The 138486-nt window shown below is 48.7% G+C and overlaps 9 protein-coding genes, 1 long non-coding RNA gene and 2 pseudogenes across 24 annotated transcripts in view; 6 read left to right on the top strand and 6 right to left on the bottom strand.

The window, feature by feature from the left end:
- Nucleotides 1–4852, top strand: part of LOC310827680 (uncharacterized protein) — a 919426-nt gene extending 914574 nt beyond the window's left edge. For 2 of the 3 annotated variants that reach the window (XM_083703976.1, XM_083703975.1), the window contains 2 exons: nt 259–3847; nt 4495–4852. In XM_083703976.1, coding sequence (XP_083560102.1) covers nt 259–3847; nt 4495–4621 — 3716 coding nt within the window. In that variant the 3' untranslated portion in view covers nt 4622–4852. Of the gene's footprint in view, nt 1–258; nt 3884–4494 lie in introns of those variants that run through there. The other variant, XM_083703977.1, reaches the window with a different exon arrangement.
- A 20386-nt stretch (nt 4853–25238) lies between these two features.
- LOC310827894 lies at nt 25239–29111 on the top strand. The gene is made up of 2 exons (XR_014556533.1): nt 25239–25294; nt 28563–29111. It is a non-coding gene; the product is annotated as an uncharacterized lncRNA (long non-coding RNA).
- Nucleotides 29112–35882: 6771 nt separating this feature from the next.
- LOC310827677 (uncharacterized protein) lies at nt 35883–48056 on the top strand. Its single transcript, XM_083703957.1, has 4 exons — nt 35883–36009; nt 40915–41047; nt 42571–46321; nt 46420–48056. The coding sequence occupies exons 2-3, from the start codon at nt 40951–40953 to the stop codon at nt 46311–46313; spliced, it is 3840 nt and encodes a 1279-aa protein (XP_083560083.1). The 5' UTR covers nt 35883–36009; nt 40915–40950; the 3' UTR covers nt 46314–46321; nt 46420–48056.
- Nucleotides 48057–49944: 1888 nt separating this feature from the next.
- On the top strand, nt 49945–56899 carry LOC310827843 (enkurin-like). Its single transcript, XM_083704348.1, has 6 exons — nt 49945–50193; nt 52987–53095; nt 53477–53625; nt 54743–54969; nt 55712–55858; nt 56428–56899. Exons 2-6 carry the CDS (start codon nt 53019–53021, stop codon nt 56599–56601), a joined length of 774 nt encoding a protein of 257 aa, XP_083560474.1. The 5' UTR covers nt 49945–50193; nt 52987–53018; the 3' UTR covers nt 56602–56899.
- Nucleotides 56900–61079: 4180 nt separating this feature from the next.
- Nucleotides 61080–77763, bottom strand: C8G (complement C8 gamma chain). Its single transcript, XM_083704372.1, has 7 exons — nt 77493–77763; nt 75604–75752; nt 74533–74603; nt 72821–72922; nt 71563–71664; nt 70317–70355; nt 61080–61303 (listed from the first exon to the last, which is right to left on the bottom strand). Exons 1-7 carry the CDS (start codon nt 77634–77636, stop codon nt 61284–61286), a joined length of 627 nt encoding a protein of 208 aa, XP_083560498.1. The 5' UTR covers nt 77637–77763; the 3' UTR covers nt 61080–61283.
- On the bottom strand, nt 64843–66712 carry LOC310827796 (succinate--CoA ligase [ADP-forming] subunit beta, mitochondrial pseudogene; annotated as a pseudogene). Its single transcript has one exon. The product of its transcript is annotated as a succinate--CoA ligase [ADP-forming] subunit beta, mitochondrial pseudogene (transcript).
- On the top strand, nt 68156–70016 carry LOC310827792 (succinate--CoA ligase [ADP-forming] subunit beta, mitochondrial pseudogene; annotated as a pseudogene). The gene has a single exon. The product of its transcript is annotated as a succinate--CoA ligase [ADP-forming] subunit beta, mitochondrial pseudogene (transcript).
- Nucleotides 77764–79921: 2158 nt separating the features above from the next.
- Nucleotides 79922–94547, top strand: FBXW5 (F-box and WD repeat domain containing 5). 4 transcript variants are annotated; one of them, XM_083704149.1, is made up of 9 exons: nt 79922–80029; nt 81610–81820; nt 82716–82873; nt 84018–84192; nt 85165–85313; nt 86021–86522; nt 87613–87760; nt 89447–89659; nt 91101–94547. In XM_083704149.1, exons 2-9 carry the CDS (start codon nt 81637–81639, stop codon nt 91345–91347), a joined length of 1776 nt encoding a protein of 591 aa, XP_083560275.1. In that variant the 5' UTR covers nt 79922–80029; nt 81610–81636; the 3' UTR covers nt 91348–94547. The 4 variants fall into 4 exon arrangements, with proteins under 4 accessions (XP_083560275.1, XP_083560277.1, XP_083560276.1 ...); XM_083704151.1 differs by having other exon boundaries at nt 79965–80008; XM_083704150.1 differs by having other exon boundaries at nt 79978–80022.
- A 4321-nt stretch (nt 94548–98868) lies between these two features.
- LOC310827710 (verrucotoxin subunit beta-like) lies at nt 98869–111416 on the bottom strand. Of its 3 annotated transcripts, XM_083704076.1 has the most exons (4): nt 110814–111416; nt 110407–110769; nt 104515–104651; nt 99303–102418 (listed from the first exon to the last, which is right to left on the bottom strand). In XM_083704076.1, the coding sequence occupies exons 3-4, from the start codon at nt 104609–104611 to the stop codon at nt 100413–100415; spliced, it is 2103 nt and encodes a 700-aa protein (XP_083560202.1). In that variant the 5' UTR covers nt 104612–104651; nt 110407–110769; nt 110814–111416; the 3' UTR covers nt 99303–100412. The 3 variants fall into 3 exon arrangements, with proteins under 3 accessions (XP_083560203.1, XP_083560202.1, XP_083560201.1); XM_083704077.1 differs by lacking the exons at nt 110407–110769; nt 110814–111416 and adding an exon at nt 98869–99271 and having other exon boundaries at nt 101054–102418; nt 104515–106896; XM_083704075.1 differs by lacking the exons at nt 110407–110769; nt 110814–111416 and having other exon boundaries at nt 104515–106499.
- Nucleotides 111417–112455: 1039 nt separating this feature from the next.
- On the bottom strand, nt 112456–121887 carry LOC310827767 (uncharacterized protein). Its single transcript, XM_083704182.1, has 6 exons — nt 120817–121887; nt 119482–119587; nt 117997–118125; nt 117552–117656; nt 117105–117218; nt 112456–114437 (listed from the first exon to the last, which is right to left on the bottom strand). The coding sequence occupies exons 2-6, from the start codon at nt 119513–119515 to the stop codon at nt 113140–113142; spliced, it is 1680 nt and encodes a 559-aa protein (XP_083560308.1). The 5' UTR covers nt 119516–119587; nt 120817–121887; the 3' UTR covers nt 112456–113139.
- Nucleotides 121888–126763: 4876 nt separating this feature from the next.
- Nucleotides 126764–133721, bottom strand: LOC310827777 (zinc finger protein 34-like). 5 transcript variants are annotated; one of them, XM_083704212.1, is made up of 5 exons: nt 133600–133676; nt 132583–132709; nt 132069–132280; nt 130202–130309; nt 126764–127855 (listed from the first exon to the last, which is right to left on the bottom strand). In XM_083704212.1, exons 3-5 carry the CDS (start codon nt 132169–132171, stop codon nt 126852–126854), a joined length of 1215 nt encoding a protein of 404 aa, XP_083560338.1. In that variant the 5' UTR covers nt 132172–132280; nt 132583–132709; nt 133600–133676; the 3' UTR covers nt 126764–126851. The 5 variants fall into 5 exon arrangements, with proteins under 5 accessions (XP_083560338.1, XP_083560337.1, XP_083560340.1 ...); XM_083704211.1 differs by lacking the exon at nt 133600–133676 and adding an exon at nt 133256–133510; XM_083704214.1 differs by lacking the exon at nt 132069–132280 and having other exon boundaries at nt 133600–133721.
- A 2773-nt stretch (nt 133722–136494) lies between these two features.
- The window catches only part of LOC310827747 (uncharacterized protein), a 9524-nt gene continuing 7532 nt past the window's right edge, over nt 136495–138486 (bottom strand). For both annotated transcript variants that reach the window (XM_083704143.1, XM_083704144.1), the window contains one exon: nt 136495–138486. This exon is cut by the window's right edge and continues 1210 nt beyond it. The gene's annotated coding sequence lies outside the window, so the exon portion shown is untranslated.

Here is a 138486-nt window from a genome sequence, read left to right as displayed (position 1 = left end):
TCATGAAATGTTCACATTTGTTCCGCTATCATATCTGGTCAAAGATTTTCCCTGTCTTTTGCAAAGTTTTACAAAACTGCACAAACCTATTTTGTTGGGAATGACAGTGGGACAAAATTCATGAGTGCAGATATTGTGGACAGTGATAGCTCTATTTTATCTCCTTGTTTCTCTGTACACCCTTAGGCATTAGGCTAATTGTGTTCTACATTTGTATGAGCATACTCAAGCCTTGCATATTTCTCTGCTTTATCCTAGGAATCACCCTCTGGGACCATGACTCGCTTCAGAAGGACTTGTGTATCAAACCTCAACCCAAGGCTGAATATGAAATCATTGCATCTGACTCCATCGATGATAAGGCCTCTGCCCTCAATGTCTCAGCATCACTCAAGGCCAGTTTTTTTGGGGGATTGGTTGAAGTGGGTGGATCAGGCAAATTCCTTCAAGCCACCAAGAAGTCCACAAAACAGGCCAGAGTCACTCTGCAGTACAAAGCTACCACCAAGTATTCACAGCTGACCATGAGCCATTTGGGAACCCAAAATGTCATTTATCCAGCTGTTTTTGAGCATGGCACAGCCACCCATGTTGTCACTGCCATCTTGTATGGAGCCCAGGCTTTCTTTGTGTTTGACCGAAATGTCTCTTCTTCTGAGTCTGTGCAAGATATACAAGGAAGCCTCCACGCTGCGATCAACTTGATTGCAGTCTCTATCAAAGGGGAAGCATCTGTCCAGATAGAGGAGAAGGAAAAAGCCCAAACAGAGAATTTCAGCTGCAAGTTCTATGGGGATTTTTCTTTGGAAAGTAATCCGGTGACTTTTCAAGATGCCATGAAAGTCTACAGTGATCTGCCCCAAAAGCTCGGGGAGGATGGAGAGAAGGCTGTGCCTGTCAGAGTTTGGCTGTACCCACTGACCAAGCTAGATTCCAGAGCAGCTAAGATGGTGCGTGAAATCAGCTTAACTCTGATCTTTGATGCTCAAACTGTCTTGGAGAATCTGAATGAAATTAACATGCGATGTAATGATCTGGCTATGAATCCTGTTGCTGAAAACTTCCCAGAATTCAAGATGAAAATCAAGAGATTCAAGGATCTGTGCAAGCAGCACAGGCAGACTTTCCAGAAACACCTGGCAGGAATCCTGCCTTTGATCCGGGGAGGGGGGAAAGAGGAAAGTGCTCTGGTGGACATTTTAATGTCCATTAACCAGTCTCCCTTCAACAGCCAAAGACTCAGTGAGTTTTTGGATGCCAAGGAACGAGAGATTAATTTGGTGAATTCTTACCTTAGAATCCTAAGTGGAATGGAAGTAATCTCTTCCCAGAACAAACTGGAAGAAATCGTGCTAAACCCTGCGAATGAGTTTGTTGTCTCATTTACCTTCACTTCTTTACATGATGAGGAACCATTTTTAGCCACCTTACAAGACTGGCTTCAGAAAGATTTTTTTCAGGAAACAGCAAATTCCACCAGTGGCCAGTTGACACCCAAGAACAGTCAAGCCTGGTTTGAGCACCAAGAGAGAAATCGGAATGCTCGTAAAGCTGCCAGATCCATTACAGATTTTGCCCTGGTCAATAAATCAAATGAGAATACCCGGTTCCTTGTGGCTTCTGTCCCAGATCAAAACAACCCAGGTGCTTCCATTTACCTCTATGAAGATGGGGAGATGGTCAGCAGCAACTTTGAGTTGCCCTCAAAACCTCTCCCTCCACTGATTGGCCGAATTGGACATGAGAGTGTGCAGCTGACATTTCAACCAGCTGAGTATGGGAGGGCTTCAATCTCCAGCTATCAAGTAGAGTACAAGATTGCAGGAGAAGAAAATTGGAAGATTGTGAATACTGAGGACAGTCAGGAGACATTCCAAGTGAGAGGGTTGAGTGCAAACACAGAATACCAATTCCGATACACCGCTAGGAGCAAACCAGGACTTAGTGAGACTAGTGATTTGAGTAGATCTGTACAGACACGTCCTACCAGCCCTCCTGGGGAACTGAGAGTGATAATCGCAGAGTCTTCCAAAATCAGTCTTGTCTGGGAGAGCCCAAAGGTCTTTGGCCAGGGAGCTGTAATAAAGGAATACAAAGTGGACTACCGTGAAGAGGCTGGAGAGGCAAAAAGCAAGGACAAAGATGAATGGGCTGAAAAAAGAACAGGGAAGGAAACAGAGTTCTGTGAGATGGATGGTCTGAAGCCCCAGACACCCTACAGATTCAGAGTCTCAGCCATGTGTGCCGGTGGGGCTGAGAGTGAGCCCAGCAAAGAGATTGAGGTTTCCACATTGGAAGGAAACAAGAAGAGAGTAGCTTGTAAATACCTCCAAGGCAGCACCCGCGTGGAGGATGGGCCACCAGCAGTGTATGCTCTGCCCCTGGAGCCCATACAGGATGTCTCTGGATCCTGTCTAACATACCAGCTAGGGAAAGAGAACATTCATGCCCCCAACAAAGTAATTATGGTGATGGGGACAACAGGGTCAGGGAAAACCACTCTCATCAATGGGATGATCAATTATGTCTTGGGTGTGCAATGGGGAGATAAATTCCGATTCAAACTTATTCATGAAAATACCAACAGAAGCCAAGCTGAAAGCCAAACATCAGAAGTGACTGCCTACGTTGTCCACCACTGCAAGGGTGTCCAAGTCCCCTATTCCCTCACCATTATTGACACTCCAGGATTTGGAGACACAAGAGGAATAGAGCATGACAAGTTGATAACAAAGCAGATCCGGGAGTTTTTCTCCTCCCCAGGGGGCACTGATCATATAGACGCCATCTGTATTGTCGTCCAGGCCTCTTCTGCTCGTTTAACTCATGCCCAGAAATACATTTTTGACTCTGTGCTCTCCATCTTTGGCAAAGATATAAAGGACAACATCCAAGTCCTGATCACATTTGCAGATGGACAGACCCCTCCTGTTCTCGAGGCCATTAAGGAAGCCAATGTACCATGCGCCAAGGATGCCAAGGGCACCCCTGTGCACTTCAAATTCAACAATTCAGCACTGTTTGCCAACAATCCAGTGGAGCCCGGAGGCAACTTCAATTTTGATAAAATGTTTTGGAAAATAGGCACCATGAGCATGAAGACCTTCTTTGATTCATCCCACACGCTAGAAAGCAAGAGCTTAACATTGACAAAGGAAGTGCTCAGGGAGCGAAAAGAGCTTGAAGCTGCTATTGAAGGGTTGCAGCCCCAAATCAAAGCTGGACTGGTCAAGCTGGAAGAACTGAGGAAGACACAGGAAGTCCTGGACAAGCATAAGGTTGACATGTCGGCAAACAGAAACTTTACATATGAGGTAGAGGTAACTGTACCAAAGAAGGAGGATATATCTGGCATGGGAAAATACATAACTAACTGCATGAATTGTCACTTCACCTGTCACTATCCTTGTAGAATTCCTAGAGATGAAGATAAGCATGGTTGTGCAGCTATCAATAAGAGGACAGGAAGATGCAGAGTCTGTCCGCACCAGTGTGAGTGGAGTGTGCACTACAATCAGAAATACAAATTTGAATATACCACAAAAAAAGAGAGAAGGACCTATGAAGAACTGAAGCAAAAGTATGAACGTGCCTCTGGTGAGCTGATGACCACAGAGAAATTGCTTGAAAACCTTAATGAGGACTATGAAGAAGTGAAACACATCTTAGAAGAGCTCATCAAGAGCTCATCTCAAAGCCTCCAGCGCCTTCAGGCGATTGCACTGAAGCCCAACCCACTCTCTACCCCAGAGTACATTGATCTGCTCATCATGTCCGAAGAACAGGAGCTGAAGCCTGGATATCAGCAGCGAATCCGGTCCCTGAAGGAAGTGAGGAAAGTAGCTGAGTGAATACAGAAAATTGCCAACAAGGAGCCTCTGCTTTGACCTACCTGATTGATCTCTCTCCCATTCTTCCTTATCCATAGAATCTTAGAATTGCAGAGTTGGAAGAGACCCTCAGGGTCATCTAGTCCAATGCCTGCAATGCAGGAACTCAACTAAAGCATCCATGACAGATGGCCAGCCAACTTCTGCTTAAAAACCTTCAATGAAGGAGAGTCCACAACCTTCAGAGACAGCCTCTTCCACAGTCAAACTACTCTTACCATCGGAAAGTTCTTCCTAATATTTAGTCAGAGCTCCTTTCTGGTAACTTGAATCCATGGGTCTGGTTCCTACCCTCTGGAGCCCTTCAGATATGAAGATGTTTCTCCTGTCTCCTCTTAGTCTCCTCTTCTCCAGGCTAAACATACCCGGCTCCCTCAACCGTTCCTCATAAGGCCTGGTTTCCAGAGTATATTTTCAACTGGCGACTGATCGGAATCTCTGTGTGTGTGATTACTTGTAATATTTTTTCTTTCATTTTCTCATTGTTAGCCATCTAGATGTATTTTTGAAGATCCAGTAGGATATAATTTCTTTTTGAAAACATTTAACCCTGGATATATCTGCATTTTGGGGGAGAATATTCTATTGTTGTTTGTACCAGCAGTGCTAAGGGGTTCCCTACCAAGGAATTCCTGGAGCTGAATCAGAAATCCGGTCTGAAGGATCCATGCCTAGAAGCCATATTCAGCAGCAGGCGACTAGGGCATGACCAGATCACCTCTGCTGACTGACAACAAGGTCAGACCAGATCCCGCCTCTTTCCCTGCACTGAGAGATTGCTGAGAGACTTGACTGCTGGAGATGTCTTGTGCACTTTGCATTTTGAACAATGTATGCTGTAACCACAATTGCCCACTGATTTCTCCCATGTTTGGGGAGTCATGTTTTACTGCTCCTTGCCTGCTTCCTGCAGCTGTGCCGTGAAACAGCCTCTAAATAAAAGTTACTCTGTTCTTTAAGAATGGTCTCATCAGTGTCTCCTGAGCAGGGCCTGCGCAAGACATTTTGCTACCTGAGGCGAATTAAAAGATGGCACCCTTTCCTCATACAGAAGTTGGACCAGCAGTTGGCCCTTAACCCAGCCTGACTGCTGAGAGAGTGTCTCCACCACACCTGAGGCAGCATGAGATTTTAGTAGGGCCAGGAGGACATGCTGAGTAGCAGAGCTGTGCAACCCATTCAGTTGAAGCCCAAATCCTTTCCCCTGTATTTTATAATTAAGGTTTTATTCAGACTTTTCATATTACATTTCATTGAAAAGCAAATTGATCTAAAGAAGAAGAGAAGGTGCAAAGTCCTCTTTGACAGGTAGATCTGAACTCTTATCCCACACAGAAGGGGGTGGAGCCTCCCAACTCTCATCTGGGAGCTTCTCTTTCTTCTCCCAGCTTCCCACCTTGGAAGATCCTTACTTCCCTGCCTCTCACACAGGGTCCTTCACCAACAATCCATCAGCCCAAATCCTGAGCCAGTTGAGAGGGATCTGGGCTTGGGTCAAATTGGGTCGAGACAGCCCCAGATCAGGTCGGGCCCCTCACTGCAATCCAGAACTGTCAGGTGGCCAAACTGGGCAACTCCCAGCAAATATTAAAAACATAATAAAACATTAAACATTAAAAAAACAACCTTCCCTATACAGGATTGCCGTCAGATGGCTCGGGGGTCGAGTAACTCCATGCCTTCCAACATTTCTCCAGTGAAAATAGGGATGTCCTAAGGAAAAGTGGGACATTCTGGGATCAAATCAGAAACTGGGATGGCTTCTCTTAAATCAAGGATGTCCCTGGAAAATAAGGACACTTGGAGGGTCTGATTTCCAAGCAAGCAAGTCATAAATTTCATAAATTACATTTCCTGTTCCCATATCGGTCTGCAGTACAAGAAAGGAACGTGCCCATTAATTTAATGCATTTCAGTTACAGAAACAGCACATCATTTTACTTAACAATATCTATTTTAACAAAAGTGGCTGCAGGTTAGCAAAGCCAAAAAAGGAGGAAGCTGTGGTCTATTTGAGCAATCAATCTGGTATGTTTTGAAATTACAGTATGTTACGGAAATCTGGGTGCGAATTTACCCTGCCACCCAGCCAATCGGACAGAGTCCGTGGATTCTTGCGGAAGAAAGAAGCTCAGCCGGAGACAGGAGCAAACTGCCGAAGATCCAAGTTTATTGGCCAACAGGTTCAAGACGAGATTGAACCCCGAGAGTGGGGCGACATAAACTTTTAAAAGTTCCCTCCAAGTCCCAGAATACAGTGCGCGAAACGTCATGAATTCATTATGGGAGGGTTGGGTTTCACGGATTGCATCATGAATATATTACACACGTCATGAGTGTCTCAGAGAAAAGGTGGGGTTACATTCATTTGCATTTGAGACAAGGGAGGGGAAATATGTAGAGCGAGAAATACACATAGACAATCGTTTATCAAGTACCGGTGGTGGCAGGACAAAGGGTCATAGATATGCATCGTCTGCCACCTGGTATTGCCCGGGGAAAGGGTTATGCGAAGCGATCTGACAGGATTAAGAGGTTCCTGTGTACGTGCCTGGCCGCTCCGGGGATTATGGAAGTAGGGATCACATCATGGAGTCCAGAAGGGGCTGAGTTGAATGACACCAAGAGCAAAGAAATCGGAGTTGTGGTTGATTTTATGTGAATTTCCAAAGGTTTCCTATGTGATTCGGTCTATTTGGTATTGGTAATCAAAAGCGGAAACAAAATGGATACATTGTAACAGGAATGGATACATTTTGACAGTTTTACGAGTTCTCCAGTTTCGGATCCATTGTTCTCACAGTGGGGGGCCGTCAGCAGCTTGTCAGTAGGTTCAATGAGGCGTGCAAAGCTGTCTGAGCTAGCTCCTGCAGGACGAATGCATGCCTGTGATTGGCCAAGACGCAGCCATAGGAATAAGCGGAGATACAGGAGCGCCCGGTCTACTCGTTCTGAGTATGGAGCGCAAATAGCCATAGGAAAGGATAAGAGAATACATTCATATATTCGAGCTTATTTCGCTCGTGGTAGAAAGGGGTTCTGGGGAAGGTGTGGTGCTTGTGCGACGGTGAGGGGAACTGAGGGTGGGTGAACGGGGATACCCTAGAGGTCATCGCCTCGGTTGTTCAAGGGAGAGGGGCAAAGAAGGTACCCCCCCTTTCCGATCCGTATCAGTCCCCCATTCGGAGATAGATTTGCATCAAAGTTCTGAAGGAACTTGCAAATCCTTTCTCCGCACCACAGGAGCGCTAAATTTCTGTGATCTCATATTCCCCTTCTCCCAGATGCCTCATCTGTACATAGTCAGGGAAGGTGGGGGTATGTTGGGAACGAGAATAGGCTCGAAGAGAGAAGGAGTTAGGCGAGGCAGGGTGGCGGAGGCGGAGGAGGGAACAACAGGGATTAATACAGTGCACAGTACAACATAAGATAGACACACAAAGACCAGCGGTCAAGACGATGAGCAGCATGACTTTCAATAATTGTCGGAGCCAGCCCAACTTGGGCAACCATCCCCACAGGTCCACATCGGATAGTCCCTCATGTCGGATATCGTGTAGCCTCCCTGCTAACTCGTGAATATTGTTCAAATGCCCAGTTATGTTTAAGGTCTGGTCAGTCACGTATGTGCAGCACTCGGTGCCTATTAAGGCACAGGTGCCTCCTTGACTAGATAAGAGGAAGTCCGTAGCAATCCTCGTCTGTAAGGCCATCTGTCTTACCTCGGTTAGTTCCGACATGAGAGAGTCCGTGATCTGGGTCGCCTCCTGCATAAACTTAAGGAGGATGTCGGTGAGTCGAAGGATATCCACATGGTTTGAACCGGCACCGTAGGCCGGGAAAAGTGCTCGGCCTACGGTCTCTCCATTTGCAGCAACGTCTGACAGATCTGACAACTCCTTTTGCTCCCTTTTATTCCGTTGTCTTCCGGGGGGTAGATGTGGGACGATCCTAATTCCGGGGACAATGTAGCCGACGAAGCAGGATCCGGACATGTGTGGGCTCACCCATGTATATGCACGGTGTCCGCACACCCAGAATAGGCCGCTGAGGTAGGATTCCATTCTGCCGGAGGCAAAGGTTTGCAACAGCATGGAGTCTGAGGGTTGGGGCCTCCAGTTAAAGGGGTGTCCGACGGCAGCGGCCCAGGCGACGGTAAGGTTAGGGAAAGTCCGGGACTCTCTTGCACTGGTGACGGTGACCAGGCCAGTGGGCAGGATTTCGAGAGTGTTTGAACATGTACTGGATCCAATGAAGGTTCCTTCTCCGGAGAAGCTGCGGCAAAGGGGCCCCTTCGTAGGGCCGGTGAGATAGAGATATTGATGTGTCAAGTTGAGCGCCGTTAGGTTCCAGGAAGTAACGTTTCCGGAACGGAATTGTTCAAGGGTCACTGGCACTGGGACTAGTGGGAGACTCTGCTGGAGGTGGCTAGGCGCGTGGGCACAGATCCAGCAGTCTGGGTAGGGTGCTTCCTTTGCCACCTGACTGAGAAGTTTAATGTAGGAGTTTTGCTCCCAGGATGAGAGGAGGTCTTCTCCCGGGAATGCAGAGTCAGTGCCGAATTGTCGAGGTGCCGTGCCGACTGGGTGGAGTGGGTCAGTAGTGTTTAATAGTCGCCTATCCCTGGCGATACCGCCGCATCTCAGGGGTCCGACGTGGTCCCATGAGGGGGGGCGTGAAGGGTGTATAGGATGATGCCAACCTTCGAGATATTCAGCCCCTTTCCACTCGTGAGTGACCCCTAGGTTCCATAAGCAGCAGAATCGTCGCAAGCAGAGTCCCTGGAGTTGAGACTTCCTGGTTTCTGGGGTGGAGAGGAGACACTGGAACCCGAAAATCAAGTTTCCAGAGGGGTGATTTGAGTCCGTATAAACGTGGGAGGCCCCTCCTATCTCGATTTCGGTCCAGTTCGGGTTGTGGGAGATCTCTCCGTTGGCGTAGAGAAGATAAGTCCCGTTTTGGCAGGTCAGCCGGTAAGAGGAGTGGTCAAGAGTGAGGGCCGCGGACCCGATACGGCGCAGGTCCTTGTTTCGGACGAAAAGTTCCCAGTATTCGTCGTTGGCGAGTCGGGGTACTAAAGAATGGCGCAGTAAGACTCGAGACTCTGGAAGGCAGAAATCAAAGTCCCCCATTCGATCAGGGTTAGACCTTCCCGTCTCGACCTCATGATAGTCCAAGAAGTGATAGTCTGTTTGCAACCCTGTGCAGTGGTCTGATGATGTGAGAGTGACCCAGGATATGGCGGCGAGAAGAAGAACGGCGTAGGCCAGATTCATGGTGTAGATGCGTGTGGGGCAAACGAATGAGGGCTGCAAGGCGAGGCTGTCAAACGAAGCAAGCTGTCAACGGAGCTGTCAAATGGAGCTGTCAAATGAAGCTGTCAGATGAACTGTCAAAAGCGAAGCTGTCAAACGAAGCAAGCTGTCAACGGAGCTGTCAAATGGAGCTGTCAAATGAAGCTGTCAGATGAACTGTCAAAAGCGAAGCTGTCAAACGAAGGAAGCTGTCAACGGAGCTGTCAAATGGAGCTGTCAAATGAAGCTGTCAGATGAACTGTCAAAAGCGAAGCTGTCAAACGAAGGAAGCTGTCAACGGAGCTGTCAAATGGAGCTGTCAAATGAAGCTGTCAGATGAACTGTCAAAAGCGAAGCTGTCAAACGAAGGAAGCTGTCAACGGAGCTGTCAAATGGAGCTGTCAGATGAACTGTCAAAAGCGAGGGAAGTTGTCAAACGCGGCTGTCACCGCGTTTGAAACGTAGCTTAATGGTGTTGGTATCTGGGATGATTTCGGACGTCCAGTTGGGTGTCGTGGTGTCCGGTCCGGTCTGTTGAGCCCGACTTTGGCCCCGATCTGCTGGTCCGGTCTGTTGAGCCCGACCTTGGCCCCGATCTGCTGGTCCGGTCTGTTGAGCCCGACCTTGGCCCCGATCTGCTGGTCCGGTCTGTTGAGCCCGACCTTGGCCCCGATCTGCTGGTCCGGTCTGTTGAGCGTCGTCGTCAATATATGAGGTCGGTGGAGTAGGTGGAGTCGAAAATGTGAAGTCCTCACCGTTGCTTTCTTCCGTCTCCTGTGGAGGGGGTGAGGACTTGCATCTAGTATGATGTAACCAAGAATACTTCTCACCTACTTTCACGGCGGTTGGCGAGGTCAAGAGTACTTGGTAGGGGCCTTCCCACGCGGGTTGGAGTGGTTCTTTCTGGTAGACCTTGACGAGAATCCAGTCACCAGGGTGGAAGGAGTGAGCATGGACGTCGATGGGCAGGTTTTGTCCCTCGATGGCCGCGTAGTGGTGGAGACGTTGTAATTGTGTCTGGAGCTGAATAACATAATTAGTAAGTTCTGTTTCTCCTAGCTCCAGTTCTGAGAGTGGGAATAAAGTGTTGTAGACGGGAGGAGGCCTCCCGAATAAAAGTTCGAATGGAGAGAGTTTCAAACGTTCGGTTGGGGCGCTGCGGATGTTATGAAGGACCAGTGGGAGTGCATTCACCCATTTTAGGCCAGTGAGCTTGCAAAGTTTGCCCAACTGTATTTTTATTTCCTGGTTCATGCGCTCTACTTGGCCAGAGGATTGTGGGTGGTACGGGGTGTGGAGATCCCATCTAATTTGGAGTGTCTTGGCAACTAATTGCACCACTTCTGCAGTAAAGTGGGTTCCCCTGTCGCTGTCAAGGCGTCGGGGTATGCCATAGCGGGGAATAATATCCTGTAGGAGGGCCCTGGCAACTACGGATGCGGTAGCTCTTCGGCAAGGGAATCCCTCCACCCACGAGGAGAATTGGTCCACTATAATCAAAGCATGCTTAAAGCCTTGGCATTGGGGCAGATCAATAAAGTCAAGTTGCAAATTCTCAAAAGGGACAAAGGCCCATGGTCTGGCTCCCGGTGGCCTCCTGGGTTCACGCTTCGGATTGAAGCGATGGCAGGTAATGCAATTCTTTGATGCTGCTGCTGCGGCAGCAGCTATCCCGGGTGCATACCAAGATCTAATTACATGTTCCATTAATCTCCCCTTTCCCCAATGTGTCCGCTGATGAAGAATCCTCACTACTTTTGGAGTCCAGGCCTTTGGAAGGACGGTTCTTCCATCGGGGAGGACCCAGATGCCTTGTTGTTCGGTGGCGCCTATCGATTCCCACATAGCCTTTTCATCCTCTGGGGCAGATTTGTAAATTTCTGTAAGGTCTAGGTCTGCTGGTAGCAGGAGGGCTTGAAACTCGGATTCATTGTTAGGAATGCGTAGGGCAGCCATTTGTGCGGCTTTGTCGGCTCGTCTGTTTCCTTTAGAAACTGAGTCCCTACCCTTGGTATGGGCTTTGCAGTGGACGACGGCTATAGCGGCAGGTAAATGGATCGCCGTGAGAAGTCGCTCAACTAGGGCGGCGTGCGAGATTTGAGACCCGGCGGCGGTTAGAAAGCCTCTCTGGAGCCAAATTTGACCGGTTGTGTGTACCAGGCCGAAACAGTATTTACTGTCGGTATAAATGGTTACCCGCTTCCCTTCACCTATCTCGCAGGCACGCAGTAGCGCGATTAACTCAGCGGCTTGGGCACTGTACTGGGAGTTGATTGGGTTTGATTCTAGTACTTCGAAGTCGGTGACCACTGCATACCCAGTCTTTCTAACCCCGTCGATTACTTTAGAGCTGCCGTCAGTATATAGTATTAGGTCGGGATTCTCTAGGGGAAGATGATCTAAGTCTTCACGAGGCTTTTCAGCTTGCCGGACTATGGTGGTGCAGTCATGATGTGGGGTGCCATCATCGGGAAGGGGTAGCAGGGTAGCGGGGTTTAGCGAGTTGACACGTTTAATGGTAACATTGGTTGGGGTTAGGAGGAGGGCTTCGTACCGGTTGAGGCGTGAGTTTGAGAAATGGTGGCATCCTTTTAGAGTTAGGAGGGTTGAGACCGAATGGGGAACGTGAAGGGTGATTTCATGGCCCAGAACTGTTTCTTGAGCCTTCTCGAGGAGGACTGCAGCGGCTGCAATGGCTCTCAGGCAACTGACAGCCCCTTTAGCAGTGTTGTCAAGTTGCAGACTGTAATATGCTACTGGCCTCTCTTGGTCGCGGAAGGGTTGGGTTAGGACACCGGAGGCTACTCCCATTTGCTCGTGAATAAATAGGTTGAACGGGATTCGGTAGTCGGGTAATCCTAGGGCAGGAGCGGATCTGAGTTCCCGTTTTAGTCGTTCAAAAGAGTTGTAAGCTTCCTCTTCCCAGACCAAAGTGTCTGGGTGGTCCTGACGCGTCATAACAGTTAAGGGCTTCGTTATTTCGCTGTAACCAGCGATCCATGCTCGGCAGAAGCCGGCCATGCCAAGGAAGCCGCGCAGCTGTCGTTTCGTTTTTGGGAGAGGGATTTTAGTGACTGCTTCAATCCTGTCAGTGGCTAGACTTCGGGTCCCTACACCCAGGATGTGTCCCAGATACTTGACCTCTTGTTTACAATATTGGAGTTTCTTTGGGGACACCTTATGTCCCTTCTTTGCCAGTTCTGATAGGAGGTGTTTAGTATCTGTCTTACACGCCTCTTCAGTGGTAGAACACAATAAAATATCATCTACGTAAAGGAGTAAGGTGGAGCTAGCCGGTAAATGGATGTCCTCTAAGTCTTGATGTAATATGGCCGAAAAAATTGCGGGCGACTCTACATAGCCTTGGGGAAGTCTGGTCCAAGTTAGTTGACCGGGCCCCCAGGTAAATGCAAAGAGGAATTGGCTGGTCGGGTCCAGGGGTATACTGAAGAAGGCAGAGCACAGGTCCGCAGCGGAGTACCAAGTAGTTCCCGCTGGAATTGCGTTTAGGAGGGAGTTCGGGTTTCCCACTACTGGGTGTCGTGGTATTACGAATTGGTTCACTAATCTCAAGTCCTGCACAAAACGGTACCGTATAGGTTCCCCTTCTTTAGCGGGTTTCTTGACCGGGAGAACTGGAGTATTACAGGGTGAAGCGCACGAGACTAGGATCCCCTTTTCGAGGAAGTCCTCAATCATGGGTGTTAGGCCTTCTATGGCTTCTTTGGGCAGAGGGTATTGCTTGGTACATGGGAAGGGTAGGTCACTTCGGTACGTGATCTTGACTGGAGTGGCGGAGAGTAAGAGCCCGACTGAGGTTGATTCAGTGCCCCATAGGGAGGGGGGCAAGTCGGTTTCGAGGTCAAGAGGGAGTTCGGGAAACTGTCGGTCCGCTTTAGATTCCTGAACGATACCTTGGAACATGGGAATAGAGTCCCCTGGCATATGTAGGTAAATGCCATCGGAGGAGCATTTAATGGTGGCGTTAAGTTTGCAGAGGAGGTCTCTGCCGAGGAGATTGACAGGGCTGCTTGTTAAAAGGAAAGTGTGTTCCGCTAGTAATGGTCCGAGGGTGACCTTAGCCGGTCGCGAGAGCGGGCAAGTGCGGGGTATCCCGTCCAGTCCCATTACTTTCTTGGTCACTGTCCCTGGTTCCAGGTGGCTGTTGGTTAGGGTGGAATAAGTAGCCCCTGTGTCCAACAGACATTGGTAGGGGTGGCCGTCAATCTCAATAGTGCAGACCGGGTCCTCAGGTGACAGTGCAAGGACGGGGCAGATGGTTTGGGTCTGAGTGGGATCCCCTTCTAATTGTCAATAGGTGTCCTGATCATCGGGAGGTGGTTGGTTTGGAGGATGCAAGGGAGGCGCAGTGGCATTCGCCCAAGGGTGAGCAGACTGGTCTATGGCTGTCATCTGGGTCCGGGGTCCTGACTGGGGTCGGGTTTGAGGCGTCGGGTTCGAGGGCGTTGGTGGAGCATAAGTCGCCGGTTGGTGGTTGGTGTACCCTGGGGTTACGTTGGGTTGCGGGGGGAAAGGAGGGTGGCTGGCTCGAGCAGGGAAGGACTTGGATTCGTGCCCCCCGTAGGTTGACGTATTTAGGTAAGGGCAGAATCTTTTTATGTGACCTTCTTCCTGGCAGTAGTAACACCCTCCAGTCCCCGGTCCCCATTGCCTATAGGGGTTAGGAGGTCCTCCTCCCCGGACCCCCTTTCCTCGGTTGAGGCCTCTACCTCGGTTAGGGCCATAGGTAGTCTCCATACTCAAGGCCAAGATCTGTTCGACCTCGGATTTACTCTCCTTTTTCTTTCTTTCATCTCGAGAGTTGTAGATGGATTTCGCAATGGACAAGATTTCATTTATACTTTTTCCATCGTATCCAATTTGAAGGTTCAGGGCTTTCCTAATATCTGGGCAGGCCTGATCCTTGAAGAAACCTTTAATGATTACTTCGTGTTGTGGATTCTCGGGGTCTATTCCCCCCCAGGTCTTGATGGCAGAGACCAATCTCGTATAATAATCAGAAGGGTGTTCGTTCGGTCCCTGCATTACCGTTTGGACTTTGGTCCAATTAACGGTGCGTTGACCTGCAGCCTTCACGCCGTCCAGAATGGCTTTCTTAAATAATTTTAAGCACCAGATCCCGTTTGTCGTGTTATAATCCCATGTAGGTTCTACTCGGAGACATTGTGCGGTGAGCGCCTGCAATCCTTGGGGCCGTCCCCTCTGGTAATCGGGCGATTCTATAGCTTCCCCGGCTTTAGCCAGGATGTCCGCCTTCTCTGCCTCGTTAAAGAGGGCATTCAGAAGGACATGGACATCTGCCCAGGTAGGATTGTGGGTGGAAAAGATTGCGCTGATCTGGCGGTGACATTTGTCCGGATCGTCCCTCAGGGAGGGCATCTGGTTGGACCAAGTTACGAGGTCCGAAGTATAAAAGGGATGATGCGTATACACCATTCTTGGGGTTCCGTCAGGTGAGAGAGGCGGGATCGGCAAAGCCCTTAGAGGCATTTGGATCGCGGTAGAGCTCACAGTAGAGCTCACTTGGTCAGAAGGCCCTGGGGTTCCTAGGTTATAGTTCAGGGACTCTGCCGTAGACCCACAAGGTTCGGAGGGGAGATCTCTATCTCTGTTTGGGGCAGGATCTTCAATGGTGTTGTGAAGCATTGAGGAAGGGGTTTTAGCTTTGGTCTGCCCGGGGTCTTTGGGTTTAGCCTGTCCAGAGTCCTTAGTTTTAGTAAACCCGAGGTCTTTTTGGTCCTTCTTGGCTTGTAGCCTTGTGACTCTTCTACTGTCTTGAGTCCCTTCCCCCCCTTCTCCATCGCTACTTGAACCGCTGTCAGACGGCGGTGGTCCTTGGTAGTAAAAGTGAACCAGGGCCTGCTGTATATCTTCGTCTTCATAAGGGGGGGGCATCTGCTGTCGCCCGGGATTCATTATAGGTAGCTGATAAGAAGTTGTTCCCTTCGGGGCTTGGAGCACTCTCCTTACGGCCTCGAAGGCAGCCAGGTATTCTAACTGGCGGGGTTTTTCTTCCATTAAGTATTTCTTTAAATAGTTCAAGCGCTCTTCATTGAACGAACCCCCTGTCGGCCAGCGCAATTCAGGTTTAGCCGAGGTGGTACTGGCGGGCCAGATCTCAGAGCAGAGGTCCTCTAACTTTTCTTTAGATAATAACTCGTGGCCAGGAATCGACTTCCAATGTGTGATAACAAATTGGAGAGGAGAGTCGGGATCCTTCTGGGATCGGGATGGCTTTCTGGAAGCCTTCCTCCCAGAGTGAGCCCGCTCGTTTTTGGAAGCCTGGGTACCCATAGTATATTTCACGCGTGTCTAGACAAGAAAGAGGAGAGAGGGATAGGGGTCGGTAAAGTTTGGTGAGCCAATAAAGGGCTTGCAGTATAAGAGTGGCCCCTAGTCGCTTGGCAACTTCCTTAGAGAGTTTAAAGAGCTCTAGCTATCCGGTATTATTTCCTTTTCCTATTTCCTTAACCAGTAATCTGGGGTCCCTTTCCACTCTGCCGGTCCCGCCCAATTCCTCATGGGCTATTCCCCCCCTGGCAACCTCCTACCTATCGATCACTCTCAGGAAAAGGGGCCCTACTGAACGCCCGCGCCATGCGGTGTCAGATCGGGTCGTCCCTGGATAGGATTTCGGATCGAAAATCCCCCTTGCTTTCGGAAGCGGGCTTACGGTACACGGGGTACGTAGTCCGACCGGTGCGGCTGGGATTAGGATAGAAAGCAAGACCACTTCCTGCCCCCTAGAAAGGACGCTCGGGAAGATCGGAAAAAGAGCTCCAACCCCTTGCTTTCAACTGGGATGCCCGTTGCGGAGAGTCGGCTATCTTTCAAGTCGGGTCTCTCCGTCTTACCCTTCGGGCTCCCAATTGGTGCGGCTGGCTGGAGAGTTTAGAGAAAGGGATAGAGCTCAGAACCCCCTTTTCGGGTCGAGCGGCGGTCCACGGTCTCTCTCGCTTACTGGACCAAGAGAAAGGTGAGAAGAAGCGATAGAGAGGAGGGCAGAGAATTCGGTTGCCAGGAGAATTCCACCCCCTTTCCCACCAGTGCACTGGATTTCTTTCCTATACTCACGAGTCTTCTGTGTTGATCCGATCCCGGGATCGATGAATAAGCCGGCTGGATCCCTTTTGCTCCCCGGCTGAACTCCTGGGGCTTTCGATTACCGCCCGGAAGATGGCCGGAGGTCCCAGTAGGGTCTTCCCAGGCAAAGTGGCCCGGAGCCGGCTGAAGATCTCGGGGCCCCCGGTCAGCAGCTCGGGAGAACCGCTCAAAGCCCCACGTTGGGCGCCAAGCTGTTACGGAAATCTGGGTGCGAATTTACCCTGCCACCCAGCCAATCGGACAGAGTCCGTGGATTCTTGCGGAAGAAAGAAGCTCAGCCGGAGACAGGAGCAAACTGCCGAAGATCCAAGTTTATTGGCCAACAGGTTCAAGACGAGATTGAACCCCGAGAGTGGGGCGACATAAACTTTTAAAAGTTCCCTCCAAGTCCCAGAATACAGTGCGCGAAACGTCATGAATTCATTATGGGAGGGTTGGGTTTCACGGATTGCATCATGAATATATTACACACGTCATGAGTGTCTCAGAGAAAAGGTGGGGTTACATTCATTTGCATTTGAGACAAGGGAGGGGAAATATGTAGAGCGAGAAATACACATAGACAATCGTTTATCAAGTACCGGTGGTGGCAGGACAAAGGGTCATAGATATGCATCGTCTGCCACCTGGTATTGCCCGGGGAAAGGGTTATGCGAAGCGATCTGACAGGATTAAGAGGTTCCTGTGTACGTGCCTGGCCGCTCCGGGGATTATGGAAGTAGGGATCACATCATGGAGTCCAGAAGGGGCTGAGTTGAATGACACCAAGAGCAAAGAAATCGGAGTTGTGGTTGATTTTATGTGAATTTCCAAAGGTTTCCTATGTGATTCGGTCTATTTGGTATTGGTAATCAAAAGCGGAAACAAAATGGATACATTGTAACAGGAATGGATACATTTTGACAGTTTTACGAGTTCTCCAGTTTCGGATCCATTGTTCTCACAGTGGGGGGCCGTCAGCAGCTTGTCAGTAGGTTCAATGAGGCGTGCAAAGCTGTCTGAGCTAGCTCCTGCAGGACGAATGCATGCCTGTGATTGGCCAAGACGCAGCCATAGGAATAAGCGGAGATACAGGAGCGCCCGGTCTACTCGTTCTGAGTATGGAGCGCAAATAGCCATAGGAAAGGATAAGAGAATACATTCATATATTCGAGCTTATTTCGCTCGTGGTAGAAAGGGGTTCTGGGGAAGGTGTGGTGCTTGTGCGACGGTGAGGGGAACTGAGGGTGGGTGAACGGGGATACCCTAGAGGTCATCGCCTCGGTTGTTCAAGGGAGAGGGGCAAAGAAGGTACCCCCCCTTTCCGATCCGTATCAAGTATATTATTGAATAAGACAGAAAGCAGAAGGGATTGTACACACACAGAGAGAGCAAGCTTGTTCTCTGAATGCCGATCCTTATCTAGCTAACAGCAGAAATATTAGCAGATTTGGGTGGGTAGCAGGAACCCCCAGGATTGAAGAAGTACAACACACACACATCCCACCACCTTTCAGGAAAAAATATTTCCTGGGGGAGACTAACCAGCCCAAAGCCCAGCGGCCCAGGAAGGCTGAGTCGCTGCTGGGGAAGAAATGGAAAAGTGGGTGGGAAGAGGAATGGAATGGAGCGTCCTGGGAAAGGATGCAGAGTGGGAAGATCCCAGGTGGGCGTCTAAGAGAGTTCAGCTGAACGGGGACACATGGGGTCTGTAACTCATCTCCTCTACCGAGTCTTAAACCTTTTGCGTTCAGGTGTCCTTTGACCAGCTATGATTGGTCCAACAGCCATTCCTGGACCAGGGAAGCCTTGCCACGGTGCTTCATGCACTGAGTACTTCAGGACTGAGTTACTGCCATGCGCTCTGTGTGGAGCTTCCCCCGTGTTTGATCCAGAAGCTGTAGCGAGTGCGGGATGCTGCAGCACAATTGCTGGCCACAATGAGACCTTGTCTGCGTAGGAAGTCTGGGCTCAGAGGTCTGGTTACCCGTTTGAGTTCAAGCCATTAATCTGAGCACGTGGGGAGGGGTCTCTTTCTCCTCCTCTGGGCAGCCTGTCCATCTTCAAGAGTTAATATAGGATGGATATGATAGGAAGTGATGTTTCCACCATAAGCGGAAGAAAGAGAGCTGCTGCCCTCCCTCGCAGGGGTGGCTGTGGACCAGCTCAAGAATACTGCCCGCCTCAGGGGCAGGGGAGGATGAGTTTGGAGCCCCTCCCTCCTGGGAGAAGCAGGAGGCCCCATTAGCTAAAGCGGTGCTTCAGGTTAAGAACAGTTTCAGGTTAAGAAGGGACCTCCAGAACGAATTAAGTTCTTAACCCGAGGTACCACTGTATGCTGCAAGGCAGCGGAGGCTTACGGTCAGAGTTTTCCTTCTTCCAGATGGGCTACCTTCACAGGTTGACGAGCCCCACCTGCCTGTCACTTCCCTCTACAGCACAGGCAGAAGAGACAGTCGGTCCCAGAAGGTGCCCCTAATTGGCACAGAAGAGAGACCAGCCATGCACACCCTTGGGGGAAGGGAGTTTGGAGGGAGGTGCTTTTGCTCTGGAGGATCTCCCCCCCCCCTCCATCTTTAATCTGTCCTCTTTAGGAATCCAGCTCAGTTCCTTCTAACCCTTGGTAAGCCGGCCTTGCCAGACTATCCCTTCTCTCCCTTTCCGGAGCAGGGGCTCAGGAGGAAGCACTTGCATTGCACACACCCAGATTAGTTTTATTTGGGGGGGGGACCTCTTGTCCCCCCCAGCCAGAAACAGGAGGAACTGCTAGCTGTGAAAAGGGCTCTGCAAGGAGCATCCTAGAATTGGAAGGGGGACCCCCTAGCCCTGTCCCCCCCCCCCAAATCAGCTAAAACATCCCTGGCAGGTGGCCACCCAGCCTCCTCCCCATCCCTCCCTCCCCCCTGCTGCCGCTTTCCTCCTCGGGTGTCACTGTGGTTGTCTGCGTGTGACACGGGATCCCCTCTACTGCCTACTGGCCACTCCTGGAAGCAGGCCTTTCCTCTCCGGCTTAGGCTTGGCCCACCTCCCTGCCAGGGCCACGATTCTGGGGCGCCCTCCCCGGGGAAGCTCCCCGAGGGAGGCGGGAGGGAATGCCCGGAAGGAGCCCGCCCGCCCGCCCGGGAGGAGGAGGAGGAGGAGGAGGAGCCCTGGAGAATTCCTCCTCCGGGAGAGGAGGCTAGCAGGAGGCTGGATCCTTTCCTTCCAGGTTCCTGCAGCTGCGAGCAGCAGCCTCCTCGGCGGGCAACCTGCCCCGGGCGCGCAAAGGGAGGTCTGGGCACCCGCGCCCTCGGCCAGGCGAGTCCCCTCCCGGCTGCATCACCTCCAGGGACCCGAAACATCTGCATCCCCCCCCCCTGCCCGGGACAGGGATTTGGCTCCAGACCCCCCCCCCCCATCACCGCGAGAGAGACAGAGACAGGCCGGCTCCGGGCGGAATGCGCAAAGCTGGAACCGGCGCTCTCCAAAAGCCGAGGCCCTTGACTGCAGGCCAAAGACACCTGGCGGGCACCTGGGGCTTGCGGGAAAGGGCTTCCTGAGCCTCTGAGCACACGCAGAGCGCGCCGGGGAGCAGGAGGGAGGCCAGGCGCGCGGCCAGGGGAGGCCCAGTGCGCATCCTCCTTCTCCTCCTGGCCCAAAGGATAGGAGGGAAACCACCGGCTCCGCTCTCTCTTTCGGGCTGGCGGGGCCACGCGCCCGCTTCTCCCCCCCCCCCCGGCGCGCGCCCCCGCCACTCACCCGCCCGAAGAGCCCCGGCAGCAGCAGCCCCAGGCGCGCTCCCGCCAGCCCGGCCCCTCCAGCTCCGAGGAAGCAGCTGGGCTCGCCGAGCGGGAGGAGCGCATGCGCGGCGGGGCCCGGCGCGCTCCCGACTCCGCCGCGTGCACGGCAGGGGGCGGCCCAGGCAGGGAGAGGCAGGGAAAGAGACATCCCTCCCACCCTGAGATATCGTTATTATTTTTGTGTGTTACTATGTGACACGTTTCTGTGTTTTTCACATTGAAAACGGCCCTGTGATCCTGGGCGGAGGGCGGTGTAGAAAGGTCAGGAACAACGCGTCCGGAATATCCCGGACACGTCCCGCATAATGCCGCTGCAAGCAGTTTCGCTCTTCGAAAGATGGCAACCCTAATAAAGTGAAAGTCGCATGACATCTTTGCCCATCCCTTGCTTTTTCAAATATTCTGCCCACCAAGGAACAGCAGCATCCGTGAGGGGTTTGCTTTGGGGTGGGGGGAGCAGAAGCAGGGTCATTTTGGCGGTGCTTGTTGCACTTCGGAGAGGTAGAGTTGGGACAGGGGTTTGGCAGGAACAGTGGGATTTGGGGTTGGCAGCAGCACCCGGGCTCTGATCTAGCAACCCTCTCCCTGCAGCCAGGTCTCCAGGAGAGCCTTGTTGCCACTCCAGCCCCACCCACCCACCCTCATGCACCGCTTGGCGAAGGCTTGTGATCGGCTGAAAGTTGGAGCTATGGGCTCCAAGAATGGTTTCCTTCCATATGGTCTCACAAGCACCCCCATCATCATTTTTTATTTGTTTGCCGCCTTTCCACAGTTAACCAACAGTGCTCAAGGCGGCTTACAGGATAACAAGATTTACATAATTACAAAAGTCATAAACAATAAATAAACCACACAACCAAATAAACCAAAAAAACACACAACCAAATGGGAAACAATTTCCACAGAAATAAAAATCTAAAACTAAGAATACAGCACTAATGTCCTCCTGGGTGGTCTTTAGGGAAACCTGGGCCACTCCTCCTCCTAAGGAAGCACGAAGCAGTTCCCTCCTAGGCCCAGCCATTCATCCCAGTGATACTCCAGTGATGCTCCTCCAGAGGGATAATCCATGCAAAAGGACAGGCTGAAAGGAGAAACTCCCACAAAGCAGAGCTTCCTCTTTCAGTGTTTCACTCAATGTGAGAAAGCAAAATATCAGCTAAATCTCTTTCTGGCCTACAATACACCCTGCTGCTTGTGTTCTGCATCCGATTGGCAAATGGAATGTCACAGAGGGCCCTCTGAACATCTGTGACCATCATCACCTCTTTCAAATTCAGTTTCAGAATAACTTGGTTGCAGGAGATATGTGCCCTTTCTGAGAACTCATACAATAATGAAAATTAAAACCTTTGCAAAATCCATTCCAACGAGGAAGGTTGAGAGGTTCCAGGAACTGGTCCACCAGGTCCATATGTCATGGCAAGTAGCTTCTTTCTCCTGAGCTGATCCAGCCTTCATCCTACAATCCAGAGTGACACTGAAGCACCTTTAGCAAGCTGGACTCAATGGGCTAGTGGCCTGATCCACAAGGCTTTCCCCATGCCTGTAGAGTAAATGGCAATGTGTGCTCAACCTAGTAGATTATCTAAGGGCCCATACATACTACGACTTAAAGTGAATAGTCAAGCTTCCTGTATCTCCATTAATTCTCCATTGTCCGTATAATGTTCTCTTCCAAATCACTGCCTTCCAACATTTCCCCCTCCCTCCCTTCACATTTTCTCATACAGTCATACCTCATGTTACATGTTTTCGGGTTGCGGACTGTGAGAAACCCAGAAGTACCGGAATGGGTTACTTCCAGGTTTCACGGCTCGCGCATGCGCAGAAGTGCTAAATCATGTTTCGCACATGCGCAGAAGCGCCAAATTGCACCGGTGTCCGCACAGACACGGCGCTTCAGCTTGCGAACATTGTGGAGGTGCCTCTGTCACGGATTACGTCCGCAACCCTGTTCCACTGTATTCTCTCTTTTTTGGAATATCCCTGTTGTGAGATAATCTGGGTGTTGCCCATCAGAAAGCAGACAGAGTAGGCACAATGGTAGTCCTCCCCACTATGGTGAGACATATTATTTTTAAAAATCTAGATTTTATTCATTTATTTCTAAATTCTTATTAATACATTGTGAACCACCCTGAGATCTATAGGCAGTGCTTTTTTCTATTAAAAAAAAGGTTAGGGGTACTCTCATTTTCCTATTCATATTGAAATACTGCCTCTCAATGAGGCCAAACTTAGATTCACAAAATGTTTAGGGGTATGCGTACCCCTGCGTCCCCCCAGAAAAAGCACCGTCTAAAGGTAAAGGGCAGGATCTCACCACAAATCTCCACTCCCCCCCCCCCTTAGTAGTGTGCATATATCTAGCCTGGGACCTTTCCTACAAACCAAAAATTGACAAAACAGCCTTTGTAAATATATAAGAACACAAGAAGAGTCTGACGGATCAGGCCAATGGCTCATATGCTCCAGAGCCTTTTTGGGGTGAACTGCTGACTAGTGGGAACATTCTCCACCATCTCTCAACTTCCTTCTCTCCTTGAGAGTGATCTTTGTCAACTAGCAAACTTGCATCCCTGAACAGATAAAAGGAGAAGTGACCTCTGGGCCTGAAACAGAATTGTGCTTAACAGGGGACAAAGGCAAGTTGCACAGCTCCCTCAAGACAACTCAGGCAAGGGAGATTCATCTGATTTCCGTGTTTCTGGTAAGATTCATTTCAACTATTAGAATAAGGTTACCAGATTTTTTTCAATGAATCCGGGGACACTTTTCAACGTCAATGGATTTTGTATAGGGACTGATTTGTAAATCCGGGGACTGTTCCCGGGAAACAGGGACGTCTGGTAACCTTATATTAGAAGTTATCGTGCAACCTCTTCTTTTGCATGGCTGCTGGCATACTAGAGGGGATTTGGTGGTGGGGCTCCTGCGCCAATGTCCTTGCTTAATGCTCTCTGTCTCTTTTGAAAGGTCACAATACTTGGAGCAAGCAAACGAATGAAGGCTGCAGCGCAAGGCTATCCCAGGTTTTGGGAGGGGCTGCAAGGACCCTCCCAGGATTTAGGGTTGGCCCAGAAAGAGGGAATGGCTGTGGTTGGGTAGCTAAGGAAGAACTTTGTGACAGAAAGTGCTGTTTGGCAGTGCAAAATGCTACCTTGGAAAGTGGTGGAGATTTTTGATGACCATCGGTCAGGGATACTTTAGCTGTGATTCCTGAATTGCAGAAGATTGGACTAGATAAACCCTGGGGTCCTTTCCAAGTCTACAGTTATATGACTCTATGGCCTCAGAAGGTGGTGGCCTGTCCTTCAATGGAGGTCTTTAAACACCTCTCAGGGATTACCATATTTAGCTGTAAATCTTGCATTGCAGGCGGCTGTGCTAGAGTCCCCTTTCTTCGTATCCCATTGTTTCCCTGGAGGAGCAAGGAGGGAGGGAGCTGCCTGTGCTTATGAGGGCAAAGACGCAACCCTCAGAATTGCATTAGAAGATTGTGCTACCTCAGAGGGTTACAGGAACACCATCTGCAGCAACGCCCTCCTTCAGTCGACCTCATTATTTGCCTCCTTCCACACACAAGAGAGAGTGGGGTCTTGCTGGGAATCCATCAAGGTAGGATTTCTCTCTCAAGCACCTGCTTCCTCCAAAGATAGGGAGCAGATGGGAGAGAGGAACTATGGATGCTCCTGCTTGCTTCAGAACCTTCTCCATCCAAACCTTCGTTTATTATTATTTTTTATTTCCTCCCTTCCTATGTACATAAAAAGGTATGGCTGTCATCACACAGCCCCCACAGGAGGATTTGTAGTACAGTGGTGCCCCGCAAGACAAATGCCTCGCAAGACGAAAAACTCGCTAGACGAAAGAGTTTTCCGTTTTTGAGGTGCTTCGCAAGACGAAAACGTCTTGCGAATTCTTGCGAGTTTTTCCCCTTTCCCCCCTTTTTCTAAGCCGCTAATAGCTGCTAAGCTGCTAATAGCGCTAATCCGCTAATGGCTGTGCTTCGCAAGACGAAAAAACCGCAAGACGAAGAGACTCGCGGAATGAATTAATTTCATCTTGCGAGGCACCACTGTAATATATCACAATCCTGGATTTGCATGAAAACAGGGTGGGGGAGGAAAGCAAAAGAGAAGGCAGGGTTTAACAAGGTGGCTTTAAACCACAACAGAGGACTGAATAAGCCCTGGTGGAGGAAAACCAAGGAGCTATGAGGGGATGAGGAGGTTGAAGGAGCTGCAAGGATATGGGGAACTTGAAAGAACTGGGGGGTGGGGTTGAAGGGGCTGACAGGGTGAGGGTATGCAGTGGCGAAGCTACCTGCTCTGACACCGGGAGCGGATGTGTGGGCGTGGCTGGCACACATCCCAGGGGGCGTGGCGCAACACTGCAAAGGGGCGTGGCACACGTGAGGGGGTGCGCAGCAAGAGGCAAGCATCCCGGGGGGCAGCTGCAATGTCACACACACACCTCGAATGGCACCCAGGGTGGCCCGCCTACCCTGCCCCCACCTTCGTCCACCAATGAGGGTATGAAGGTGTGGGTTTGGCAGAGCTGGCACGCTATGCAAGCAGGGCAGCAGCACCTAGTATTGCATTTTATTGTATTACAATTTTCATCCAATGGAATTCAAATTGCAGGACAATAAATTGCAATGCAACGAATAGAATGAGTGAAAAATGCCATTAAAAACCAATCTAAATACGTGGTGCAGAGATGCTGCAGACCCCCCTGAATGAAGCTTGTGGGCAACTGGTGGTCCACAGACCAGAGTTGGGGAACCCCTCTTCTAGTGCAACATAGGACTGCAATGGAGACAGGAAGAGGAGGCAGATGATGCTCAGATTCTCCTCCTGTGCTCTGGGTGTGTCTGCTACTTCCCCCAGAACTTCTAGCTGACCTTCCTGGAAGCAGTGCCATTGCTGGTGTGTTTAAGTATATTGTTTGTTTATTTGTTTTATCTTTTTGTGTGTGGCAGGCATTCTTCTTTCGATGGCATCACTAGTTCCTCCCTTTGTCCTCTCACACTCCACATCCATTAAAATCTGTCCTGCCTCCTTCACATCTCTTGTTTCTTGCAGGGAGGCAAAGGGAGAAGGGAGAGTGATTTGGACCGAAGCCATGGCCATTTCAGATGGAGCGGTTGAAATACCAGCTTTGGGCTGCCCATTTCAGCTTGGGATGCTGTATGACTGCCGCAAAGATGCCCTCATCCCAGGTAAAGCCAATGGGGAGATCACTTTGGTTGCCATGTCTGGGATGGAACATGGCACTCAAAATGAAACACACTTACGCAAAGACTCCAAGGGAGATGACTTCAGCTTCTTCCAGAATAGGGAAGAATTATTGGTTATATCATGCAGGGCTGGGTTAGTGAGCCCTTTGTCAACAAGGTATCATTACTGATGGACTCTGTTAGAAGCAAGAAAGCTTCTCCCAGAAAATGGAACTTATATCCAAAATAGAAGAAAAAGGGATAGAAACTTTGACAAAGGAATGCAAGCAAAAATTAAGAGATGCTTAAAAAGAATTGGTGGAGTACCGTATTTTTCGCTCTATAAGACGCACCAGACCACAAGACGTGCCGAGTTTTTGGAGGAGGAAAACAAGAAAAAAAATATTCTGAATCCCTCTTGCTGTTCTGGCTTCTGTGATGGCTTCACAGCCTGCATTCGCTCCATAAGATGCACACACATTTCCCCTTACTTTTTAGGAGGGAAAAAGTCTTATACAGCAAAAAATACAGTGCATTATGAAAAACATTAAAACCAGCAACAGGAAGTTCTTTAAATACCTTTGTAGCAGGAGACCATCTATGGAGGAGGTTGGACACTTTGATAACAAGGGAGTCAAAGGACTGCTAATGGAGTATAAGGAGACTGAGGAGAAGCTGAATGAATTACCGTATTTTTTGCACCATAACACTCACTTTTTTCCGCCTAGAAAGTAAGGGGAAATGTCTGTGCGTGTTATGGAGGGAATGCCTACGGGTGGCATGCCTAAGGATTTTCCTCCTCTAAAAACTACGTGCTTGTTATGGTCGGGTGCGTGTTATAGAGCGAAAAATACGGTATTTGCATCTGTCTTCATGACAGATACGTACTCAGGAAGAGAGTTTGAGAGGAAATGAGACAGGTTGTGGTGACAAATAGCACTTAATTGTGATATTCTTTGAGAATATCAGAAAGCATATAGATTCCTGTGGCACATAATTCACAAATGGTGCTCACCAAGAGGACATTCTTGGGGGCTTTAGCAAATCAGCATGAGACAGGAATCCAATATCTATATTAAAACCAGGTCTCTCCATAGTTTTCAGTATCACTAAACAGAAAACCGTGTAGCGACCTGGTCTTAATAGAGATACAGTAGTACCTTGGTTTACAACCATAATTTTTCCCAGAGGTCCGGTTGTAAATAAAAACAGGTTGTAACCCAAGGCACACTTTTGCCAATGGGGCCTTCCCCCCAAAATTGGTTGTAATTAAAAAAAAAATTGGTTGTAATCCAAAAAAGAGACACGCACTTCCAGGTTTGACGTGGTTGTAATCCAAAACGGTTGTAATCCAAAGCGGTTGCAAACCAAGGTACCACTGTATTGGATTCCTGTCTCATTATATATGCTAATCATCTGCATACTATCCCTTGCTTTTTCCTGTAGGTCTAATTGCAGTCATTAACAGGTTTACCATACCCATCGAGTCAATCACCCATCTCCTACTACCCTCCTGAGAAAATCCCCACCCCACCCTCCCACTATATATAATGGTCTGGTGACTTCTGTTTCAGTGTATCTGAAGAAGTATGCATGCACATGAAACCTTATACCAAGAACAAACTTAGTTGGTCTCTAAGGTGCTACCGGACAACTTTTTTATACGTTAAAATATTAATTTAAAAACCAATATGCTGATGACACTCAGCTCTATCTGCTGATGGATGGCCACACCGACTCGGCCCCAAACACACTGACCAGATGCTTGGAAGCTGTGGCTGGGTGGTTTCGTGGGAGCCGATTGAAACTAAATCCTTCAAAGACAGAGGTCCTATGGCTGGGTCGGGATGGCATGGGGATAAGGGACCGACTCCCTTCTCTTGCTGGGGCCCAATTAGTGCCATTGCCTTCCATTAAGAGTTTGGGTGTAATCTTTGACGCCTCCCTTTCCATGGAGGCGCAGGTTACAGTAACAGCCAAGGCGACATTTTTCCACCTTTGCTGCATCAAGCAGTTGGTCCCTTACCTTTCCCGCCCCGACCTGGCCACAGTGATCCATGCGACCGTCATCTCCAGGCTTGACTACTGTAATTCGCTCTACGCGGGGCTGCCCTTGAAGCTGTCCCAGAAACTCCAGCGGGTGCAGAATGCTGCAGCGAGGCTCCTCACAGGGTCTCTGCCATGGGAGCATATTCACCCAGTGCTTTTCCAGCTGCACTGGCTCCCGGTGGAGTACAGGGTCAGATTTAAGGTGCTGCTTTTGACCTTTAAAGCCCTTCACGGCCTGGGACCCTCGTACCTACGGGACTGCCTCTCCCGGTATGCCCCACGGAGGACCTTAAGGTCCATAAATAGTAACACCCTAGAGGTCCCGGGCCCTGAGGAAGTTAGATTAGCCCAACCAGAGCCAGCGCCTTTTCAACTCTGGCTCTGGTATGGTGGAATGCTCTGCCTCATGAGACCAGGGCCCTGCAGGATCTGATTTCTTTCCGCAGGGCCTGTAAGACAGAGTTGTTCCGCCTGGCCTTTGGCTTGGAGCCAATTTGATTCCCTCCCTCTCTTTCTTTTTTCTTTTTCTTCTCCTCCTGCAATGAGGCTACATTTTAATATTTTAATGTTAATATTGTTGCAGACCGACTCTTGGCTATCAGCAGTGAGTTCAGGTCCTCTTGAGTGTTATTCACATCATGCTGTGGGTATGCACATGAGGGATTGTGAAACCCTATTTAACAAATACTGTAGCAGGTTCTCCATTTTTCTGTTGCTGTAAATAAAATGCTTCTCAAACAGTGTTTAGGGCTGTTCAAGCCCCACCCCACCCCAAATCCAGTTCAACACCCAATTTTGCAGTTCAGACCAGGCCACAATTTGGACTGAATTGATTGAGAACCAAATTGTTTTGACCCTCTGAATCAAGATTCAGAAATTTGAATCTTTGGTAGTCCCATTTACTTGCATTGAGAAACCAAATACTGTAACTACTTTCTGTTTCTCTCTCTTTGCTCTTTTCACACGTGAGCCCCTCAAGAGGGGATTGTTGCTGCCAAAGCTTAGATGGTTGGCGCTCCAGGGGTGTTTGTGTCAGCAAACAAACTTTTAAAAATACATGTATGGGATTTGATTTATTGGGAGAGGATGGGGAAAAGATGGCAAAATACTGTGTTAAGTATTTTGAAGAGTAAATTGAAGGCAAGTAAAGATAGGGCGGAGATTGACTGTGAAATGAGGGAAAACATCAATATATAAACTCTCTCTCTTTTTATCTCTCTAGGGACTGGGCACAGTACTGAATGATAAAACAAGCTGAACAAGCCACCAAACCCTTTTTATTTTTCTTTAACATGTAACAATGAACTCGCAAGAGTGAAGGCAGTGGGACTGAACTGGGACTTTTAAGACTTCACCACCCCTCTTCCAAACCATTGTATGGAGACTATTGGGTGAGATTCTAGCCCCAGATTGGAAGCTAGAGCTGTTAATGAGCAAAGGCATTAACATGGCAAAAGGAGTTGATGGCCCATCTGAGAGCCTGGGTCTGAGCAGACAGAGGTTGTCATGGTGATGGGGTGTGGGTTCGAAGTGACAGGAAGGGAGAGTTTTTACCAAGGCGTGCTGGGAAGAAGAAGGGGGAGAAAAAAGACTGGGATCCATCTTGGGCAGGCTGGCTGCTGGTTAGCTGAGAGAGATGCCTTGGACTCCAGGGCTGCACTGCTCTGAGGGACAAGCCCCTCTTGAAATGACCGTGATGTAAGATCTGGACTCCCTCCATGCAAACTGAAGGTGTAAATAGGTGAACAAAGCATATTTTTTAAAGCTACAACAGTCTCTGCCGTGTCTCAATTCTCCAAAGGAATACAGACCCAGGGTGAGTGCTAGGAAGCCCTGGAATCTTGCAGAGAGTGGGGGTGGCACCCAACTTTTGTAACAATACAAAGTGCTTTGTATGTCAGCTTCACCATTTCCCTCATTTGGCGCAGGTATTTCATTTTCAGTATAAACAGGACTTTATTTTCATAGCTCATTGTATGCCACAATGTCCTTTTTGTGTATTAACGTGATGTAAACGTGAATGTTGTCCTCTGGACACACACATACAGAAGGTCCGTTCTTAACCTGAAACTGTTCTTAACCTGAAGCACCACTTTAGCTAATGGGGCCTCCTGCTGCCACTGCGCCGCTGGAGCACAATTTCTGTTCTCATTCTGAAGCAAAGTTCTTAACTTGAAGCACTATTTCTGGGTTAGCGGAGTCTGTAACCTGAAGCATATGTAACCTGAAGCCTATGTAACCTGAGGTACCACTGTAATTGATATAGGAAACCTGGGATTGTAGTTAATGTCCCCAAATGCAACATTGTCCAATTCACTCCAAACAAGTGTCAAACAGTTTGCAGTGAAAATCCTGTGGTTTGCAATGCCCCACAAACAGAGTGATACACACTCTTAAACTGGGAGTCTAAAGCTCACCAAAAAACAAACATTGTCTAATTCACTCTAAACAGACGCCAAACTTTGGCAAACATTTTGCAATGTCTTGCGGCAATACCCCTGCATTTTGTAGCACCCCACCAACAGAGCAATAGTCCCTCAAACGGTGGGGCGGGTCAAAAGGTCACAAAAAACCCAATGTTCTCTGATTCACTCCAAACCGGTGCCAAACTTTGGCAAACGTTTTGCAGCGAAACCACCATGGTTTGCAACACCCCATAAAAAGAGCAATGCCCACTCTGCCGCACACCGAGTGCTCTTTGTGGGGCACCGCAAAACACCGGGGGGGGGGTGTGTTCGCCACGAAACACTGCTACAGACCTTTCGTTGGTGTTTAGCTCCACTTCAGAGTGAATTGGATGATGTCGGGTTTTCAGCAACCTCGTGACACACACACACCCGACTTGTGGTGCTGATTGCTTAGTGCTGATTGCTTAGACTTAGTGCTTAGTGCTGATTGCTTAGTGATTGCTTCGTGCTGATTGCTTAGTGCTTAGTGCTGATTGCTTAGACTTAGTCTGATTGCTCCACTTTTGGGGCGTTGCAAAGCATGGGGATTTTGCTGTGAAAAGCTATTGCAGACCTTTTGTCAACATCTTGCACTGCTTTGGAGTGAATCGAATGACGTCGGGTTTTGGGTGGCCCCGTGCCCCATGGACTGCCATATGTTTTTTGTGACCCCGCCATCTTACATTGACTCCACTTATCTGAGCAGCGTGGAGTTTCAGGGGTGCCCTGCTGCCTACACACAGAGCTTAGGTTTCATTGCTGGAATGCGATGGCAGTTTGCAATATTTGAGTTCCTATTTATATACTGGAAGCATTCGGACACACTGCCCCTGGAGTCCCACCCCAGGCAGCCTCTTCAGAAGCTACTGAAAGGTCCAGGAGAACTAAGACCATCATATTCCTCCTCCAAGCCTCAGCCAACCAGCAGAGTGACCATATCTGACCATGTCAAGTCTGGGTCAGAAACCAGTTTAAAATGAATCTATATAGCCCAGTGCGCTCTATTTATGTTGAGAACTAAACAGCCAGAACTCACTCAAAAATCTTACCCCCAAACTGTACAGTGGCATGGCAGGGGTGACTGGGAGGGGAGCATCAACTGTGCCATTCTGGAGGTGGGCACCATGCTCAAGTTAGGGCAGGGTTAAGTGTAACATGAGACCACGTACCCAGCAGGCCCCACTGGCTGGGTGATAATTTCTGGCATCCTGGTAGTCATTCCAAGAACAATTGCAAACCCAAGCTCAGAGGATTGGGGTCTCCCTCAAGACAAAGGGTGTGCTGAACTTGGCTGGGAAAACAGGAACATGTAAATACTTTTGTTTCACCAAAAGATTGGCAGGTGAAGGTCAGGTGAGGGACAGGGCAAGCCTGGTGCTCAGGTTTCTGCCAGAAGACCCCTTCCAATTCAGGACATAGTCATGACAAATGTATGATGTTTTATGGGAAACTCTGGGAAATTTATATAAAAAAGTGGAGCCATCCTTTGTTTGGGGCTTCCCTCTGCTTCTTCCATGTGGTAGTTTGAAGTCTTGTTGCAACCATAAAGATCAGGCCTCCTATTTTGCTTCAGTCTCCTGGCTTGTGACCCCAACCTGAACCTATGGGAGCCACGGTCAGGCGATTATGGGGTGCTCCAAGGACTCCCTTATACAGGCCCCAAAGTTCACTCAGCCATTTTTTTACCACAAGAAGCCACTGGGAGGCCAGACTGAGGGACCTGGTTTTAAATCAACCCCTAACAGAATCCCCTGCAAGGCCTTCTCTTATCACTTCACGAGGCGTCAGGCCTCAAAGAAAATACATCGCTCCCTGGGGACTCTTGGCCTCCCCTCCAACATTTCTCCCATGGAAACAGAATTTGCTTCAGGAAAGGAAAGGCTGAAACCGCACCTGCTAGGCCCTCGGTTATTATTTCTGAATCGAGGGAATGAATTTGGATACTTTTTAGCTTTCTCTCTCCTCTTATATTGAGGGGCCCATTAATGGCCCCCCCGTGTCCCCTGAGGGAAGGCAGAGTTGGTCACGAATGGGAGAGAAGAGCCCCACACAATGCTCTGACACAGCCAGACCTCCAACAGATTTTTAAATATATATTATATATCTAATAATGCCAGATCATCCTGGAGCCAGAGGAAAGCCAAGGCCGGATCTGAGGATCCACCACAGCTCACAAACCTATTTAAGGGGGAGAAATGGGGCTTGGTTGCCCCATATTCTCCTGTGCCGACTCCGGAGCCTGTACAATGTACAGGCTCCATTTTGTGAGGCCAGCATGGTGGGGGAAACAGCCTCCCTCCGCTTGCCAGGAAGGGCCACTTTGGGGAGTGGGCTTGGGGGTTCCCGACTCCTCTGTGGAAGCCCCTCTGGAAAAGCCTTCCCCGACAGGGCAGCCATTTTGGTGCAGCATCAATCCAGCCCCACAGTTCTGATGCGTGAAATGGCGACCGGAGCCAAGAGGGCGCTGAGGGGGGCAGGAATACGTGCCCCAAATAGGCCGAGGTTTCCTCCTCCTGTCCCTTGGTGACAGTGATATTAAGTCCCTTCGCCCAGAGCTTTTCAGCTTCATAAAAAGGGTGCTAGTCAGGGATCTGAGAGATTGCACCGAACGCTCAGAAGGGATATTATGAAAAGCGAATGGCAGCGTATCTCCTTCCTCATCGCTTTTCCAGGCCCGAAATCCCAGGATTTAGGGAGTGGTGCTCTTGAGTTTTGTGCAAACGCTGCAGGATGGGCAGAAATCACAGAACAAATATTGTTAACCTAGAAGCTTCTCTCCCCCTCAGAAGCAAAAGGAGTGAATTGCCCTAAGCAGTTTGAGGACTGGTTCTGAGGAGAATTTTAGACCCTTTCCCCTCAGAAACAGCTAGGATTTTCCCGCTCTTTATCCTGAGACCTCCAGAACAGCGGGTTCAAAATGTTTCCCTCCAGAGCAGCATCGGAAGAGCCTTTGGCCAGTCAAATAAATAAGTTTTGTGAGGGGAGTTCATCATGAGGAGTATAAAAAGGTTCCTTATTTTCTTTTTCTTTTTTAATATTTATTTATACAACAAGAAAAAAACAGACAAAAAACACAAATACCAAATTACACACAAATTACAAAAATAACCATAGACACATAATTTTCTTGGCAAACAATAAAACATCTATTGGTCTTAACACTAAAGACCCAACTTCCCATCTATTCCATATTTCAAATTCATATTACTTATTGCCAATACACATTTTTTTCATAATTAAACTTATTCTCAATAAATCTAATTTCTTCTATCTACCTAGCAACTATTACTGAAGTTCCTCGAATGCTGCAACAGAATTTAAACTACTATATTTATTTTTCAGATATTCTTTGAAAACCTCCCATTTAGAAACAAATTCCTGTTTTGATTTATTCTTAATTTTTTCTGATAAACCATCTAATTCAGCATATTCTGTCAGCTTTTGGATCCAATCTTGTATAGAGGGGATTTCATTACTCTTCCATTTTACTGCGATCAAAACTCTTGCTGCCGCCGTCGCATATAAAAAGATACCCTTCCTCTTTTGTGGTATATCCAAATCTGTTATTCCCAGGAGGTAGGACTCTGGTTTTTTATTGAAAGAGATCTTTAGCATTTTTTGAAGTTCTGCATGTATACTCTCCCAGAATACCTGTATTTTCCTACACGTCCACCACATATGGTAGAATGTTCCTGAGTCTCCGCATCTCCAACAATTACTTGACACATTTTTATACATTTTTGAAAGTTTCCATGGTGTTAGATACCATCGATGTTGCATTTTTTGAAAGTTCTCTCTAATCGTGTAACAGTTTGTGAATTTTCAATTGATCTTCCATAAGGGCCATGGTTATTGAATGGCCAAAATCCTGGGACCACCTCACCATTGCCGCTGTTACCTCCTCCTCCTTGACTGTCCAGTCAAGGAGGAGTCGGTAAGTTTTGGAAAGATTTTTTCTTTTAGAATTTACAAGATCAGATTCGAATCGGGAAGTATTTTATATGTTGGCCAGCTTTCCTGAGTATTTTTCCGTTTTACTGCTATGGCTTCTACTGGAGAAGTCCACCATGGGACTTTAGGCTCCATCAGGTCTTTATATTTTTCCCATACAGCAAAGAGTGACTTTCTTATTATATGGTTGGTAAAATTTTTATGAATTTTCGCCAGTGGCGTAGCATGGGTTGTCAGCACCCGGGGCAAGGCAAGTAATTTGCACCCCCTAACCTGTGGATTTGCGCCCCCTAACCCATGGATTTGCGCCCCCTAACCCTAACCCCCAGATGTTGCGCCCGGTGCGGTCGGCCCCCCCTGCACCCCCCACGCTACGCCACTGATTTTCGCTTTTCCATATATTAGGTAGGCATGCCATCCCCAACGGTTGTCAAAACCTTCCAGGTCCAGGAGGTCCGGATCCTGCAACGTGCACCAATCTTTTAGCCAGGTGAAACAGGCTGCCTCGTAGTAAAGTTTTAGGTCGGGTAGGGAAAAGCCTCCTCTCTCTTTTATGTCTATTAAGATCAGGTGTTTAATCCTAGGTTTCTTCCCTTCCCACAGAAATTTGGAAATTTCTCTTTGCCATATCTTGAGACAACCTGCTTCACCCAGTATCGGAATCATTTGAAATAAAAAGATTAATTTTGGAAGCACATTCATCTTTATAATGGAAATCCTACCAGAAATGTTAATTTTAGTTTACTCCAGGTTACCAAGTTTTTTCTAATCTCTAGCCAAGTTTTGGTGTAATTATCCTGAAATAAGTTTATGTTCTTGGGGGTGATCCAAATACCCAAGTATTTCGCTTTTGAAGAGATTTTCAGGCCCAATATTTTTTCTAAGTCGTCCTTTTCTTCTGTGGTTACATTTTTAACAACCATTTTTGTTTTTGTTATATTCAGCTTAAAGCCTGCCACTTCTCCAAATTCTTTAATCAGTTCCAGCACTCTTTTTAGACTTTCTTTAGGGTTTTCAGTCATAACAAGTAGATCGTCCGCGAAAGCTTTAATTTTATATGTTTTATTTCCCAGAGTGATGCCTTTAACAAACTGATCCCTTCTTATCTGATTGTTAAAGACTTCCATCACCAAGATAAATATCAGTGGAGACAGTGGGCAGCCCTGTCTGGTTCCCTTGTTTATTTTGCACTCCTCAGTAATTCTTCCGTTAATGATCAATTTTGCATATTGTTCCGAATAGATGGCCTTTATTCCTTTACAAATATTTTCTCCCGGTCCGATTTCTTCCATTAATTTTTTTCATAAACTTCCAGGACATGTTATCAAAAGCTTTTTCAGCGTCTACCAACATAATAGCTGCTGGTTGCCAAACTACAACTCCCACCGTCCCCAGCTAGCCTGGACAAAGGGCCTGGTGGTGGGAGTTGTAGTTCAGCAGCCTCAGGAGGGGACGGCCCCATCACATTTATATCGGGAGGCAAATTCCTGTCAGCTCTTCCACCCTCTGAATAGACAGAATTTCCTCCTTCATCTGTGAGGGGTTTGAAGAGTTCCCCCAGAGCATGGCCCTGCTGCTGCCACAGTGCATAAAAATGAAAGATAATATTTATTATTGTTATTGTTTGTATAGCGCCGTTCACCCAAACTTCTCAGGGCCCTCAACTGCTTTTGCTCCAGAAGGCTTCATCTCTCCTAATCTCATATAAATTGAGGCTGATTATGGCTCAGTGTTGAGGGAAACCTTCCTCTACTGCCAAGAGCCCCCATATCTGAGGTCAAGATGGAGGCCCTGCTGACAACCTCTTTCCCAAAAGCCCCGGGGGGAGAACAGATCCCCCGTGATGTCGATCCCTGCTGTATGAAGCCAATCGGCTTCCATAGACCCATTTTGGGTCCAGATACCAGGAAAGGGAGGGTTGTGCAACTAAGGACCTTGATTCTGCATGGATCCGACTTGTGGGGAGGCCGCAGGAGGGATTGGACTAGATGACCCTTGGGGTCCCTTCCAAGTTTACGATGCACCACTTAAGAGCCTTTTTGGAGTGAAATGCTGACAAGTGGGAACGGCTTCCACCATCTCGCAACTTCCTTCTCCCCCTGAAAGTGATCCTTGTCCCCTTGCACTTTGTCACTCCCAAATAGATAAAAGGAGAAGCAGCCTCTGTGCCTGAAGCAGACTTGTGCTTTACGAGGGGACCAACGCAAGTCGAGACAAACTCAAGCAAGAGACCCACTTGGAGGCAAAATTCATCCGCTTTCCACGTTTCTGGTAAGACGCGTTTGCACATTAGAAGTTGTCACGGCTTCTTTTGTTGTCAAAGGCTTCTTTTGCACGGCTGCTGCAAACCGTTCCAGCTGATGATGCCCTCGCCTCCTGCTCTCTGGCTCTTTGGAAAGGCCATGAATCCATCCTGATATGGCCCAGACTTGGAGCAAAGGAATGAAGGCTGCAGTGCAAGGCTCTCCCGGGCTTTGGGGAGGGACATGGGGGACCCCTGCCCTGACTCAGGGTATGGCACCTTCCTAAGATGCTGAGCACCTCTGCTGCTGCCAGTTGCTTCCTTGCAGGAGGGATGGGGCTGGCGGCTGTGGGCCATCTGGGCTATTGCACCCTGGACATTTCTGTGTGTTCCCTTGGTTTGTTTTACCAGTCTCCATCAACTAATGAGAAAGTATTTCAGTAATTGATGGCATCCCCCATTGTTTATTCTTCTCTACTCTCTGCCCCTTTTGCTTATTTTAAGACTGCAACATGTGTGAGATTGCTCTTAATCCTCGCAATTTGGGGGAGACCTGCATCAGATCTCTTTCTCTCTCTCTCTCTGCCCTACCTTTCCTTTTGCCTCATCTTGGGGGAAAGCTGGGGGTGTCAAGAGAAATTGAGGGATCTTCAAAGGGCTGGCACCTTGCCCACTTTCTGCAAGCACAATCAGAGCATAGGTGGAACTCAGCTCCAGCTCCAGTTCTGCTATCTCACACCTTTGGCTTTTCCCACTCTGTATAGGAGGAATCTTCCCTCCTTGCAAAGTGATGGAATGAAAGGTCTGCTGCCCAGGAAGAGAGGCTGAGAGCAGGTGGCAAATTGCAGGACCCATTTCCTTGTCAGGTCTGTTGTGCTGCTGAAATGTGTACTGCCTTGAACTCTGTTTAACTGAGGTGATGAGAGTAGGCATTAATGCTTATTTTATTTTTCTAATCTATCAAGAATCAAACTTCCTATGAGTGAATACAAAAATGTCGATCATAAACAAGGTTAATATAGAATACACTTTTTAAAATTCATAATGAATATAGAATACATACAAGACATCAGGGGATACATTGAACATGTAGACAAGGTTTATAGTGATTGCAGCTAAAGACAGCAAGCTTGAAATCTCCTTAGCAGATTTTGTGAGCACAGGCAAAGTCTTGGCACTTAACCAGGGTTTGTGTTTGTTGACTTGGGCAGAAAGGGATGCTCATCCAATTTGCAGATGACACTGAACTGGGATGGGTAGTTAATACTGAAGAAGAGAGAATCAATATTCAATATGACTGTAACAGACTAAAGAACTGGGGCAAGACTAACAACACTGATTTCAATGGGCATAAAATGTCAGTTTCTGCGCTTAGAAGTAATAAACAAATATAAGATGGGGACACCTGGCTTGCTGGCAGTATATGTAGAAAGGATCCAGGGGTCTCAGTAGACCACAAGCTTAAAATGAGTCAACAGTGAGATGCAGCAGTAAAAACAAAACAAAAAACCCTAATGCAATCCTAGGCTGCATAAACAGAAGTCTTGCATCCAGATGAAGGAAAGTAATAGTCCCACTCTCTTCTGCCTTGGTCAGACCTCACCTGGAATACTGTGTCCAGTTCTGGGCACCACAATTTAAGAAGGAGGTTGACAAGCTGGAAGGTGGTTAGGATGACCTTCGCTGGTGGAATATCACAGACATGTCTGTGGTGGGATGGACAGCTGGGTGCTGGAGGCAGCTAATGCCCCATCTGGTGTGGTCCTGGTCTCCTTGAATGTGGGGGTAAGGATACTACTCTGAAGGAAGCCCTCCTTGGATATCTAAATTTCTACGAAAAGGGAAAGAAATAGGAGCAAACATGAGCAGCCTTGTCTTGTAAGCTTGGCCCTGCTCTTCTCCCTTTTGGCAGTTTGGAGATTATTCCAGCCACACTCTCCTACCAAATCTGCAACTGTTTCCGCCAACCCATTAATAGCCTGGCCAGTAATCTGGCTGCTGTATTTTGGACTGGTTGATTTTTCCAAGTGGGGCTGGATCTGGTGCGCAGAGTGCAGGGAGTTCAGGCTGGGCTCTGCCAAGTGAAGTGAAAGCAAAAGAGGCGAAGGCACAGGGAGCTCAAGTTCACAGTCGGTCAAGGCCAGTTGTAAGGAAGGTTTCTCCCCAGCCAGAGCCTTTCCCAGAAAGGGAGAGATTTCCTTTCACCAGTGTAAATACATCCCACACTACAACTGGTTAGGGTTTTCTGGTCAGGGGTGTGTGTGTGTGTGTGTGTGTGTGTGTGTGTGTGTGTGTGTTTGAGAATATAATTTCATAAAACTATCATTTTGATTATTCCATTTACTTTTGAGTTTATGGCCTAGCTAAACTGCCTTTTACAGTACAGAACTAGCTGCTTTTAGGGACTGCATGTAGTGAATGTCCGTTCCAGAACCCGGAAAAGAATAAATTGTTATGGGCTCTATGGTGGTCACCGTATGCCTGAAAAGAGAATTGGCTAGACAGGGCAACTGGGATTAATCTTGAATTGTTTTGCAGACAGATGGGAAAGGGTATTGGGGGAATTTAATGAACATAGTCAAAGTCTTAATAAAGAAAGACCTTGGAAGTGGTTAAATGTAAATGGATGCTTTAGTTGAGATTCCGGCATTGCAGGGGGTTGGACTAGATTACTCTAGGGGGTCCCTTCCAACACACCTGGAGTACTTTGTAAGGTTCAGGGAGCCACAGTTTAAGAAAGATACTGACAAGCTGGACGTGTGCTGGGGCAGGAGACCAAGATGATGAAGGGTCAGGAAACCAAGCTTTTGGGGGAAGTGGTTGAGGGAGTTGCTTATGGTTAGCCTGGAGAAGAGAAAACTGAGACATGATATGAAAGCCATCTTGAAATACCTGAAGGGCTGACACAGGGAAGATGGAACAGGCTCTTTGCTGCTGGTCCAGGGGGCAGGACCTGAACCAAAGGATTCAAATGTCAAGAAATGACTTTCCAGCTGAGCATTAGGAAGAACCTTCTGACGGAAGGAGCTGTTCGACTGTGGGACACACTCCCTTGTTGTTAGGTGGTGGTCTCTCCTTCCTTGGAGGTTTTCAAGCAGAGGTTGGAGTGGCCATCTGACCTGGATGCTTTAGTTGAGATTCCGTCGGGGATTCTTCACCTGTGGGTTGCAGGGGGTTGGACTAGATGACCTTTGGGTGTGCCTTCCAACTCTACAATTCTGTGTTCCTCTACAAAAGATTTTCTAGGGGGTTGGCCTAGGGTGTGGTTGTTTGTTTGTGGTTGGCTGTGGTGATCTTTGTTTTCTTGTCTGAGTGGGGTGGGCGGGTGTTTTGGATCAGGTTAGCCATATTGATTTGTATGCTGTCGGTGGATTTTTGTCATCATCTTGTTGGGCTGTGTATGTGATAAAGGGGAGCCATACCGGGGTAAAGGCGTCTTCTTCTATTTGTCCCCCTGTCAGTTTCAGTTTATTGGCAAATTTTTCTAGTAAGGCTGTTTCCCATACTATTTGGTACCTTGGTCCATGCTTACTCCTGTCAGATCTCTCCAGTGTCTGGTTATGGTGCTTCTGGCTGCTGAGAGTAGGTGGGTTATGAGTTCTTTGTGGTGTAAATGGGCATTGTTGTCTTGGAAGCTGTTTAGTTGGGCCAATTCTGGGGTGATTTCTAATACTTGCTTGGTTATTTTACATATTTATCGTATGGCTGTTGTCCAGAATAGTTGGATTTTGGGACACTCCAACCACATGTGGAGATATGTGCCTGTGGAGGTGACCCTCTCCAGCATTTTGGTGAGGTTCCTGGGCATATTAGTGCTAGTTTCCTTGGTGTTAGGTATCACCTGCAGGTGATTTTCAGATTGAATTCTTTTTTCTTTTCTTTTTTGATATGGATTTTAAGGGGGGTTTAGACCACATTATGGTCCATTGAGTGGGGTTAATCTCATAGCCTATGTCATTCTCCCATTGTTTTTTGATTGTATCTAGGGAGTTTGTGAGATTTTGGAGTAGTATTTTGTATATTGCAGATACCATCCCTTTACCGTGTTATTTGACTCCCATTGTGCCATGAACGTCTTGGTGCAGCACAAGGAGTAATATAAGAGAGCAGCAACTTCCATTTCAGCTTGTATTCATCATGATCAGTGCTGTTTCCTCTGCAGTTTGTTTCTGCCAAATACTACTTTGTGTATCTCGCTGTTAGCTATGGCAACATCATTCATAATTATTGTTGTTGTTGTGTGATTTGGCTGGCTGCATGTATGAGTTCCCCACTTTGATAGCCTCCTTGAATACTGTGCCAGAGTGGTGCCAAAACTGGTGGTGGTAGAATATTTCTCTACCACCCGAAATGTTCCCAGGAGGCACAATTCTCAGCCAAACGGAAATTCAGTGTAGGAAGCACCCAGTGGTTGTGCATGGAAAATATTGATCTTCCCTTCCAGCTCCTGTGACCCCTTGTGCCCCCCCCCCAAAAAACCCTTTCCAGAGGGCTTGGATAGTGTAGTGTCTGCCATACAGGGCTGCAGTGGGATTCCCCTGACTTTGGGCCTAGGAATCCTGTCCAAGCAGAGCCCCCATTGGCACATGATCCCTTTGCCCAGTTTCAGGGTGATTTCGCCTCCCACTGCAGTTCCGTGTGACACAGTCCCCTTTGTTCAGGGTGCAGGGATCACAGGATAGAGATCAACTGCTACAGGGGGCTGTAGATGGGAGGGAAGAAGATCAGTTGCACAAGCTGCCTTGAATATGTGCAACTACTGCATACAACCGTCTAATTCCCCCCATGTGACATTACCTCCCACCTCCCTTTTTGGGGGGTCATGAAGGCATGTTGGCATCCCTCTTTGGATGGTAGTGCTAATCTTCCTCTTTTCCCCACACACTTTGCATGCCGAATAATCTAGAGTCCTTCACATCTCTTGTTTCTTGCAGGGAGGTGAAGGCAGGAGAGCAACCTGGACCTGAGCCATGGACAGATCAGATGACACGGTTGAAATACCAGCCCTGGGCCGCCCATTCCAGCTGGGGATGCTGTACGACTGTCGTAAAGATGCCCTCATCCCAGGTAGAGCTGGTGCAAGGAAGAGCTTACACTTAGCAGTTGGCCCAAACAGTGCAGTTTCAGTGCTAAACATGCTCCTCAAATTCATTTTCAACATCCCTTACTGTCTGCTTCCACTTCTTTTGCCAACGTTTGTGTTCCTTTATGTTCTCTTCATTTGGACAAGACTTCCACTTATTAAAAAGAAGTATTCTTGCCCGTAATAGCGTCTTTGCTCCTTAACCTTGCTGGCATCGTCTTGGCCCAAATCATCACCATCAACATCTGTCAATAAAGATTCAGCAGGTGTGTTCTGTTTCAATTTTTTAAAGCTTGCTGAAAACCTTTGTAGTCCACCAGGCCTATGCAGGCCATTAAGAATACATCTTTCCACAATTATTACTGTAGGTAAAAAAACCAGGACTTTTTTTCAGCCAGAACCTGCCAGAACTCAGTTCCGGCACCTCTCAGGTGGGCACAATTGCATTATAAGAGAACAAGGGAAGCATTCATGGAGAGTTCTTTTTTCCTTGAAAAATACCACATTAAACATAAAAAACTTCCCTAAACAGGGCTGCCTTCAGATGTCTTCTATAGGTTGTCTAGTTACTTTTCTCCTTGGCTCAAGGGTCACATAACTCCATACCATCCAACATTTCTCTGATGAAAATAAGGATGTCCTAAGCCTAAGGGAAAGCGGAACATTCAGGGATCAAATCAGAAACCGGGATGGCTTCTGTAAATCCAAGACTCTCCCTGGAAAATTGGGACACCTGGAGGGACTGTAATCCATTGTTGTGTTCCTGTACCAATAATTTAACAACTTTCACCACTGTAACTAAGCCAAGTTTTACTCCCTGTGTTTTCTGACTGCTGTATGGAAAAGGACATGAATCTGACCTTTGGAGAGTTTTTAAGTAAACCATTACGAACTTACCAAACATGTGGTCTTTTTCAATGCTGGGGGGGGGGACTATTTTGGAAGGAACTCACAAGCACATATTTTAAAGGTCTGACAGCCTAAATTTCCACACTTTGCTTTGTTGCATATTTTGTGATTTTAAATCTGCTGGGGTTCTCTCACCAAAGTGTTTTGTCCCAACTTGGATCTTGGCCCCCAGGGAATTCTCCTTATATATACCCATTTTTTCCGTGCCAGTCAACAACTAGCACCAACTCTCTAGGGCCTCAAGCAGGAGATGTTCACAGCCCTAAATGGTGGTGATTGAATCTTATCCCTGCTGCTGAGCCAGTGCCCACCCCCTTTCTGAGGCCTGTACAACAGAAGCTCATGAAATATTCACATTTGTTCCACTATCATATCTGGTCAAATATTTTCTCTGCCTTTTGCAAAGTTTTACAAAACTGCACAAACCTCTTTCTTTGTGGATGACAGTGGGACAAAATTCATGAGTGCAGACACTGTGGGCAATGATAGCTCTATTTTAACTCCCTGTTTCTCTGTACACCCTTAGGCATTAGGCTAATTGTGTTCTACATTTGTATGAGCATACTCAAGCCTTGCATATTTCTCTGCTTTATCCCAGGAATCACCCTTTGGGACCAGGACTCGCTTCAGAAGGACTTGTGTATCAAACCTCAACCCAAGGCTGAATATGAAATCATTGCATCTGACTCCATCGATGATAAGGCCTCTGCCCTCAATGTCTCAGCATCACTCAAGGCCAGTTTTTTGGGGGGATTGGTTGAAGTGGGTGGATCAGGCAAATTCCTTCAAGCCACCAAGAAGTCCACAAAACAGGCCAGAGTCACTCTGCAGTACAAAACTACCACCAAGTATTCACAGCTGACCATGAGCCATTTGGGAATTCAAAATGTCACTTATCCAGCTGTTTTTGAGCATGGCACAGCCACCCATGTTGTCACTGCCATCTTGTATGGAGCCCAGGCTTTCTTTGTGTTTGACCGAAATGTCTCTTCTTCTGAGTCTGTGCAAGATATACAAGGAAGCCTCCACGCTGCGATCAACTTGATTGCAGTCTCTATCAAAGGGGAAGCATCTGTCCAGATGGAGGAGAAGGAGAAAGCCCAAACAGAGAATTTCAGCTGCAAGTTCTATGGGGATTTTTCTTTGGAAAGTAATCCGGTGACTTTTCAAGATGCCATGAAAGTCTACAGTGATCTGCCCCAAAAGCTTGGGGAGGATGGAGAGAAGGCTGTGCCTGTCAGAGTTTGGCTGTACCCACTGACCAAGCTAGATTCCAGAGCAGCTAAAATGGTGCGTGAGATCAGCTTAGCACTGATCTTTGATGCTCAAACTGTCTTAGAGAAACTGAATGAAATCAACATGCGATGCAATGATCTGGCTATGAATCCTGTTGCTGAAAACTTCCCAGAATTAAAGATGAAAATCAAGAGATTCAAGGATCTGTGCAAGCAGCACAGGCAGACTTTCCAGAAACACCTGGCAGGAATCCTGCCTTTGATCCGGGGAGGGGGGAAAGAGGAAAGTGTTCTGGTGGACATTTTAATGTCCATTAACCAGTCTCCCTTCAATGGCCAAAGACTCAGTGAGTTTTTGGATGCCAAGGAACGAGAGATTAATTTGGTGAATTCTTACCTTAGAATCCTAAGTGGAATGGAAGTAATCTCTTCCCAGAACAAACTGGAAGAAATCGTGCTAAACCCTGCGAATGACTTTGTTGTCTCGTTTACCTTCACTTCTTTACATGATGAGGAACCATTTTTAGCCACCTTACAAGACTGGCTTCAGAAAGATTTTTTTCAGGAAACAGCAAATTCCACCAGTGGCCAGTCTACACCCAAGAACAATAAAGCCTGGTTTGAGAACCAAGAGAGAAATCGGAAGGCTCGTAAAGCTGCCAGATCCTTTACAGATTTTGCCCGGGTCAATGAATCAAATGAGAATACCCAGTTCCTTGTGGCTTCTGCCCCAGATCAGGACAACCAAGGTGCTTCCATTTACCTCTATGAAGATGGGGAGATGTTCAGCAGCAACTTCGAGCTGCCCTCAAAACCTCTCCCTCCCCTGGTTGGCCAAATTGGACATGAGAGTGTGCAGCTAACACTTCAACCAGCTGAGTATGGGAGGGCTTCAATCTCCAGCTATCAGGTAGAATACAAGATTGCAGGAGAAGAAAATTGGAAGACTGTGAATACTGACGACAGTCAGGAGACATTCCAAGTGAGAGGGTTGAGCGCAAACACAGAATACCAGTTTCGATACAGCGCTAGGAGCAAACCTGGACTTAGTGAGACCAGCAATGTGAGCAAATCTGTACAGACACTTCCTACCAGCCCTCCTGGGGAACTGAGAGTGATAATTGCAGAATCTTCCAAAATCAGTATAGCCTGGGAGAGGCCAAAGATCATTGGCCAGGGAGCTGTTATAAAGGAATACAAAGTGGACTACAGTGAAGAGCCTGGAGAAGCAAAAAGCAAGGACAAAGATGAATGGGCTGAAAAAAGAACAGGGAAGAAAACAGAGTTCTGTGAGATGGATGGTCTGAAGCCCCAGACACCCTACAGATTCAGAGTCTCAGCCATGTGTGCCGGTGGGGCTGAGAGTGAGCCCAGCAAAGAGATTGAGGTTTCCACATCATTGGAAGGAGACGAGAAGAGAATAGCTTGTAAATACCTCCAAGACAGCACCCGCGTGGAGGATGGGCCACCAGCAGTGTATGCTCTGCTACTGGAGCCCATACAGGATGTCTCTGGATCCTGTCTAACATACCAGCTAGGGAAAGAGAACATTCATGCCCCCAACAAAGTGATTATGGTGATGGGGGCAACAGGATCAGGGAAAACCACTCTCATCAATGGAATGATCAACTACATCCTGGGTGTGCAATGGGGAGATGAATTCCGATTCAAACTTATTCATGAAAATACCAACAGAAGCCAAGCTCAAAGCCAAACATCAGAAGTGACTGCCTACGTTGTCCACCACTGCAAGGGTTTCCAAGTCCCCTATTCCCTCACCATTATTGACACTCCAGGATTTGGAGACACAAGAGGAATAGAGCATGACAAGTTGATAACAAAGCAGATCCGGGAGTTTTTCTCCTCCCCAGGGGGCACTGATCATATAGATGCCATCTGTATTGTCGTCCAGGCCTCTTTTGCTCGTTTAACTCATGCCCAGAAATACGTCTTTGACTCTGTGCTCTCCATCTTTGGCAAAGATATCAAGGACAACATCCAAGTCCTGATCACATTTGCAGATGGACAGACCCCTCCTGTTCTCGAGGCCATTAAGGAAGCCAATGTACCATGCGCCAAGGATGCCAAGGGCAGCCCTGTGCACTTCAAATTCAACAATTCAGCACTGTTTGCCAACAATCCTGTGGAGCCTGGAGGCAACTTCAATTTTGATGAAATGTTTTGGAAAATGGGCACCATGAGCATGAAGACCTTCTTTGATTCATCCCACACGCTAGAAACGAAGAGCTTAACATTGACAAAGGAAGTGCTCAGGGAGCGAAAAGAGCTTGAAGCTGCTATTGAAGGGTTGCAGCCCCAAATCAAAGCTGGACTGGCCAAGCTGGAAGAACTGAGGAAGACGCAGGAAGCCCTGGACAAGCATAAGGTTGACATGGCGGCAAACAGAAACTTTACATATGAGGTAGAGGTAACTGTACCAGTGAAGACGAATATATCTGGCACGGGAGAATACATAACTAATTGCATGAAGTGTCACTTCACCTGTCACTATCCTTGTGGAATTCCTAGAGATGAAGATAAGCATGGTTGTGCAGCTATCAATAGCAGCACAGGAAGATGCACAGTCTGCCCAGGCCAGTGTGTGTGGAATGTGCACTACAATCAGAAATACAAATTTGAATATACCACAAGAAAAGAGAGCAGGACCTATGAAGAACTGAAGCAAAAGTATGAATGTGCTTCTGGTGAGCTGATGACCACAGAGAAATTGCTTGAAAAGCTTAATGATGACTATGAAGAAGTGAAACACATCTTAGAAGGGCTTATCCAGAAATCATCTCTAAGCCTCCAGCACCTTCAGAAGATTGCACTGAAGCCCAACCCACTCTCTACCCCAGAGTACATTGATCTGCTCATCATGTCCGAAGAACAGGAGCTGAAGCCTGGATATCAGGAGCGAATCCGGTCCCTGAAGGAAGTGAGGAAAGTAGCTGAGTTAATACAGAAAATTGCCAACAAGGAGCCTCTGCTGCCTGGAGAGCAGAAGCTGTATGATCAAATTAAAGAAAAAAAGTCCTCTCTAGACAAAATTAAGAATGGGATTGCAGCTGTTGTAAACTGGTTTAAACAAGGGAGTCATATATAGCTTTTCAGGCACCCTTTGTTTGCTTTTGGCTATCGGCAGAGATATATAGCTTTTCAGGCACCCTTTGTTTGCTTTTGGCTATCGGCAGACATATATAGCTTTTCAGGCACCCTTTGTTTGCTTTTGGCTATCGACAAAGAGCTCAGGTTCTGTGAGTGTAATTCAGACCAGAGTCTCTTGCTCTCTGTGCATACTTGAGTGAAGGTGGCTATGGAAACATTTGTACCTGTCGTGAGGTGAGCTTATCCACTTCTTCATTTGCCCGGCCAGTTTCGCTCGGGGAAACCTTTAGTGCTGAATCAGAACTAACAGCAATCGGGTTTTCCATGGAATGCCATTTGTTCTGATTTAGCACTAGAGAGCAGGCTGGGGGTAAGCAGTGGGGCAAAGACAAAATTGCTTGGAGCTGTGCCTGGAAAGTGTGAGACGAGAGGAAAACTGCGTGGAACCATGCTTCCCAGGCACGGAACAGACAGAAGTGTGAACGAGCCGTTTGTTGCTGCAGACAAAATGCAGTCATTGTTCCTACCTGCTTATTGTCTAATTGGTCCTGGGTGAAATGCTGTTCTCTCCAGGGATTTGTATTATCTCCAATGACTGCCAATAATAATAATAATCGGGAAAGTGAATGGGGCCTCATATGGAAGTGCTGCTTCTGATCACCCCAGCATAAGAATGTGCCCATAAATCTCCCTGCCCTAGCAGCCTTTGGAACGTGATTGGAAACTTGGGGTGTTGCAGGAATGCTCTTGACAGGAGCTGCTTATGGCCCTTTTGTCCTAGCAAGCTTTTGACCTGCCTGATTGATCTCTCTCCCATTCTTCCTTATCCATAGAATCTTAGAATTGCAGAGTTGGAAGAGACCCTGAGGGTCATCTAGTCCAACGCCTGCAATGCAGGAACTCAACTAAAGTATCCATGACAGATGGCCAGCCAACCTCTGCTTAAAAACCTTCAATGAAGGAGAATCCACAACCTTCAGAGGCAGCCTCTTCCACAGTCAAACTACTCTTACCATCGGAAAGTTCTTCCTAATATTGAATCCATGGGTCTGGTTCCTACCCTCTGGAGCCCTTCAGATATGAAGATGTTTCTCCTGTCTCCTCTTAGTCTCCTCTTCTCCAGGCTAAACATACCCGGCTCCCTCAACCATTCCTCATAAGGCTGGGTTTCCAGAGTATATTTTCAACTGGCGACTGGGTGGAATCTCTGTGTGTGTGATTACTTGTAATATTTTTTCTTTCATTTTCTCATTGTTAGCCATCTAGATGTATTTTTGAAGATCCAGTAGGATATACTTTCTTTTTGAAAACACTCCTTAGCACTTAACCCTGGATATATCTGTATTTTGGGGGAGAATATTCTATTGTTGTTTGTACCAGCAGTGCTAAGGGGTTCCCTACCAAGGAATTCCTGGAGCTGAATCAGAAATCCAGTCTGAAGGATCCATGCCTAGAAGCCATATTGACCAGCAGGCGACTAGGGCATGACCAGATCACCTCTGCTAGCTGACAACAAGGTCAGACCAGATTCTGCCTCTCTCCCTGCACTGGGAGACTGCTGAGAAACTTGACTGCTGGAGATATCTTGTGCACTTTGCATTTTGAACCCTGCACACTGTAACCACAACTGCCCGCTGATTTCTCCCATGTTTGGGGAGTCATGTTTTACTGCTCCTTGCCTGCTTCCTGCAGCTGTGCCATGAAACAGCCTCTAAATAAAAGCTACTCTGTTCTTTAATAATGGCCTCATCCGTGTCTCCTGAGCAGGGCCTGCGCAAGACATTTTGCTACCTGAGGCAAATTACAAGATGGCATCCGTTCCTCATACAGAAGTTGGACCAGCAGTTGGACCTTAACCCAGCCTGACTGCTGAGAGAGTGTCTCCACCACACCTGAGGCAGCATGAGATTTTAGTATGGCCAGGAGGACATGCTGCGTAGCAGAGTTGTGCAACCCATTCAGTTGAAGCCCAAATCCTTTTCCCTGTATTTTATAATTAAGGTTTTATTCAGACTTTTCATATTGCATTTCATTGAAAAGCAAACTGATCTAAAGAAGAAGAGAAGGTGCAAAGTCCTCTTTGACAGGTAGATCTTAACTCTTAACCCGCACAGAAGGAGGTTCCACCTCCTGTGCGGGATAAGACAGAAGGGGGTGGAGCCTCCCAACTCTCACCTGGGAGCTTCTCTTTCTTCTCCCAGCTTCCCACCTTGGAAGATCCTTACTTCCCTGCCTCTCACACAGGGTCCTTCACCAACAATCCATCAGCCCAAATCCTGAGCCAGTTCAGAGGGATCTGGCCTTGGGTCAAATTGGGTCAAGACAGCCCCAGATCAGGTTGGGCCACTTGCTGCAATCCAGAACTGTCAGGTGTCCAAACTGGGCAACTTCCAGCAAATATTAAAAACATAACAAAACATTAAACATTTAAAAAACAACCTTCCCTATACAGGATTGCTCGGGGTCAGGTAACTCCATACCCTCCAACATTTCTCCAGTGAAAATAGGGACATCCTAAGGAAAAGTGAGACATTCTGGGATCAAATCAGAAACTGGGATGGCTTCTCTAAATCAGGGATGTCCCTGAAAAACAAGGACACTTGGAGGGTCTGTTTTCCAAGCAAGCAAGTCATAAATTTCATAAATTACACATCTTGTTCCCATATCGGCCTGCAGTACAAGAAAGGAACACGCCCATTATTTTAATGCATGTCAGTCACAGAAACAGCACATCATTTTACTTAACAATATCTATTTTAACAAAAGTGGCTGCAAGTTAGCAAAGCCAAAAAAGGAGGAAGCTGTGGTCCATTTGAGCAATCAATCTGTGGTATGTTTTGAAATTACAGTATATTATTGAATAAGACAGAAAGCAGAAGGGATTGTACACACACAGAGAGAGCAAGCTTGTTCTCTGAATGCCGATCCTTATCTAGCTAACAGCAGAAATATTAGCAGATTTGGGTAGGTAGCAGGAACCCCCAGGTTTGAAGAAGCACAACACGTACACATCCCACCACCTTTCAGGAAAAAATATTTCCTGGGGGAGACTAACCAGCCCAAAGCCCAGTGGCCCAGGAAGGCTGAGTCGCTGCTGGGGAAGAAATGGAAAAGTGGCTGGGAAGAGGAATGGAATGGAGTGTCCTGGGAAAGGATGCTGAGTGGGAACATCCCAGGTGGGCATCTAAGAGAGTTCAGCTGAACGGGGACACATGGGGTCTGCAACTCATCTCCTCTACCGAGTCTTAAACCTTTTGCGTTCAGGTGTCCTTTGACCAGCCACGATTGGTCCAACAGCCATTCCTGGACCAGAGAAGCCTTGCCACGGTGGTTCATGCACTGATGACTTCAGGACTGAGTTACTGTCATGCGCTCTGTGTGGAGCCTCCCGCGTGTCTGATCCAGAAGCTGTAGCGAGTGCGGGATGCTGCAGCACAATTGCTGGCCACAGTGAGACCTTGTCTGCATAGGAAGTCTGGGCTCAGAGGTCTGGTTACCCGTTTGAGTTCAAGCCATTAATCTGAGCACTTGGGGAAGGGTCTCTTTCTCCTCCTCTGGGCAGCCAGTCCATCTTCCAGAGTTAATATAGGATGGATATGATAGGAAGTGATGTTTCCACCATAAGCGGAGGAAAGAGAGCTGCTGTCCTCCCTCGCAGGGGTGGCTGTGGACCAGCTCAAGAAAACTGCCCGCCTCGGGGGCAAGGGAGGATGAGTTTGGAGCCCCTCCCTCCTGGGAGAAGCATGCGACCAGTGGGCGGAGCCTCTGCGCACACCTGGGGGGGCCCTCCTCCCTCCCTTCAGAATCCCAACTGCCACCTGCGACCTGAGCTGTGCAGGAGTGGGGGTGTCCAACTTGTTCAAATCTGCTCAGAAACGGTTAGTGTTTAAAAAAAAGTATATGGTGGCGCTGTGGGTTAAAGCCTCAGCACCTAGGACTTGCCGATCGAAAGGTCGGCGGTTCGAATCCCTGCGGCGGGGTGCGCTCCCGCTGCTCGGTCCCAGCGCCTGCCAACCTAGCAGTTCGAAAGCACCTCCGGGTGCAAGTAGATAAATAGGGACCGCTTACCAGCGGGAAGGTAAACGGCGTTTCCGTGTGCGGCTCTGGCTCGCCAGAGCAGCGATGTCACGCTGGCCACGTGACCCGGAAGTGTCTCCGGACAGCGCTGGCCCCTGGCCTCTTGAGTGAGATGGGCGCACAACCCCAGAGTCTGTCAAGACTGGCCCATACGGGCAGGGGTACCTTTACCTTTACCTTTATATGGTGGTAAATGTTTTGGAAGATTTACCAAAAATGATATGGGGGGGGGGTAGGAAACAGTTGGTGGAGAGGGAGGACGCCTACGAAGAGATGTTGTGGGGAGCATCAGTGTAAGGGGGGGCAGAACAACAGTCCCAGGTTCATCATCTACTCAAAAGAACCTAAGGAGACCCTGCTGGATCAGGCCAATGACCCGTCTTTTTTTTTTTTTTTTTAATATTATTTATTCATTTTCATAGATATAACAAAATAAGAACATAACATAACATACAAAGACATAACATAACATACTAAAACATAACATACAATAACATACATAACACGACTTCCCCGAGCCTTCCCTTCACTGCACCCTTATTTTTTAAGACAGCATTTCTAGCAATCCTTCATTCCAATTCATAACTGATTCTCTTTATATCTTCTTAAATTTAAGATTTAACAGCTATAATTCTCTATCTTATATCCCTTGACATTTTAGCATTCCGAAATTTTACAACAGTTCCTAAGATAAACTTTAAATTTTCTCCAGTCCTCTTCCACCGTCTCTCTCCTCTGGTCACGTCTAATCCAGCATCCTCTTCGCCCAGGGCCCAACTAGATGCCCCAAAAGGAAACTGCCAAGCAGGATTTGCACCCAGAACCCTTTCCTCCTCCTCCTCCTCCTCCATGAATTTGTCTAACCCTCTTTTAAAGCCATCCAGGTTGATGGCCATGGCTGCTTCCTGTGGCCAGGAGTTCCACTGTTAAACTCTGTGCTGCATGAATAAGTCCTGTCTTTTATCTGACCCGAATCTTCCAACATTCAGCTTCACTGCATGGCCACAAGTTCTGGTGTTTTGAGAGAAGCATAATTTTATAAACTTCTAGTATGTCGCCTCGAACTCGCCTTTCCTCTAGACTCAAAATGCTGCAACTCTCAAGGGAGTCACTCCACTCGCTCAGTCATTTGGGTTGCCCTTTTCCGAACCTTTTCAAATTCTACAATATCCTTTTCAAATTCTACAATATCCTTTTTGGATATTGTAGAATTTGAAAATATCCAGAACTGCAAGCAGTACTCCAAATTGAGTTACACCATAGATTTGTGCCCCTCGGTTTTCTGGCTCTCAAGCGCTAACAATCACTTCCTGAAAATGAATCCCAAACCACTGTTGTTGTTGTCATCTAAAAGTCTGGCTGCCGAGAGAGCATATTTGTAAGATTCAGTAGTCCTCTCTCCTGAGGGTTTGGTTCCTCCCCTGCAAAAATTCCCCCTTAGGGGTTCAAATATGGTGCCTTCACACTAATATTCCCGGTTGATCAGACATTATTCAGTGCTGCATTGCAGGACAGAGTTCAAGGAGTCTGCAAGAGCTTTCCATTAGGACAAACTCCCTATATAGGAAAAAAGAATATACCGTATTTTTCCATGTATAAGACTATATTTTTTCCTAAATTTTTGAAGCTTAAAATAAGGGGTCGTCTTATACACGGATAGTGCATTTTCTTAATTTTGAGTCCCAAACAATAGGGGGCATCTTATCCACAGGGGCATCTTATCCACAGGGGCATCTTATACACAGAAAAATACGGTACCTCATCTTGGATGTTTCATCCTCCTGCCAACTGTCTTCTGCCACCCTAACGCCTCACCATCTCTTCATCCAACCATAAGTGGAAACACTTACTCAACCCAATTTAGTTTTGCTGTACAAGGAGAGACCTCCTTGTACCTCATCCAGAGTCATTTTTCACTTTAGCAGGCAGTGCTAGGCTCCTTACCCACTTTGTGCCTCGACTAATGCCTTGTGCCAGGGGTTTTCAACCAGTGTGCCATGGTACCCTGGGGTGCCTTGAATGATGGTCAGGGGCGCCGCTAGCAACACTGGCCTCTCTCCCTCTTTCCTTCCCTCCCTCCTCTGATGCCCTCTTGTGTCTCTGCCTCCCAAAGGCTTGCGTGGCTGTTGTTTGCAGCAGCCCTGTCTACAAGCTCCCCAGTTGAATGGGGCCTCTGGGGCTGGTCAGAGGGGCTGATTGCCAGGAGTTGAGGCAGCTTCAGAGTAAGCAAGCAAGTGGGCGAGGGAGCCCAGCCAACCAGCCCTTGCTGTTGGGAATGGACAGACAAGTCCCAGGCCCCTGTGGGGCAGGGTGGGGAGGCACCTCTCTATGGGGCACAGGGGCAGCTCAGAGGCCAGGGGCGGCAGCAGCGGCTGCCCAGAGGACTCCCAAGAAGAGGGGAGAGGAGGCTGAGGAATCACTCCACAAGGGAGGGTGTTCGAAAATGGGTGAGGGGCTGCCGGCTCTGCATATAAGGGGTGGCATAACTGGACTCCTGAGCCCCACAGGGGAGCTGCAGAAAGAAAGGTAGTTGGTCCAGGGAGTCATGGACTCAAAAAGGTTGAAAACCTCTGCATTGTGCAATTTCAATGCAGCTCTCTCCAGGACCTTTGCCTGAAGCCTGAAGATGACTGCCTTCTATGCCGAGGAGATTATCTACAACCTGATTCCCAAAGAGGAGAAAAAACCTGTCAAGACGGTCAGGTATGGGGGCAAACTAGCAAACATTAATTTAAAAAAAACATCCCTTGGGAAATAGTACAGAGGGGCTCTCATCGTACTCCAAATCATTTTAAAGGAAATTAATTTGGTGTGTTGGATCCAGCCGTAGTCAGTCAAACGTGGTCATTAGTGAGATCAATGGGGCAAGCTAGTCATGTTGACTGTAGTGGGAGCTCTTTGCTTTATTTATTTAGCTTTAGTTATTTATTTAAAGTCACTTCAGCCCCAAATGGCTCCCACTACCACCCCACCCCACCCCCCGCACCTGCCACCCGAGGCAGCTGCCCTACATTGCCTGACGGCCGGCCAATGACTCTTGAAATATAAATGGTGTGCTTCTTTCTGCTACCTCTTGAACGAAAGGTTTATGTCGACCTTCAAGCCAACTGTGATACGCGAAATCCAAGAGAGGAAGACGGCGCCCTCCAAAACCATGGGGATCCCCAAGCTCTACATCCCCACTCCGAGAGAGTTTCTTCGGAAGCATGCCAACGAACCCAAGCTCTTAAAGCGTACGTTTTAGCAGAACCGTGGGGTCGGGGTGAGGTTTGTTGGAAGCACAAATCTCCGGGGCCATTTAAATCTTCTGTGCTATGGGTCTCTCCTAATCCTCTTGGAAAGCATTTGAGAGAGGACCACCGTCCACAACCACCACTTTGCATGCTCTGTACATTGCGGGGAGTTGCACTAGTTGACCCTTTGTGTCCCTTCCAACTTTTCAACTGTATGATTCTAGGATTCTGCATCTGGTCTGAGAGAACAGCTGGACACTGGACCAGACCAGGTCTACCTAGAAAAGTTCTGCTTTCTTCTGGGGCTGCAAGTGAACCCAGTGTGCAACTGTGCTGTTGTTGTTTATTTCTGTATACCTTGCCTTTTCCCTGGTGGGACAAAAAATTGTGGGTGCCCTGCCCCTTCATGGGGAATGTTGTGAGGCCTGGAGCACCCACAAGCCCACACACTCGGCACCTACGTTGGGAGCAGAGGAATGGTGGGAGGAACCAGGTAGGGAACCACCAAGGGAAGAAGGCTCAGAGCCCAGGGAGGGGTGGTGGGACAATGATGAGTGGGAAGAAGGAGATGAGGGAGAAGACTGGGAAGAGGAGGTATCGGAAGCTGGAGAGGCAACAGGGCTTAGTGAGTGTGGAGAGTCTGTGGCAGAGAGGAGCCCAGACTCAGAGGCAGAAGCTAAAGCAGGAGAGGAGGGAGGCCAAGAGGCAGAGATGGGTCTGGATAGTGAAGAGTCATGGGTGTCTCCCCCTCCTGCTGTGATCAGTTCATCTCATCCTGCTTTTGCTACTAAGGAGTTAACTCCAACTTGCTCAGTGTGATTTACTGCTGGCTCACTCCTGTCAGCCAAACTGTAACTCTGGGAAGGGAATAAGGATCTCTCAACAACTCTCAGCACACACAATTCTTTGGGGGAACCATTCATGGAGGAGAGATCTATGGGTGGCTCTGAGCCAGGGTGGCTCTGCTCTGCCCTCCACAGTTGGAGGCAGCGATGCTTCTGAATCCCAGTTGCCAGAAACCGCAGGAGGGGAGAGGGCCTGCGTGCCAGAGGGTCCCCAAGGCAGTTCTTTGCTGATAAAACAGTTGCAAACGTGTGGCTTTTCCAAAATGATGCAGGAAGAAGGAACCAAGGCATGAAGAAGCCGCCAGGGCTAAATGTGCCCGAGAGGAACGACCACCCCATCATGGGCATCCGAAGCAAGAAGGACTACATCTCCTCAAACGTTGCCGAGGCCATCATGGCCGTGGCCAAGAAGCCCCTCCGGGCATGTGTTGACGTGCGGAAGGGAGACAAGTTCCTCCTGGATGATTCGGGGCTCATTCAAAGATACCTCCACAAAAAGGTATGGTTCAGAGAAGCGCAGGAAGCTGCTTTTTCTGGATCTGACTCTTGGACCATTTGGCCCAGTGTTGCCTACACTGGCTTGCAGCAAAGGCTCTCCAGGATTTTCAGATTTGGGGTCTCTCTCAGCCCTCCTTGGAGGTGCCCTTCTCTAGGCACCTTTAAAAATCTTGGATGCTTTGGTTAAAATAATATTTAAAATGTGTTGCTAAGGTTCAAGAGGCCTTACATAGACTCATTAAAGACTCTAACCCAAGAGGGCCTTCTTGGTAGTGGCTCCGTCCCTGTGGGACATCCTCCCACCAGATGTCAAGGAAATAAACAACTATCTGACTTTTAGAAGAAATCTGAAGGCAGGCCTATTTAGGGAAACATTAATTTTTAATGTTTTATTGTGTTTTTAATATCCTGTTGGAAGCTGCCCAGAGCGGCTGGGGAGACCCAGCCAGATGGGCGGAGTATAAGTAATACTTTTTTGTTATTATTATTATTAAATGGTTTTCTTTAATTCGTGTTTTGCTGATGATCTGATTCATTGGGCAAATAATTGATTAATACACACATACATATATATATCCATAGTACCCAAACTAAAGTAATGGCCACTTTGTTTAATCCTACAGTGAACATTTTCTCGGTCAATTTCTTGCCATGCTTTGTGGGGATGGAGGAGGAGATCAGGGGGTGTTCAGGCGTTTTCTGCAATGCATCATTTGGGACATCCAAGTGTGCTTTCCTTGCAGGATTTTGGTGTGACACCAAAATACATTAAGAAGCGGATAATGGACGCCAAGAAGGCTCAGGAGGAGAGCGATGCTTACCTCCAGCAAGCCCTCATGCAGAAAGGCCTGACGAGACTCTCCAAGGCAGAGAAGGAGAAAATCATGGAGGTACGCAGGGGTGACGCAGATCAGACAGGATGGGGGAGGAAATAAGTTGGCTCAGAAAAAGAACACCAAAATTATCATGGGGCTGGAGAGGCTCCCCTGTGAGGAATGGTTGCAGCCTTTGGGGCTTTTTAGTTAAGAGAAAAAGTGAGGAAGAGGCAACATGATAAAAGTTTATCAAGTTATGCCTCCTGCCACCAGACAGACCCCTACGCTGTCCTCTTTTTGGTGCCTGATAAATACATTCTTGTCTAGACAAGCTACTCAGATGTTTAGAAAGTTGATACGAGTCTTAATCTATTTTTAGTCTATCGTTACTTAAAACTTTCAACATCTTAAATCATCGTACTTAATTTTTCTTAGTGATAATTTTATTATTTTGTCTCTTTTGAAATCGGCTTTGAGGGCTGTTCTTGTTTTTACAATCAAGCGGTGCATATGTTTTATGAAATAAATACATTCATTTTATCCATGTTTAAATTTCTTTCTGCACTGCTGGCTGCAAAGGCACATAAAGCACATTTTGGCATTCTGCTGCCGCTTAGAGTTTGCTTTTCCCTTCCTTCGCACAGGGCCTGAAGAAAAACTGGGAGGAGATCAACCACGAATACCAAAGTCTTTCCGTTTTCCTCGATTCGATTCCGAAGAGACTTCGCAAAGAGAAGATGGAGGTGGAGATGATGCAGCTGGAACACCACATCAAATTACTCGAGAAACACGACATTGTGTATATTTCAAGCGTATAGGGATACCATCAGAGATATTGGGCATGATCCAGGCTCAGTCAAGCACCTTCAAGGCCCATCATTGGTAACAGGGTGGGAACGAAGGCATTGCTCACCGTTCTCCCTCTGAAATCAATGAAGCCACACAGGTCCTCCACTGTGGATGGAATCTGCCCATCGTGCAACAAGTTGTTTTTAACAAATTATTTTAATAGTTGCATTTAGCCAACATGTAAGTTTGGAATGTTACAGCTTTGACAAAGGTGCAAAATGAAATCTTGTTTTATTTAGAAATAAATGTCCACACCAGTTTCATTCATCACCTGTGTACTTATTTATGTACAGAACAGAATTGTAGAGTTGAAGGAGATCCACAGCATCATCTCGTCCAGGCCCCGCAATGCTGGAACCACAGCTAAGCGAATGCTGCTTACCCACACGCATTGTCCAAAGCGGCGCACAATACATAAAACCGCAAAATATAAATGAAGAAGCAAAATTCTTTAAAACCCAAAGCCCAGGCTTAATCCATCTCTCCCTGACGGGCAGAATCAGATTTGCGAGCTTTTCCGTTTGATGCATATAGGTGGGAAAGGTTCTGGTGCCTTTATTGCACACAAAATGCTGGACTCCGTACATTTATTCGCAAGGACTTGTCATTGGAAGAACAATGCCTGATCCAGAGTCTTCCTCTGCTGCACGCAGTCACTGCAGATTCCTCGACTAACATTCCCACTTTCGGGTCGTGAAATATAATCAGAGTCGAGAGTGGATTTCATGCTCTTTATTCAGCTCATAGTGGTGAGGAGGAATGGAAGTTCCCCCGGAATGTCTGCTATATATACATTATTTACACAATGGGGCCCCCGTGATTGGCTAATTCCGGGATTCCCCTTAAGCCAATCAGGTTGTGGATTCACTTCCACCTGGAGCTGGATTGGGTGGCTCCTGTGGACCAATCAGACTGCTGCACTCTGAATCCTATTGTTCTAGGACCAATCAGATGCTGCCTTTTGGATCCTATTCAACTCAGTACATTAGAGGTCAGGAAATCGCATGGCCTGGTCACCCCACTCTTTCCAAAAGGGAAGTAGGAGAGGATTTCTCACAAGGAGTCCTCAACCAGGTAGCTCCAGCAAGATTTAGATTTCCTTCTTATGCAAGAGTGTGTGGCTAAGTCCTACCCGGATGGAGCCAGGGGTGTAGTGTGGGAGTGTCGGGGGCAGTGGCCCTGTGTGCAAAAAAAATTTTTTTAATTAATATTTATTGAAGTTTTCCAAATAATACAAAGACAAAAAACAAAAATTAAAGGAACAAAAAAATATAAAAAAAGAAAACAATTAGAAAGCACATAATATTTAAAAAACCTTATTTTCCTTCACCTTATTTCTCCGACCTCCTCCCCCCTCCCCTTCTTGTATTCCAGTTTGTGTTATCCGCTCAACAAGTTCTTATCTTATTTCTCAACCTTAACTTAATAATTTGTTTAAATCACGCTGTTATTTAGTCTTTCTTCCATTCCTCAATTTATTTTTAAAAAACTTATATCTATTTAATTTAAAAAACCCAATTTTAACTTAATCTTAAACCTTTTTCCTAAAGTCGACCCAAATTTCCCTTCCACGATTTTCCCACATTCCATAAAGTTGCAAAAAATATAAAAAAACAAGAACTTAACAAATTATGTTTTAACACCCTTTGGATTCCCAAATCCCACCCCCCTTTCCCGGTTTTGATCCCCAAACCCAAGGTCCATCAGTCCACCTATTCTCAACCTGGATCCCAAACTTCCGAGGCTCTTGGACCTCTCTCAATTTCTCTCTGCCGGTTTTTTTGACAGTCCTTTATATTCAACACCAACTCTCGAAGAAGCTCTGTCCCAATAATGTCCATTTTTCTTCCAAGCAGGCCTCTGTATTTAAAAGTGGAGCTCAAATTTTGTTTCTTAAATCTTTTAAATCTATATGTCCCGAAAGCTCCAACTTCCATCTTAATCAGAATTGTGCTACCAGGCCTCTGGTCTAGCTTGATCTTCCACAACATTGTAGCTTCACCTTCATTTTCCACCAAATCCTCATATATCTCTTGTACCACTCTCTCAGATTTATCAGATTTCTTCTTCCCAGCTGCAACAGCTTCTGTTCCAACTTCAAGGGCTTTTGGTTCAACAACAAAGACTTGTGTCAAGTCTCTTTCTGTTCCAGTAAAATTATTTACTGTTTCATTCAATGTTATTACCCTTGCAGTCAAAATATCACTCTGGTCCTGGAGCTCTCCCTGGAGTTCCTGGAGCTTTCCCAGGAGATAGAAGGTCCTATTCAGCTCAGTGAGTAATTTTCCACTTGCAGCCATTTCTTGCAATGTCTCAAAAATCCCCTCTAGGGGGATTATGTTTACTTAGTATCTTTCCAGTTTCATCCAAAAGTCCAGTGTAACTTATTTTCCTTTGTTCCCAACAATTTGTATCCAAATTAAAGAGAATCTAACCAGCAGAGTCACCAGAAACAAAGTTTCCTTTTATTCCCCAACTTTGACAGCTAGTTTGACAGCTGTCAAAGTCTTCTGTATCTTTTTGACAGGCTCTCTCACGGATCGCTCCCGGGTCTCGGGGGGTTACACTTTAACTTTCCAAACCGACTCTTATCCTCTAGCAAAATTAGTTGTACTGTCCAATCAGGAAATTAATAATTTTCCTTCAAAAAAGACGAAAATGTTTCTCTCAACTTTAGTTATCTAGTCCTTGCTTTAGATTATCTACAAGGCGGGGGGGCGGACTTCCTTTTTACACCTCCCCCGAGCGTGCCGAATTTAAAAGAAGAAATTTCCCTTTTAAGTCCAATTTCCGTATTACTCACGGGTTGTTGCTTTTAGTCCGAATGATCAAAGGAAAAAGTCAGCGCTCTCCGTCCATGGCATGCGGCTTCGCTCAGCAGGGTAAGCAGAGGACTCTCAGCGCCGCGCCGCTCCCCGTCCCCCATTCCGTAGCCTTTAAAAAGGCTCCTTTGCGGGTCGGGGGGGCGCTAATGGTGCCCGTCGAGTCACCAAGTCCACAGGCATCCGTGCCTGTGGTTTTTAAGGGTCCCTGCGTCGCCGGCGCGGCAGAACCCGATCCCTACTGAGCCGATTCCCTCCGGAGCTCGGAGGGAATCCGCCATTAGGCGATGGCGCTAACCCGGAAGTGTGTAAATTTTGCTCCTGTGTGCAAAATTTTTGAGTGGGCGCGAAGCAGGCAACCCCATGCAGACAACCCCAGAGCAGCCCAGAGCCCCTTTCCAACCCCATCGGCCAGCTGGGCTTCCCCCTACATAGGTGGGCAGGCAGCTCAGTGCACACCCAATTTACTCTGGTGGGGGATCACTCCAGCCTAGGGCTGCCTACCTGGGCAGTTACCGATACCTTTCCACAAGAGCTGACACTGGTGCCGAAATCCAGCATCACCTGAGCTCTGTGAGTGCAGCTTTCTCCCGATTGAAGTGCAGAGTGTTTGAGGACCAGGACATCTGCAGGGAAACCAAAATGCTTGTTTACAAAGCTACTGTACTACCAACCTTACTGTATGCTTGTGAAATGTGGACCACTTACAAACACCATCTCCATCTCCTCAAAAGATTCCATCAACGGCGTCTCCAAAAAATTTTACACATCACATGGGAAGACAGGCAAACTAATACCAGTGTACTGGAAGAAGCAAAGATCACCAGTGTTGAAGCAATGATTCTTCAACATCAACTTCATTGGACAGGTCATGTTGTGCGGATGCCTGATGATCGCCTTCCAAAGCAACTACTCTGTTCTGAACTTAAAAATGGAAAGCATAATGCTGGTGGTCAACAAAAGAGGTTCAAAGACTCTCTCAAGGCAAATCTTAAAAAATGTAGTATATACACCGACAACTGGGAAACACTGGCCTGTGAGTGCTCCAAATGGAGAACAGCCTTTACTAAAGGTGTCATGGGCTTGTAAGATGCTCGAACTCAGGACAAAAGGGAGAAATGTGCTAAGAGGAAGGCACCCTCGGCGGGATCAACTCCCGCCTGGAAACCTCTGTCCTCACTGTGGAAGGACGTGTGGATCCAGAATTGGCCTCCACAGTCACTTATGGACAGATGAAATTGATGGACTATGCAGAATTAGATAAATTAACAGCAAGGATTCGAAACCTGCGGGACCAGAGATTCCTAGAAGACTGGAGTAAATATACGAACTATTTGAAAAGTAACTGTAATGAACAGATTACGCTAGCAGGACTGCAAGAAGTTTTGTAAGGAGGACTATTTGAAATATTGCAAGAAAGACTACGAGGAGAATTATTAGTTAACGATAATTAAGAGTAATAGAGAAATTAAGAAAAATCATCAGAGGTGTTGACGGAAGTCTAAAATATTGTATAAGATAAGAAGTTATGTTATATGATTGTTGGAATTGATGTGTTTAAAAAACCAATAAAAATGTATATATAAAAAAGAATGTCTTTAATTAAAAAAAAGATTTATAGGCTCTTTTTCCTTTTTGCTGTATTTATTTATTTATCATACTTATATACCACCTTTATCTTCCAGGGGTCTTGAGGCGGTATATATTTCATCATCACAACAACCCTCTGAAGTAGGTTCGGCTGAGAGGCAGTGACGGGTGAGCTTCGTGGCTGAGTGGGGATTCAAACCCTGGCCTCTCCCAGGTCTTAGTCTGGCGCTTTTAGTCCGTTACGCCACCACCTTGATATCTGTAGTAAACAAACACAGGCAAGGAAATGGCTGTGTATTTTTACTCAGTCAAAACAACGCCTTGCAATGTTTCCTTGTCAAAAGGAATATTACTCTCTTCTGTTATCCGATAGAGAAGGCGACACATCTTAACACCTTTCATCTCTCTTGGTGGCTCAGCACACCTGGGTTCAAGTTTGTTGCTTTTTTAAAAAAGGAACACCCCTCTTTCCCCATCTCTTTCCACATTGTAACATCCCCTTACGATGCAATGCAGGATAGGTCCCATTTCAATTTCCTGTTACTATATATAAAATTCCAGTCTAAACCGTATTGTTATAGGTTGGGGGGGTCAGTGTGGATGATCTCCTGAGTCCCTTCCAATTCTTGGGCTCCTTCATCTGCATCAAAGGGAACTGCAGCTCCTCTCTGATCAGATATCCTAAGAAGTGCCACTGACTGCCTTAAGGTAGTCTCCCCTGGTGAAATTAATGTCTGAGACGGGTTTTGAACTAGTGCTCTGGCCTCTGCACCAGCCCTTAGTCACGTGAGCACTAATTTCAGCAGGTCTACGCCGAGTAAAGTCCGTTGAAAAGAACCCGATGTGGATATTTCCCCCAGTGCTGCCCTGTAAGAATATTGCTAGACTCATTGTTCTTTCTGCATTGTTTTTTTTTGTACCTGCTCTTACTCCTTGTCCCACCTCCCCCTTGGTGACAGTTCTAAAAATATCTTCTTTTTTGGTGGCTTTTCTAACAGTGGCAAGAATATACTAGGGATATGCACAGTGCATTCACTTATTTATTTATAAAGTGTTTAGCCAAAAAAAAAGGCTTCCAGATCAATGAAATACAATCTAAAATAGATGGCATAAAAGGAAAGGGGAATGGGGAGGGAGGAGGAAAGGAATAAGCTCAGGTACTAGATCTTAAAGTTATAATGACCAGTTGGGGTGCAAACAGTGCAGGGAGCTTGGTGGAAGGGCTGCTGCGAAGTGACAGTTGCAAAAGAGCCCAAGGCAGCTCTGAGCAGCCGTGATAGAAACACCCTGTTTCCTTTTTCCCTCTTTCTGCTCTGCAGCCTCCTGGAACATGGGCATTTGCTCAGTGCCCTGTATGTCTATTTCCAGCATGGTCTGATTTTAAAATGTTTCAATCTAAGCCCTGATCCATAGTTTCAGACTGCATTATGCACCTTCAAACAGCCTTCCTAGACATGCATATTTCTCCCATTGTTCGTCTGCGTTCTGACTGCAAATGCAAGAGAATGCAAGAGAAGTGTTTTAGGGACACAGCTAACAACCTTTGGGGGGGGCATAATATTCCAGCCAAAATGGCCACTCGTCAGCTTAAATCCTGGGCTCCCCAACACGGCACCATGATAGTGAAATAAAAAAATTAAGGATAAATGTTCATAGCTGCATATATAAACCACATGTCTGAAACCCCACAGAAAAAGTCCTGAAACCATTTTGTCCCTCCCAAATTGACCCCAAATAATTTCTCTGCAAGGTCGAAGGAAAATGGAAAAGCCTCCCCATTGTCTTTTCCTTCACAAATCCTGTCTTAAGGGTATGTCTGTGTATGAATAGGGTGAGCCTGTGACCTGGCTCAGGAACTAAGTATTTATCATTACAAAAGACTGGCCAGGCTCCACAGGGTATCCAATCAAGTGAGCATTAACAGGTAATCTGCCAGACAGGAGATAAACAACACACTCAGATTTCTGTTGTAGACCACCCTTTCTGTGATGTAGGTATGATGTTTCTAGGGGTGGTCTTGGACTCGAAGGCGGGCAATTTAAAATGTATATATAAGGGCGGGCACACCTTGGTTCTGGGTCCTCCTCTTTTCCTGTGTGTGAAGGGGGCACCCTCTTTCAGCAGTTAATAAAGATCAGGCTTACTGGCTGCTTTGCTTCTCAATATTCTCTGGTTGACCTCTGTTATTTTCTGCTACCGATAAAGAACCTGCAAAGGACTCTATAAGGGCTCTTGTGTCCCCCATAAGGGAATAAGGACAGATTTTTGTTTATTACAGTAGCCTCATGCCCAAGCCCTTGGCCCCTCCCATTTTTAATTATTGTTTTTATGGGTTGCCTTTTTAACCAAGGATGGGGCTAAATAAAGTCATATTTATGTATGTGACCACAGCTGTGCGGATGCTATTAGCCCAGAGATGGGAAGAAGATGAAGTCCCGACCCGAGAAGGCAGGCAGATCAAGTTGACGGATTATGCCAAAATGGCCAAAATCACCGGAAGAATCAGAAATCAGGAAGACCAAAATTTCAATAAGGAATGGGGAACATTTATAACTTATCTTAAGGACCATTGTAAACAGTTAAAATCATTAGTAGGGTTGGATTATCACCATAGGCGCCGACTCCATGGGGCCTGAGGGGGCCCGAGCCCCCTCAAAAATTCGTTTGGGGGGCTCCGCCCCCCCCAATAATTTAAGAAAATTATTAGTTATATTATGCTTTGTAAAATCACAAAATTATGTTGGTATTTTTTATTTTCCTTGTTTGACGATAGTTACCTTTTAAAATACATTCAGTAATGAGTTAAAACAAAGCCACTCCCGATCTAGAGAGGGGGTGGGGTTGCGGGCTCTCGACCCATCAACAATCTCGCGGGGCTGGCGTCAGCCCCACGAGAAGTGGAGATTCCCCCTAGCTCATTAATATTCACCGCCCACGGCGGCAGCCAATCGGCTGCCGCAAAGGGCAGGCCCTCACAGGTTCACTTAAGGTCGGGGCAGCCCGGGGCTTGCCCCTTTCGTTCCCCCAGCAGTAGCGGTTTAGAGGTCTTGGCCCCCCCCAATATTTTTTATAAGTCGGTATGGGCCCCCGCCCCCCCCCCATATTTTTAATAAGTCGGCGCCCCTGATTATCACTCGTAGTTTAAGGGTGAATTTTGGGCACAATGGACAGGTAAAAGATTTGGATTATCATAAAGGATGCAGGAAGAAATGATTAACAGTGGGACCCACAAAGGGGAGGAGGGAAGTCTGGGAGATTCCTGGGAGTCTAGTTTTTATGTTGTATGTTGGATATGTGGCTGTAAAATCTTAATCTGAAAAACGAGGGGATGTGATGTTTGTTTGCAAGTGGGATGCAGGCATCTCGTGACCCCTTGACCTTCCCCCAGAACGTCTCTGTGCCCCACATGGGGCCCACAGGGAAGGAAGAGCAGGCAGACAAGCTAGACTAGAGGGATAAGGTGCACCGGATCAGAGGCCACCAATCTTTTATTCAAGTTGGTGCCTTGGGGGGGGGGCTTACAAAAACATATTCTATTAGTTTGAGTTGGTTGCAAATGTATGTGCATTATGCAATAGCGCATCAGATATGTGTGCACTAAAATTCTGCTAAATTTTCAAGGGAACTTTTTGCAAACTGATGCAGACATGTGGAGAACTGGAAAAGAAAGGGAAAACGAGAAGCCACATTTGACAGATTCATCCGTTCTTCATTAGGGCAGAAAAAGTGTTGCTCACATATGAAGGTACGGATATTGCTGTCATAGATGTCCAATAATCAGGGAGACAATTCCAAAAATCCAATTGATTGTAGACTTTTATTTGGATGAAACGTATTTTAAGATTTAAGCTCTTTTATGCTTGTTGAGGATTACATCATTTTTGCGGCTGTAAACTGGGCGGTGGGGGAGCCAGCCATGAAGAATAAATTTTGGCAATATAATAATTATATTAGCAACTGTAAGTTAAAGATCCGATCCATTTGTGCTTATTAAACAACTCAGACCTTGACACACACACAAAACAGGGTTGGGGGAGATTATTGTGGAAAACTGAGACCACGAGGGGGTTTATGTATCTTTTGCAGAAATAGGCCAGAAAAATCTGCTCCGTCAGGGTGGCAACTGGAACATAACATCCACTTCTGCTTCCCTTGCCAGGTTCATTATTGCCGAGAGCTTCACGGCCATTTTGGCGGCTTTATCCAGATCGTCGCAGGCCAAGATCCTCAGGCCGCTCTCGGCGATCAAAACCTTCGCGTCTTCGACCCGCGTGCCTTGCAACCGCATGACGATCGGTACTTTGAGATCCAGGTCTTTGACCGACATGATGATGCCGTGTGCGATGACGTCGCACCTCATGAGCCCCCCAAAAATGTTGACCAGGATGGCCTGCACGTTTGCGTTGGACGTGATGAGCTTGAAGGCCTCCGTCACTTGCTCCACGGTGGCGCCGCCTCCGACGTTGAGGTAGTTGGCCGGGGTTCCTCCGTTGAGCTTGATGATGTCCATGGTAGCCATCGCCAAGCCGGCGCCATTCACCAGGCACCCGATGTTCCCGTCTAAGCCGATGTAGTTGAGCTCTGCGTGGGCGGCATCTCTGTCTTCCTCCGTCACCTGGCTCCAGTCCTGCAGGTCAAAGATCTTCTTCTGACGAAACGCCGAGTTGCTGTCGAAAATGATCTTGGCATCCATGCACATCACTTTCCCCGTCGAGTCCTCCACCATGGGGTTGATCTCCACCATGAGGGCGTCGTGCTGAATGAAGAAGTCGTAGAGCTTCATCATATTGTCCGCAGCGTCGTATGTCAGGTTAGAAGGGAAGCCCATCTTCTGGGTGAGCTTCAGGGCCTGGTCATTCCGAAGGCCTTCGACAATGTCGACGGGCTCCTTGATGATGGCCTCAGGTTTTCCTGCCACGATGTCTTCGATGTGGACGCCCCCCTGGGAGCTGGCGATGATCACGGGGCCCTGGAAGGACCTCTCCATCATGATCGCAAAGTAGTGTTCCCTCCGGAGGTACCTGCGCTCGCAGATGAGGACTTGGTTGCAGATCTGGCCCTCTTCTCCCGTCTGCTTGGTGAAGATCTTCTTGCCAATCATCAGGGAGGCGATCTCCCGGGCTTCTTCCGGAGAATAGACGATCCTCACTCCTCCTTTCAGGCCGCCCTCAAAGGTCCCCTTCTCCCGCCCTCCTGTCAAAACCTGCGCCTTAACCACCAGGTCCGTGGTACCCATGTCTCTTGCCACCTGGTAGGCTTCTTCTGGTGTCCTTGCAACCAGTCCGTAGGGAACGGAAACGCCGGCGTCTTTCAAGAGCTTCATGCACAGGTACTCGTGCAGAGACAAGCTCCTTTGCTGCTGCATGGGCAGCCCGTGGCTATTAAATCCTGGGTTCCCACCAGGCACCCTGGCCATGGCGGTCCTCCCCAGCAGCTTCACCATGCTCACCACCTGCCTGCAGATCATGGAGGCAGCTTTCACCCACTTTCCCCAACTTCTTCTCCTTCCCAGACCTGCCACCTGGCCCCTGGAGAGAGACTTCCCAAAGTTCCTTTTCCAACAGTCCACCTCCCTGGCCTTCTCATTGGCCAGGGCAAAGAGTTCACAGTGACGTCATAGAATCATAGAACTGCAGAGGTGGAAGGGACCCTGAGGGTCATCCAGTCCAGCCCCCTGCAATGCAGGAATCACAACCCAGTGTTATAAGAATTCTAAGGTCCCAAATCCCCTTCATGGATCACTGCCTTGCCGTGGAGAAGGGGCTTGAATAACTCAGAGAAGCTATGAGCTACGCCCAACTATAAAATAAACACTCATAAATGTACAAGGCAAACACATACATAAGTATATAAACCACGTGTCTGAAATAGTACAGGAGAGCAGTCCTGAAGCCATTTTGACTCTTGCAATCCATTTTTACTCCCAAATTGACTTCAAATATTTCTCTGCAAGGAAGAAGGCCATCCCTTTGTCTTTTGCTTACAGATTCTGTAACTTGTGTATGACTAGGGTGAGCCTGTGGCCTGGATTCAGGAATTGATGCATTTACCATCACAAAAGAACAGCCAGGCTGTCCAGGTAAAGCAATCAGTGACCATTATCAGGTATCCTGGCAAACAGGATTTCTGCTATAGCCTGCCCCTTTCTGTGATGTATGCATGATGTTTTTTGGGGTGGTCTTGAGCTACAGGGTGGCAATTTCCAAAGTTTATATAAGGGCTTGCGCACCATTATTCTGGGTTCCTCCTCCCTCCTGCGTGGGGTGAGCGGGAGACCCTGTTGCAACAGTTGATAAAGATGAGGCTTACTAGCTGCTTTGCTTCTCAATATTCTCTGCTTGGCCTCTGTTTTTTTCTCCAACCAATAGGGAACCCGCGTAAGGATTCTGTACAGGCTCTGGAATACCCCATAAGGGAAAAGAAGCAGGGTTTTTTATATAACACCAGCGACTGCAGAATGCTGCAGCACAATTGCTGGTGGGAGCACACCTGTGCTGAGAGATCTGCCCTTGTTGCCCATTTGCTGCCGGGCCAAGGTAACTTTATTAGGGCATGCTGAACTTTCCAACGTTCACATTCCAAAACTGAGGGGTGCTAACAAGTTGCAAAACAACTTGGGAATTCAAAAGCTATTTTAGTTAAATTAATATAATTAGTAAGCGAAATATATGTAGAACTGCGTAGAAATAACTGCCAAGTACTTGCAGTTTTATTTTATATTGATTATTATTTATTTAGTGTTACCTGACATTTTCAGAAGGTCAAATTAAAATTCTTTGGTTTTCCAAGGGAAGTTTGTGTGATTTTTAACCAAACGTAGATTTACCAAGCTAAATGTTGTCCAGTCGCTAAAATAATAGCAAGCTTTAATTCCTCACACCCAAAAACATATTTTTAGAAATTCTCACTGAAGAAAATTTAAATAATTAAGTTTCACCCTAAAACGACATGCCTGATTGGCATATGTACATTCCTTGGTAGAACCATAAACTCTGCACTTCTTCAGCGTGGGGAAGGTAAATATTGCAAACAAACATCACATCCGCTCCTGCCCACCCACAAATCTTAAGGGGTGTCCCACTACAATAACATCATTTAGACACCAAAGAGACGTGTCCGGTCAGGGTGGTGATGTCATTGTGGAATCTTGGCCCTAGCCAATGGGAAGGCAGGTTGAAGACCGTTAAAGAAGGAATCTTGGGAAATGCCCTGCCCCTTAAAAGGACAGTTGGGAAGGTCTGTTGGAGGAGATCTGAGCAGGAGCAAGAGAAATCTCCAAAGAAGGGAACGAGAATCGGCCTCCATGATCTGCCGGTGGACCTTGAGAGCGGCTGGCCTGATGGCCAGAGAAGGTTTCCTGGTGTTTGGTGGGAGCCCAGGGTGGTTTAAAAGGCTTGGGCTGCAAACACAGCAGTGGAGGCGCTTGTCTCTGCATGAGTACCTCAGCATGGGGCTGCTGAAAGAAGCTGGCGTTTCCGTCCCTAACGGCCTAGTGGCCAAGACTCCAGAAGAAGCTTATAAGGCAGCGAAAGAGATTGGGACGGAAGACATAGTGGTGAAGGCGCAGGTTTTGGCTGGCGGCCGGGGCAAAGGGACATTCGAAGGGGGCCTGAAAGGAGGGGTGAAGATTGTCTCCTCTCCGGAAGAAGCCCGGGAGATCGCCTCCAGGATGATAGGCAAGAAGCTCTTCACCAAGCAGACGGGACAGCAGGGCCGGATCTGTAACCAAGTCCTCGTCTGCGAGCGCCGCTACCCGAGAAAGGAGTACTACTTTGCTATCACGATGGAGAGGTCCTTCCAAGGCCCCGTGCTCATCGGCAGCTCTCAGGGGGGCGTCAACATTGAAGACGTGGCCGCCGAGGACCCCGAAGCCATTGTAAAGGAGCCCGTTGACATCGTGGAAGGCATCCGGAAGGACCAGGCCCTGAAGCTCGCCCAGAAGATGGGCTTCCCCGCCAAGGTGGTGGATAAGGCTGCGGACAATATGATGAAGCTCTACGACATCTTCATTAAGTACGATGCCCTCATGGTGGAGATCAACCCCATGGTGGAGGACTCGACGGGGAAAGTGATGTGCATGGATGCCAAGATAAATTTCGACAGCAACTCGGCGTTCCGCCAGAAGAAGATCTTCGCGCTGCAGGACTGGAGCCAAGAAGACACGAGGGACCGAGAGGCGGCCAGCGTGGATCTGAACTACGTGGGGCTAGATGGGAACATTGGGTGCCTGGTGAATGGCGCCGGCTTGGCAATGGCGACCATGGACATCATCAAGCTCCACGGAGGGACACCAGCCAACTTCCTGGACGTCGGAGGCGGCGCCACAGCTGAGCAGGTCAAAGAGGCCTTCAAGCTCATCACTTCGGACGACAGGGTCCAGTCCATCCTGGTGAACATTTTCGGCGGCATCATGCGGTGCGATATCATCGCGGAAGGGATCATCATGGCGGCCACCGAGCTGGAGCTGAGCATCCCGATCGTCGTGAGGCTTCAAGGGACGCAGGTGGAGGCAGCCAAGGCCTTGATAGCAGAGAGCGGCTTGAAGATCTTGGCCTGCGACGACTTGGACAAAGCTGCTGAGATGGCCGTGAAGCTGTCGGAAATCATGACCTTGGCAAGGCAAGCTCACCTGGACGTGAAGTTTCAGCTGAGAACCTGAGGGAGTATCAGGTCCTCCTGGCTCATGGTCCCAACCCATCTGCTTTAAGTTGGTTCCCACCCACCCCAAATTTTGTGTGTTTTTTTCACTTAATAAGTACGCTTGTTTCTGGTCTTTAAGTCATGGTTGATACCGTAATTAAAATGGTCACTATTCATATAAAGGTATTATATTGCTAATATTTACTGTTTCTTACATTGCAATTTTTCTTTACTCCAGTTTACAGGTTCATAAATGAAGTCAATTTTAATAAGTTTGTTGTCAAACAGAGTTGGAAGCTGAAAATGCAGTTATTCCTAATAAAAGTCTGAAATCAATTCAGTATGCATCCCTGATTATTTGGCTAGAAAGTCTGCGCAACAGCAGAGTCCATCTCCACATTACTTCGAAAGGGATCTTTGATATTTCTATGTTCTTCAGCAAGGTGAATAAACCCAAACATACCACGTTCTTTGTGTGAACAGGCTATTTTACACTTGGCCTCTTTGAATCAGCAATTGTTTTACCGTAATTCTTGAGTTGCCACAGAAAGTCCTGTAGCTGTTCTGGTTCTGATTTACTTTCATTTATTTATTTATTTAGCAGGGAAGACGCAGTCAAATTTGCAACTCACCATTGAGGATGTGGAACTGGTCGGCCGAGTCGCAAAACCCTGAGGGAAAGGACCAAAGGAAGAAAAATGAGCAATTATCTCAGTTGTGGAGAGTAAAGAAAACCTGCTGGGGAACTCTAACCGCACCCAAACATAAGATTTAATCAATGACAGCAACATGGCACACCATGATGCATGAATTTCTTTATATATTGAAATTAAAGCGGGGGGTGCAAAATCCACAGCCTGGAATCTTTTGCAGCATCACAACTTTATGATGATAAGGGGAAAACACTCTGCACAAGTCCAGGGGACTCAGCTTGCGGGGCTCTGCAAAACATGGGGTTTTCACTGCAAAACTGTTGCCAAAACTTGGCACCAGTTTAGAGTGATTTGAACACTGTCGGATTTTTGAGTGTCAGCCTCGTATTTGAGATATGGATTACTCAGATTTGGGGTGCTGCAAAATGTGGGGTTTTCGCTGAATAGCAACAGCAAAACTTTGGCACACAGGGGGGGCATACCAAATTTTGGCTTTTGTGGTTAATTATCCGGGGGGGGGGAGCGGTAACCTCATGGCATTTAAAACCCTGAATGGGCCCATAGCCTTTTGTGGGTGTGAAATGACCTCATACTCATTCACTCCTCTCTTTTACGTTGAAAGTGCTAGCAGCCGGGGACTTTCTAAGGGCAGAACGTGAGCCCTTCGCTGCAGCCTCACCCCATAACGCATCCATTGAGGCATCCAATGGTGTCAGGATGCGCAGGGACCCCAAATCCAGAGACCTGTCAAGTTCACTATGTCACCCAAGAATAATGGCACCAACGGGATGGGCCTCTCTGACAGAGGGGGGCCTTTCCCCAACACTTGTGGAGGGCCAGGGGATTTCTGCATGTTCAGTATTATGTATTCAGGGGCCTGTGTTTGCCTGAGCTTGAGTCTGGACTAAGAATTCTGAGCTCCTGTGTTCTGATTTGATACATGATGTCCAATCACAGAACACTTAAGGATTTGGGCCTCTGCCGTTGGCCCTTGAACTCTGAGTCGTGATTCGCAGCTTGGAAGTTTAGACAGCCAATCACGTTGGGAGTGGGAGTGGCCCAGGCCTTCAGAAATGTATATAAGCAATAGCTTTGCCCCTGTTTCCCAGTTATGTAGTTCAGTAAAGGTTCTTGCTGTTATCACTATGCCTTGCCTCCTGGGAACCTACCTACTCTTCACTATCCCAGCCGGACCCCAGAAATTATAGCCCCATCCTTTACTCACCATAGACAGGGAAGTAGTAGGTCGTGTCCTCGTTCAGGCCTATGCCAGCCACATGCTGCTCAAATTTAGCCGTGACGGCATCGTTCACCCGGATGGCTCGTCCTTTCATAAATTTAAGTGAAGCATTAATGCTGTCTTTGTTCCCTAAGCAGCTGACAGGCAATCACAATTCCCCCCTCCTACCCATGGAAAGGTCCAGTTCTGCAATGTCTGAGGTGAGTATGCGCTGCTCTGTCAACAAGTCTCTTGGCGTAAGTCTCTGCTCCTGGAATGCCTCTGGTGTGGATGGAGAGAAGCCTAGGGCAGTGATTCATACAGAGAAGCAACGGGAAACCTTGGGGCAATTTGCCTGCATCTCTGCGGGGTGAGCAGCTGCATGCAGGCCCCCCAAGTGTCCCAATTTCCTAGGGACAGTCCTGGAACTACAGAAGCGTCCCGGTTTCTGATTTGATCCCACTGTCCTGCTCGCCCCTTTTCCTCCACATCTCGGAGAACAATTGAAAGTGTGAAAACAGAGTCCTGTTTCTATGGAAGGAGAAGCAAAAGTCCACCCCTAGCACTTAGCACTTTTGAAGTAGACTACCCCTGAGCCGAGGGACGCAGGTGGCACTGTGGTCAAAAGCACTGAGCCTCTTGGGCTGGCCGATCAGAAGGTCAGCGGTTCGAATCCCCGCGATGGGGTGAGCTCCCGTTGCTCGGTCCCTGCTCCTGCCAACCTAGCAGTTCGAATGCACGTCAAAGTGCAAGTAGATAAATAGATACCGCTCCAGCGGGAAGGTAAACGGCATTTCCGTGTGCTGCTCTGGTTCGCCAAAAGCGGCTTAGTCATGCTGGCCATGTGACCTGGAAGCTGTATGCCGGCTCCCTCAGCCGATAAAGCGAGATGAGCGCCACAACCCCAGAGTCATCTGCGACTGGACCTAATGGTCAGGGGTCCCTTTACCTTTACCTTTACCTTTACCGCTGAGCCTGGGGGCTCCATTCCTATCCTGGCTAACAAGGGCATAAGCAGAGTCCTGCTGACCGAGACCACAGGCAAACTGGGCCAGTGTCCTTCTTGCCACTGCTTCCAGGGGTCTCCCAAGAGGGGCTTGAAGACCTTTCCTCATTTTTGCCCCACCACTGATACTTGGAGGTGCACTGCCTCTGTAGGTTCTCTTTAGCTCTCAAGGCTGAGCTTAGACAGAGCTCCCCTCCCTCCTTCAGGAATGTTTCCAGCCCACCAGAAACATGCACAGCGATTCCAAGGAGTCCTCACCATAAAGCTTCGCTGAGATCTTCCGGGCTTTCTGGTAATACACGATGGCATAGCTGCTATAATCCGTTTCCGCCACCACCACGTCCACAGGGCTGCCACGGCCTGTGGGGGGGAATACACAGAGCGCCCTAGGTCAGCGCATGGAGAAATGGCGCTTTGCCTGCTCCCCTGCAAGCAAAGGTGCTTCTGAGGTGCTTTTGCCCCTGTGCCTTTAAAGAGCAGCACAGCAGGCAGAAATCCAACAGGTGACGTTCCCCCAGTATAGAGACCTGGTGGAGCAGAGTTTGGCTTGCTTTGCGGAATATTTGTCGTAAAACGAAACGGGTTGCACTCCTGCCTGGGCAGCGACAGCGTGGGGTGGGCCAAGGGCTCCAAAATATGCTTTGTGTGAGAAACCTAGAAAAGGCCTCAAATGAATGAGACATTGGGGTTCAGTTAAAAACCTTTGGCTTCCTTGGCTCATAACAGTTCCCTTTTGTTCATAAAAGACACATAGCCCAGTTGCCGCTGGGCTGCTGAAGACACCAGATAAGAATGGCTTTTTGAAGTAGAAGATTTACGGATGTCTGGCCATGCCAGCTTACCAAGGATGACTCCCTTATGCATAATAATAATAATAATAATAATAATAATAATAATAATAATAATTTATTATTTGTACCCCGCCCATCTGGCTGGGTTTCCCCAGCCTCTCTGGGCGGCTTCCAACAAAGACCAAAAATTCACTAAGATGTCACACATTAAAAACTTCCCAGAACAGGGCAGGGACTTGTTATCTATGTAAACATAAACCTCAGACTACAATTCTCCCTTTCTTTTAAGTATGTAGGTTGTATCTATGTGGGCTTCAAAACTTTAGAAGCGGGGGGGGGGGGGGGGCTAGAAGGGCTGGACACACATCAAGTTGCAAGCTGGACATCCAGACAGTTACAGCCAATTCGTGTTTTGCCAGCCACCCTCTGCTGATGTTTGCAGCGTTTTGATTGGATTTTATATGAATTCTTTGTCCGTAAACCTATAAAAGTTCCAGGGGGGTAACACACACACCCCATCCAGCCTTTGTGGAAGAGACTGCACTGAACCTATTTACTGCAGTAAATAAACTTTTGGACTCTTTCTTCAGCCCAACTCAGGAGGAGTTAATGGCACTAGTGAGACAGCAGATTTGCCCTGCAACAACAGGGCAGCAGAAGCGTTAAGACATAAACCTTCAGCTCCACCCAAAACTCCCTTGGCCAGCTCTACTTTATTCTATAAATGCTCCTGGCAACGTGGGAATGATGGTTGTGGCCAGGGTTGCTTTGCAGGAGTCAGCAAACTTTTTCAGCTGTGGGCCTGTCCACCATCCCTCAGACCTTGTGGGGGGCCGGATTATATTTTGAAAAAAATACATGAATGAATTCCTATGCCCCACAAATAACCCAGAGATGCATTTTAAATAAAAGCACACATTCTACTCATGTAAAAACACACTGATTCCCAGACTGTCCATGAGCCGGATTGAGAAGGCAATTGGGCCGGATCCGGCCTCCGGGCCTTAGGTTGCCTACCCCTGCTGTTGTAGAGTTGTAAGGGTTGTAGAGATATCACCTGGGAGTGCTTGAAACACGTGCTGTAGTAGAAAAGCTGAGGATTATTGCTCAGGGGAAGGGGGAACTGGAAAAAATGTGAGGGAGGTCCCCATGGGCAAAACCACCCCAATCCTCGCCCACCTTTCAAGAGGAACCTGCCAGGAATCTTGGTGGGGAAGTAGGTTTGCTGGATGTTCCAACAGACGCCGTCCCTGCAGAGATGGAGGAGAAGACCAAGCATTCAGGGCAGTATTCCAGCGGCCGGTCCACGTCAGGCCGGATCCTGTTCCATAGGCTGTTTGCCTAGGAACAGCCAGCACCAGAAAAACACATCCCTACTTCCCCAGAAAAAAACAAAGGCATTGGCTCTATGTGCGCATGTAATAGTTGCTCGAAAGAGCATTCCTTTGGGTTACCACATTTATACCTCACTGGATTTCCTCCAAACGTGGCAGACATAGTTCTCCATGGAAAAACTCTCTGACAGTAAGAGCTATTCGACTGTAGAACGGTCTCCCTCGGGAGTTGGTGGACTCTCCTTCCTTGGAGGTTTTTAAGCAGAGGTTGGATGTCCATCTGCCAGGGATGTTGTAGCTATTGGTGTTTCGCAACTTTGACCTGTTGCAGGACCTTAGCCAGACCTTAGCAGAGCATACGCAGAGTTCCAGAAATCAATCAGTTGCAGGCAGGATGGACGAAGCAGGAACAACGCTGCTACCAGTAACTTGGTTACTTAGAGGTGGTTATTAAAAACAGCAGACTCTACAAGTTACTATGTAGAAGAACAGATGCAGATCTTAACTAACTCTCTCTTAACAAACTCCAAATGACTTTCAAAACACCACACTGACCAACAACACTATCCAGTCAGTAAGGTCATAAGTCATCATGCCTGTATGAAACATCAACCAATGGTAGAGTTGTATCCAAGATCCCATATCTCTAGGCAGAATAAGTCCTCTGCTCAGTCATCCTTGGCTTTTGGCCACCTTCTAATTGCTTTGTGTGAAGCTGCACAGAATGGCATGTAGTAGAAAAATCCCAACAGTAGCTGAGATTCCTCTAATGCAGGTGGTTGGAGTAGAGGAACCTTGGGGTCCCTTCCAACTCTACCATTCTATGATTCTTGGGGACCAACAAAGAGGATGACCTTTCCTCCACACCCCATTCATCTGGGCCCAGCGGATCCCGCCGGCTTCCTCGGATACTCACAGCGGGCGGAAGGTGCTCACCAGCAAGGATCCCTGAGAGTTTGCGCCACCCACAGAGACCACCAGGTTGGTTGCTTCAAGCCGGTGGCTGTTCTCACTCAAGTAGCTGCATTGCGAGGCCACCCCAACCAGGAACCATTTCCCGGCAAACTGGAAGAGGGGAGAGAGAGAGAGTCAGCTTGGGACAACCGAGGACATCTCTCTTTTCATCGGAGAAATCTTGGAGGGGGAAAAGCAATGACAAACCTTGACAGCATCTTAAAAAGCAGAGACATCACCTTGCCAACAAAGGTCCGTATAGTCAAAGCTATGGTTTTCCCAGTAGTGATGTATGGAAGTGAGAGCTGGACCATCAAGAAGGCTGATCGCCAAAGAATGGATGCTTTTGAATTCTGGTGCTGGAGGAGACTCTTGAGAGTCCCATGGACTGCAAGGAAATCAAACCTCTCCATTCTGAAGGAAATCAGCCCTGAGTGCTCACTGGAAGGACAGATTGTGAAGCTGAGGCTCCAGTACTTTGGCCACCTCATGAGAAGAGAAGACTCCCTGGAAAAGACCCTGATGCTGGGAAAGATGGAGGGCACAAGGAGAAGGGGACGACAGAGGACGAGATGGTGGGACAGTGTTCTCAAAGCTACCAGCATGAGTTTGACTAAACTGCGGGAGGCAGTGGAAGACAGGAGTGCCTGGTGTGCTCTGATCCATGGGGTCACCAAGAGGCGGACACGACTAAACAACAACAACAAATTTTCATTGGAGGATGTTGAGGGGGTGTACATCAAAGTAGGTCCTTTGAAATGGATGGATATGAGTCTGACTTCGGTTCATTAATTTCAGTGTGTATCCTCTTGAGTAGAACTTGGTTGGATACAGCCCACTGAGTGTGAGAGGATAAATAACACTAACAATATTGTGGAACGATTTAAAAAAAAAAAAGATTTGGGTGGGTGGGGGAGTTCATTTGTTTATTCCTCCAAACCAAGGATATCCAACCTGGTGTCCTCCATCTGTTTTGGACCACAACTTCCATAAACCCCAGCAAAGCTCAGGGATGATGGGAGCTGTCCATCACCACCTGCAGGTCACCCCCTTAGCCTTTTCTGCCCCAAATCACACTGGAAAGCATAGATAACTTGCAAAAGCTTTGAGTCTTGTATCACCTTAACAACCAACAGGTTTTCAGTCCCTTGCATTTTAAACTTTGTCATGGGGTGTGGCAGGTGGATTTAAATTATCTAAGCTAAATGGAATTACTTGGCATGGATCAAATTTAGAATTTGAGAACCAAGGTGTGCCATAACACGCCAGTGTGTAAATATCACATTATGGAGCGAGGTTCTCGACACCAAACACAAGCTCAGGGGTGTTTTTTCAAGAGGCGGGGGTTGTTGGGAGGGAAGTTCCCACCTGGGTTCCCCTTCACCTGTGGACCCAGGACTGAGGACGCCTTTGTGACTGGCTTGACACCTGCCAGGTGTGCAAAACAGAGACAGAAAGGTAAAGCACAACGCTGTAAGAAACGCCATCATACAAGAGGAGGGCAGGGACAGGGTCCAGATTGCTCCGGGGCATTTGGACAGAGCTCTTTCTGGAACCTTCCTTCTGACACAGATATTAAAGAGGATTTGCTGTCAACAGGGGATGAACGAAAACCCTTCCGGTGAGATCCAGAAGCACCGGCGGGTGCGACAGGGGAGGAAAACACTCTGATTAATATCTTGCAGCCACCTTTAGAAACATCCCGGAAGGTAAAGAAGCAGGGCATTCCATGACATCACAGCATCTCAGCCAATGATTGAGAGGCAGTTTTGGACAGCTCTAGCTCGGCTATCTTGCCCCACTCCGACCCCAGAAGAAATTGTGTTTCCCTTTCCAAATCCATCTGCTCACCTGGCCAAGATCGAAGTTGGCCTGGACGGCAATCTTGTCGATGGGATTCTCTGGGGCTGGGCGTTTTTGGGGACGCCGGGCAGCGCCGGGTGCAGCAAGGAGCAAAGGGAGCAAGAGGACGAAAGGGAACGAGGTGGGACCCATGGCTGGACTGCGAAGAGCTTGTGGGGCAGGAGAGGAGGGGGCGAGAGCTGGTCGGTCATTAACCAGCCCTATGAATCTTCCTGGAAGTCCGAAGCCAGGGCTGACCCAAAGGGAGCAAAGTCTCACTAGCTTGTGAAATCGATGCCTGTCAGCAGACGGCAGACTTCCCTGGCGCCACCATGAAAAGGGAAGTGGAGCAGAGGTGTGTATATCTGTCTTATTCTGCTTTAAATAAAAATACAAGTGGTCTGCATAGATTGTCCACCTCCCATCCCAGGATCTTCATGGCAAGACCTCTGGTTCTCTACAAACCTGGAGGTTCCATATTGCCTTCGATCAGTTACCATCAAGGCTGCCTTTCCCCCATGAAATTTGCCTAATCTCCCCTCCCCTTGACAAAATGACCACTACCTTATCTTGTGGCAGTGAGTTCCATCAATTAGCCTAGGTGTTGTGCTGTGATGTGCCTGCTTTCGTAAGTCCTGCAGACATCAGACCAACATCTTAATTTCCCACAGTGGTGTGTCAGATGGCCAAATGCAGCCTTGGCCAACCGGGGGGGGGGGGATCCAGCTGTTTTGGACCACAGCTCCTGTCATTCCCCCAGCAGCACATCTGGAGGCCACCAGCTTAGCCAAGGTTACCCCAATAGGAAGGCTGTGCACAAGGCAAGATGGCAACAGCCCTCCCCAGTTTTATGCCTCTGTTTCAGGGCTGCTGAGATAAGGCTACATCTAACTCCCCATTCCTTTTCACACAGTGGACACAGCTGGACAGGTGTTGCCGCCTTGGAGGAAATAGCTGGTCTCCACGGGTAAAGTACCTTTGGAAATGGAGGCTCCATGGAGCTTACTATTTCTTTCCCTGGCAATTTCCTTCCTTGTTGCAAGAGGGATAACGGATTTACTTCTTTTTCCCTGTTACAATTGACTTTAATATGACCAGGGTGGAACAAAGGTTTTGGTGGGAAATGGCAGAGTTACAGTTCAAGCTCAATTCTGAATCTGAACCAAGCTTTGGTTTGCACAGTGTAAATAACTCTGCATGTGCTCATTGGTGTACCAATGCCAGGATATTTGTGTTATCAGCAACTCTCTCTCCCTCTCTGGCCATGGTTAATTGTGCAATTATAACCTCTGCCCATATCTTTGTCTCATGGCCTTCTGACCTCACAATTCGCAATCCTTAGCTCTAAAAAACTAATGTTCATAACAACTTTTTATATCTTTTTTTTAAAAAAAAGTATTGCAAGGACTGCTGCCGTTTTGTGGAAACATCCCATAAACACAAAGTTATGAGAAAAAAACTGCTCCTTTTCCCTTATGGGGTACCCAAGAACCCATATAGAGTCCTTTTGTAGGTTCTCTATCTGTAGGAGAAAATAACAGAGGCCAACCAGAGAATATTGATAAGCAGCTAGTAAGCTTGATCTTTATTAAAGCTGTTGCAACGGGGGGGGGGGGGGCTCCTCTCACACGCAGGAGGAAGGAGAGGAACTGAGAACAGTGGTGTGCAAACTCCTATATAGACTTTTGAAATTCCCACCCTCCAGTTCAAGACCACCCCCCATCATATATATATCACAGAAGGGGTGTGTCCCAGGACCACCTCCCACAATGCATCATACATACATCACAGGAGGGGCGGACTAGAACAGAAATCTGAGCGCGTTGGTCCCCCCCCCTGTCTGCTCGGTTGCTTGACTGGATTCCCTGGGCATCCTGGCCACTCTTTTGTTACTCTGTTCCTGAATCCAGGTCCAGGTCACAGGCTCACACCCTATTCATATCTTAACTGTGCCCTTAAGAGAGAATTTGTGAAAGAGACAATGGGGAGATTTCCCATTTCCTTCGACCTTGCAGAGAAATATTTGAGGTCATTTTGGGAGAGAGAAAATGGTTTCAGGTCTTTTCTGTGGGTTTCAGACATGTGTTTTACATATTTGTATGTGTTTGGTTGGTACATTTATGAACATTATTATATATATATATATATATATATATATGACCTTAAAATTATTATAGCAGTAACATAATGACCAATATGTTTTAATGTGGACCCATCTTCACGAATTCTCCTTCCCTCTCTCTCAATTAAAGCAAAAGCCCACATTTTTCTTCTGCAATGCACAATATTCCGCCAGGAGGCGCCGCGGCCGCGCGCCCTCTTGTGGCCAAACACCGGATTGCTCCCCCCCCCCTTTCGCCGTCTCCGGGCTCGTCTTCTCCCGCCGCGCCTGCGCAGGGAGAGCGGCGGACGAGGGAGGGGAACCACGGAGAAAGAATGCCTAGAGGGGCTAAGCATAGAGCAGGGAACGGAAGACGGCTTCTGACGGTGGCGGCCGGAAGCGGAAGGGCCCTTCCGGAAATGATGTAGGAAGCAGCTGGTAGGAGGTGTGTTGTTGTGGGGGGGAACGGTGGGGGGAGTCGCCTGGGATGCGGGGGGGGAGGGGATGCCGGGGGGGAGGGGTCCCCAAAGAGATGCGAGGGGGAGGGGAGTCTGTATGGGTGTGGGGGAAGGGGACCAGTTTGGGGGCTGAGAACCAGAACAAACCAGTCAAAAGGCCCAAGAGGGGAGCTGGGAAGGGGGGGGGGGAGAAATGGGGAGAGTATCTCTATGGGGGGGGCAGGAGGCAGTTTTGGCTGGTTTGTTATTTATTATTATGTATTTCCTAACATTTATGCACCCCTCCATTGCAGAAAACCAGAAAGAATAAGATAAAACTGACAATGGGACCCCCGGAGGGGAGGGTGGGAAGTCTGGAGATTGAGAGAAATCTCTAAATGTGGATATGTATTTATTTATTTTTCTAATTTTGCACTCGTAAAATCAAATAAAAATTATTATTTTTTTCAAAAAAGATAAAACTGCAAAATAGAGGGGGAACCCACAACCCTACATTTAAAAACACACCGTTGTGAAAATACTCAAGCAGATGGCAATGACCTTGTTTTCCTAAGCATTTGGGTGAAGCATATCTAAGCAGGGAATTTTTTTAGCAGATGGCACCTGCCTGGGCCCAAGGGGCAGGGAGCTCCAAAGTGCCGGTGCTGCCACATTAAGCGACCAGGTTCTTGCCACATAAGACCTGTTCCGCAGGGCCAGTTCTGCCACTTGAAGAGGGCCAGTGGGCACCAATAGACCCACAATCTGCTAGGTAAATTGGTCCCGAGTTGTTAAGGGCTTTATATGCTCATAGTAGCACCTTGAACGGGGCCCAGCAGCAAATTATCAGCAGAGGTGTTACATGCCGGCAAGGCCTCACAAGGTTTGAAGCAGAAGGGAGAGGGGGTTTCCCCCTACAAATTCCCAAGTTATTTGACAACAAGCAGTGTCCGAAACTCCCATTTTTCTAGGTGCATTTTGCAACAGTGAATTTCATTAGCGCAAGCAGTTTTTGAGCTCTGGGCGCAGTAGGACACCTAAGATTTGAGATTAAGACTGCAGAGTGGGAGGAAAGGAGGACCCCAGCTACTCTGAAGACTGGAGAAGAGACCCTCTTAAGAATATTAGGGGATGGGCAGGGGAAGGACTAGGCCATGTGAAAAATGAACATAAGATTTTAGCTGCAGTTCATTCATTTTCAGCTTTGTATTCTTGCCATAAAAAAGGTGGGACATTCCATTGTTGCTCCCATAACCTCGGTTTAAGGTGCCATTTAGCTCCTGGCTTCCATATCTCAGTTTCTAACACTGGCAACAAGAAATTGTACAGGTTGCTGCCTGAGTTTGCTCCCCCCCATTCCATCCTCATCCATCCCTATCTCCTCTCGTGTCTGTCTTTCTCGAAGATCGAAAGCCTGCAGGAGCAGGCACTGTTTTGTTCTCACTGACTGTGACCAGGGATTTGAACCCTGGTTTCCAAGTTCCTAGTCCAAATACTGCACCATGCTGTCTCTCTTTTTCGTCATAGCCGCTTCTTCTCCTGGAGCATCCTTTGCCTAAACCTGTCGCCCTTTCCCTTGGTCTTGCAGGGCGGTTGGCGGTGACAGGATGCCACGATGGACGGTGGGGTTCTCCCTGACAGCATCCTTTTTGAGATATTCCTGTACTTGGACTACTCGGACGTCCTCTCAGCGGGGCTCGTGTGCCGGCAGTGGCATGCCGTGGCGCTGGACGAAGTGCTCTGGAAGGACCTTTTCTACAGATACTATCCAGTAGCCCGGGACGTCCCACGACACCCAGGTATGTCCTCCCTTGCAGAGCAGTCAGCCTCAAAACTGGAAAAGAGTAATTGCTGTGCCCCTAACCTGTTGCCCTGTACTGGGGTCAGCTTGGTTTGGAGGTGAGGCTTAGTGCTGACGAATGAGGAAAATTGGAAACAGGCTGGAGAGTGAATCTCGCACTCAAGGCAGAGAGAGGAAGCAGGGAACAACACTTGTAGATCTTCAGCTGGGATAGCTCAGCCTGCAGAGCAGACAACTCTTTCCCAGCCATGGGCTGGTCCACAATCCCGCAGACCATGTGGTGGGCTGGACTATTATTTTGAAGGGGGGGAAATAATGAACGAATTCCTATGCCCCACAAACAACTCAGAGATGCATTTCAAATAAAAGCACACATTCTACTCATGTAAAAATACCAGGCAGTCCCCACAAATAACCCAGAGATGCATTTTAAATAAAACATTCTACTCATGTAAAAACACGCTGATTCCTAGACCATCTGCGGGCCGGATTGAGAAGGCGATTGGGCCGCATCCGGCCCATGGTCCTTAGGTTGCCTACCCCTGGTATAGAGCATGTGTGCTGGGCACTCCTGCTAAAAAGGCTCCCAGAGTAACACATATACAAGCAAAACAAGACAGTCCCTGCGCCTGCAGGCTTACAATCCACAAAACAAAACAAGACCATGGCACACAAGGAAAGAGGGAGGAGAGGGAGAAGGAAAACCAAAACCTGGACACCAGTTTCTGAACAGTTGCTCCTATGATGGCCAAATGCTGGCCCATTTCCGGGGCTGGCGGTGCCTGAGGGAAAGGAGGCTTGATGGAGGTGGTCTGGTAATTTCTTCAGATTTTCAGTGAGGGGTGTTGGGTCCTGCTGCCCTCCTCCTCCTCCTCTTCCTCTTTCCTCTGCAGCTGCCACTTCCTGGTATGGCGAGTTCCAGCGGCTGTCTGACACCATCCCCTGCGTGGAGGTTCAGACGCTGACGGAGCACAGTGACCAAGTCCTCCACCTCAGCTTCTCCCACAATGGCTACCTGCTGGCCTCCTGCTCCAAGGACTGTACCGTTAAGGTGAAGCAGGGCGGAGGGGGAACGAATCCTAACTATAACACAGTGTGTTTCAAGCAGTTGAAGCTTTGTTCCGTAATCCTCACAGCAGCCCTGGAAGGTAGGTTGCTTGTTTTGATCCCTGCGTCGGTGATGGGAATTGAGAGCAGAGCCCCGCCTCAGCCCTGAAGAGAAGAGGGTGATTTGGGCCCAGTCATCCTTTCTGCTTCACCCATCTTGCAGGGTTGTTGTGAGGATGGCATAAGCAGGCGAGGGAGCCTCATGTGTGCTGCCGAAACCTTCCTGGAGGAAAGGCGGGTATTGCCGTGGGTTGGGCTGGATGACCCTCAGGGTCCCTTCCAGCACTAGGGTTCTGTGAAAAGGTGGGGGGGGCAATCTAAGGCAGGACTGTGTGTCCTGTACTTTAAATACACACGTAACCTCTCAGGGTCATGAATTTGAGTCCCATGTTGGACAGAAGATTCCTGCATTCCTGCAGCTCTTCCAGTGATTTCCCATAGAAAGACTAAATTCTCCAACTCAAGACCAACGTTCATGGTCTCTTTTATGCAGTCAAACCTTGGCATAATCCATTCCGGAAGACCATTTGACTTCCAAAACTTCTGACAGCCAAGGCTTTGGTTGCAAGAGCTTCTTGCACTCGAACAGAAACCGCATCGGACATTCGAGTTCCAAAAAAATGTTTGAAAACCAGAGCGTTTACTTTTGGGTTTTCGGCGTTCAGGAGCCAAAGCGTTCAAAAACTGAGCCGTTCAAGAACCGAGGTTTGACTGCATTGCATTATTTCTGGAGTGGGTTTTGCTGATCATGAGAGGGACAAAAATCTAAACCAGGGTTTCCCAAACTTGGGTCTCCAGCTGTTGTCACCATCCCTGACAACTGGTCCTGCTATTTGGGATGATGGGAGTTGCAGTCCAACAGCAGCTAGAGACCCAAGTGAAATTGTATATCAGCGGGAAGCTGCGCTGGGACACAGTGGGACATTTCAGAGGAGAGACAAGCAGAAGATTGGGCCCTCAGCTCCTCAGAGGACATCGCCCGTCCTCTTCCAAGTGTGTCTCCCGGCGATAAGGACTAGTAACTTAGAGCTGCCCTTTTGCTGCCCAGCCATCTTGATGGGCCTCCCTTTCCTACTTTCTCTTGGCAGATCTGGAACAATGGCCTGCCTCTCTCCCTGCTCCACAGCACCAGCATGAAGAAGTACAACTGGAAGTACACCCAGTTCTCCCAGTTCAACGCAGACGACTCCCTCCTCCTTGTCTCTGGGGTCTTCGTGGGGCCCCGGACTACTTCCTCAGGCGAGATCGCTGTCATCGATCTGGGTAAAAAACAATGGGCTTAGCTGTTCCTCCCTTGTCACCCCACAAAGCTTAAGAATGAGCTTCCTGGAAGCTGCCTTCCTTTAGCAAAGTCTGCTGGTGTCAAGGACTGGCTGGATGAGGAGGAACAGAGGAAAGTACCTGCCAGAGAACCCCCTAGGGAGGCCACAGAAGGGGGAGGCTCAGAGCTCGGGGAGTGGGGTGGTGGACTGGTCAGAGGGGAAGGAATGGTTGGGTGCTGAAGAGGCAACAGGCTTTTGCAAGCAAGAGGAGCCAGGTGCAGAAAGCAGTTCAGCCTCTACAGAGGAAGCAAAGGCAGAGAGGAGAGGTGGCAGAAGCTGCACAGGAGCTGGTCGCTCTAAGGTCCCCTCCCCACTTGACTCCAGGGACATGGAGGGCCTTGCAAGTAGCAGAACAAATTATTATTATTATTATTATTATTATTATTATTATTATTATTATTTATTTGTACCCCGCCCATCTGGCGGGGTTTCCCCAGCCACTCTGGGCGGCTTCCAACAAAGACCAAAAATACACTAAAATGTCACACATTAAAAACTTCCCTGAACAGGGCTGCCTTCAGATGTCTTCTGAATGTCAAGTAGTTGTTTATCTCTTTGACATCTGATGGGAGGGCGTTCCACAGGGCGGGCGCCACCACCAAGAAGGCCCTCCACCTGGTTCCCTGTAGCACAGATTCCCCACCCCCACCCCCAGCATAGTTTTAAGGCTGCTTGCAAAACATCTATCTGTGAAGGAAGAGACTTAGAGCGAAGTAGAAAGCAACCGGCAACAGTTTGATAGGGGTCAGTCCTACCTCACAGGGTTGTTGTGAGGATGAAATGGGGAGGGGGAGAACCACGTGGCCACCTTGAGATCCTTGGAAGATAAAAGGCAGTTTTTAAATGTCATTAATAACAACAACAACAACAACAACAAAAGCCATATTCGGTTCTCGGCGTTTTCTCCTTCCAGAAAACTTTGCCCTCCTGTCCCGGGTTCGCAACAAGCCCTACGACGTGTTTGGCTGCTGGCTGAACGAGACGCACCTGATCTCTGGGAACCTGCACCGTATGGGGAATTACACCTCCTGCTCTGTGCTGTGGCTGAACAACGCCTTCCAGGTGGGCGAGGGGGGGCTGCCCGCTAGGGCTGGGCGAGATATTTGCAAACAGTTTCCAAGTCCATATCATGATATTGGTTTCATAATTTCTGACCTGGCAATATATATTGCCAGTCATGGTCTGTGTGTGTGTCCCCTATGCAAAAATCACAATGTGGGGAAAACTCTGAAGCCAGCCAATGCCTCTCTGCAGCTCCATCCTTATTTCAGGCATCGTGATATATCAGTATATTGAAATGTTTAGCTGGTGATGCATCACGATGTAGAAAACCAAATATTGCCCAGCCGTACTGCCCGGGTGCCGGGGGCTGTTGGCTTTTGCAGGGAAAGGGAACTGGCTTCCTCACCATCCCTCTGTATTCGGAATCCCAGCGCATGCTTTGATAGGCAGCAGAGAAATGCACAAATCAAGTGCGGGAAAGGACATCGTTGAGGGGATCTGCTTGCTCTGGCAATATGAAGTGTGTTTGGGCAGGGAAAACTCAGCCTTGAGCAGGCCTGGTGGAGAGGAGGAACCCAGCTCTGAGAGCATGACTTAATTTCTATGTGTGTGTAAAGCTAAAGCGAGGGGCTGCCTGCATAGAAGCCTGTGTGGTTTACAGGTGTGTTGGGCTCCTCTTTCATGGTTTCCCCCGTGACCAAGTAAAGCTGCCTTAAACGCCACAGCAGAAGGAGACCCACAGCAGCTCCCTCCTCTTGGGCTTGCAGGGTGTCGAGTCTGAGAACATGAACGTGGTGAAGAGGCTGTTCAAGATCCAGAACCTGAACGCCAGCAAGATCCGGATGGTGACCGTGGCAGACTGCAGCCGCTACGACCCTTCTGACCTCCTCCTGAACCATGGGGAGCACTTGGAGGGCGGGACCAGGAGCCCCTGCCAGGCCCCCAACCTCTGCAGCGACAGCGAGGAGGAGGAAGAGCAGGCGGAGGAGCAGCAGCAGGCCAAGCAGAAGGCAACACCAGAACCGGGCTCCTCCGGGGCAGAGAACCAGGCGGGCGCTGGCAGTGGGCTGGGCCGCTTCCTGACGGACATCATCGAGGGGCGAGTCCGGCCTGTCATGACGGAGCTACAGATGGAAGCCAAAGTCGCCCAGCTCCTGGCGCAGAACAGGACGAAGCCCCCCGAGCCCAACCTGCTGTCCACGGAGGGGAGCACTAAGAAATACTTGATCTTCACCACTGGCTGCCTCGCCTTCTCCCCACACCAGATTGGTAAGGGGGGGTATTTCTGTGGGGCTCAGGCAGGCCTGTTTAGGGAAGCTTTTAATGTTTGATGCATTGCTGTATTTTAATGTTCTGTTGGAAGCAGCCCAGAGTGACTGCGGAAACCCAGCCAGATGGGCGGGGTATAAATAATAAATTATTATTATTATTATTGGGCAGTGTGAAAAACAGCCTGCAAACAACTGGTAGCTGTGATAGCTAAGGGGCACCTCGAGTTTCAGGGCCGCCTCTCTCCTACATTGGCTCCCAGCATGTTTCCAAGCACAATTCAAAGTGTTGTGCTGACCTTGGAAACCCTAAACAGCCTCAAAGGCCCAGTGTACCTGAAGGAGCGTCTCCACCACCATCGTTCTGCCCGGACACGGAGGTCCAGCTCCAAGGGCCTTCTGGCGGTTCCCTCCCTGCGAGAAGTGGGTTTACAGGGAACCAGGCAGAGGGCCTTCTCGGTGGTGGCGCCCGCCCTGTGGAACGCCCTCCCCTCAGATGTCAAGGAAATAAACAAGTATATGACATGTAGAAGACATCTGAAGGCAGCCCTGTTTAGGGAAGGTTTTAATGTTTGATGTTTAATCATATTTTTAATATTCTGTTGGAAGCCATCCAGGGTGGCTGGGGAAACTCAGCCAGATTGGCAGAATATAAATAATAAATTATCATTATTAAATTATGTTATTATTATTAGTTTCTGGGGAGAAAAAGGGGAGGTGGTCGTCATTTTCATACTCCCCGTTTTCTGAAAGCAGGACCTTCTGGTCTGACCCCAGGCACTGAAGACCGCCAGAGACACACTCGTGTAAAAAATGGAGACCCTGGTGTCGGTTTTTTATTTTGATAACATAGAATCATAGAGTTGGATGGGACCCCGAGGGTCATCCAGTCCAACCCCCTGCAATGCAGGAATCACAGCTGAAGCATCCATAGCAGATGACCACCCAACCTCTGCTTAAAAACCTCCAAGGAAGGAGAATCCACAACCTTCTGAGGGAGACCGTTTCACTGTTGAGCAGCTCTTGGCCTCAGAAAGTTGTTCCTGATCTTCTTGCCTCTTGCCCCCCCCCCCCCCCCTGTGCTCCCCCAGGGATCAAGCAGATCTCGCCTCACCAGATGACGACCGCAGGCCCCGTCCTTGGAGAGGAGAGGAACTCGGACAAGTTCTTTGATTCGCTCGACCACGTCATTGATTTCCACGGGCACATTATCGGCATGGCCCTCTCCCCTGACCACAGGTAAGGAGGCGGGGAGGGGCTGCCAACCATATGGAAGGAGGAGGAGGGGGGAAATCTCGTCTGAAGGGTAGGAGGTAGCAGGGTTCTTTTGCAGGCAGAAATTCCCCAGGTGTCTTCCCCGGAAGCTCCAGGTAAAGGAGGGTTGGGTGCCAGGGATGAGAAAGCCCCTTTGCCTGAGGCTGAGGGGTGGATATGGACCCTTAGCTCTTGCAGAAGACCCCCCCCCCCAGCCCCATTTGTCTTCAGAAGGCCCAGTCAAGTTTGGTCCCCAGTGGTATCTGGGAAAGACCCTGCCTTGTTTCACACCCTGGAAATTGAATTGAATTGAATTTTATTATTACAGTCACAGACCAGTTCCGGCTCACTTACAATAATATACAATATACAATATACAAAACACAACAGGAATACATTGAATTGCAATTGGGTATAACAGAGACAACTCAGATATAGCAGCAATTAAAAATATATATTAAATCTTGGTCACTAAAACATAACCTAAACTTGTCATTTAAAACCTTTTGGTAGTACAACTTGTTCCCTAAGTTTTATGGGAGATGCACAGAATTTGGATCTCTAGATCCTTGTCCTCTACCAGGAGTTTTAGACAGACACCTGGAGAATGTGGTCTTGGGAAGTTTAAAAGGGAAAATCCACTCATCCTTTAAATGGTTGGGAGATTCAGGACAGATCGAAGGAAGCCCTTCTTCACACAGCGCCTAGTGGACCTGTGGAACTCCCTCCCACTGGAAGCAGGGTTGCCCAGCGGCCTGGTTGGTTTCAAGAGAGGATTAGGCAAATTGGTGGAAGAGGAGAGGGCTGTCAGTGCCTCTGCTCTGCCTCCAGAGAGGAAGCCGTGCTTCTGAAGACCAGTTCCTGGAAACCCCAGAAGGGGAGAGGACTGCTCTTGCGCTCGGATCCTGCTCGCGGGTTTCCCTCTGGGGCATCTGGTTGGCCACTGTGAGAACAGGATGCTGGACAAGATTGGGCCCCCTTTGGCCTGATCGTGCAGGCTCTTCCTACATTCTTAGTCATGGAAGGCGATCTACTGGGGAGCAGCTTGCCAGAAAAGACAGCCCAGTCTCCAAGGGGAGTGTCAAGTGCAGAAGCCTCTTCAGAGCGACAAGAACTTTAAGGAGCCCCCCCCCCAATCGCTGCCTGTGCTGGTCACAGTCCTGAGCTTCAGCTATTCTTGGCTGAATGGATGAAGCTGCCTTATTTCGGGGGTCTATCTAGTCTAGTATCACCTGCCCCAATTGGCAGCAGCACCTCTTCAGGATTGGGGGCAGAGAAGGGTCTTCTTCCCCCTTAACTGCTCCCTTTCCTGGGTCATGTGGAGGCAAGTGGGGGGGAGCCCCACTGAACCCCCTCTTTCAGCAGGGTATAGTGGTTAAGAGCAGTAGACTCGTAATCTGGTGAACCGGGTTCGCTTCCCTCTCCTCCACATTCAGCTGCTGGGTGACCTTGGGCCAGTCACACTTCTTTACAGTCTCTCAGCCCCACTCACCTCACAGAGTGTTTGTTGTGGGGGAGGAAGGGAAAGGAGGTTGTTAGCCGCTTTGAGACTCCTGAAGGGGAGTGAAAGGCGGGATATCAAATCCAAACTCCTCCTCTTCCTCTTCTTCTTCTTCTTCTTCTTCTTCTTCTTCTTCTTCTTCCTCTTCTTCCTCCCTGCCTTGCCTGCAGGTACTTGTACGTGAACAGCCGGGCCTGGCCCCAGGATTCTGTCATTTCTGATCCTTTGCACCCGCCCCCCATCTCTGAGGAGATCGACCTCCACGTGGTGGACCTCAAGACCATGACGGAGGCCCAGGGACCCCTGCGAGGCCACCGGGCGCACACTCCCAGCAACGACTTCTTCTTCATATTCTTGGATGTCAGCAGAGACTTTGTGGCCAGGTGAGCTGAAGGAGGAGCTGGTCAGAGTCCTTCGGTCTGTGGGGTGGAGTGGGGGGCCCAACTGCACTTCCCTGCTCTTTCAGCCTTTCCCCTCAACCTGAATGCCCTTCCCCACCACAGTGGCCTGCAGGCCGTTGCGAGAACCAGCAGTGGGGAAGTCCAGTCTGGCATCTGAGCCCCCGGCCTGGCGGACCCGCTTTGCTGAAAGTGACAGGCCTTTGCCTGACCCTCAATGCATCTCTCTCAATGCAGGCTGCAGCTACAGAGCTCGTTGCAACAGCTTGTGTGGATGATGCCTTAAAGAAAGAAAGAATTGTTGGATTTAGTTCTCATACTCACAAGATTTTGAGGCTGAGAACATCAGTAACCGAAAGGGCTGTCTCTTCTCTTCTCTTGAGCAGAGGAGGAGAGGAGCTTCCTGCAATCTGCGACAGATAAATTGTATAAATTAAATCAGGATATTGATTTATTGATTGCCTTCCCTTCACCGCAAGATCCCGGAGCAGGGTACAGCATTATACTGGAGTAGGAAAATAATGCCAAGATATTTCACATCTGGCAACCAATGCCCCACTTTGTTTTTTAGATAGTACAGTATATGAGTAGACAAATCTAAAAAGCCCAGGACACAAATTTTCATAGCCCTCTAGCAGCTCTGGTGCCTCATTTACCAGAAGTCAGGTATCTTGGTCGACGAACACCTTGCGAGTCGAATGTTTTGGCCCCTGAATGCCACAAACCCAGAAGTGAGTGTTTCAGTTTGCAAACTATTTTTGGAAGTTGAATGTGTGATGGGGCTTCCATGGCTTTCGATTGGCTGCAGGAGCTTCCTGAAGCCAATCAGAAGCTGCGCTTTGGTTTCCGAACGTTTTGGAAGTCGAACACACTTCCAGAACAGATTCCGTTCGACTTCCAGGGTACGGCTGTATTTAGCATTAACTATGGACGTGTATACTTCATTCTGAACAAACAAAGCTTCCTGATTTATATTTTGCTCTCGGAGTCTTCGTTTGGTCAGAATCGAGTATACAATTGCAGAATTAATGTTAATTACTTTACTTCTGGTCAGTGAGCCTACACAGCTGCTAGAAGGCTGTGAAATATTATGTCCCAGGCTTTTTAGACTCATCTAAAAATGTACTATCTGAAACCCAAGGAGTGCATTGGTTACCAGATGTGAAAAATATGGGCATTACTTTCAGCTCTCCTACTCTACTATTAAAAACAATTTAAAAACACCTTGCAACTGTAGAAACAAGGTGGATCCTCGCTGCAAGCAAGATTTACCTGCCCCTGTAGTAAAAGGCCATTTGCCACACCTGGTACCAGCCACTTAGTAATAATACTGAGGACTAGAATCTTGATGTCTTCTGCAGCGGCCTTTGCTGCAGAAGGCAAGTCCCTGTTTTGTTGCGACCGTTCTCTCTCGTATCCCTCGCAGTGGGGCGGAGGATCACCACGGCTACGTCTGGGACCGGCACTATGGGATCTGCTTGGCCAAGCTGCAGCACAGCGACGTGGTCAACTCGGTGGCCTTCAGCCCCGTGGAACAGGAACTCTTGCTGACGGCCAGCGACGACGGGGCCATCAAAGTGTGGCGCTCCCCCCGCACCGTGAGGCTCCTTCAGGCTGAGAAGCCGCGGCCACAGAAGCTCTCCTTCTCTTGGGTCACGAACCGGAGGAGGTGAACTGAACCGTTGTGGCCCTGCAACCTGCAAGGTCACCGTGTCTGCTTGCTGCGGCCGGGCTCCCTCGTGAAAAACCCTGCCGTAGACAGACAGCGGGCCCAGTGGCCTGGGGTGAGATTAGAAGGGGGTTCTGGAGTTTCCGGGGTGGGGTTCGCTGGCTAAGAGGGGAAACCCGTTCAGCTGCAGTTGCCCTGGGCTCAAAATGGTTAGGGGTGCAGATTTTGACACCTGGGGCTGCCTCAGCACAGCTATGTGCTTCCACCACTGGGGTCCGTTCAAAATGGCTCCTTCATGAGAACCAGGAAGTGACCTCTCCAGACACCAGAACGACTCTTCTTTTCTTATCTCTGTGGCTGCAATCTCCTGGATGATGCAGGCACCATTAGGCAGTTGAATGCACATGCGTACTCCGTTTGTTTCCATTGCTCCCACCACCACCACCCTCTGCACAGCCCGGGCACTGGCAACCCACGCTATGGCACTGCTTCTCAGTTAAGGCAACTATGGCAGAGCCCTGGGGAAATCGCAAGAGGGCACAGTATTAACATGTCGTACCAGAAACCTCCAAACCCCTCTCACTCCTGCCACCCAAACGCTGATCTCCTTCTGTTTCCATGGGCAGAAAAAAACGTTTCCACAGTGCTCCTGTTCTACAGCCGATCATGAAATAGTGCCCTGGCTGAGCCCCTCCTGCTCATCTCTAGGTAGATTGAAAAACACATTTAACTTATTATTTCCCTTGGCACGTGGACCCTACAATCTGGCAGGTTTGTGTTTTAGCCAGGAATCGGTCTGTGGGGCAGCCTCGCACTCCAGAGAGTCCAGGGTCTCTGGCTCTGCCCAGTAAGCCAATTGGAAACATGCCTTTGGCTGTTTCTGCGCTGAGCCGCCACCTGCTCCTCGTTCCCTCCTGGTTGCAGAGCTTCTGCAACCAGGGCGGCGCTCACCCTGGTTTGAGCACCCTGGTTGCAGAAGCTCTTTGCTTTTGTCCAGAGCACTCCCAAACACCCACTTTGCCTTTACACGGAGGCCAGGAGGGAAAGAGAAAGTTGCTAAGCCGGGGGGCGGGGGCAGGCAAGCACAGTGCCAAATGGGGAGGGAATTTGAGGATGAGATTTTCTTTTTTCCTAGCTGCCAAGTCCCTACTTGCTAGTTCGGATGTATCTCTGGGTGCCCCATCTGGCTTCCTTTCACCACTTGAAAGCTTGCGTGAAAATAAAGCAGCCTCTCCACAGACCTCTCTCCTGGATGTACCTTTTGGGCGCTTCCCCACTTCCTGCTGCATCCGTGGAAACGTAGGGCTTCTGTTTCCAAAGTTGTAGCAAGACAGGGCTGCTGAGCCATTAGCAGAGATCAGTGGAGCCATTTAAAAATAGATTTCAGAAGCCTGGGAGCTTGGAGGGCGGGGATGGCGGGTCAGGGCAAGGAAAGGAGCTATAAAGGAAGAACAGAAATAAAGGCTGGTTGGTTGGTTCTCGTAAATCCTCCTGAAGAACAGGGCGGGAGAGAGACTGGCAGGTATTGGTCCAATACTGTATTAATTGCAGAGTCTGGCTCTCCTTCTAAGTTGCGGCAAAGTCTTTTCCATGACGTTGCCAGAGGATGCATTTTGAAAAACCCACACAAAAGTTTTGCATGGATCAAAGAATCGGAAAACTGGCATAATTACAAGTAATGGCAGAGACTGTTCCTGCTGGATACTTGGATCCAGGTTTTGGTTTTTTTCTAGAGAAAGAGGTGGGTGGAACTTGCTGAGCACCCACCCAAAGATGTTGAGCCCCAGGCCCCGTGACGCCGCCCAGCACACGGCCCCACAAGCTGGCGGAAGGCACCAAAGAGGTGCTGGAACTCGGTTCCGGTGAGTTCCAGCTGAAGAAAAAGCCCTGCTTAGAACCATAGAATTGTCGAGTTGGAAGGAAGCCCAAGGCTCAGCTGGTCCAGCCTCCTGCCATGCAGGAATTCTGTGAAGAATATTTGATGTGTCGTGTATGTGAAATATGAAAGAAGAATCTCAACAACAAAAGCCCCATTCAGTTTTTTAAAAGAACAGTTTAAGCAGTTCCGACAAGTAAAAGCATCGGCCCTCTCTGTCGCAGTCCGGTTCACGGGTGACCGAAGTCCCGGCAGGGGACATCAGGACCAGGGGCAAGATGGCGGGGTGGGAGCAGGAACGGGGGTGCAGAAGCCAGGAGTCAGGAAGCCAAGGATCAAGAAGCAAGAAACCAAACGCAGCAAGGCAGGGAATGTGTTGCTGTGGCAAAGAGCTGAAGGGAAATGCAGACCTTATAACTCTTCCCAGCTCTTGCCACCAGGTGCTGTGAGTTACCATTCAGCCTCACCTGTGAGGCCGCGCCTTGGCTCTCCAGAACAAACTTAGGAAGGCCCCAGTCCTGCAAAGTCCTACTGGTCACAGGGCCTGGCTCCTGCACGCACACCTGACACTCTGCTTTCCATCTGGTGCTGCAGCTGGGAGGTGTAGATTGACTGCAGGTGCAGAAATCATAGAATTGTAAAGCGACCACAAGGGACCATCTAGTCCAGCCCCCTGCTCAGCAGGCGCAAGGCTAGCGGGAGGGAGGGGTAGTTGCAGATGGCAAGAGGGTGGACGGGTCTCCTCTGACTCCCCTCTCTCCTGCTGACCTCCTTGCCACAAACAGCAGTCTCTTGCTTCCTGGAACCCAATGGGCTCTGACAGATGCGATTTTGGCTTTAGGTGTGATCTTTGAAACACAACCCCCTGTGTCAGTTGCGGGCCTAATGTAGAAATAAATATCTAGCAGTAAGAGCTGATCAACTGTGGGATGGAAAGTGATGGACCTTCCTTCCTTCCTTCCTTCCTTCCTTCCTTCCTTCCTTCCTTCCTTCCTTCCTTTCTTTGAGGTTGGATGGCTGTCTGTCAGAGATACTTGGATTGAGATTCCTGCATTGCAGGGGCTGGACCAAATGATCTTCAGGGTTTCTTCCGACTCGACAAATTCCATGATTCCCAAAAAGGGTGCATGTTCAGTTTTAAGTGTTCAGGGTAAGAGTGAATTTCGAGCAGCAAGTACGAGAGGCTGGCATTTTAAATATGTTGAGTGTGACTAAATACAACCTATCAGCACTTAAGAATACAAAAAAAACCCCCACATCTTTTTTGACCAAGTTGTGCTTGTCTTGGTGGTAGTCCTTATGTGTGAATAAAAGAAGGAAATGGCGAAGTGGAAGTCTGAGACTGCAGCTTTCTGAGAATGCAGATGCACGTCAGAACCAAGGGCGATTGCAGCAGTTTTTGCATCCTGAATTTTAAAGTTAGGAGATGACCTTCTCAGAGGGTTTGTGCTGTGAACCAGATTATATTGTTGACATGGCTTGTTTTCATATTCTGGGAACACTTCTTAGGATTATGTTGCCCCTCTCCTTAAACAATGATTAAGTAGCCACAAAGGTCTTTACGTTAGGAAACATTCCATTATCTGGAACGCACCAGAGGCTTTTATTCATTTGTTTAGGAGCACGTGCTGAGGTATGAACAGTTTGCAAACTGGACTTGATCCAAATACTCCATCTCTGACTCCAGAATCAAAACCAGAACCAGTTTCAATCCATATGCAAACACGGAAGGTTTATGGCGTCATTCTGTACTTTGGTGCTACGTTTGCAGTCCTTGATGCAGCCACCTTGGATTAACCACTGTGGAACTTAGTGGAACTTACTTCTGAGTAGGCAAGGATAGCCTTGCCCTGTTATAAATAACATCAAAAAGGGGGTTCAAAGAAAAATTGCACTCTGCTTGCACTGTGGGTCTTGAAACTCTGCCTTCAATGAAATTGGGACCAGTTTCATGGCAGGCGAACCATGCCCCTCTGTACCAAACTTTGTGTGCTGGGGGTCCTCAGCTCTGCCTCCCATGAGCTGCCCTGCCTCCCCACAAGGTCCAGCAATCGCTGGTGGTTTGCTGCGCTTGCCCACATAAAATAATAATAATAATAATTTATTATTTATACCCCGCCCATCTGACTGGGTCTCCCCAGCCACTCTGGGTGGCTTCCAACCAAGTATCAAAAACAGGTGTCTTTTAAAAGTAAAATAGTTGTTTATTGCCTTGACATCTGCTGGGAGGGCATTCCACAGGGCGGGCACCACTACCAAGAAGGCCCTCTGCCTGGTTCCCTGTAGTGTATTTTTCATCTTTGTTGGAAGCTGCCCAGAGTGGCTGGGGAAACCCAGCCAGATGGGCGGGGTACAAATAATTTATTATTATTATTATTATTATTATTATTATTATTATTATTATTACTCTCACTTCTCGCAATGAGGGAACTGCCAGAAAGCCCTCAGAGCTTGACCTCAGTTTCTGGGCAGAACGATGGAGGTAGAGACGCTCCTTCAGGTGTACAGGACCAAGGATCACAGTCTCACAGAATTGTAGAGTTAGAAGGTATCCTGGGGGTCATCTAGACCAACCCCCTGCAATGCAGGAATCCTTTGCCCAAAGTGGGACTCAAACCCACAACCCTGAGATTAAGAGTCTCCTGCTCTGTCAGCTGAGCTACATTCCCTGACTGGGAATCAAACCTGGGCTGTGGCAGTGAGAGCACTGGATCCTAACCACTAGGCCACCTGCAGGTGATGGTCTCTGCCTGCGGGGGAAGCAGATACTCTCGCATAATCGGTCCCCTCACCTCCCTCTCCCTCCAGGCTGGAACAGGGGGCAGGTGTTGAGATGATTTACAGCCACAAGTCAAGCAGGAATCTAGCCTCCCTTCCTGAGTTTGTGCTCACTATCAAGTCTCAGGAGATCTGGGACAGGTATATAAAGGAAAAAAATGGCTTGCAGCTGCATGAACACTGCAAGCTGAGCCTGGGTTGCAGCTGCTGCGTTGGATTGAGTTTCTCTCCCTGTTTTGCAGAGCTAACGGCCGGCCATTGGGCTTCCTGCTCCGTTTCTAGGGTCTGTCTCTGGTCCCGCATTTTGGCCAGGAAGGACACCCCTCCCCAGAGAGGCTTTTGGAACTGCAGTCTGCCTGGGAAGGTCCTGAAGGAGCCCAAATACATGGAGAAGTCAAGCAGGAGGAGGAGGAGGAGGATTACAGCAGTGCCCCTACCCTTAACCCAGATTGGCAGGAATGAGAGTGGCCAGTAGGGCACCTCTTTTTATTAATGCCCCCAGACACCCCTCACTTCATCTCCTTTCAAAAGCCAGACCAGGCAAAGCAGGGAGGGCTTCACTTTCTCACACAAATAACCACGTTGCACCTTTCCTTCCTTCCCCATCTATGCAACCATTCCCCAGCTGCTTCCTCAGAGCAACGATCCTTGCAAAACGGCAAAGAAGGATGAGCCAGGAAAATGCCAGCAAGTCAGGGCAAGGAAGTCCCAGGGCAGCGGTGGCATCACTCAGTTGCCCCACGGCCGGGCTAAGCTTGGCCTGAAAGCCTGTTCTGCTTTAGAAGCAGAGGGAGGCCTCGAGACATCAAGCACAGACAAGCACAATTCCTTTCTCAGGGCAGCAACTAGCTGACTGGGGTTAGGGACTGCCAAGCTGCAGCCGTCCACATGTTGCTAGCCCCCCCCCCGTTTCCTACCCCCCTGAACTGCCAGGTGTAGGAAGCCTGGCTCTTTCACCCTCCATTTCCAATGATTCAGCATTGGTGACTCCTTGCCCCAGTGCATGTACAGAGTAACACCCACATTGGCTGATTACATACCCTCCAAAGTGTCCCTATTTTCCTTTTTTCCCCTCTCTCTTTTTTAAATTCATTTTTATTCAATCTTCCACTTTAACAATCCAATCAAATCACATTAAATATTCCAAATTATACATATCAAATAATCCAAATGTTCTGCCAAATTACAATTTTTTTAATAGGACTTCCCATGCTTCAAGTTCGGAGGGCTCTGATCATCTCATATCTCTACTGCTTTTCATTGTAATTTCCGATGGTTCCTCTAATTCTCTCTGTTGTTAACCTTCCTTCTTTCACGGCCTCTGAGCTGTTCCCACAAGCGAGTTGAAACAAGCAATGATATGTTTCTGTGTGGATTTTATGTCTATGATTCCCCTCTATATGTTTGCAGCATCTCAGCCGCCATCTTCACTCAGTTCTGATGAAATCAAGTCTAAAGGTCTGCTCATTATTTTCCCCAGACCAGTTGCATCAAACATTAGCCTTTCCAGGGCAGGTTTACGAAATCAAACTGGAAATACAAATATAATGACATATGAAAGCCTCACCTCCCCCTTTGGCTATTTGTAATTCTGCAGCTCGGTCTTGACTTCCATCATAGTGGATTTCCAAATTAAAGTGCGACACAACTCCTACACAAATTCTAGGAAACCGTCCAAAGTTTTTTAACATCTCTCCAGCAGCTAATTAGATCCTGCTTCTGTCTAATATCAACAAATTGGAGAATCTTTTATCCTCTTCCAAGCAAATCAAAGATCAAAAGCCTTAATTATATAATATTGTTATTTCCACACAGTTTATAGTTTTTTAGAGCCATATTTATGTCAACAAATACAAAACTTTCCAGGCTCGCTTGGTTAATGCAAACGGTACTTCGGGGGGGGGGGGGGTTGCCGAATATTATATTGAAGCAAAGTACAATAGTAAGAGAGGCTTAACCCACGCAGCCCCTTTCCGTTCCATTCCAACATACCAACTTGGATGTTAATCCTTCTTCCACTCAGTCTTTTTTTTTTTTTTTTTTTTTTTTGGCACCTCAGTGGCTGGCTTAATTGGCAGAGTAATTTCTCCCTCCTCGCTCGAAGCATGTCCAAAACCTAAATCCAATTTTTCATCTTAAGAAATGGAACTTGATTCGCTTGCAGAGACAGCATCCAGGAGAGCCAGACTCACTTGGGGGCTTTCCATCCAGTGCCCCCAGCCCCTCCTTTCTTACGAAATTGGGGCTGGTTTGTTGGGTATCTGCGGATGAGACTGTGTCTTTCCGTACCCCGGGAAGATTTTGGGAGGCTGATTACTCCCTTCTCAGCCATCTTCCATGGCGCCTCAAGCGGAAGTCGAAGTGTCCCTGTTTTCCAGGGACTGTCCCAGTTTCTGGTTTGATTCCAAAATGTCCTGCTTATCCTCAATAGGACATCCCTATTTTCATCGGAGAAATGTTGGAGGGGGTGGGAATAGGAAAACAACTTCTTCTGAATCGGAACAAATGGCAGAAAATCCCATTCAGCTGTAAACCCATGGGTTTTCCGGGGGCGGGGGCGGCAGGGCAAACGAAGGTTTGGATAAGTCCTACATCTTACATAAAACATTGGTAACCTCCAATATATGAACCTATACATCATATTATGGTGAGCATACTTCTCCCCTCCCCATTTTTTATTCTCACCACAACCCCGTGAAGTAGCCTTTGCTGGGGGAGAAAGAGGGAGAGATTCTTAAGGGAGATTCATGAGGTTTGAACTGTGGTCTCCCCAGTCTTAGCCTGAGACTCCAACCCCACACTTGGGGGCCTCATTACTGCATGTCTGGGTTGGTTGGTTGTGGGTGCTTTTTAAAGAAGATTACAGACAAGTAAGTGAAAGGTATAATCATCAGTAGTGCAGAACAAGAAGTGTGGTTCACCTGATTTACAGAATATGCAGAAACATACATCTATAATTGAACACATCTGAGACATCGGAGTACCTAGAATAAAACGCTCTATATTACATCATGGGGAAAAATTACATCAATTAAATGTTACTTAGCCCAAATTTCTTGAGAGACTTGTGGAAAGGACAAAAGTAGATTTTCCTTTTTTTTTTATGTATTCAAGAAAATCCCACCAAACGGAGACAAAAGCGATTGCCTTTTTTTTTTTTACTTTCAAAAAATGAGTGTGCCGCTAGGTTTTTCATGTAATGCGATGGTCCATATCCACCATAATGAGGTGTTAATTTCAGACAATGTTTTCCATCTTTGGGCAATCGACAGTCCTGCAGCAATAAGAAAGTAATTCAACAAATCTTTTATTTTGCATTTTTATTCTCTACTAATAGTAATAATAATAATAATAATAATAATAATAATAATAATAATAATAATACCAACTGGGGCAAGAACAAAATTTTCTTTTGGGATCTTATTTATTTCACCAAAACCCCTCTGTCAAAATTGCTGCATCACCGTGCAGTTCCACCAAAGGTGGTGGTAGGTGCCCTTCACGCCACAATTCCTCCAGCCACCCAGAGATGCACTCGAGGACATTACTGTGTTTGTGTTGAAGGTACTCGGTTATCTCTTTAGACCAGGCTTCCTCACTCAGCCCTCCAGATGTTTTGAGACTACAATTCCCACCATCCCTGACCACTGGTCCTGCTAGCTAGGGATCATGGGAGTTGTAGGCCAAAAACATCTGGAGGGCTGAGTTTGAGGAAGCCTGCTTCAGACCTTCTGCACTCCCCATTCTGTCCCAGGGGCTTCAAGATTCTGGGCACGTTCTTAATACAGTCCAAGGAAGCAGATTCTCCCCCACCTTATCCTATTGCTCAATGGAGTTTGAAGGGGTCCTGAGGGTCATCTAGTCCAACCCCCTGCTATGATAGATAGATAGATAGATGATAGATAGATAGATAGATAGAGATAGATAGATAGATAGATAGATAGATAGATAGATAGATAGATAGATATAGAGATAGATACAGATAGATGATAGATAGATAGATAGATAGATAGATAGATAGATAGATAGATAGATAGATAGATAGACAGATAGATATCTTTATTGTCATTGTCCCATGCAGAACAATTAAATTGAAAAACTACATAAAACTACATAAAAACTACATAAAACATTCAAAAACCCCTAAAAACTCTAAAACCCCATTTTAAAATACACTATACTATAGAGACCAGGAATCTCAACTAAAGCCTCCTGGTCAGTTGGCCATCCAGCCTCAGCTTGGAGACCTCCAAGGACGGAGAGTCCACCACCTTCCACCACTTTGACTGCTTTGACATCTTGGGCTATCCATCAATGCATATAGCAGCGTAACTTTCCTACTACATCAGGAAAGGATGGCATGCACTGGAGGAAGGCAGCACAAGGGGGATCTCCTACCCAAAGATGGGTCCCATCTAAAACTCCCCTTGGACCAGCTCCTCACTGGGCTTGCTCTCAAACCCGTCTCCGTAAACTGCAATGACCCGAACAGCAGCCACCTTCTTCAGAGAACGTTTGGGGAGCCAACAGCTCTCAACCTTCTCTCCTGTTCTCTGCTCTTTCCATGTGCCGTCTGCTCTTCTCCTGAGCTGCACCTTGTACTCTTTTATCACAATGCCGGCTGCAACGAAGCTGGGGCTGCCCCACGTGACCTGGAGTTGGCTGCTGAAGCAGGAACTTCTAGGCCTCAGGGCTGGTTTCCCTGGGGGGCTTGAATGGCAGGTGGTCACCACTCTGCTCACATCACTGAACGGACTGAGGCCTGTTTTGGTCTCTACAGCATATCTAAATTCATATTTTGTTTCTGGCTCCAGTCCTGTGACCCAAAACTTTTCCTGACTGCCTTTTACATGTGCAAACACCCATTTTTCCTCCCCCAGAACTCTGTGCTGGACATAATATCCCAAGATCACCCCTTTCTCAGACTCTGCCGGCTTAAATGTCAGCTGGAACTGGTCCCAGGAGACAGCATCCGCCAGCAGAAGGCGAGGTTTAGAGAGAAGGTCTAATTTGGTTCCTTCCAGAGACCCACTTTGGTATCGGATGATCACGGCACCTGGATCACTCTTATCGGCCTGCGAGGTCACCACAAACTGAGCCTCCCCAGGCTGAGAAAACAGAGAGTATTCTGCAAAGACCATGGCTGCCTTCTGGACTCTCTTTAATAGGTCTTCGTCCTCAAACCACGGAGCAAAGCTCTTGTCTCCTGCAGAAGTCTCTGGCTTGAGTTCGGATGCTTGATCCAAGGCTGCGTTTAACTTCTCCAAGTAGGGCTCCTTCGCTTGCAATGAGGTGAAGGTAAATGCAAGGACGATGTCAATTTTGTGATCGAGCACCCTCTTCACCACGTCATCCTGGGAGGACACCTTCCCCTTTGACAAGCCCAGGAAGAAGTTGACGTAATAGATCTCTCGTAATTTCAGATCCAAGAATTTGTGGAGCCACTGGCTTCTGAACGCCGACTGCTGGTGCTTCCTCACGGTGTCCCCCAAGGAACTTTCTTGCGCTGCTCCGGCACGAATCGCAGGCAAGAGCCCTGCCACCTGCTTCTGCAAAGCCCGCCTGTACTGCCAGCACAGATCTTGGAACTGCAGGATTTTCTTATGGATTTCTGGGAAGACGGTGGCAGTTGGCTCCTCCAGGAGGTCGTTGCACCTCCTGTCGACTTCCTCCAGCTGCTCCAGAGTTTCCTCGATGTCAGAGATCAGCTTAGAGCTGACCTGACGCACGAGCCTTGCAGCCTTGGACTCCAGCCTGTTCAGTGGGTACAGCCAGACCTTCACAGGCACTGCCTTCTCCCCTTGGTCACCCAGCATTTTGGGGAGGCTGGAATAGACTTTCAAGGCTTCCTTGTAGCTGGTTGGGTTGCTTTCTAGCGCAATGTCCCCATGGAAGGTACAGCTGAATTTTTCAGCCACAGCCTCTTTCTCACCTTTCAGCTTGGTCTCTGCCTCTCCTTGGCAAACCAGAGGAACTTTGGCCACCATCACGTGGAGTTTGGCTTGAATATCTCGGACACTCTCGCAGGAAGAAGACATTTGGTCAAACACAAAGAAGGCGTGGGCTCCATACAGGATCCCAATGACCACGTGGGTGCTCAGCCCTTCGCTGAAGACCTCTGGGTAAGTGATATGTTGCAGCCCCATATGGTGCATGGTCAGCTGCTCAAAATGTGTGGTGGCCGAGTACTGGAGGGTTATTCGGGCCTGGCGTGTGGACTTCCGGGCATCCAAGAGAAATTTGGCTGATCCGTCCACCTTGACCAGCCCCGCCAAGAAACTGGCCTTCAACGATCCTGAGACATTCAGTGCATGGGTTTTGTGTAAGATCATGTCGTATTCAACGACTTGCGTTGCGGTGTTGGGCTGTGGCCGCGCATCAATGTTCTCCTTCAGCACCCCTGGATCCCACAAAGTGATGCCTGCAATTGAACAGAGACGCAGCGAGAGGTCAGTGCAATGGGATGTGGAATTGCATGTGAAATATTGGATGCTCTGTTATGCGCAATCCCTTCGCCAATGTGTATGCAGACAGTTCTATTGCGGTTGCAAAAGAATATGACAATCCGCATCTTCCTAGGTTTGGCTACTGGGAGACAATAAAGGCTTATGCAACATAAGAACATCAGAAGAGCATCTGCTGGATCAGGCCAAAGGGGCCCATCTAGTCCAGGATCCTGTCCTCAGGGTGGCTGACCAGATGCTAGATTTGGCTACGTGCTACCATCACTGATGGCAAGTGAAGTCCAATGGAGAGTGAGGTCAGTGTGATGTAAACGAGCATAAGAGTCTTGCTGGACCCTTCTAGTTCGGGATGCTGTTCTCACAGTACTGCCTCCATCTGTGATAACCGTCATGGCTAATAGCCATCAAGAGCCCACTCCAGCTGTTTGGGTGCACAGCTCCAGCCAGTACAGCTGTATGATGCTGTGGGGCGGTTGGGAGTCACTGCCGGGTGAAAGGACGGAAAGCAATATAATAATAATTTACTATTTATACCCCGCCCATCTGGCTGAGTTTCCCCAGCCACTCTTCCAATCAAGTGTTAAAAACAATACAGCATTAAATATTCAAAACTTCCCTAAACAGGGCTGCCTTCAGATGTCTTTTATAGATAGGATAGCTGCTTCTTTCCTTCACATCTGAAAGGAGGGCGTTCCACAGGGTGGGCGCCACCACCGAGAAGGCCCTCTGTCTGGTTCCCTGTAACCTCACTTCTCACAATGAGGGAAGCGCCAGAAGGCCCTCGGAGCTGGACCTCAGCGTCTGGGCAGAACGATGGGGGTGGAGACGCTCGTTCAGGTATACAGGACCGAGGCCGTTTAGGGCTTTAAAGGTCAGCACCAACACTTTGAATTGTGCTCGGAAACGTACTGGAAGTCGATGTAGGTCTTTCAGGACCGGTGTTATGTGGCCCCAGCGGCAAAATCAGTGACTGCACCCCTGATCTCTTCCCTGCCTTCCTGCACTTGAGGCTGAAAAGCAGAGGCTTCTGTTGAGGAGGAGGAAGAAAACTTTAGAGGAAGTGGAGAACAGGTTTGTGTCTGTTTGCATTTCTTGGTACAGAAAGTATTGATTTGATGTGTAGAGATCTTTCCTATTCTAATTAGTTCAAGGGGATATGGGAAGTTTCTCTGTGTGAAAGAAACAAGCAGAAGGTTCATGATGTTTGGGTTATTCCTTCAGAGAAGCAGAACTGTTATCTCTTTCTGTCACAGTGATGCTGAGTGGTACCTCAGGTTAAGAACTTAATTCGTTCTGGAGGTCTGTTCTTAACCTGAAACTGTTCTTAACCTGAAGCACCACTTTAGCTAATGGGGCCTCCCGCTGCCGCCGCTGTGCAATTTCTGTTCTCATCCTGAAGCAAAATTCTTACCCCAAGTTACTATTTCTGGGTTAGCGGAGTCTGTAACTTGAAGCGTCTGTTACCCAAGGTACCACTGTAATCATAAGGCCAGAAGGAGCCTGGGTTTCACTCTTTTCTAGCTCTTCCTTCTGGTGTGGTCTGTATGTAGTGTTAAGTTTTAATCTTATTATAAGTTATTGCAAGTTTAAGTTAAGTCTGCTGCAACTGGACTTCTTACGGGCAGTGCCAATCCTGAATGCATTTGTGACCATTTCGCTCAGTTGCCTTCAGTAACAGTAGAGCTCTGCTGGATGAAGTATTCATCGCCTCTGGTCAATTTTTTGGGAACCCTGCAACGTGTTTAAGTTTTTACTCTGCTAATTATACATTGGAGTTCTGCTCTGGATCAATAAGAGTAGAATTCCATGACAGTTTTGGCGCGTTCCAGAAAGTAGTATCACCACAACACCACAAACTGGAGATGAAATGTTGATGGCCAAATAAAATCCCAAGACTCTCCGGCCACCACCTTTGAGGCCTTCTTAGAGGGTTTGAGAGGAAAGGGGGGTGCCACCCCCACCACTACCCAGCCCCCATAATGGCTCATGGTGGTTTGCCAGAAAATCTCCTTCTCTCTGGGCAGCGGGAGAGGCAGAGGGATCGTCCATTTACCTGGGATGAGGTTGTCCCTTCGGCAGTCGTAGAGCATCCCCAGTTGGAATGGGCGGCCGAGAGCTGCCATCTCAATCACCTGCTCTTCTTCAGCCATTGCTTCACCCGGGTTGCTGCCTGGGCCCAGGGCGGCTTTTCTGCAAGAGATGGGACAGGAAAAGAACGGCAGGAGGTGAAATTCTAAAGAAGCACAAGAGGAAAAGGTGGAGAAACCGAGTCCTCCTGGGAAGACTACCTGGCCATTCCTCTGACTCTTTCCCTCCATTACATTGACCAAAAGTGGTTGAGGATTTTCCAGCTTCCAAGATTCACCTGGCTTTGCCCCTGATAGATCTGTGCTTTGCGCCGCAGAGGAGCTAAAAGCCTAGCATGCTCCCTCTTCCATGTGACAGCCCTTGAGATATTTGAAGGTGGCTGTCACGCCTCCTCTCAGTCTCCTCTATTCTCCATTGTGCCTTATTCCAAAAAGAAACAGGAGTTTGTCAGTTTGCATCTCTTGGTGCAGAAAGTATTGATCTGATGTGTAGAGATCTTTCCTATTCTACTTAATTCAAGAGGGTTCCGGGAGCTTCTCTGTGTTAAAGAAACAAGCAGAAGGTTCATGATGTTTGGGTTATTTCTTCCGAGAAGCTGAGTACAAGTGGCTTAAAATGGTTCTCTTATCTCTTCTGTCACGGTCATGCTGACTACAATAATAAGGCCAGAAGGAGCCTGGGTTTCACTTTCTCCTTCTGTCTCTTTTCCTTCTGGCGTGGTGTTCTGTACATACTATGCTTAGCATTAAGGTTTTAGTCTTATTATAAGTTATTGTAAGTTTAACTGGATTTCTGATGAACAGTGCCAATCCTGAAAGCATTAGATTTGTGACCATGATGGTCATTTGCCTTCAGTAGCAGTGAAGCTCTGCTGGATGAAGTATTCATTGCCTCTGGTCTATTCTTACTCCGCTAAGTATACATTGGAGTTCTGATCTGGATCAATATTGAGTAGAATTTCATGACAGAGTTCTGGGCAAGTGCCTGGAACCCCTGGAATCTCACACCGCTTGCAGACTGGGTTGGCGTGCAAAACTATCTTCCTATTTAAATCGCCATTTATTCATTCATAAGGACTGCGGTCTTACTGAGGGTCGCATGCACAGGGTGCTAGATTCAATTCACGGCATTGCTGGGGGGGCTGCAACCCCAGAAAGCTTCTGCCAGTCCGTCCTGCACTCTGCTGAGCTCGATGGAGCAACTCAGTGCAGAGCAGGTTCCTGGGGGGGGGGGTGGTTGGTCTGCTCTGGATGGGGGTAGCAATGGGATCTCACTTCCTCTTAAGAAGCAGGTCCTCCCGGATAGACCCAGCCCTGCCGACGGAGTCTGAGGGGGCATCAGAGGGCCTTTTTTATCTGCTTGCACTGCTGTGCCCTGCACCCTTCCTGGAAGAGAGAGGGATCTGGCCCCTGCAGGCAGGCAGGCTGGCTGGCCTGATTAGACCAGCAAAGTGTGCTCTGCAGAGGGCTGCCTTTGGAAACGGTCCAGAACGCAGCAGAACCCCACATTGTTATCATCAGAGTCATTTTGCTAGTGGAGTTTCTAGACTGGTCGACATTAAAAGCCCAACAAGGAAACACGTCGTATAAAAGCAAAGTTTTGATAGCTCAAGGATGGAAACATCAAGATCTGCTGACTATCGAGGAATGGCAAATGAAGATGGTAGAGTACGCAGAATTAGCCAGGCTGACCGGATGAATTTGTGAGCAGGACAACCAGACGTTCCCAAAAGACTGGAAGAAATTTATAACTTACTTTAAGAAACACTGTTTACATATAAGAACACTGGCAGGTCTGAGAGAAACCTTACAACGTATAAATGATGGAGCCTTCTATGTGAGATTATAGAAAGAACTATGTATAGCTATGAACAGTATGCTGATATACCAATCAACATGTAAATATTATAGTGTGGAAACAAGAAAACAAGAAGAGGGGTAGAAGGAAGTGGCAAACCTGAGTTTTAGGTTACCAATATTGTAAGGATGTATAAATATATAATATGAAAATCAATAAAAACAATGGCAAAAAAATAAATAAAAGCAATCTCCCGTAATGAAAACATTCCCGTGGTCACAACGCTGCCTGCAGCTGTGTGCGGGGAATTAACCATCCTAAACTGGGATTGCCCAAAGGAACGGAAAACCCCCCAGTCGTAGGTGGCAGTCTTGAGTTGTACCCTCCAACATTTCTCCAGTGAAAATAGGGATGTCCTAAGGAAAATCGTTAAGCAGTATGTGGACCGAGAACTCCCAGAAGTGCAAGCTGGATTTCGAAGGGGCAGAGGAAGCAGAGACCAAATTGCAAACATGCGCTGGATTATGGAGAAAGCTAGAGAGTTCCAGAAAGGCATCTACTTCTGTTTCATTGACTATGCAAAAGCCTTTGACTGTGTCGATCTTAAAGAAATTTGACTGTGTCGATCTTAAAGAAATGGGAGTGCCTGATCACCTCATCTGTCTCCTGAGAAATCTCTATGTGGGACAAGAAGCTACAGTTAGAACTGGATATGGAACAACTGATTGGTTCAAAATTGGGAAAGGAGTACGACAAGGCTGTATATTGTCTCCCTGCTTATTTAACTTATATGCAGAATTCATCATGCGAAAGGCTGGGCTGGATGAATCCCAAACTGGAATTAAGATTGCCGGAAGAAATATCAACAACCTCAGATATGCAGATGACACAACCTTGATGGCAGAAAGTGAGGAGGAATTAAAGAACCTTTGAATGAGGGTGAAAGAGGAGAGCGCAAAATATGGTCTGAAGCTCAACATCAAAAAAATGAAGATCATGGCCACTGGTCCCATCACCTCCTGGCAAATAGAAGGGGAAGAATTGGAGGCAGTGAGAGATTTTACTTTCTTGGGCTCCATGATCACTGCAGATGGTGACAGCAGTCACGAAATTAAAAGACGCCTGCTTCTTGGGAGAAAAGCAATGACAAACCTAAACAGCATCTTAAAAAGCAGAGATATCACCTTGCCAACAAAGGTCCTTATAGTTAAAGCTATGGTTTTCCCAGTAATGATGTATGGAAGTGAGAACTGGACCATAAAGAAGGCTGATCGCCAAAGAATTGATGCTTTTGAATTCTGGTGCTGGAGGAGACTCTTGAGAGTCCCATGGACTGCAAGAAGATCAAACCTCTCCATTCTGAAGGAAATCAGCCCTGAATGCTCACTGGAAGGACAGATCATGAAGCTGAGGCTCCAAGACTTTGGCCACCTCATGAGAAGAGAAGACTCCCTGGGAAAGACCCTGATGTTGGGAAAGATGGAGGGAACCAGGAGAAGGGGAGGACAGAGGACGAGATGGTGGGACAGTGTTCTCAAAGTGACCAGTATGAGTTTGACCAAACTGCGGGAGGCAGTGGAAGACAGAGGTGCCTGGCGTGCTCTGGTCCAGGGGGTCATGAAGAGGTGGACACCACTAAACGACTAAACAACAACAAAAGGAAAATCGGGACCTTCCAGGTCAAATCAGTAACTGGGATGGCTTCTGTAAATCTGAGACTGTCCCTGGAAAATAGGGGCCCTGGGAGGGTGTGCTGCCTTATACGTCAGGAAGTTCCTAATCTGTGCAACTGACTGAGGAGCTGTGAGAGCCGTCTTCAAATATCTGAAGGGCCTCACATGGAAAATGGAGCTGGCTTGTTTTCTGCTGCTCCAGGGGGTAGGGACTCGAACCCATGGATCCAAATTGCAAAAAAAAGGAGATTCCGACTAAACGTTGGGAGTAACTTTCTGACTGTGAGAGTGTAACTCGTATGCGGCAGACTCTCCTCCCTTGCAGGTTTTTAAGCAGAGGTTGGGTGGCTGGTTAGGGATCCTTGATCTGCGATTCTTGCCTTGCAAGGGGTTGGACTAGATGGCCTTTGGGGGTCCCTTACCTCTCTACCATTCTGTGTGTCCAGTGCCACCGGCAGGTTCTCCGCAGCAGCCCACAGTATTTTAATATTTTGTTGGAAGCCACCCAGAGTGTCTGGGGAAGCCCAGCAAGATGGGCGGGGTATAAATATATTATTATTATTATTATTATTATTATTATTATTATTATTATTATTACAGGGGTGTCTTTGAGGTTACCTCGTCCCAAGCTGTAGAGGACTTGCTGAGAGATGGAGGGAACTCGACCCGTCATGCTCTCATTGTCCCTCTCCCAAATTAAGGTCCTGCCCCAGGGCTGGTTTGGGGTCTGGAGTATCGGCCTCATCCCTGCAGGGCCTGCAGCCGGGCCCCCAGGACTCCTTCAGGACCCTTCCCCAAAAAGGGAGTTTTAGTGACCAGACATTGTCAAGAAACAGTGGGTCCAAGGTGGGCTTCCTTAAGGGCAGGCAGGCAGTTCCTCCTCCAAGGAGGTCACACAGGCAGGTGTGTCTGTCTTTTGCCTTTCCTCGCAGGAGCTCAAGGTTCCCTGCATGACCCCACCCTCCATATTATCCGCACAAGACCCCTGTGAGGGGGGCTAGTCTGGGAGTTGGCCCCAGGGTCTCTCCCCCCCCCCCCCAGCTGGAACTTGGCGGAATTTAGTTCTGGTTATTCTCCAGTGGAGAGAACAAAGGAGAGATTCATTTCTTTATCTAGAAAAATAGCCCTGGTTGTCTGCAAGATCACCCAGGGATCTTCATGGCCAAGTGGATCTCTCTGAACCCTGGTCTCTCCCAGGTCCTATTCCAACACTAGGCCACTGTGTTTCCTCTGACCACAGGTATGCTGACAGCAGCCTGGACCCAGCCAGCCACACATGCAGGATCCCTGCTTGAAGAAGCCAAGCGGGGTCAAGGGTCAAGAGAGGATGGGGTCAGCCACAACACTTGAAGGATCCTGTCTATGCTTATTCCTGCGTCGCAGGGGGTTGGACTAGATGACCCTTGATGCCCCCACCCACCTCTATGATTCTGTCATCAGCAGGAACAGCTGAAACAGACCCTGCAAAGGCAGGGCAGTGAATGAGATACCCTAGCCGGACGTGTGAATTCTCAAAGTAATCCAGCCCTGGAGGAGTCCTGCTCCCTCTTTAACCTCATAAATAAATGTGTTCATGACGGTGTCAGAAAAACTGACGCCTCTGTGGATTGGACCAAAATTCAATCTAGTTCCAACAATTCTTTCTGCCAGCGACCAGCCAAAAGGACTTAATATATTTACAGCATTTACGTGCCACTTCTCAGTTAAAACAGGCAAAGCTGTTTCCAATAGAAACCCTTCAGATCCAACAGGCTGTAAAAACAACTCAGTGGCCAGCATGGAGGCAAGGAGCCGCGTACAGCGGACGCTCGGGTTGCGAACGTGATCCATGCAGGAGGCACATTCGCAACCCGCAGCGTTCACAACCTGCAGCACAGCGTCCTCACACGTGCGATTTGGCACTTCTGCGCATGCGCAAAGTGTGATTTAGCGTTTCTGTGCATGCGCAACTGCCAAAACCTGGAAGTAACCCGTTTTTTCAGGATACGGACGCGCTGAAATCTGGAAGTACTGGAACGGGTTATATCCGGGTTTCAGCACATCCGTAACCTCCCAAAAAACGCAACCTGAAGCGCCTGTAACCCGAGATATGACTGTATAATCAAAGAGTTTAGCAAAAACAAGAACCGCAGACTACTACATGAGATGCATCTCGGAGACCCGCCAAGGGGACACGAAGCCCAGAGCCCCCTCCTGTTGTTTCTCCCCCAGCATCAAGAGGTAGACTTCCTCTGAACCTGGAGGCCCCAATGTTCCTAGATCCAGATAGGTCTGTTCTAGAGTAGGTGTGGGTCAAGGACTTCATGGTAGCGGCAGCTCCTTCCTTCTCTCTCTGAACTGCGCCCAGTCTCCATCCTTGAATGCCATTCCCCACAGATGCTTCTTACCTGGGAATTCCAGACCTGGGCCTTGCCTTCTGCGCCCGGGATCCAAAACAAAAATATATACACCCCACAGCTAGCACTGGGTGAGGCAGGGCCCACGAGGAGCCGGACTCCGCAAATTTAATCCGTTGTCATGAAGTGGACTGCGCCCCAACGTTGCAGCCACAGATCCGAGCCCTGCCAGACTCCCAAGCTGCTTCACCTACAAGTTTGCCCCTTGAGATACGTTGTGTGTTCCACCCTGATAAGGCCTGTGCTCAGCCTCACGAGCTCTGGGTGGGGGCCCTGCCTGGGAGGTGGCGCAGCTTGTTTCTCCTTGGCCTTCTGGCGCACGGCAAGGCCGTCCTCTGAAGGCCCTCCACGAATCTGCCTAAATCTCCAGGTTTAAATCTCCTAAACCCTCCACAAACCTGCCTAAATCCCCTGTGGCAGGGAGTTCCAGGGTTTAACTTTGTGCTGCATAAAGGTTTTTCTTTTCTTTTCTCTGCCCTTCCCAGCTTCCAAAGACACACACATACCAGAAATGGATTTTCCCAACATCCAAATTAACCCGCCTCCTGACAATATTGCATTTATTCACAGAGCACCTTTCCGATAGGGAACCTCAAGGCAAAGCACACGGGGATTTCTCAGTGGGTCTCCCATCCAGGGACTGACCAGGGGACCCGGGTGAGGGGTCACCATTCACCCCACAGGGAAATCACCAAAGGAAAGTTTGAAAGAATATTGGAGGTTAGATACTCAGGAACAGATTTTAGATGAAGATTGGGAAAGAATCTTTCCACAACCACCCTTTGTTCCGACCTCTAGGATAATCCAGGAACTAGAGTTGAAGCTGGTACAAAAATGGGATTATACACCGGTAAGGTTATACTGTATCATATTACAAAATCTGGAAGTAAGAATTGCTGAAGGAAATGTGGAGTGATGGGAACGTACAGTCATATGTGGTGGGGTAGTCCGTTACTTAATGAATGTTGGAAACAGATTGGTATAGAAATATCGGGAATTGTGGGAAGGAAGGTGGAAATATCTAAATTAATGGTTTTTATTAGCCTGAGTAGAACCGAGTTAAAAACAAAAAAGGAATGCAAATGGGTAATACTGATGGTAACTACAGCCAGACAAGTTATAGCGAGTAACTGGAAAAATGCATTTAACTAGGGGTGAACCAATGGAGGGAAAAACTGAATAATATTATAATTTTAGAATGCCTAACTGTGAACATACATAGAATGAAAGGGTTTAAGGTCAGTGAGAAAGAGGAGGATTGGTTTGAGAAGATATTGAATTATTTGAGTAGGTTTGAACAATTTGGGGCAATTAAAATGTTAAAAGTTAAATAAACCTTGTGGAAGGAGGAGCATTAAGGTATATAGAAGAGTACATATGGTTGATTTGAATATGTTATTATGGAATATTATTGAATATATATATTATTGAACATTGCATACCCAAAGTATCAGCCTCCTGGGGGGTTTCACTGTTTCCATTTTGGTGGTTGGTAAAAAAACAGAAACAAAACACCATTCACCCCACAGGCGAAAGAGGGGTTGGCAGGTGCCACCAACCAGGAGCTGCAAACCCCATTTCCTTGGCCTGTGCAAACCTGAAATCAAAACTGTTACTAGCAGATAAGAGATCTGCCCTTCACTGACCAGCTTGGGTTCAAAAGAAAATAAAACATCAGGCGGCTGGGCAGCCCCATTTCTCGGCCGGAGTGCCCCACTGGGGTTGCAGGACCAAGAATGGAGTAAACTTGCAATAAAGGAGATTCCAACTAAACACTGGGAAAAACCTTCTGGCAGCAAGAGCTTTTCGACACTGGAAAGTGCTGGACTCTCCACCACCCACCAGCGATTCTTGAACCGGGATTCCTGCATTGCATGGGGTTGGACTAGATGCTCCTGGGGTGTCCCTTCCAGCTCTGTAACTCAGTAACTCTAAATTTTAGAGCCCCTAGAGCGCCCCTGGATCAAGACTCTCTTGCCCACCCCCCGCAGGGTCCAAACAGAGGCCATTTCCCAAGCAGTCGCATTCAGCCACTTCCGATTTAGTCATCGTTGGTTTATTTGCTTTCAGCTATCTCAAAAACTGTACTGGGGAGAGGGGAAGAGGGGAGTTTTTGCTACTTTTTCACTCACTCTACTGCTTGTCCTTCAACCACCACTTTAATCTTCCAACGAACATTTCCTTGAAGCGCCTCAAGCCTAGCATTTCGAGCTATTAAAAAACATCAACGAATTTGATCCTGCCATCTTCACCGGCATCTCCTATAATTGAAAACTAACCTGGACTTCAAACGAGCCTATCAATTTATCGTCCCGATTCACACACACCCTCCTCTTCCCCCCGCCCCCAATAAAACCACCGGCCAAAGCAAAAGCCCCCCTACCCCGCCCTCTGCGTCCCCCAAGGGGCAAGTGCATCGCTGCTCCCGAACTCTCCGAGAGTTTGGGAACCAACCAAGCTGCAATTTGCTACAGCGAGGAAGACGTTAACAGACAGCTGTCAGTCCGCTGGGGCATAGCCTGCAGTTATAGCTTTGTCCTGAAGTCGTGGCCCACAGCCAACATTTGCAGAGCCACGGCCCGGGTGCCCCACAAAAGAGGAAAGTTTCCTCTGCTCCGTTCGTCCAACCCCCGCGAGATCTCTGGGGCCAGGAGGTCTTCCGGTTGCCTGCTTAACCGATAAATTAAAACAGCCCCTTCTCTCTCTGCCTCCTCCCGGGTCCTGCTAAGGGTCTGTGAAGCCCGCCTCCTGTTTGAATTTCGCCAGGGTCTCCATGGGCGAGCAGGAGAGCAGCAGAGGGTGCACCTGCAGGAAGGGGTTCAGGTTACCCCCGTCGTCTCCGTAGCACGGCAGAAGCCGGCTCTCAGCGTGCGCCGCCTGGTGCGCCTTGAGCTCCTTGCGCTGCCCGAAGACGGCGCCACACTCGGTGCAGGGGTAGACGCGCTCGACCGTGTGGGTGAGGTGGTGCGTCCTCAGGTTCCCCTTGTACTTGAAGCTCTTTCCGCACTCGAGGCAGGTGAAGGGCCTCTCGCCGGTGTGGATGCGCCGGTGCTTCATGAGGGTGGTCTTGAGGTTGAAGGTCTTGCCGCACTCGCCGCACACAAAGGGCCGCTCGCCCGTGTGGATGCGCTGGTGGGTGATGAGGGTGCTCTTGCGGTTGAAGCTCTTGCCGCAGGCCGTGCACTCGAAGGGCTTCTCGCCCGTGTGGATGCGCTGGTGCTTGATCAGCTCCCCGTTGTGGCTGAAGCACTTGCCGCACTCGCCGCACGCAAAGGGCCGCTCGCCTGTGTGGATGCGCTGGTGGCGGGTCAGGTCCCCGTTGCGGCTGAAGCTCTTGCCGCACTCGGCGCAGCCAAAGGGCCGGTCCCCCACGTGGATCTTCTGGTGGAGGATGAAGGTCTTCTTGGCGCAGAAGCCCTTCCCGCACTCGCCGCAGACGAAGGGCCGCTCGCCGCGGTGGATCTTCTGGTGCGTGACAAAGTTGGCCTTGCGGTTGAAGGCCTTGCCGCAGTCGGCGCACGAGTAGGGCTTCTCGCCCGTGTGGATGCGCTGGTGCAGCACAAAGGTCTGCTTGGAGCAGAAGCTCTTGCCACACACGGTGCACTCGAAGGGCTTCTCGCCCGTGTGAATGCGCAGGTGGCGCATCAGGTCCCCCTTCTGGCTGAAGCTCTTCCCGCACTCGGAGCACGGGAAGGGCTTCTCCCCCGTGTGCACCCGCAGGTGCGTCACCAGGTTGCCCCGGTGCTGGAACCGCTTGCCACACATGCTGCAGGCGAAGGGGCGGTCGCAGGCCGCGTGGCTCTTGGGGCGCCGCACTCCCTCGGGGGTGCCGGTGGGGTCCGGCTGGGTCCGAGGACGGGGCTTCTCCTGAGGGCTGCCGGAGCCTCCGGTGGCAGGCAGTTTCTTCTGCTCCGGGCCAGCCTGCTTCGCCCACTGGCTGCCACTGCCCTTGCCGCTGCGGACGCTCTGGGAGGCGGCGGCGGCTGCTTCCGCTCTCCTCCGACTCGGCTGGATGTCGCCATCTGGTGGTGAGGAATGGAAAGGGCAAGGCATCAGAAGACAAGACAAGAACTTTGAAATGAAATGAAATTTATTACGGTCCCAGACCAGCTTCACATACCGTACTAAGCAAACATTAAAACACAATAGAATTAAGTTTGAATTAACAATCAAATATAACAATAAACAATACGAATATGACAGCCAATAGAAATGTGGTTTAGGTCTTAGTCTCTAAAATATTATCTAGAGTTTGCATCTGAAGCCTTAGTCTTTGTAATAGCACAGCTTGTTCCCTGAGTTTTATGGCAGCCGCACAAAATTTGGCCTCCCTTAGCGTGATCTCTGGATCCTTATCCTCTATCAGGAATTTTAAGCGATAAAATGTTTAAAAGGACTTTCCCAAAAAAAGCAGAGTCCTTTTCATTGGGGATAATTCAGACGGAAATTCCCTTGTGTCAAAAAAGGTTATTTCTGTATGCCACTACTGCGGCCCGTATTTTGTTGGCCCCAAAATGGGAAACTAGCGAGGTCCCAACCAAAGAAGAATGGCAACTTAAGCTGACAGAATATGCGCAGCCTGCAGATTTAACATATAGAATAAGATAACAAGAAGAACATACGTTTAGAGAAGATTATACAACACTTATTGAATATATAGGGGGGAAATTGTGTACACTTGAAAACACTGGTGGCATTAAGATAAATTCAACAGTGTAAATAAGTTTTGATAGATGCAATGCTAGAATGCTGAATGGTTTAGTTTTTGTAAACTAAGATATGGAAAATGAACCATGGAAAGAGAAGCAGGGAACTCATTTATATTTTAAGGATGTTTAAATGAGTATTTTAAATTGTGAAACAGAAAATGTAACCAAAATTATATATAAAAAGAAGAAGACAAGAGCTAGGCATTTGGCAGGAATCAGAATGCTTCTGCAGAAGCAGCACAGCTAAGTCTGTGACACAGAGATGTATAGTTGGAAGGGACCATGAGGATCATCTAGTCCAGCCCCATGCAAAGCAGGAATTTTTCTGCCCAACATGGGGCTCAGACGCACGACCCTGATTAAGAGCCTCATGCTCTACTGACACTTATCCAGGTGTTTTATGGCTTTAAAAAAAGGCATGTATTTAGTGCAAGGTGCATCATGGGAAATTCCAACATTGCAGGGGGGTTAGACTGCATGACCTTTGGGGCTATCGTCCAACTCCACAATTCTTTGATTCTATGAAATGGCTCTCCAACAGAACAGCGAGGTGCAGCCACTTGGTCTGCATGTCTGTGTGTGAGGCAGTATCAGTGAGCCTCTGAGCATGCGCAGACTGCGCGTTTGGGAGTATGGAGAGGCAGGCGGCTAAAGCAGCTACGCTGAAGTTCGGAAAAGAGCAGGCAAAATGATCCGGGGGTGGAGAGACTCCCGGATGAGGAAACATTGCAGCGCTGGGGAGTTTTTAGTTTAGGGGAAAGGCAAGTGAGAAGCAACATGATTGTCAGGGAACTGAGATCGGAGCCAGAAGTGGAGGCAGGGCTCCCAAGCGATGCCGGAGAAGGGCCCAGCAGGGAGAGAGGGGACTCATCAGCTGGGGAAGGAAATCAGCGTAACACCAGGGATAAAGGGGGCAGATGGGGGAATCGGAGAGGGGGCTCCAGGACTCTTTGCTGGAGACCAGCGGGGAGAGCACAGGTCCTCCGCTACCCACACCCACCCTGCGCAGAAGACTTCCACGCAGGGAAAGTAGGCGTAGACTTGGCATCAAAGAACTTCTTTGCTGGAAGAAGTTTAAGAAACGCCCACTGACGGATTCTGCTAGCGACTTTACAGCCACGAAGTGAAGGGCTGTCCAGCCAGGAAAGGTTTAACCAGGCTACCTAGCCAGGAGTGGCGGCAACTTACGCACGAGCAACCCCATATATCCATTACAATGATAGAAGCTTGTAAAATTATTTTCTGGCCTGTAGAGAAGAGGCTGGAGGAAAGTTTTTCCTCCCTCTCTCCTAACACCAGAACTTGTGGAAATGGCAATGAATGTCGGGAGATTTGGGACAGGAAAAAGAAAGTCCTTTGTCATGCAGCACATTGTTAAACTGTGGAACTCACTCCCACTGGATTATTATTTGTTAAATGTGTATACCCCCCAAACCTGCAGGTCTCAGGACAATTACAACGTAAAATCACAATATAAAAACACTAGGGCCCTGCAGGATTTAACCTCCTCCCGTCGGGCCTGTAAGACAGAGCTATTCCGCCTGGCCTTTAATTTGAATTCAGCCTGATCTTTTATTTCCCTTCTCTTCCCTCCCCTTTTATGAAGATCACCTGCTCTGAGACCCCACAGCTAATTCTCCCCTGGTCTCCTCACTGGCCCAAGTAGGACCAATTCAGCCAGCTAGCCCTGGGGATTATCTAATGCTTATTTCCCCTAAATTGTTTTTTGATTTTTTAATTTTATTGTTATTCATGTTTTTATACTGTATTTTATGCTGCTTTTATAATTAAAGTGTTTTAAATTTGTTGTTAGCCGCCCGAAGCCCGGTTTTTGAACCGGGAAGGGCGGGGTATAAATTAAAAATTATTATTATTAGACACATAATAAAAACAATAACAAAGAAGACCTAATTGACACGCACGCCCCCCGACACTCCTACACTTCTCCTTCAGCCAAAGTGGGAGAGTCGCAGAACTCACCCATGAGAAGGGTGCCATGGGATGCTCCTGTTCCCATCTCTCCTGGGGGGCACCCAAAGTCTTCCTCCTCCTCCTCTGGCTCCATCTTCACAATAACGTCAGGTCGGATGTCGGCTGTATGGAGGGAGAGAGAGAGGATTTGTCAGGGATTCTTCAGCTGCCATTCCTGCACTGCAGGGGGTTGGACTAGATGACCCTGAAGGGTCCCCTTCCAATTCTCCAACCCTTTGGTTCTGTGAGGCAAGGGGCTGCAGCATCCGGGAGCCCCTCTGCTTGGACAGAAGCACCCTGCGAGGCTTGGCCATGCGCCTTGACAGTCTTCCTCACGGCCACAAATGGGCTGTGGGGCAGAGACCCAGCTGCCCCAAAGAGGCTTATAATAGCCCACCCCCCACCACAGACTCCTCGACCCTCACGCCAAAAGCAGCACAGGCTTCCTGGACTCACAGGAGTCCGTGTCGTCGCCGGATTCCCCGCCGCTGTAGTCCCAAGGCTCTTCTGCATCCGAGTCGTCCTCTGGCTCCATCTTGATGGCCACCTCTGGTTTGATCCCTGAAAGAGGAGAGAAAATCCAGGAGCCTCATTTACTGCTCTGGCCGGGTGCCCTCTTGGGGGGCACAGACCTCTGCCTCTGACACGCAGTTCTGAACAAGGGGGGCTTGCGCCCCAAAAGACGCCTGCTGATGAGTTTGCTAAGACAGCAACTGCTGTTCTTCGTAGCTCAGAGAAGGTGTGGGAACCTTCAAGCTTAGGAGCGCAAGGGGGCCAGTGGGCGCCGGGGCCACCCATAGCCAACTCCAGGGGGCCCCTCACCTTGCGCTGGGTGTCCTGGGGGGGCTGCGTCATGCACCCCTCCACCTGCTCCCCAGGGAGGAACACCAGCCCCTCTCACCTGCCGGGGAGTCAGGAAGCGGCTCCCTCTCTGCCTCCGCCGGGTCCTGGGGGCACCCGATGCGCAGCTCCTCCTCAGGCTCCACCTTCACCACCACTTTGCGTCCCGAGGGAGCAGCCCAGTCGGCAGCTGCAAGGAGGAAGAATATTATATTAATTTATTTGTGCAGCCGAAGCCGTTACCAAGAAACCCCGCAAGATACACACGACAAAATAAAATGCATTCCACAGTTATTGAAACCAGGCCTTCCGTTGCGGTGGGGGGGGGGGTGTTTCTTCGCCGGAAGAATTAAACTTATCCCTAAGTTGCCGTTCTAAAGGCAAAACAACCCTCACCTTTTCAGAGACGTGAGGAGCCCTGTCCCCGAATAAACTGTTAATCATTTCCCTCTCCAACATTTGCCTTTTGCTACTCTCAGCCTCCTCTGGACTAAGGATATGGGAGCCAGCTCTGTGCCCCCCCCCCACCCCACCCTCTCTGAGATGCATTGTGCTAGAACCTTTATTGTTGGTTAATTCTTGTTTCCCATGTACAGTGGTACCTTGGGTTAAGTACTTAATTCGTTCCGGAGGTCCGTTCTTAACCTGAAACTGTTCTTAACCTGAGGTACCACTTTTGTTAATGGGGCCTCCTGCTGCTGCCACGCTGCCAGAACACAATTTCTGTTCTCATCCTGAAGCAAAGTTCTTAACCCGAGGTACTATTTCTGGGTTAGCAGAGTCTGTAACCTGAAGCGTATGTAACCCGAGGTACCACTGTATTCATGTACTGAAGGAGCTCGGGATGTTTAGCCTGGAAAAGAGGAGACTGAGAGGAGATGTGTTGCTATCTTCAAATATCTCAAGGTCTGTCACAGGGAAGTTTGTTTTCTCCTGCTCTGGAGGGTAGGACTCGAACCCGTGGCTTCAAGTTACAAGAAAGGAGATTCCGACGAAACATCAGAAAGAACTTTCCAACAGTTAAGAGATGTTTGGCAGTGGAAGGGTCTCCCTTGAAGTGGTGAACTCTCCTTCCTTGGAGTTTTTCCAAGAGAGTTTGAATGGCCGCCCGTCTTGGATGCTTTGGCTGAGATTCCTGCATTGCAATGGGCTGGACCCTGGAGTCCCTTCTATGATTCCAAACCTATATTCATTTCTTTTCTGCAATACTGAATTTATTCTGCGTTGGCCAAATTGCTGGGTTGTTGGGGGGGTTTTTTTGCTCATTTTTGGATTTGCCAAAACGTTACGCATTTTGCATATTTGCATTTCCATTGCTCTGCATTTGGAGGTTGGGGCTGTTTGCTGTAAGCCGCCTTGGGCAAAAGCTCATGGTGGAAAAGCGACCTACAAGTCAATCAAATAATCTTGGATCCCCTAGGAGGGTGTTAAACAAATCAGACTGAACAGGGAGTGTGTTTCGGCCCCGTTCTGCATCTCTGCCCCCAGCAAGCTGGGCTCCTGCGACTCACAGAGGGCTCTGGAGGGATGTCTCCCCGTTACTGACCTGGGCTGGGGGGCTCCAGGCTGTTGTCCTCCATCTCCTCTCCTGGGGGGGGGCCTCCCCTCTGGGTCTGCTCCAACGGCTATTGGGGGCTTCGCATCAACCCCACCTGCCCAAGAGGAAGGGAGGGAATTTGATTTGATTTATTATATTTCTATGCTTGCAAGTCATTCCAATAAACCCCAAATTCCAAACAATAAATAACAACGACATGACAGAACATTTCAGAAGATGGGGCTACTTGAGAGTAGTGGAAATTGATTTTAATAACTAGAAATGAGTTTCTAAAGAGGGCAAGGATTTGCTGTATCTGATTGGACAAAGAGAAACACAAAAAAGGGAGGCGCGAGGAAGTCAAGAAAGAAAGTTTTGTAAACATGAATTTAAAAATTGGAGTTTTTATTTTGCTTTTTTATCTGTTTTATGTGTATTTGTGTTAGTTTTTGTTGGTATGTATTTTTGTGATGTTTTTTCTTTTTCTGTAAAACAAATAAATATTTTTTTATTTAAAAAAAAGGAAAATTGATTTCTACAATGTATATGTTACTAGAATGGGGTGCTAAAGATGAAATGGTTAAATAAGCCACGATACAATAGCCTAAAGACTCAGGTCATAATTTGGAGAGGGCTTCCATGGAGAAGTTATGGGGAAATGTAAGCAGATAGAGGGGCCATTCTTCCATATGTGGTTGATGTGGTTGATGTGTAAAAAAACGAAAGGCTTTGGGGAAATGATATTTCTATGTTCCCCAGATAGGCATGTGATAGGAGCTGAAACTCTCAGAGTTTTCCTGCATGTTTGCTAGAGAAAACTCTGCCGGAAATATGAAGGACGTCTGCAAGTCTGAGTTCCAATGCTCAGAGACAATTTTAAGCTAGACTAAAGTAAGTCTTTGTAACTGAATGACCATTTTAAGCCTGCATGAACATAGCTGCTGTATCTGGTTCTGTATTCCGAGTGAGTGAATCAGTATTAGAAACTAGGTGCCAAATGGCTCCTTAAACCAAGGTTGGAGTCACCAAAACGGAATGCCTGGTTAATATTTTGGGGACAGACAGCTCTGAAGTCTTTATTTTTCAAATGATCGACCAACTGCGATTGTCTGCCTTAAAGCATCCTGGATTACTTAAACGAAAAGGCTAAAACTAACCTATCTAAACTTCCCTTCTTAAGCTGCACAGGGCTGCACTCTGCTGAACTCACAAATGAGAGCAAGGAAGGATAATATCTAACAAATATACCCTCTCTTAGCCTCCCTATCCACATCCCTCCATCGAGGACCCCTGGGGTCGCATCCAGCCATGCAATTCTGTGATTCCACAGCGCTCAGGACTCACCAAAGGGGAACAAGAGACATGGAGCTCACAGCCTCAAAGAGCCAACTTGCCTTGCGCACAACGTCAACACACCACAACGCTAAGCCCCACACGGTGTGGGGGTGCCCGCCCAGCGCTCTCTGGACCACATCACTGGGGCCCTTGTTGCTCCCATCACAGCGTTGCCTGATGTGGCTTCACTGAACATGCGCAGAGCTCCATCCCGGTGATGAGGAGAAACAGGAGGAAGAAGGAAGAAGGAATTGTACATCAGGCCTGCGACTGCCTGCAATTTGGGAAAGGGGGAAGCAAATTTATTTGTTTGATTTGTACACAAACCTTCATCTGAAGATTTGAGGGCAGTTCACAGCATAAAAATACAAAATAAAAACATTGGACTAGGTGAGGCTTGGGCCCCTCCCAACTCTTTAGGACTAAGTTTGGCCAGCCACATTATAAGGAAGAGGAGAATTAGAGGAAAGTAGCTTTTTTATTATTGTTATTGTAACTGTAACTTCATTTGCGAAACGATTGCAATCCTTTGTGCTAAGTTTTTGAAATCATAAGACAAGCATCTGCTGAATCAGGCCCAGTGAACCCAGCATCCTGTTCTTTCAGTGGCTGACCAGATGCCCAAATAACAACAACAACAATAATATATTATTTGTACCCCGCCCATCTGGCTGAGTTTCCCCAGCCACTCTGAGCGGCTTCCAACAAAGATTAAAAATACATTAAAATGTCACACATTAAAAGCTTTCCTAAACCGGGCTGCCTTCAGATGTCTTCTAAAAGTCAGATAGTTCTTTATTTCCTTGACATCTGATGGGAGGGCGTTCCACAGGGTGGGTGCCACCACCCAGAAGGCCCTCTGCCTGGTTCCCTGTAGCTTCACTTCTCACAGGGAGGGAACCGCCAGAAGGCCCTCGGAGCTGGACCTCAGTGTCCGGGCAGAATGATGGGGGTGGAGACGCTCCTTCAGGTATACTGGGCCGTTTAGGGCTTTAAAGGTCAGCACCAACACTTAGAATTGTGCTCGGAAACGTACTGGGAGTCAGTGTAGGTCTTTCAAGACTGGTGTTATATAGACTTGGCGGCTGCTCCCAGTCCCCAGTCTAGCTGCCGCATTCTGGATTAGTTGTGTTTCCGGGTCACCTTCAAAGGTAGCCCCACGTAGAGCGCATGGCAGTAGTCCAAGCGGGAGATAACCAGAGCATGCACCACTCTAGCCAGACAGTCCACGGGCAGGTAGGGTCTCATCCTGTGTACAAGACAGAGCTGCCCTGGACACAGAACTGCCCTGCACCTCCATGGACAGCTGTGAGTCCAGAATGACTCCCAGGCTGCGCACCTGGTCCTTCAGGGGCACAGTTGCCCCATTCAGGACCAGGGAGTCCTCCAAATGGGAAACCTGCTAGCAGGATCCGAGCACAAGAATATTCTGGCCATTCAGAAGCCCTGCTGCCTCGCAGAGCCATGCGCTAGCAAGAGACTCCTGCATGTCAGTCCTTCAAGCCACAACTGAGAGCCATCTCCCCACAAAATCTCTCTCGCTCCACCTCCACCTCCACTTATTCCCTGCCTCCAGGCAGCCTCCGCACTTTCGAGAACAGCCTGGCCCTCGCCTCACTTTCCCAACCCGCCTGCTGTTATGCAGGGAAACCAAGGCAGAGACCCTTTGCCCCAGACGCAGCCCATCCAGGCCTCTGACCTGCCAAGGCAGCGTGCTGCGGCCCCACAACCAACGGGGGAACTCTGGAGAGGTGTGGGGAGCCCCGGAGGAGCAGCCTTGCAAGGGGGCCTGACCTCACCAAACTTCAGCTGGCACTGGTTATGAATGCTGGATAACCACAGGAGGGGAGGCTGGGCTCTATGGGTCCCCCTTGGGCCTGATCCAGCTTCAAGGCTCTCCACATGCAAGTTCTCCTGTGGTGGCAGAACCTCCATGCCCAGGGGCAGTCTACCTCTGAATAACCAGCTAATGGGGTACAATAGGAGAATACTGCTTTCCTTGGGACCCATTTCTGGGCTTCCCATTAATAGGCAGCTCCTTGCCCACTGGCCTTTTGACCTCCTGCCCTAGTCTCCCTCCGTTTAGGGCATGTCTATCTAGGTTCATCACTTTCCATTTCTGCAAACTGAATTCCCCACCCAAGCAAGGCTGTGTCCGTGGCAATTTCACCCCCCAAGTCACTCGTGCTGCACCCCACACATAGAAAGGGAAAGGGAAAGGACCCCCTGGACGGCTAAGTCCAGTCGAAGTTGGGTGGAGGCTTCCCAGGAGTGCGCGAGTGACACTCTGCCCATGCCCAGCAGCCCTCTCGCCCTCAGGTGCCAAATCACCCCCCCTCCAATGTGCGATATGGGCAGGAAATCTGGTCCTCGGCATCGGGGCCGAGCTGAGTCAGACCAGCCCTGAACCCAGAGGGGTTGGGGGGGGGGACCTCCTGGAGCGGGCAAGGCGGGCATCGCCCGACGGGGCGGGCGGCGGAGACAGAAGAGGCTGCGCCCCCTTGGGCCCGATCCTGCAGGATCGGAGGGGGGGGGCGCAACCCTTAGGGCGCCCCTCTTGCAGAGCAGGGCAGCCGCGCTCCTTCCTGCGCCCCCTTTGCATGCCCCCCCTGCTGCGTGGGGGTTTCGCAAGGGGGCAGAAGCATCGCTGGCGGGGGGGGGGGGCGGCTTACCTGGCCTGCAGAGGAGAAGGCGTGGGGGGCGGCCTCCCCGGCAAGGGGGCGCGGGGGGAGCCCGGCCGGCGAGAGGGGGGCGGGGAGCAGCTGGCTCTGCCTGGGCCCCTCCGCGCGCGCGCGCCCGGCACTCCGGCTGGTGCCCCTCGGGCTCTGCCTGCCTTTGTTGTGGGCGGGGAGGAGACTACAAGTCCCGGCAGCCCCCGCGCCGGCGAGGGCGGGGGGAGGGCTCTGGAGAGGGAGGGAGGGCGGGGGGAGCGGCCAGAGCAGCACCCAACTCTCCGCCCCCCCCCCCGGTCCCCCGGCCTCCCTGGCTGGGGGCGCCCGGGAGAGGCTCCTTCCAAGGGGCTGCTGCAACCCCCGCCCCCGATCTCCTGGGTGCGGGTGGGAGCCCCCCTCCCAAGCAACGCCGCCTCCCCCTGGCAGGGAATTGCCCCCCCCCCAGACGGGGAGGAATGATGGAGATGCACCTGATGGATGATCTCGGGGGGTCCGGGAGGGGCCCCTTTCCAGCCTCAGCCGCTTTTGGACAGAGGCGATTGGCCCCATTAAGTCCCTGCCCTGCTCAGCTGCCGGCTGGACCGCTGCCCTGGGCTCTGCGTGGGGCTGCCCTGGAAGCGGAAACTTCTGCTGCTCCAAAGTACAGATTATTCGGTGGGCTTGGTGGTGTAAATCACGCAACAGCCCGTTTGTTTCGGGGTCCCAATTCAAGGTGCTCAAATTACCCTTTGAAAGCCCCACATCCCTGAAAAGCACCTCCTTCCCTCCCTATAGACTCCCTTGGGGGCTGAGGACCGCCATTTATGCACAAACCTAACTCTGTAGCTGGACGATGATCATGGATCTCCCCCCCCAAAAAAAAATTCAAAACCCCCAATACCCATAATGCCCATTACACAAAATCTATGGCACAACCCCAGTTTGGAATGACAGTTCTGTTCGCCTCACTCCCAAAGGGATACTGAAGAGTTGGAAAAGGTTTCGAAAAGGGCAATCGAAACAGCAGCAGCTCCTTGCAGGGTGAAAGCTTTTTCAGTTTTCAGTTTTGCGTTGCAGCAGAGAAAAAAACACTGTGCGGTCTACTCATATGAAACGCAGGGCAGAGCCGAAATGTTCAGACCAGGCTCGTTTCAGCATTTGGGGAGGTCAGGCGACAGTGCCGCCCTAAAGATTTAATCAATTTTCCTTGGGTTAGAAAGCATCTCAGAATGTTTGGGTGGGGGTGGGCTTACCTTTCAAGACATGGGTGCGGGGCTTTGAAAATAATAATAATAACTCCCACTTCTTCTGGCAGTAACTGAGCTCCTTTCGGCAGCATTCTCTCCCGATTTGAGTCAGAAAACCCCCTGGGAATAGGGCTGAGCCGATTTCTCTCCTAACACCTGAAAAAGAATTTAGCTGCACGCGGTCCAGGTCCCAACTCCCTCCATCCAGTAAGATGGGTTTGCCTGTCTCTATATTTTTATGACACTGGGCCAGGGAAGGGGACACATTTTCCAGCACACCTGGGTATTTGATGGGGGCGCAGGGTCTGTTCCAGGGGTCACCCTCCAAATGGGGCTGGACTACAACCCCAGGACACGGCTGGTGCTGCCGGGACGGAAGTCCAAGAACAGGTTCTCTTCTCCATTGATCTCCTGGAAGAGCTGCAATTCTCTCGATAGCCCTCTTCAAATATCTGATGGCATAGGAGTCAAGTCCTAAGGGCTGGGGTCCCTTCGGCCCCCCCAAAAAATATTCAAGTTTGCACCCCCGTCTGAAGGGCTGTCGCCTGGAAGATGGAGCAAGCCTGCTTTCTGCCGCTCCAGAGAGCAGGACCCTGAACCAATGGATCAGCGGTTCTCCACCTGGGCTTCCCAGATGTTGTTGGACTACAACTCCCATCATCCCTAGCTAGCAAGGCCAGAGTTGTAGTCCAACAACATCTGGGGACCCACAGGTGGAGAACAGCTGGATTAAAATCACAAGAAAGGAGATTCCATCTAAACAGCAGGAAGCTCTTCCCTCGGAAAATGGTGGGCACTCTTCCACTGGAGCTTTTTAGACAGCGGTTGGATGGCCATCTGTCAGGGATGCTTTGCTTGAGAGTCCTGCATGACAGGGGTTGGACTAGAGATGACCCCAGGTGTCCCAACAATTGGCCCAAGTCTTCCCCTTGGCACTTGGCTCCCGAGGGATCGCAAAATACACGAGAAACAGTAGGCATTTCCTGCAAAAGACACACAAAACCTTTGATTCCCAAGTATGCTAAAGCTATCCAATATTAGAAGTGCTGGGGAAGGCAGCAGTGGGTTCCTTTATTACAGATTTCCCCTGTGATATCACACGATTTCCCCAAGGGAGCAAAAAGGCACAAAGAGGCCCCATGGAAGATGTGCAATAACCCTCCACAGCTGCCCAGAACGCTCGCCTTGGAAGGGTGAAGTTGCAATACAACTTGGGGTGCATAAAGAGGAAATGCGATCACCCCTGGAGGTGTTTGGTGGGCACAAGGCTCCCTGTATCTCTGGGCCCCACCTTCCCCCTGCCAGGCCCCACCCAGCCCCCCAAGGACCTCAGGTGAACATGCAAGGTGATGTGATACTGTGCTCCAGGGTGTCGGCCTGGGACCTGGGAGAGAGCAGGGTTCAAATCCGGCCACTTGGCCATGGAGCTCCCTGGGCTGACCTTGGCAGCCAGTCCCTGCCTTCTCTCATCCTCAGCCACTTCACAGAGGAGAACCCTGAGCTTGGCAAGAAGGCGGGAAGCCGAATGCCGCTGCATCAGCAAAAATGTTGATTGCACAAAATTGGAAGGCTGGAGAAGTACCAGCTAAAGAACACTGGCAAGAGAAGGTGATGAACTGTGCAGACTTGGCAAAAATGACAACAGATGAAGAGAAAGAGACAACAGTGAAAAAGAATGGGAACCATATTTGCAGAAACAAAGAAAGTCAAAAGACTTGCTGGCAGGATTTAAATAAACATTTACATTATTAGTATTAGAAAATGTTTAGAAGATAGTGAACTATTATGGTGTATTTACTTCTATTTTTATGTTTTTAGGCTTGATGTTGTTATTAATAATTTTTTTCTGTTAGGAGACAGCAAAGTGGGTGAAAAGAGAAATGAACCAGAAGCGGATGTTGGGGGAAGCCCTGGAAGGGAGGGAGGGAGGATTATATAGAAAATGTTAAGAATTTGAGATGTATGTAATGAATGGGGGGGGAAAAGAATATATTTTAAAAAAAAAAATAAGAAGGTGGGAGGGAAAGACAACAAACAAAACAAACCAGTCAAGGTGCGTTTTTGAAAAACAGATTTATGACGAGTCCGAGATAATGGAGAGTGAGGAGGAGTCTGACTTGCTCCACCTACAAGCAGAACTGGGGCATTACGCCTCTCCCTCCTCCTTGACCCCGTCCTCCTCCAGCCGCCCGTTGTGGTGGCTCTGGTGCTGGAGGAGCTTCTCCCGCGAGCGAAAGCAGCCGCCGCACTGCTGGCAGGCGAACGTCTTGCCCCGGAGGTGCATCTTGCTGTGAGCCACAAGGGCGACGTTGGTGGGGAAAGCGCGCCCGCACTCGGAGCAGGCAAAGGGCAGGTCCCCGGTGTGCATGCGCTGGTGGGTCAGCAGGTTCCCGCGGCGGCTGAAGCTCTTCCCGCAGTCTGGGCAGCGGTGGCCCCCCTCCTGGGCGTGGGACCGCTGGTGCAGCCGCAGGCCCTCCTTCCAGCTGAAGGTCTCTGGGCACAAGGTGCAGGCGAAGGGGCGGCGCTCCTCGTGGTGCGCCGCCAGGTGCTGCACGAGCTCCGCCTCCCCACCCACAGCCTCCCCGCACTCGGGGCAGTTGCAGCCTGCCCTTCCAGCATGCTCCACTGCCTCGTGGGCCAGCAGGTGGGCCTTGCGCTGGAAGACCTCGCCGCAAGTGCCGCAAGGGTAGAGTTCCTTGGCTGCGTGGCTGGCCCGGTGGCGCAGGAGGTCCCCCTTGAGGCAGAAGCGGCGGCCGCAGGGGGCGCAGGCAAGCTGAGCCTTCGCCCGGTGCTTCTTGTGGGTCAGGAGGTTGAGGCGGTAGAGGAAGAGCTTCCCGCAGGAAGAGCAGGCGAAGGGGCCTTTCTGCTCCTCGTGGGTGGCCTGGTGGTCCGCCAGGGAGCCCCCGTCCTCAAAGCTCCTCCCGCAGTCGCCACAGATCAGCAGCTGGGGCTCCTGCAGCGCGCCTGTCTCCAGAGGCCCCTCTTGGGCAAGGCTCCGGATGTTCGTCAGCTCCACCTGGCACCACGTGGGACACAGCTCTTGGAGGGAAAGGAACTGGGGTCCCGAGAGGGACCAGGGAGGGGAGGCAGGCGGGTTCCAGTCCCCCCTCGGCTCCTCTTTCATTGCCTGCCAGTTCATGCTCGACTCTCCTGCAGGAAGAAGGAGTTGAATACATAAAACCTACATAAGGAGAACCTGCTGGATCAGGCCACCACATACCCTCCAAGTGTCCTGGTTTTCCAGGAACAGTCCCAGAATTACAGAAGCTGCCCCAGATTCTAATTTGATCCTAGAAATGTCCCGTTTTTCCTTTTTCCACCCGCTCTAAAAGGGGTGTGTGTAGGTGCAAAAATAGAGTTCTGTTTATACCAATAATAAAATCCCTGCACTGAATGAAGGGCGAAGTTGGCATAAGAAACCCTCCCTACAATTTGGAAGGAAAAGGTCACCAATCTACTTTAAATTCTTTCACTGCGTTGCTTCCGCAGCCAGACATTTCTGAGGAAACGCAGGGAGTGTTTATTCCTCTGGAACTGCTCTGTTTACTCAGAAGTAATCCCACTGTTTTTAATGGAGCTGACTCCCAGGTAATGGGGTCAAGACTGGGCATCCTTACACTGCAATCCCAATGAGTTCAGTAAGATTTACTCTCTGGTATGTTCCTGAATATTCCCGGTGTTTTGATGATGATGATGATTTTCCTGACAGGCTTTTCTTCATTCCATTGATCTGTGGAAGGTGTTGCAAATGATCCCTTCCCTCGCACATGTTTTCTTTACAACACTCCTGTGAGGGAGGTGAGGTTGTCCTGAGCTCAAGGTGACCGATGCCTCTGAGTCCAGGACGACGCCTGGGTGCCTCACAAGATCAAACGCAGGAGAAGGCTTCCTGCCGCAGAAGGGAATGTTCCTGTCTCCCAGGAGAAAGGTGGGAGGGAGGAACACTGGCCCATCCAGCCCGGCACTCCGGCTGCTTTTCCAGCGCAACGATTCTCTGATTCATTGGAGGGTTTTAAAAGAGAGGTTGGTTGCCAGAATGAAGCAAAATGAGCACCTGCTTAGGACATCAAGGGAAAGGGAGGCACCATGGAAAATTTCCACTGCCAGATTTCTAACATCAATGGTCACAAATTGCTCAGTGGAGCGTTAGCGTTCTCACTTGAAGTCTATTAAAAATCCCAGCAGAAGCAACAGAAGCCGGGTGCCTAGATCTCTACTAAGTACAGAAGCAGGTATATGACCGAAGATTAGTTTTCGGGATCTGAGCAATTAGAAAAAGGAAGAGATATTTTTCCAAATATAAATAAAGTAGATCAGGAGTCAGCAACCTTTTTCAGCCATGGGCCGGTCCACCGTCCCTCAGACCTTCAGGGGGGCTGGACTATATTTTGGGGGGGGGGAAATAATGAAGGAATTCCTATGCACCACAGCGATGCATTTTAAATAAAAGCACACATTCTACTCATGTAAAAACACGATGATTCCCAGACCATCCACAGGCCGGATTGAGAAGGCGATTGGGCCACATCCGGCCCCTGGGCCTTAGGTTGCCTACCCCTGGTGGAAGTATAGCAAAACAAACATTGTTTTTCATCCTATTGTAGGTTTTGTTTCATTTTGAAAAATACAGTTTTATTTTACAGTTTATTATCATTTGTAAGTTGAATGAGATCTGTATGGGGGCTCCCAGGTATGCAGCCTGGGGTCATTTTGGATTCACAGTTGTCCATGGAGGCGCAGATCCATTCTGTGTCCAGGGCAGCTGTCTGCCAGACTTATCTGGTACGCCGTTTGAGACCTTACCTGCCCACAGACTGTCTCGCCAGAGTGGTGCATGCTCTGGTTATCTCCTGCTTCAACTACTGCTTGACCCAGAAACTGCAACTAATCCAGAATGCGGCAGCTAGACTGGTGACTGGGAGCAGCCGCCGAGAAAGACCTACATTGGCTCCCAGTATGTTTCCAGGCACAATTCAAAGTGTTGGTGCTGACCTTTAAAGCCCTAAACGGCCTCAAAGGCCCAGTCTACCTGAAGGAGCGTCTCTACCCCCGTCGTTCTGCCTGGACACTGAGGTGCAGCTCCGAGGGCCTTCTGGCAGTTCCCTCCCTGCCAGAAGTGAGGTTACAGGGAACCAGGCAGAGGGCCTTCTCAGTGGTGGCACCCACCATGTGGAACACCCTCACATCAGATGTCAAGGAAATAAGCAACTATCTGACTTTTAGAAGACATCTGAAGGCAGCCCTGTTTAGGGAAGTTTTTAATGTTTGATGTTTTATCATGTTTTTAATATTTTGTTGGGAGCCACCCAGAGTAGTGGGAGCAACCCAGTCAGATGGGTATAAATAAATTATTATTATTATTATTATGGCCTCTAAAGTCTGAATCTGGCCCTCTTGGTTGGACATCTGTCTCAGGATTTCTTCAGCTGAGATTCCTTCTTTGCAGGTTCCCCGGGGGTCCCTTCTAGCCACACAATTCTAGGATTCTATACTCACCGGCACTCCCCATGGCGTCTCTGTCCCCTTGCCCAGGGCGACCCACAATGCTGGGCTCTTCCCCTCGCTCAATCCGGGACAAAAGCTCCGGTCTGGGAGGAACAGCTCCTGTGTGCAGACAGACAGCAAAGAAAGAAAAGTCGGCCTTTGCTAGCAGCAGGAGAACGGACAAAAGGAAACCCTGCCTTTCCGAGGCGTGCAGGAGCTCCTGGCGTGGGCAGGCTTGGGTCTTTCAAATTCCAGGGGCACCCTGTGTGAGGCCAGAATTCAGAGCCCCTTCCTCTCGTCTTCCATTCTGCTGCACTCACTACATCATAGCTGTGATGCCCTGCAGTGCCCCAGGGGCCAGAACCAGTCGCTCTGCCCTCCGTTCACTCTGAGGCAGGGCAGGTTTTCCACCTTAAGCGTGTGCACTTAAAGACAGCCTTTGTCAGTCTGGTGCTGTCCAGACACTGTGGACTACAACTCCCAGTAGCCACCGCCAGGAAGACCTGTGCAGCAGAGCCCTTCTTGGGAGTGGCAGTGAAATTCTCTCCTGAGCATCCTTTCCCTGCACAGACAGTATCCAGAAAACTGCACCTGTGCACACTCCAGTTTCTCCTTAAATATAGTCGTTCCTTGGATCCCGAACGCCTTGCGACTCAAACGTTTTGGCTCCTGAACGCCGCAAACCCAGAAGTGAGTGTTCCGGTTTGCGAAGGCTCTTTGGAACCCGAACATCCGATGCAGCTTCCAATTGGCTGCAGGAGCTTCCTGCAGCCAATCGGAAGCCACGTCTTGGTTTCTGAATGTTTTCGGAAGTTGAATGAACTTCCAGAACAGATTCCGTCCGACTTCCAAGGTACCACTTTACATCTGTTTTGAACATCAGGCCCCAAAACCTCTTGCGGGAATCCCAGTTCCAATAGCTATAAGGCCGTTGACTTATCTCACTCTTTTCAGATGTTGTTTCCTTCAACACCCAGCTCCTCTGAAGTAAGTCACTGCTATTCCCATTTTGCAGGTGGGCAAGTGAGGATGAGGGGTTTGCACTTTGGCCAGTAAGGGACTTCCTCCCATGTTCCTTGTTCATAAGGCAGCCAGTGTGGAGCAGTGGTTAGAGCGTCAGACTGGGGCCCTGGAGACAGAGACCAGGGTTCAAATCCCCACTCAGCCATGAAGCTCAATGTGACCTTGGGCCAGTTACTCCCTCTCAACCTCACATTGGAGCACATTTATACAAAATGTAGCAAGGTTAAAAATAATATATGTGTATTTGGATAATAATATCTATATACAGTCATACCTTGGGTTGAATATGCTTCATGTTGAGCGTGTTCGAGTTGCGCTCTGCGGCAACGCGGAAGTAACAGGGCGCATTACTTCCGGGTTTCGCCGCTCGCGCATGTGCAGACACTCAAAATGACGTCACGCACATGCACAGAAGCGGCGAAAAGCGTCGCGGGGTGCACAGATGTGCCGTCGCTAGTTACATTTGCTTCTGGATGCGAATGGGGCTCCGGAACGTATCATGTTCGCATCCCGAGGTACCACTGTATTAGATTAAACTCTATAGAATTGAAACTGTGAATCTTATAGTTATGTAGTATGCCTGTCTCTTTTTTACGTTCTCATGTTTATTTTTATTCTATGTTGTTTAAGCGTTGTTTAAAATAACAATAAAATGTATGTAATCAGCAAATAAAAACAGAGTATGGCCCCTTTGTTTTTGTTTTGGCTTCAACATCACCCAGGGAGAGCTTCATGGCCTGGTGGGGATTCAAACCCAGGTCCTCCTCTGACACTCTAACCACTGCTCCACCCTGGCTTCCTAGAGCGCCTGCTATGGGGCAGCTTTATAAATTTAGGTAAATAAATACAGTTGTACCTTGGATCCCGAACGCCTTGCGACTCAAACGTTTTGGCTCCCGAACATCACAAACCCAAAATTGAGTGTTCAGGTTTGCAAAGGCTCTTTGGAACCCCAACATCCAACGCAGCTTCCTTCTGCAGCCAATCGGAAGCGGCGCTTTGGTTTCCAAACGTTTTGGAAGTCAAACAGACTTCTGGAACAGATTCCGTTTGGCTTCCAAGGTACGACTGTATGGGGAAAGCAAAATGTCACTTAGAGAAGAATCAGAAACAATTTCCTCGAAGCGTGAATTTGTTTTATGCTCAATGTTTTAATGGGTTGTAAAACTGCTTTGAGGTTGTTTTTCTTTCAGATATAAAGTGGTATAGAAATTAAATGAATAATAATAATAATAGATTTCATAGGGGGTGGGGAATGGCCCCTAGACATTCCACCCACAGTCAATGTGCCATTTGGCAACCAGCTTATATATCTGAGTTTCTAACGCTGGCTGTGGGCCCTGAAGATGCTTTGCCCCCAAGATGCTCACCCAGTGAAGCCACCAGCTCAAAGTTGCCCTGCATGACATCATAATAGAGGTCCCTCTGCCAGTCCGTCAGCAGGGGCCACTCCTCTGGAGAGAAATAGACGGCCACGTCCTCAAAGGTCACTGGAAGCTGAGAGAAAGAAAGAAAAGGGGGACCTGACTCCTTAGAGAAATCTCTTTCCATCGTGTGACACGAGGGGGGTTCACGGACCCCCTGGAACACACAGGGCCGGGGGCTGTGGAACCTCTTGACACAACCCCTGTAGATCAAAGAACTGTACAGGTGGAAGGGACCCTGAGGGTCATCCAGACCAACCCGCTGCAAGGCAGGAATCTCCACAAGCATGCAGGGATGGCCACCCAACCTCTGCTTAAAAGCCCCCAAGGAAGGGGAGTCCACCAAGGGAGCCCCTTCTGGTCTGGCCTTCAAAAGGTTTAGTCTGAATCTCCTCCCTTGCAACTGGATTCTGGACCCTGCCTTGTTTTCCATGCTGGGCTTCGGCCCCAGAGCAAGGGAAGCAACAGTGAACAAGAGGGGCCAATCATAAATGAAATGGTGCTCCTGAGCATGTGCAGAGCGGCTTTCCCCATAGATTAGGAGCCCAGAGCTCAGACAGGCCTCAATCTCAGTAACTCCCTAGGCAAAGAAATCCATCTGTCCTGGAGTGGGGCTTACCTGGTCACCCCCCAATATTTTAATCCATTTGGCACCCCTGCTGCCCCCCAACAGAAGGCCGCCCGCTCTCCACCGGAGGAGACGCTGGAGCGCCACGGCCCATCTGGATCAAGGCCCTCGGGCCCCGCTGCAGAGGAGGGGGTTCCCCTTCCCTTCCCCCGCCGGCGCCCCCTCGGCTCCCGCATCCCCCAGCGCGCCTGGACGCCGCCGCCACCGCCGCGCGCAGCCTCCCGGGGCTCGGAGGCTCTCCAGCGGCGGCAGCATCTGGCGCTGCACCGCCTCCTGGGCCGGGCGGGCGCGGTCCCTGGACGCCGCGGGCGCCTCGCCTCGAGGGCTGCCGGTACCTGGCGCCCCGCCAGCGCCGCCATCCCCGGCCAGGCTGGGCGGCCGCAGCCGCGTAGCCTCCGCTTCCGCCAGTCGGAGTGCAAAGGGCGCTCGGGGAGGCGCTGCGAGCCGGCGCCGCCTTTTTATCCCGCCCCGTCGAGCCGGGGCCTCGCGGAGACTCCGAGCTCCGCGCGCGCCGTGCGCCCCTCCGCGCCCTCCCCTACCTGCCGGGCTGCCGGGAGAGGCGGCGGCGACGGGACGGCGCCCCGCGCCCCCGATTAAGCGCCTTCCTTCCCGTCCCCGCCGTCCAGGCTCCCGGGGCGCACGGCGGGCCTGAAGGCAGCCTCCCTCTCCCCGGAGCTGCGCCGAGCCTCGCCGCCTCTCCAAATCGAGAGCAAAGCCCGGGGGACAGGAGAGAGGGGGCGCGGGACCCCCGACAGAACAATGGGGGGCCGGGGAGGGGAGGGGGCTTCCAAAGGATTAGGCAAATTCGTGGAGAGGGCTCCCCGCGGGGATCAGAGGCCGTGATGCGTCTCAATACAGCTACATTTTTAATTTAAAAACAAACACTTTTCAGGTTGATACATTTCCTTAATTTTACAGTCATTGTAACATTTCAAAACTTGACTTCCCCCTTTCTGCGGTTCCTTAAAGTTATATATAATATAACTAAGGAACCGCAGAAATAGGGGGAAGTTCTGAAATGTTAGGAAAATTAAGAAAATGTATATATTAAATAACTTTAAGGAACCGCAGAAGGGGGGGGGGAGTTTTGAAATGTTAGGAAAATTAAGGAAATGTATAAATTAAGGAAAAATTTAGTAAAATTAAGTAAATTTATCTCTCTACTGCATATCCAAATTCATTTAATTTGCTCACTTGTTTATCTACTTTAAATATAACTGCAGGTTAATACAATAATCCTGCTAATGTTTTTATCTGTTTGCAGTTTATCTGTAAATATCCAATAAACCATTTCCATTCTTTTATAAAAAGTTTATCTCGATTTCTTATTCTTCCAGCAAGTTTCGGCATTTTTGCATATTCCTGAAGTTTTTTGTATTCATTCTTCCTTTGCTGGGACCTCTGCTTCTTTCCATTTTGGGGCGAGCAACATTCTTGCTTCTGTAGTAGCAGACACAAATAAATTTCTATATGATTTAGGTAGTTCTGACCCCATAATTCCCAAAAGAATACAGCTCCATTAATCCGAAATTTCGGATTCTCCCAACCTGATGCCAAAGTTTAGTGGCCGTTTGTATTGCGAACTCCATGTCCCCTAAACTGAGCAGTTGATACATGTAAATGCCAAAATAATCCACCTATTGACTCCAAACTGGTGCCAGTCTTGTGCTGTGAATCCATTTTGTGCCTTCCCCCAAACTGAGTAATCAACACCCAAACCAGGATGACAAGTAAATGACCCCAAACCCAACCTTGTCCCATTGACTCTGAACCGGTTCCAAATTGATGTGCTTCTGAATTTGGTGGAAACTGCAGGCAGTACTTGGGTTATGTTTGAGGGTTTCCCATAATAGGGTCTCTGGTCGGTCCCTGTGAGAACAGGATGCTGGACTCAATGGGCCACAGGCCTGATCCAGCGGCCTCTTCTTATGTTCTTCAGAGTGAAACCTTCAGCAACAGAGGCAGTCTATCTCGACTCCTATTGTATTATTATTTACTGAGTTTCTATACCGCCCTTCATTCGAAGATCACAGCGCAGTTTACAAAATGAAAACCCAAAAATGCATATCATGGCAACAAACAAAAACAATGCCTTCCCCAGTGTAAAATACCATATATACTATAGAGAAAATGGAGTGACATAAAACATGTATTACTGAACAATATGCAGTTGATAAGGTTGACCGTAGGACCCATGGAGGGAAATAATAATAATAATAATAATAATAATAATAATAATAATAATAATTTATTTATACCCCACACATCTGGCCGGGTTTCCCCAGCCACTCTGGGAGGCTTCCAACAAAGTATTAATATACAGTGGTCTGTTAAACATTAAAAGCTTCCCTAAACAGGGCTCCCTTCAGATGTCTTCTAAAAGTCGGATATTTCCTTGACATGTGATGGGAGGGCGTTCCACAGGGCAGGCGCCACTACTGAGAAGGCCCTCTGCCTGGTTCCCTGTAACTTGGCTTCTCGCAGGGAGGGAACCGCCAGAAGGCCCTTGGAGCTGGACCTCAGTGTCCGGGCAGAACGATGGAGGTGGAGATGCTCCTTCAGGTATACAGGACTGAGGCCATTTAGGGCTTTAAAGGTCAGCACCAACACTTTGAATTGTGCTCAAAAATGTACTGGGAAGGTGGGAAGTCCTGAAATTCGGAGGAATCTTTAAATATGGATGTGTTTGGCTGTATTGTTATAATTTCATACTTGTAAAACCAAATAAAAATTATTTCAAAAAGATTAAAAAGTTTTGTTTTGCGTAACAAACAAAAGATAGCTGATGGCCTGGGAGAGGAGGAATGTTTTCACACAACACCCAAGATATCACAGAATTATAGACTTGTACATTGGGAAGGGACCCTGAGATTGTCTAGTCCCACCCCCTGCAATGCAGGAACATGTAGCTCTTGGGGATCGAACCCGCAGAAAAGGCCCCTTCTTGTGTTGCCACCCTCCTGACTTCCCCTGGGGGTGGCACATGATGAAGGGCTGGGTTCTTAGGGCTATTTGGCCACTATGAGAACAGGGAAGAAGTGGAAGAGGTGGGTTGGATCTTGCAGCCAGGCTCTGCAGTGAAGAAGTGATCCTATCCTGACAAAAACTCCTACTCACTCAGAAAGCTGGCTTCCCCAGGAGTCTCTGGAGAGTTCATGCTCTTCAGAAGGTCCTTGGGGGCTTTGCACTCTGATACACTGCAACAGAATATGCAACCAGAACCATCAATGTATTTTGCAATATATTTTAATGTTGCAATAAAGACATTAGCACTCAATAATAGCTGATGGGAAAGAAGCACAGGTGATAAGATTGGTAGACTGGATACACATAAAGAAAAGTTATACATTGGGCAGAGCGGTTTCCAAACCTTGAGAAAAGGAGCAAGACTTTTTGGGAGTGTGAGAACCAACAATCTTTGGAGCTCAGGGTTCATGGGAAGAGGGCTGCAAGGCCTTGGAGACACACACACCTGACATGATTCCAAAAATACCTGGTCCGTTGAGACCGAGTCTCAGTTCACACTGGGGGGGGGGGAGGAGCAGAACAGGGTCCCCTGCTCAAGGAATAGATGCGAGACACAGGCAAAAATGTCCCACCGGTTGAGATCTGGTACTCTGTGCACATGGCCTGGGAAAAGGTCTCAGATGCTGCCACCGGGATGAGATATTTGGAATTTGGGTTCAATCTAAGGCTTCATCCATGTATTGGATGCGTGCAGATGAGGACTGGAGTTGGCCGAAGAAAACAAAATGGCTTTGGCGTTGCTCCCAAGCACCTTTGAGTACAATGAACAAGTAACTCTTCCTCAGAGATACAATCCTGGCATCTGCTCAGATTACTTTGAATAATCGAAGGAGGACAGCAGCAAGGGAATCCTTGTCTTAAGCTTCTCACACAGGAAAGCCTGAAACCTCTGGCTTTTCTGGCATATGACCTGGGAGTGCTCAGCAAATACTAGAAACAGCTTCAAAGGGGGCACCGCCGCCATCCTGGGTGTGCCAAGGAGAACAGTAGTGGTTAGGAGCACCGCAAATTTGCAACTTGGAGGTTCCTGAAGTACACGAATTGCTTGCCAACTTCTTTTAAGAGCTCAGCACTGAGGGCTATCTCAGCAGTGTTGCCATATTGCTCTTCACCCTCTTTCCAGATGTGATGGATGTGGAGAAGGGATTGAGTACCATGAACCCATGACTTGCACCTCCGAGACCTGAGTATGAAGAAAGATTGGACACTGGTTGTGTACTCTACAGCTTTGAGAAAAAAGTCAACTTCTTTGCTAGGTTGCCACATGACACTGTTGCAATGTTCACCCACAGACTCATTAAAGTCTCTTAAGTTTAAATGTGTACCCAGCCATTGATCTGGTCCCATCCCCCGTATGAATTATTTCATGGGCCACGAGACAGGCCCCCTGTCTGAAACCCTTTCCACGCTCCACACACTGATGTGGTTTCTCTGATATGGGATGGATAACAAATGGAAGAAAGGGCAACTCACGAAGAAGGAAGAGAATACTCCAGTAGCCAGCTGTTGAAGGGAGGTGGTCAGGCAGGCCAAAGCTGAAAATGAGCTCAGGCTTGGAAGAGAGGTTAAAACTAATCTCAAAGGGTTTCTTCGGCTATCTTCAAAGCAAGAGGAATAACAAGAAAGGAGCAGGTCCTCTTCATGGAGAAGATGCAGAAATGCTATTAAGTGATAGAAGGCGGAATAGCCACTCTGCCTCTGTCTTCACCCAAAAGGAAAGCAGTGTTGAACCCAGTGTTAACAGAATAACTGCAGCCCAGGATAGGAAGAGGTGGTAAAGGAACATCTAGCTACTTTTCAAATCTCCAGGGCCTGATGTGCTGCACCCAAGGGTACTACAGGAACTTGCTTATGCAATCTCAGACACTATGTCTATAATCTTTGAGAATTCCTGGAGAACAGATGAGGTCCCTGCAGGCTAGAGAAGGTCAAATATTGTCCTCATCTACAAAAGGGTGAGGGGAGAAGACCCAGGTAACTGCTGAACGCTCAAGCTTGGGATGGATACCAGGAAAGGTTCTAGAACAGATAATAAAATGGTTGGCTTGTGAGGAATTAAAAAGAATGCTGTGATTATTAAGACACAGCACTGAGCTTCTCAAAAACTAGTCCTGCTAGATGGATCTCATCATTTTCCTGATGCAGTTACAAGAGAGCCATTGGAAAGTAGAACAGACAGCCGTGGAAAGTGGTGG

This window comes from Podarcis gaigeae (assembly GCF_964106915.1).
Source record: "Podarcis gaigeae genome assembly, chromosome: 12".
NCBI classification, from domain to species: Eukaryota; Metazoa; Chordata; class Lepidosauria; order Squamata; family Lacertidae; genus Podarcis; species Podarcis gaigeae.
The sequence above is the reverse complement of the archived record's forward strand: the minus strand, read 5'-3'. Positions and strand labels throughout refer to the sequence as shown.

Bases quoted from the DNA above. Each gene is read 5' to 3' on its own strand.
- LOC310827767 (XM_083704182.1), bottom strand. From the start codon at position 119,515: ATGGAGGACAACAGCCTGGAGCCCCCCAGCCCAG. The intron at 117,657-117,996 runs GTGAGAGGGGCT...CTCCTCTTTCAG, and splicing joins GCTTCCTGACTCCCCGGCAG to GGATCAAACCAGAGGTGGCC. The intron at 114,438-117,104 runs GTGAGTTCTGCG...CCTCACCACCAG, and splicing joins CCATGGCACCCTTCTCATGG to ATGGCGACATCCAGCCGAGT.
- LOC310827843 (XM_083704348.1), top strand. From the start codon at position 53,019: ATGACTGCCTTCTATGCCGAGGAGATTATCTACAACCTGATTCCCAAA. The intron at 54,970-55,711 runs GTATGGTTCAGA...CTTTCCTTGCAG, and splicing joins AAAGATACCTCCACAAAAAG to GATTTTGGTGTGACACCAAA. The intron at 55,859-56,427 runs GTACGCAGGGGT...TCCTTCGCACAG, and splicing joins AGAAGGAGAAAATCATGGAG to GGCCTGAAGAAAAACTGGGA.
- FBXW5 (XM_083704149.1), top strand. From the start codon at position 81,637: ATGGACGGTGGGGTTCTCCCTGACAGCATCCTTTTTGAGATATTCCTG. The intron at 87,761-89,446 runs GTAAGGAGGCGG...CCTTGCCTGCAG, and splicing joins GCCCTCTCCCCTGACCACAG to GTACTTGTACGTGAACAGCC. The intron at 89,660-91,100 runs GTGAGCTGAAGG...TATCCCTCGCAG, and splicing joins AGCAGAGACTTTGTGGCCAG to TGGGGCGGAGGATCACCACG.
- LOC310827777 (XM_083704210.1), bottom strand. From the start codon at position 133,069: ATGGAAAACAAGGCAGGGTCCAGAATCCAGTTGCAAGGGAGGAGATTC. The intron at 130,310-132,582 runs GTGAGCATCTTG...GTCTGCACACAG, and splicing joins TGAGCTGGTGGCTTCACTGG to GAGCTGTTCCTCCCAGACCG. The intron at 127,856-130,201 runs GTGAGTATAGAA...TTCTTCCTGCAG, and splicing joins AGACGCCATGGGGAGTGCCG to GAGAGTCGAGCATGAACTGG.
- LOC310827710 (XM_083704075.1), bottom strand. From the start codon at position 104,779: ATGGAGGGAAAGAGTCAGAGGAATGGCCAGGTAGTCTTCCCAGGAGGA. The intron at 102,419-104,514 runs GTAAATGGACGA...GTTCAATTGCAG, and splicing joins AAGGGACAACCTCATCCCAG to GCATCACTTTGTGGGATCCA.
- C8G (XM_083704372.1), bottom strand. From the start codon at position 77,636: ATGGGTCCCACCTCGTTCCCTTTCGTCCTCTTGCTCCCTTTGCTCCTT. The intron at 75,753-77,492 runs GTGAGCAGATGG...CCCCTCTTCCAG, and splicing joins CCAACTTCGATCTTGGCCAG to TTTGCCGGGAAATGGTTCCT. The intron at 74,604-75,603 runs GTGAGTATCCGA...CCATCTCTGCAG, and splicing joins GTGAGCACCTTCCGCCCGCT to GGACGGCGTCTGTTGGAACA.
- LOC310827677 (XM_083703957.1), top strand. From the start codon at position 40,951: ATGGACAGATCAGATGACACGGTTGAAATACCAGCCCTGGGCCGCCCA. The intron at 41,048-42,570 runs GTAGAGCTGGTG...GCTTTATCCCAG, and splicing joins TAAAGATGCCCTCATCCCAG to GAATCACCCTTTGGGACCAG.